The following is a 144,179-nucleotide window of genomic DNA, read 5'->3' on the forward strand; positions in this document are numbered from 1 at the left end:
AGCAGCGGAGTTATTCACGCTCCTTTCCAGCATTTATGGCACTTGTTCAGCGGCAGGAAAAACACAGGCCAATGCGTTGTAAATCACGTCACGTGATGCAGTTTAGCCAATCAGATAAGGGTATTCTGATACGTTTCCTTACTCCAGTGAGATGTACCCACACCGTGACACAGGGAGGAGAGACAATGAAAGACATCATAGGGCAGATCGCATGATAACCCACGTGAGAAAGTTAAATATCTGTGGTCGATTATACCAATTTAAATTGCTAAAAAGACTGCATTCCCAAACCAGTGCTGTGAAAACATTGAGATTAAAGTATTTCTTTTCCACACACTTGAACACATGGTGATTTCGAAAACAATACCGTGATATACCGTGGTACCGCAAAGTTAGGCAAAATACCGTGATATACATTTTTGGTCATACCGCCCAGCACTAAGTGAAACACTGACAGGGATCATGTTTCTGATAAAGTAGTACTTTTATTACTTCTGTTTGTCGTAATAAAATATTACATCATATGCAGATGATGTGTTTTTGTCAGAAGGATGTTCAATGTCTGCAGGATAACTTGTCATTGCATGAAAAGGCCTCATCTGCGCGGGTGAACTGGGTCAAGAGTGAAGCCTTGTTGGTGGGCCGGTGGAGGGGCCGGGCAGCGCCCAGTCTGCCTGGTGGACCTGAGTGGGGGAAAGAGGGAATGATAGTCCTGGGAGTTTTTTGGGGCAACGAGGGCTTTCAAGCAAAGAACTGGGAGGAAGTGAAGGAGGAAGTGTGTGCTCGGTTGTCTAAATGGAAATGGTTGCTACTCCAGTTGTTGTACAGGAGAAGAGTTCTGGTTGCCAATAATTTAGTTGAGTCAACTCTTTGGCACAAACTTATTGCTCTGAGGCCACCGAGAGGCCTAATAGAGGACGTCCAGAGAGCCATCGTAGACTGGCACTGGGTCTGGACAGCAGCTCTGTACCTGCCTGTTGATGAAGGAGGGCACGGACTGATTGACATCCAGTCCTAAATTGCCTCCTTTAGACTCCGGACAGCTCAAAGACTGCTTCACAACTGTGGCCCAAGCTGGCTCAAGCTGGGCGGTCGGGCTACGACAAGCAGCTGTTCCTCCTGCAACCAGAGAACTTGGACCTTACTGGACTAACATCTTTCTACAGCTCTGTCGAAAACCCAGAGAGAGTTTGCCGCAAACCGAAGTCTGTGTGACCAGTGCCATGATGGCTTTGAGTGCAGTTTCCCCTCTCTGTTCATTCTCTGATCTTCGCTCTGTCAGCACTTTTAAAAAGGTGGTTTCAGGTTCTTGGGGGTGTGGGGGGTGTGGGGGGGGGGGTCTTGGTTTGTTCATCTTTGGTCCAAAATACTCTGCTAAGAGGAAAATGGTACACATTTTGGTGAACTTTTTCTCATCTCCTCCTCTCCTCTCCCTCTCCTCTCTAAAAAAAACAAATACAGACAACAGTAAGTAGAGTTAAAATCTTCACAGAATAAAGGTGAACATATAAATTATGCAGCTGTATCAGAAAAAGATATAAATTAATATTTACCTTTTATTTGAGAGGGTTCATACTCACCTCCTTTCCTCCTCACTCTTCCTCCTCTCCTCTCGCCTCCTCTCGCCTCCTCTCTCTCCTACTCCTCTCCTCTCCTCTCCTCGTCACTGAGGACTATTGTCGGACTAAGGGTGGGCATCAACAGACATGTGAACCCCCTTGATATGCTGTGGACATCCTATTAATTCTCTGCACAGAGGAGCTTCCCTGGGGGGTCGAAACACGTTGGAGGTTCACGCTATTCAACACAATCATTTCAGTCTAAATAAGTCATCTCAAAGTCAGCTAAATTCAGTTCAAATGAATAAAGGTGCTCACCAGGATTGCGGTGCTGAACATTACCTGGAGGTTCAGGGCCTCTGTTGCACCGCCAGCTGTCGAACTGGTCTCTCCTCTCCAGATAAAGCCTCACGTTCCTCGCCCACTCCGGCCCAGGGTGGTCCCATAATGGGCGACGCTGACCGGGACTTACCTTTACAGACTCACCGGGTCCCTGAGGGGGTTTAGGTGGACTTACCTTTACAGGCACACCGGGTCCCTGAGGGAGTTTAGGTGGACTTGCCTGAATAGATCCACCTTGTTCCTGGTGCTTCACAATGCCTGGAGGTCCAGGGGCCTTGTTGCACCACCAGCTGTTAAACTGGTTCCTCCACTCCGGATTCAGCCTCCTGTTCTTTGGACTTACCTTTACAGGCTCACCGGGTCCCTCAGGGTACCTTCTTTTGCCTCGCCTTTGGGGTGAGCTTGGGGGGATGCTACGAAGGACCCCAGTAACCGTGCTGCCAGGGTCGTAGTCAGGTGGGGGTCCAGGTGGGGGTCCAGGTGGGGGTCCAGGTGAGGGTCCAGGTGAGGTGCCGATCTGGGAGGCGGGTCCTCTGATCCTGAGGATGGTCCGTGAGACTCCGGGCCGGTTAGGGTCCGGGATCTGGACGCTGCTGTACGCGATCCGTCGGCCATCTGAGAGTTCCTGTTGCAATTAAAATCACAGTTTGAAGGTTTCTTTTGAGAGATTTCGTCGACTGAAGGATATTTCTGCTTTTCTGACTGACTGAACTTTCGTTTCTGGACAGACGGAGTGAATTTTGAAAAGATGCGCATTTTGGTAGACATGGTAACAACAGAACGTTCAGGTCCCTGCTGAGAACAGGTCTTACCTCAGAGTCTCCATCAGGTCCGGATCAACAGTCCTCCGCTGCACAAACAGACATTAAATACAAGCTCATGAGGAATATCCTTATGGACATAAGCTAAAATAATAAAGCTAGCTTTAGACTCACGGTCTCCTGTCATGTTTGGGAGTCACGTGACCTGCAACCATACTATAGTATGTCTTATAGCATGTAAAAAGATGCAATAAAGTATATTATGTGGAAAAAAATCATGAAACGGTAATAGTATAGCATGTCCAAAAAGTATAGTATGACAAAAAAATGTATAAACAAGTCATAGTACAGTATGTCAGAAAAATGATAAAAAAGAAATAAACATTTGGAAAAAGTGATTGTATAGCATGTCGCAAAAAGTAAAAAAAAGTAATAGTATAGCTGCTATAGATCATATTTCAGTACAGTATGAGTAATAATAATGTGAGCAGCAATACCTCAAGAGCAAATTGAAGTTCACCCGTCTTGTGTACTTACATATTCACAGGGGTTGGCTGTCTTTGGCCCTGCAGCTGTAATAATTGCCCATTATTCACAAAGCAGCATTCTGGTGGTATTGGTGGTAACGTCAGTAGAGATGTTGGTGACTGTGTCTCGCCTGCAGTACATTTCTCATACTGTTAACCTGATTTTGCCATTTAATACAGGATATATTTGGGATTTTATTTGGGAACCAGTGTTCATTTTAACAGATTTAGTCTTGAGTCATTCGACCGAAATGCTTATTAGTAACACATTTTAATCATGTTTAAAATGCTTATTAGTAAAACATTTTAATCATTTTTCAATACTGTTTAAGTGAGTTTAACTTTGTGACTGTTGGGTTTAAATAAAGTGTGTTTACGATGCTCCACTACTTGAGCAGCTGATCTTGTACCCATCCGACCCGATCCCGCCGGCCAACTAGCTAAAATATGCACAACCTGAAGCAGACCCACAAACCACCGACTTCATGCATTATTTAGGACTGAGACGAGGACAGAGACGGACTCAGTGCCGCCACCTCAACATGCAGTGTTTGTATGTGTGTGTGTGTGAGACAGAGAGAAAGTGATGGAGAGAGGGGAAAAAGAATGTGGAAGGTGACGAAAATAAAGAGAGATTTTGTTTAAATTGTTAATTTTTCAACTACATTTTGGTCTCGTCTTTTTTTGTCAATGCCTGTGCCGCCTCGTCATTGTCTTGTTTTAGTCATGGAAAAAAAGGTAGTTGATGAACATATATTTGTAATAGTTTTAGTTGACAAAATGAAGGCTGATTAGAACTGCTGCACAGCCATTTTCATCGGGAAGAATATAATGTTAATACTTATCACATTTATAACAACCGCTGCCAGCCGGTGGACTTCTGTTTTCTTCTTCACTCCCTTGATAGTGAAGTATTCATGTATTCATGTTAAACATATTGTAATGTCAGTTAGATGGTAATCTGCATGAGGAATAAGAAAACCTAATTTGGTAATAATAATCAAGCCCTTCGAGTGATCGATTAAACCCGAGACATGATTACAGACATGACTGGAAGCGGTTTCCTCTGTAACAGGTATCAATCCCTGTGTGAGATTCAAGACTAGGATTCAGCAGGCTGTCTGTAAATATACCAGAGGACAAGAGTGCAATGCTGTTTCCATGGCAATGGGTAGCAAACTAAAGTCAGTGAAACGCCTGTTGGAGCACACTTCCTGGGCAGAGCGACAATTACAGTGGCTGTCAGAGCATCAAGGGCTATTATAAAACCTTCTCTGTAACCCTCACAAGCAGAGGAGCCATGGGCGAAGGAGGTATGGTTTTGTCTGTGTTTCACTGTAAGAAAAAGTAGGACCAAAAAAACGAAACAGTGTTTCAATTATCAGCTTTTTCTCCATCTAATTGTCTTTCTTTTTTACAAGCAGCATTAATATCTTTCATCTCAGGAACACAGCCTCGACACGAGGGGTTTCATCATCTTTTCTTTGTTTTGCTGTTAATTAGCAGACCTTTATCCTCACACACTGAGGATGGAAGAGCACAGTAGTCTATTAATTCAACCCTGACATTAATTCTTCCACTCGCCTCTGCCCTCAAAGCCACCGGATCCCTCATTATTCACCTCTCACTTTGAGCAGCAGCGGGTACAGCATTGCTCCAAAGCTCCCCCCCCCCCCTCCCCTCTAAAAGATGGGGGGGGGGGGGGTATTGACATGTCTCGAAATCTATGATGAGCCTGGTTTATTCACATACATTTACCTTGGCTGTCAAAGGAATTTCAACTTTCTTCCTGTTTTCTTTTTTCTATGAACTGAGACTGTATTTTCAGATGTAGCCTACATTTCATCTGATTGTCTGGAGGCCCCACACAGATTCTAATAACCGATGTGTGAGCGAGCCCAGCGAGAGCAGGCCACCACAAAAGATCCATTTGACTAGTCACTGCTAGGCCCCAGGACGACAGGTAATTTCACAGAGTATTGCCAGATAAACGGCTGTTGTTTTAGCGGGGCACATTATCAAGTGCTGCAGTCTTCTCCCTCGGTAAATTACACCTTCTTATCGCTCCGTATCTGTGTTCCTCTGAGTGGGGGGATTTTGGGGCTCTGATAGGAGCATGCATGAGCTACCTTTCCTGCCTTAAGGCAATCATCTCTCTCAACTTTGTGTGCGTGCTAAAGCTCAACTGGAATCACATTTAGTCATTCCTTTTTGTTATCAAAAATGATGTGCTTTTTTTGATGAAATATTAGAGGTTCATATTGACAGTTTGATTCCAGACAATTTATTAAAACTGCATTTGCATTAATCACAGTCCCTGTAACATCCTACATCAGGGGTCACTAATAGGCGACGGGGTATCCGGACCCTGGACCTAAAAGCAATAGATAATAATAGATAATTATCTTACTTTGACGGATAAACTTCCCGACTCGAGTGAGATTTACACATGAGATTTACACACACGTGTACAGACGGGGTGAGAGGCCGAGTAGTTGTAGAATCAGCGTTACGTGAGTCAGAGAAGTTATTTCACATGAAGTGACTCTAAAAAGAGCCGGAGAGACCAGAGTCTTTGCCCAAGAATGGACAGACTATTATATTTCCATTCTTTCCACAGACAGTTCAAAACCAGTACGTCTCATATGTTCAGAGACCGTGGCAACAAGTGGTTTTGATAACCACAGATAAGTTCCCTGGACACAAATTTCTCTTTTTAGAAGATGAGTATATGACATCACTTCACACCTGAATGAACTAAATGTAAAGCTGCAGGACAAATACAGCCATGAAGGTGTTTTCTTGTTTGACTTTCTATTATTGTAGTTCTGCTACTTGAGCTTCATATGTCTGATCAAGAACTGATTCACTTCTTCATTTAATTAAAACTAGTATTTGCCTGATTATTGAGGGTATATTTTGAACCTTTATTTACTGTGATTTAGATTTTACATTGAGCAATTTGACATTATTTGATCACACATATATTTTCATTGGCCTTCTTACAAAACCTCCAGCTGGTAAAGTCTTGATGTTGATAGCACGGTGACACATGGTGGTCTCACTCTCCTGTAGCCACACATGCCACAGAGTGTCATTGATAGAAGCCGTGTAAAAGCATGCAGTCTGCCACACATTCTCTGTCACCTGTGCTGTTCCCATTTGTCGATGCCTGCAGCCTGCTGTCAACATCACCATTACGATGAAACTCAGTTTGGTGCTGGGGAAACGAGTGACGAGTGAAAGAACCAGAGGCGGCCGGGGAGGAGATGACGATGAGTCCCGAGCCACATTCTGAATCAGACCCCCATCCTCTGGGAACTAACTTCTTGTGGACTCAGCTCGGCACCTCCAGAGGCCCCGGACCCCGGCGCTGACGGATATCCAGGTGGTTGACCGTGAGGGAGGAAGGGCTCATTAGCAGATGGACCACGGACCCTGAAGCCGACAGGGTTAGTGGGAGACGCAGCGCAGCTGAAGGGGGCAACGGGGGCTGTCACCATCACCATGACGGCCCAAAATGGACCCCTATCCCCATGCTAATTACTATGGAACCATAGGCAGAATTACGATGACACTGTTTTTCCATTTACTGTGTCTGTGTCAAGTTGCATTTCACTATACATTTTAATGAAGTTGAATTTGGAGACATGAATAGGGCTCAAAATATAGATGCTGGCTCTTCCTTTATATGGCATTCACAGGGTCTCTTTTGCTTGAATGCTCCCTGTTTCTGTGTGAAACCATAGAGGGTCACAAAATGTTATGCTACATATAGCTACAGGCAGTCCTGCTATACTCATGCCTTGACAACATTCTCTTCTTTCTAACAGATTTATGCATGAAAAAAACAACTACATTATCCCCAAAAATATATAAATACATTGGCATAAATGTAGTAACTTAATCTCACATAAATAGCTGAAACACTAAAAGTAAGTAGGGCAAAAGAAAGGAAAGAATCCCTGAACAACAAGAGGAAGTAAAGCTAGTGAAGTGCAACTGTCTATAAAAAATGCTAACTTCCTTTGAAAATAACATTTTGTATAGAAAGTGTACAAATTCAACATGAAACATGTTTACTCACATTAACATGAATTAGCAACAGAATATGAGACAAAAGAAAGCTTGGAAATATTGCACCGGATATGTTCTTATATACCCTTCAAAATAAAAGTCCCCACTATGTCCACATTTGATTTTACATTAATGCATACTGTTCATAACTTTTTCTAGAAACAGAAAACACAAGTAGACCAGCACACAAGTTCCCCAATGTCACAAAAAGTACTTTGTGAAAGCAATTTAGAGCAGAGTCAGCTATCACGTACATTTTTACTGTCCTCCACATTGCTAGTGACATTTACATTTACATTTTTCAGATATTTCCTCAGACAAGACCACACACAGCTGGAGCACAACAGCATTTCTCTTTTTACTGACTCGTAAGTGTTGTTTCTCAGTAACAGGTCACAGAGTCTCGACTGAAGGTAAACATGTTTGACAGCAGCACCTCCCATCAGTAACATGATACCAGCAACACAGAGGGTCCCCAAAGCCCCTAAATCTCTCTGTGGATGACGTCTTTTCACACCTGCGGACCATGAGCACCAACACCATGGCAGCAATCCATCCACTCGTCCCCCTGGCCAAGGTTGACGATCTGAGGGGTCGGGGGAAGCCATCACTCAGCCCAGGTCAGGTCTCCTGGGACGGGACAACTTGGGCTGCTTTTTTCTACCCCCAAAGGATGTTGGGCTCCTGTGCCAGGCAGCGTTTGCTAACCACTCTCAGTGTGTACTATAAGCGGCTCGTGAAGATTTGCTGCCTATGGATGATTTCAGATGGTGACAAAAAAAGCCTGTTTGCATACTATAGAAACACAATGTCCACTGTTCAATTCCAGCCAGGGACCGTAGTTTGTTACCCAAAGACCCACAGCCCTCCTTTTCTCTCCCCACACTTCCTGTCTGTCTTTACTGTCAAATAATAATAATGAACTATTACTTCCATATGGCTGTGTCAATGGTACACTTTAAACTTTCTTTCTAGTCATGTGTCTAGTAATATTGTCACTGCTATTGGTTGTGTATAACTCTGCTTTACAGTCGGGTTGAAAGGCTGCAACAGAAATCAGAGACCAGAAGAGTTAAAAAGTAATAAATAGGCATATTTATTTAATGTGACATGTATGGATGTGTGAAATGTCTGCGGTGAACAAGACCAAAACAGCAGTCGTCTCGTTTCAACCTCTCGGATTTATGCATCCGCGACCCATTCAAGTGTCCAAAATGTCATCACTTCATCATCATGTTAGACATATGTGTGAAATTGTCATAATTAGCATATGAATTCTTGAATTGTGGCCAAAAATGTGTTTTGTGTGGTCACAGTGTCCTTTGTCAACCAAATCCAGTTCATCCTTGACTGCAATGGACGTTTGTGCCAAATTCAAAGACATTCCCTTGAGGCGATTCTGAGATATGGTGGTCGTGAGAATGAGACGGACAGACAGACAGACGTAATGCCTGAGGCTGTGGCGGAGGCATACAAACTCATAAATTACTTCCTGAAAGTATGCTTCATCTTACTGTGTCTGAAAACAAGATTTAACGTGCCATTGTAGACCATTTGGAAACCAAATCGTCAACTTATTTAAGCCCTAGTGGTTGGTGTTTTTTATTCACTGTTGCACAGGTACAAAATAGAAAAACCTGGATACGCTGATGAAGACTTTGTTTTATAAAAAAAACAATAGATTCATGGTTCATTCAGACAAATATTCTGATACACTCTGATACAAGTGTATTCTCTTCAATTTAAATAGCCAGGATTTTCATTTGACTGTTTGTGGGAAAGAACAGCTGGTGTTAAGGTGCAGGGCATTTTTAAGATAAAAATCTTCCCTCACAAATTACCCCCTGGGCCGGTTGCCATGGCAATAAGATTAAGTTATATTCTTTTAGCATCAACACGAAAAGAAAACAAACAGTAAAAAGAGCCCTCATCAGATATGGCTCCCCAGACTTGGCTGCTTTTCATTATCACCCAAGTGCTCAACAAAAGCTTAAAGAATCCAAAGGTCCCCCTATTGCATAAAAAGGACATACAGAAAACCTGCCAAACAACTAAGTACAGATACAGAACAAAACTGCACTTCATTTTGCCTCTAATTACACTAATGGAAGTCCCTTTGTAGGCCTCAGTGCTTCCAAACCGTGGAGCTAAAAGAGGATAGGCACTCTGCTAAAGGCCCCATTGTGCGGGGTAAGCCCCAGGCTTAGACAGAGAGGGAGACGGGACCAGCTGTAATTAGTTTAGCTCCCTCTCTGCTTCACAACTTGCCAGGAGAGGGCATTTGCCCAATGAAAGGTGTCTCCACAGGACTCTCCGTCTAAAATAAGGGTGGATCATCTACTATGGAAGGGGTAAGGGATCCCTAACCTCCGATCTGACATGCTGTGACTAAATTGGACAAGGGGGAGTCGCACAATATAGATGAGTGAAGGGACCTAATTATGAAGTAGGAGGATGGAGAGGTATTCACTCAGCCGCAGAGACCAGAAATAAAGGTCACAAATCCATCAAAGAGAAACCTGGCTGTACTCACAACTACTGCATGGAAAAATAGTTATATAATAATGAGCACAGCGGAACGGATGAATGGGATTATCCACATTAAGGCAAGTCAGTGTCACAGGCATTCTCAATCAAGAATGGTACACAAAATCACCTTTAAATACTTCAATGTGATTTCCGCAGCCATGTGACACACATTGCATTATTCCAAGAAGGAAATCCCGCTCATCTGGCGCTTAAATAGGCTCACACAAACCATAAACATATCTGTGATTACTGTTACAATATACAATGCTGACTGCCGTCCATATGGAATGGAACAGAGTGCGTATCGTGGGAAATATATGAAATCCTGCCACAGTTTTCCTGTGTTTGTCTTAACCCAGCCTACCAGAGTTGTTTTCCATTTAGGTTTTCTTTCTCTCCTGCTGTGGATGTTGTCTTTGGGAGGTGGGTTGTTCACACCTCAGTGAGCAGCCTCAATGGAACCCAACCCAAAGTCGGCCATTTTTCCCAGCCTTTTGCCCTGATTGAATGGATGCCCTCTCCCCTCATTTACCCTCTCCGAAAGAAAAGGGCCTAAATAATCTCCCCTTGCTTTAATCAGGGGAGCTCAGGAGGATTGTACAGAATCAGGGGGTTTGTGCCTTTGTGCTGGCCTTGACCGTCTTGATTCCGTTGGCATTTTCTGGCAAGGTCCACCACCCGGGGCCTTTTTAATTTGTTCTCTATTGACTCTGTGTTAATTGGGTTGCGGTGGGATGCATCCAGATTTCAACCCCGAGTTCAGTCATCTTAAACCTTCATTGTGTTTTTCACACACCTCACAAAGGATGCACAGCATGCTGCGATGCAAGCAGTGTGAGGAGAGGGGAGGAGTGGGAGAGCGGAAGGAGGCGAGATATTGGAAGAAAAGGATTCAGGATTTGAACTGTATGTTTGAAAAAGGGTGAGATTTCTCGGCTTTTAATCAACACAGTCTGCTGTTGGTGGTATTTGACTAGATCTCAAAAGTTAGCAGGACCACAAGAAACTTCTATCTATCTGACCTCATTTCTACCTGACATTCCCATTTTATCTGTCTTTAATGTATAATTGTCCTGAGAAGGAAAAACGTAAAGAAAGCTGTTGCCAAAATACACACTGATGCATTCTAAAAGGAATACCATCCGATTGGCCAGACCACATCTGGAGGGCGTCTAGATCGCATTGTGATTGGATCTCATGCTGGCAATCAAAAAACTACAGACAACCTGTTCCTCCTTAGCAAAGGTAAGAAAAGTTCATAGAGCAGCATTCCTTTGGGAGACTATCAAGCGGCCACTTGGACATGCAAGATGACAATCACGTGACTGAGGGGGAAGCCAAGCAAGCAGTATTGTAAGGGACATCTCCATTGGCTCGAATTCATTCATTTTGGATCATAGTGGCCCAAAAATTCGACAGTCTCATGGCAGTTGGTGAGTTAGTCACGGAATGCATCTACTGGTTCTGTGTACATGGACACACATTTTCCGGGTTTTTTTTCACATTACGTTACTGAACAAAAGTTAGATTTAGGCAACAAAACCACTTAGTCAGGTCGAGGAAAAACATCATGTTTGGGCTTAGGACAACTGTTTTCGTACTGTTTAGGAAAACCATCACCAAACAACAATACAACAAAAAGGCCACAAATCAACAACAACAGCAGGGTCGTCCTTCAATCAGAGTATCGGCGGTTTGATCCCGGTCTCCGCTAGTCCATGTCGATGTGTCCTTGGGCAAGACACTTGGCCCCAAATTGCTCCTGTAGACTGTTCCTAGAGTGTATGAATGATTAGTTAGTCCTGATGGGCAGGTGACACCTTGCATGGTAGCCCCTGTCATCGGTGTATGAATGGGTGTGAATGGGTGAATGATGACATGTTAATAACTTACAGGGAGATTGCGTGCAGTAGTCCGGCAGCTTCCACCTTCTCTCTCAACTGACAAACACACACACACACACCGAGTGATGTTGTGCTAACTTATCTCTGTAACTGTCTCAGTCCTCTGTCCAAAAGTTAATATTTTTTGAAAAAAGATGTAATAATTTCACAGGTTTTTAATTAACAAAATAGTCTGCTGAAATTGATGTTTGTTAGCGTTAAGCCTTTGATAAAAATTGTTTTACTTTGGTCAAAAGCAGTAAATAAATCAAAGCACTGTAAAAAATAACAATATATATCATCATTGTAAATTGGCACAGGGCTTCGAAGCAGTTTTAAATCCTGCTCTTTGGTCTGAAACTTTGTTTATTTACCATCATTTTTAGTAACGTCATTGAACAAAAGCATTTTTGATGTGCTTGTGAACACAAACAATGAAATTACATATGGCGGTCTGGCAGGGATGGTGAACGTAGTGTTAAAAGACTCAACAGACCTGAAGAAACTCAGTAGCCGAGCATCATCAATGCTACAAACAATGCTTAATGCAACAATTTAACAGAAACAAAGACAACATGTTATGTTGTGTGCACAGAAATGTGTAATCCTTTAAAATAATGTGGCCCCCACTTTTTTTAAATGTAACATTAGGAGAAAGATAATGTATTTTATTAAGTAAAGTTAGCCTAGTTAGCAAGGCTAAGTAGCCTATGGATTGTGTTGACTGTCTCGACTGTCACGTGATCTAACAATCATCAATAAAGAGTGACAGTGGACATGGCTGCCTAATGCTGCCTTTGTCTCTGTGTAGGTGGTGGTGTAAGGTTAGGGGGGTCGGGGGGTGGGGGCTGACTGATACAAACGAAGCATCCGGTAAGAGTAAAAGTGTGTAATCATTTGTTACATCCCTGTAGACCAACTAGCCAGACGGAAAGAAGTCAACAGCGAAAAGAATCACGAAATCCCAGCAATTCTGGAATGCACTCCAAGGAATCTCATTAAGGAGCTCCACAGGTCGATGGCGCAGACTCACTCTGCTGTTTTTCTTACAGAGCAGTCCATGGAGGATTTAACTGGATAATGGTATTGGTTTCCCATCAGCGCGGGAGCAGGAAGACCACAGTGAGCTGTGAGGACGGCTTCCCTCTCCCTCTGCCCTGTTCGCCACTTCTTGACTGTGTAATTATTCCTTAAGCCCACCTACCCAGGCAACAAACATAGAATTGATTTCCCATTATGTGAAGCATCGCTCCTGCTGGGGAGGTCCTGTCAGGGTGACTAGGCAGCAAGCAGACATGTCTAACCCGGGAGCCTGCGACTGAGCTGCCGCGTGGCGCTATCGATGTGATCCTGTGCTTCATTTCCTAAAACAAAGCAGACGCACTGTTGTTACACCTTTCTGCCCCCGAAGAGTCGCTCAACCACGGTCAGAAAAGGCAGAGAGAGAGGGGCCGGCCCACACACCCACACACTGCTGGGTTTATTGACCTGAAAGAGTGTGAGTTTTTAAAAAGGTCTCTGCACTCATACAATGTCTGAATTATGTTTGACTGCAGTGGGGCTGATTGGAAATCATTCAGTCTGATGTCATAGGTTAAAGATGATACCAAATTGTTCCTTCTTGAGTTGATATTGAAATGTGAGAGCATTACATGGCTGTCTAAACCACATGTTATTAAACTTGTTGTTTTCCAAGCACAGGTAGGTAAGCTTCTGCTATACATACATTTATTCATGTATTTTAACAGATATATGTGGATATTTTTTGATTCTTCCATTGGCTGGTATAATCATCTGCCACCACACCACTTTGTGCCAACTCCTACGTATATCCACTGTGACCTCACAACCCTGTCAACCCATGCCGTTGTGGTTCTGCTTGGTTACATGGTCAACTGGCGCCAAACCAAAACCACATCTTGCGCTAAACTGACTGGCTCAACAAATGTGCTCATGGTAGCAACTCTGTTTTTAAAAGTCTCACTGTTCTCAGCTCTCAAAGACAAGACGTGGACATGTTTGGTGCCATCATGTCAGCCGGTGGGTTTCAAATATTTTAGGGAGGTTTTTTTACAAGCACAAACAGCTACAGTGAGCCGTTAACAGGCTCAACCACCTCCAACCAACATGTCATCGCAAATGCCTTTTACCTGGCTGTGGTGTCCTGTGGGAGAGCATTAGCCAGCCCGGCTTTAAGGCGAGACACTACAGGCAAATACATTGTTTTTTCAAAGCACAGGTCAATTTTGAGATGTTGGGCTATTTTGCTTTGTCCTCATTTAGACTAGTGGAAAAAACTAAATACAAAATACAAACTTCGGTGTTTATTTTACTACGTTGTCTATTTGCATCTTTAGATGTCTCCTAAATTCAACAAAAATGACCATGAGATAATACCTCACATCCATATTTAAACATAACATTTAGCATCACATTAGCCTGTAGTGTCTTCAAAATGTATTTTTTTCTCTAAATTATTTTTTTCTTAGATTCTGAGTCAGAAATCTCCACATATACCAAACTTTCCAGATTCATTCCTCTCTATATTCTCTATATTTACTCAGGGGTTTGTTCATATATCATTCAAAGCCAGATATATGCAACATTTTATTACTAAAAACATGGAGGAAATGGATTTTTATGGTTGTTGACATTATTGTCTGATTCATGGAGTAAAACAAAGAGATATTTGACTCTAACATGCCAACGAAAGAAGAAACTGGCTTTTTCTAATGTTCAGATTTAAATTCTGAAAATGTATGTAAATTAGTGCATGTTTATTAGAAGGGTGCTTCATTTGCATATGTAAACGTACCTTAAATACATGGATGGAAACGTGTTACAGTTCTTTTTCTTTTTTGGGGGGATTGTTTTTCACCGGCCTAGCCCAGATAATGGAAAGTATTGAGAGGAATATGGGACTCTCCACCAGTCAGTGTTGTGGATGAGATTCTGAATGTCATCAAGAATCTCAGCATTTCCAGTTTCACCCAGCCCCTCTACATCTAACTGGATGATTTCTCGATTTGTACAACAATGACTTTGCCACCTTGAAGAGGATTTTCAAATGAGGAAAAAACATAAAACAAAGGCAATTGAAGTGCAGACTAATGTGTGTACATTCCTTTTTCTGAGTCTTGTCAGCTCAGTTTGTGTCTCACAAGCTCCTTTATCAGCGTGAATGCCTGCAATCAAATTCTGGAGTTGCAGCAAGTGTATCGATGTGGGTTTCAAAATGACATATAGCAGAATGTCAAACTTTAACTTTTATTTTATTTGCTAGATTTGGTGTGGTGTTTATATGGCATAAGTTGTATTGCCCCTTTGTGAGCCCATGGCCTTTGCTGCTGCTGTGAATCACTGCACAATCCCCACGCACAAATGCTGATACCCAAATGTCATAGGCTGCAGTCAGTTGATAGCAAAAAGTATTATCATTGCACATTAGGAATGCAACATGTGTAGGCCAAAGAAGGTCATAAGAACTTGGAAAACTGTGTTGTTTACCAAAAGACTTCCTGTCGTCACCCCTCGGGGCACTGAGAGTGAGCACCTGTGAAGGTTTCTAATCAATAACTCCCTGTCTCTGCAGCATCACATTATCCAGCTGATAGAAAAGCTGAAGGCTTGGCTTTTATTTCAGAGAAAGACTACTTTTTGTTTTGTTTTGAAGCAAAGAAAAACTCCTCACATTTGTATTTGGTTTATGATAATGGCAACAGCATTCACAGGCATGCCTCTTCTCAACACCTATTTCAGACCCCGTTAGCCATGATGCTCTGAGGTTTATCACTAAAAGCACTCCTGGTGCCCGTCACTGTGTTCTGTATGGTGGACTTGGCCGGCTCTTTAGACTCGCTCTTAGGTACACAGAGTTTTACAGAGCTGTTCCTGGCATATCACCGACATATTTCATCCAGTTTCATTCTCCCAAGTAAGGCTAGGAACTAACTGTTTGTGCTTCTGGAAATGTGCACTCGGGAAAAGAGCCTCCGTGTCTTTGCACACTTTTAAAATTATTCTTTATGATTTGGTGGCAGGCCGGTTTTATTTATTCATCAAATGTATTTTATTTATTAAAGCCCCACCTCCTGCTCCTCCTGTATCGTAGCATTATTGAACTCATCCTGAACTGCCCCACCTGCTATTTCACCCCGCTCTCCCTCACCAATAGAAACAGACTCCTGAAAATCACCAACATATCTTTTGAAATAATTGACCTCCCCACTCCCAACCGCCGACCACAACACACGACCCCTTTCTCCCCCTCTACCCATGCTTCACCTTCCTCTCCTCTAGCCGCAGGTATAGACAACTGCTCAGCAGAAAAACAAAGCGCTCTGGGAGGAGTTTTGTGCCCTCAGCCATTACTGCCCTAAACAGCCTGGGCACTGTTTAGCAGACCTGCGTTGTGTTGCTTTGTTTTTACCTTGTTTCTGAGTGTCACTTGTTCACAGTGTTTGATTGTGTGTAGACCGCAGTGGTCGGCCGTCAGGGCCTTCAAAGTCTTCTCTGCTGGCCTAAACAGAATCACAAAGTTATAGCTATTTTAGAATTTAATAATTTTTCTTAAATACACTACATGTATTATAATTTATAAAAATATTTTCCCCATTATCTTATTTTGTCATTGCACAGCTACTGTGCTCCTCAGTTGCTCTGCTTCCAGTGCAGCTTGTTTTAAGTAGAGCTTTTATCCAATCAGATTTCACCTCTGTGTCTCTAGGTAGAAGAGAGGCCCCAGGCCTGCAGACTCACAAATGAATCCATGTGCAGTTTAAGTGAATGGAGACGATATTGTTGATTGGCATAGTCTTCAACCAATCAGATGTTTAGTTTGACATGTTGGGCGTATTCTTTGAGGTGCCAGAGCTGCTAGCTGGCCTACAAGTACGTGATTGGTCAGTGGGCTAGCGTGACATGTTGGGCGGTGACAATCCCAATATCTGCTGCCTCTGTGGAGCGGACATTTTCAGCCCTCAAACGCATTAAAACGTATTCAAGAAATACAACTGGGGAGGCTGGACTGTCTTCACTGGCGTCCATGAATCAAGAAGGACTTCTTACTGGAACTAAAACACACGGATGTACTGAACAACCGCGAGATTAAACTCTTTATTAACAAAGAAAGGAGGACTTTGTCTTTAAATAGTGAACAGCAGCTCTGGTAAGTTAACTGCAGTAGCTTTAACTGCCATAAATATTACTTATGTCATTATTTAATATGCTTGTTTATATTATATATTATTATTTGTACAACTTTTTTTTATGAATATGGGTTTTCGTTTCGGTTTTATATGTGATAGGAACTATTGTTACGTTCTATGTTGCTCTGGGGACACATATAGTCGGTGCACAGCAACAAGAAGACGCGCGAAGCGGCAGCGGCCTATATACATATATATATATATAAGTGTTAAAGTTAAAGTGTTAAAGTTAAGTTTAAGTTTTAAGTGATCTACTTTGAAGATTCATGTGTTTTCTAGTGGACTCATTTTCCCTCTCTGTTGACAAACGAATAAATCCGTCAGTAACAAGAACTATGGAGTCGTGTATTTCCTGGAGGGAGTGATCGTTACTACTCTGTTAATTAATCGTGTCGTTTTCATGATATGGGTAATATTGGTCCCTCTGATATGAATGATATTTGAATGGCAATTCAATTACAATTTCAAAAACACTGTATTGGGCAAAACCAAACAGTTCTGTCTAAACATTTTGCCGCCCCCCCCCCCCCATATGGCAAAATGGAATAATCCTTCCTGAGATCAAATGGTCCAATAGTCACCACTTGTAAGAAGAATCAATTAATGTTTGGTTTTTGTCCTCTCATGGGATGACAACATTCCATTCTTTATAGTAAATAATACCAACTACTGGGCAAACTGGGAGACACATATCTGGTAAACTACAAATGGCTTCCTCCAGTACAAGTCTGTGTTGTCAAGCCACCTTAATCACTGCAACATTTGTAACATCAAAGTTTTGCCACAATTTCAGTCAGTCAGTCAAATGCGGCCTTGCTCTCTCGTTGCTGATTGCTGTGGGATGGACTCAGTGTTCCCTTTGCTAAACTCTGCTTTCATCCTATTTCGCAGTCACACTGTCCTCCTAAGCAGGTGCCAATCACAGTAGGCTGACTCGCCCAGGGCCCCGAGCGGCTGGAACTCATTAGAAAAAGCTGGGCATGTTTTGGTGCCGGCACAGCCCGTTTTCACCCAGAACCCAATGTGAGACATTCCTTGGGGCGGGAAGAGGTTAATCAGCAGGGCAAAAACAATGAGCTCAAGTCCTGCAGGTAGGGAAGGGGGAGGAGGAGGAGGAGGAGGAGGAGGAGGAGGAGGAGGAGGAGGGCAGATGATACTCGCTGTCCGAGGGTGTACGAAGGACGGTGTGGTGGGTCGACTGTGAAATGAGGAAATGCATCAGGAATTGCACAAGGACAGTGAGGATGCTACACAGCAGATTTCTGTTATGCGTACTGAGTCCCAGCATATTAAGTCAAAGACATGGAGGAGGTTAATATTTAACATGTGTTAAGAGTCAAAGCAGTGGTGTAAGGTTGTAACGACCGGCCCCAGTGCACGCTAGTTAGTAGCACACACACATACACTAACTGGACAACATCAACATACATACAACAAACATTTTACCCGGAAATCATCATTGCATATCTGTATATGAATACAAATTGGGAAAACAAAAAGGAATTTTTCCTTCATTTATTATTTTTTGTAGCTTATTTATAATTATTTTATGTAGAAAAAGGATATACTGTTGTTACAGATTGCTACTGACTGTCACCCCTCCCCCAAAATAAGAAAAGCAAACCATGACAAAGAGGGGTTTTGTCTTTTTAAGGGTTTTGTACCACTTATATTTATTGAGTTTTGTTTCGCAAAATAAGTGTACACCCAAGTCAGCAATCTGACTCACCTTCAAGGACGACTTCCCTCTACAGCCCCCTAACCAGACCAATGGGGCCCACTGCAACCACATTGGCTAAACTACCTATATTTGTGCCTCTGTATTTTAGTATGAAGGCCCAGTTCTACGCTGGCCATACCTTGTTTTGTGTTCCTAGGCTATCATTGGACAAAGGAATTCAGTGAAGCAAGCACTTGAATGTTTGGCTGCTGAGTTGCAGCAGCATTGGGCAGAAATGCACAAATGAAGCCACCTTTGCCAGTATAGAAATCAATATGCCCTCTAAAAAAATGTTTACAAAGGAAATTGACTGGAAACTCAAGGAAATTGAGGCAACGTGTTTTAGTTACGCTTTGTTTTCTTGTTCCCTTTTAGATCGTTTTTACCTCACCCCATTTCTAACGGGAGCAGATCTAAAATATGATGGATTGTGGCTAGCTTGCACAGTTGGATATGCACACCACGGCCCATTTTAACCACTAATGGTGCGGCCTAGTGTCGGTCCGAGGCCAGTCCAGCTGTAAGACTCAGCGGTTAGCTTTTTATGAGACACTCAGTGGACAAGCCCTTGGCCCCCGGCCCATGCCAGGCTCACCACATTTTCCTGGCACTGCCACACACACACACACAAGGCCCATGGGACACAATTACAGACTGGCAAACATAGCAATGAAGAGGAATGAGTCATGGACTAATCTACACATTTTCCTGGATGACTCGGGGGAAGATAATTAAAAGAGATAACGTTAGCTGAGGAAATTAGAGATAAATCAAATGTCAGTAAAAATCTTGCTCCCACTCTCCCCTCAAGAATCTCAAAAAGCCTGTTGATAGCACCCTTCTCCACATCTCTGTCGTCATGCCGCAGCTACTGGACACACTCATTAGCATATCTGGGAATTTTCCCTTGTTAAGATGCACCAGTCTTATTCGTTTGTGCCTCGGTTATCAGCTGGCACCATATGCTGTGTAGGTGGTAGCGAAGAGTCTAGACTCTAGACAGATCCTTTGGCACCTGTATCTACTGGTGCCTTGAGACGCTCCTCCTAGTTTGACTGCTTCACGACATGAGTTTATTCATCCACTCTATGTTTGATAACCCTCCCCTCTGGACCTATCGTATGTGTGTGTGTGTGTGTGTGTGTGTGTGTGTGTGTGTGTGTGTGTGTGTGTGTGTGTGTGTGTGTGTGTGTGTGTGTGTGTGCGTCTGAAAAGGCCAATGATGGAAATTCTCCTCCACAGGCAAAAGTGTGCACTACATTCACTTGTGTTCAGGGTTTCTTTTATCTCATCTATTTTGAGGCTGAATGTGTTCTAGTCCACCGCTCCACCTGTACAACTCTGTCTTTGCTGCTCTGTGGTTGCAAGTGAATTTGACATAGGGACACGGTTACACTCTATTTCTCTGACTGTATGTCCTTCTGGCTCAACTTCTCTGTTCTGTATTTCTACAGTACAATGCAGATAGAGACAGAGATATTTACCCCAACCCCCGTAGTTACTGATGCCTGTTGAGCTTCCCCCTCCACTGCGCAGATAACAGTGACAGATTTACCTTACAATTTGTGATCATTTCTGAGACAATGGGTTCCTAACTTCAGACAGAACTAGACTAAAGCAGGCTTCGCTTTTTAAAAATAAAAAGCGACTTTGAGATTTTATCAGCTGTGGATAGCTAGCTAACTATCGCTCAGTGTTTTTAATGTTTCCTAAATATGCATTTAATGGCTATATGACTATGCAGAAAAGACTGAGGCTAAAGCTAACAGGTCCCAGGAAAATAACTCTGCAGCTGATGATCCATTTAGAAAACATTGGAATAAAGGAGCAGTGTTGTGTTCCAGCTGAGATCAATTTGCCCAAGTGCTTTAGTAAAGTATAATCAGAGAAAAAGTCAGTTTTTCTTTCTAACATAATACTTCTCAGATGTTCAATATAGTTTAGAAATAGATTAAATGTTAGACAACCAACACAAAAGCTGCATAATTTACTACACATATTGTATTTTGGGCCATGCTAGTGGCATAACCCAAGAGACGACAATGTCCGTCTGTCAGTTGGTCAGTTGATCCACCACGTTGGTCCAGGTTGAAATATCTCAAAAACTATAGGATGGACTCATGTCCTCTATAGGATATATCCTAAAGACTTTGGTGATCCCTTTCTCTAGCGCCACCATGTGGTTTATAATTGGTGAAATGTTTCAACAGCTATTGGATGGATTTCCATTATATGATACACACATTCATGTTTTTATTGTATATAAAACCCACTGTTAAACCTTTTCTTTCACTGAGCATTTTATGGTTTTGGATAGTCAATAAGACAGAACTTCCAAAGTCTTTGGATGCAAAGAATCAGATCTGCAGTGCCGTGCACACTGCTTTGGCATGTTGAGCTATCCAAAGCATGGCCTGCTGTGTGTAGTTACAGTAATTTAGAGAATGGTCAGTTAGCAAATGTCAGATATGTCGTCATTTCCCCTTTTTGTATTTATAGTATGATTTTGGTCCAAAAGTTCTGTCACTCATCCTAATGTCAGTTGGCTCTCATGAATCTTTGAATTTAACACAGACATCATTTTATAGTTCATAAATGTGTATCCAATGACAACTGGATTTCTCCAATTCATCCTGCCAAATGGTCGCCCTGCCCTGTGGGTTCCCACAGTGACCTCATTATGTTACATATTTATTGATTTGGTTCCTTTTTACTGTGGTAAGTTTTCCTAAAAACCTCAATGGAGCTTTGACTAACATGTGGATCAATATTTACTGACTGAAAGACGAAGCTAATCCTTTGAAAGCACGAGTCAAAGAAACAGCAGACAGAGCATGGAAGCTTTGGAATACTTGTGGTTGGATCCATAATCCCGTTAATTTGTCAAAATGTTGTCCTACAGCTAGTACAAGACTTGTTTTTTCAAAGCAAAGAGTTGATGTGATTTTCCTCAGTGATTACATGACCACCCCTTCCCCCTTCCATTTAGTCTGTAGGGGGGAGCAGTTGGACCTCACCCACCAGCAGCAGAGAAGTTACCAACGTGACATCAGATCTCACCTGCAGGGGCTCCGTGATCTCAGCCGAAGCCAGATTTCAGATAGCAGGGACGGGTTGCACCGGACAGGCTGCTTGGATGCGGGCCAGCCACACAAGCTGTGAAAAGGTCCTGCGGCCTCCCTCACATTTCGCTAGCGTTACATTTGTTCTAGCTCCTCTTTGCTTCCCCCGCCATCTGTGGTCTTAATGAAGCCGTCGAGAAGCTGTCATTCCCTCATGGGTGGCTGTGCCTCACAGCACGATGGCCAACATTTAGCCAACAGGGACTCAGCAAAGCCGTGAGCTGCGGCGTAAAGTTCCAGAATTGCTGTGTAAATGACTCTCAGCGCACCAGACATCATCGCATTTCAGCAATTCTTTACCTGCGATGATACAAGACGGTTAAAATAAAGACCAAAGACGGATCTTCGCTCGTGCTCATTCTGGGGAGAATCAACTCACCAGGGTGTATGAACTGAATGAGGAATGAGGAATCTCAGCATGCCATGAAGCCTTGGACCAGAGTGAGATGGAAGTCGTGAGGAACAAAAGAGAAAGTCCTACTGTTGGTGGCGGAGGAGTCATGGCAACAGCAGACCGCTGGGAAGTTGCTGAATGACAGAAGGGATTTTGATTCTTGTTCAGACGGTGTCACACATGGCTACGGCGGAACCGGAGGCTTTGTGGCCCTTTATGTATCCACGCCCTCCTGTTTATTCACTGCCAACGTCCAGTGTTTTACAGGCAGAGTGGTCCCTCCCTCTGTCTGAAGGTAATTCACCAAACACAATCCGGAGCTGGTGGGAAGAGGAGGCTATGGGATCTGGGTTTATCAGACATACATTTAGTTCTTTGCAGTTCTTTTATAACAACCACAATGCTGCGGTTGTTTTAAAACAACACACACTGCAATGTAAATCAAAATGAAACCAATATTTCTCTGAGCGTACAGGATTAGAGTGATTTTCCAGCAGAGTTGCAATCTTTATAAAATATAGACGTGGTGTGGACCACACTGGAAACCAACCTGTAGAAAACCTACCTGAACCAGATGTACATAAGGTGTAGTGGGTCCCCGACTAAGAAGGTACACAGTCGAATCTGATTGGTCGACTGATTTTTTTTTCCTGCGCATAGATCTTTATCTGTTTTAGCTTTATGTATCTACAGAAAAATAGTAGAGAGAAACTTTGTTGGTTGAGGTATATGTGAGTATCGCTAACTGTCTCAGAATAATAATAATAGACAGCCCTGTTTATTGTGTGTGTGTGTGTGTGTGTGTGTGTGTGTGTGTGTGTGTGTGTGTGATGGTGTGTATGTGTGTGTGTGTGTGTGATGGTGTGTGTGTGTGTGTGTGTGTGTGGGTGTGTGGGTGTGTTTGTGTAGGTGCTGCCCTGTCCAGAGTTTTGAAGCAAAGTAGGGATCGATACAGACGGACACGGTTTCTTAGCCTGCTTGCTTTTCATAGTGGCAGATAGAACTTTCACTCCTAGTTCTATTTTCCCTCTATTGTATCGATCCAAAGAGAGAATGGAAATGGACAGTCAGCAAGAGAGAGAGAGAAAGAGGGAGACAAGCCATGAACAGCTGATTTTAAAGAATCGTTTATGAATTCAAAATATATCTAGCGCTCTGATAGTGCAACATTCTTACATGAGTTTTATGATTAATAAATGTATTCTTTGATTTTGTAACCGCAGCCTCATGTTGTTATTTAACCTTTCTGAGGCTTTCGCCATGCTGCTTATTTTCAATTTTTTAACAGTATTATTAACGGCTGATATTTATTCTAAAGTAGGCTTTATATCAATATGTATAGGGTAAAACCAGGCAGCAACCCCCAATTTTGAAAAGTGAAGCCAGAGTGGAAGTGTCTTAAACTTGCTTTCTTTCTAATGTCCATCAGGGGGCGACTCTATGAGAAAATGACTATAAACCATAAAGCAGGGTATGCTTTAGGTCGAGTTCTCTGTGATTGACAGGTCACTACTGCTACCAGAGCTGTATACATTGCTACATCACTCCTCATCAGTGCAAATATGGTCACTTCCTTTCATCGGTTGCAAAAAACAAGATGCAGACGGCCAAAATGCCGAACTCAAGTCTTCAACACTACAGTCCACAAACCAATAGGTGACGTCCCAACAACTCCGTCTACTCCTGATCTGCAGTCTATAGGTAAAACCAAGCAATTCTATGTAAAATCAGACATTCAGCACCCCCATACAACCAGAATAGAACGATCCAATGTTTTAAAACCACATTTACCCGCCACTGCGACAGTTCTACTCTGGCCAGGCAAGTCTGGCGCCATAGATTGAATCGCTGAATAGTTGACAATTTGGGGTCTCTTCTAACAAGTTGTTTGTTTGTTTTTTTAAGAGCGACCCAATCCGAGAGAGGCCCGAGGACAGACGGACCCGATCTGAAAAAAAACAAGATAATTAGATGAAATGCTTTAGACTCAGAAGTTTGAGTCTAGCAGCCTGTATTGTCAGTCTGTGCATGTTTTGGTTAAAAATAAAAACGTAACTCTTAATTTCCGTTCTAATTCAGTTTCATCTCTCTTGTCATAATCACCCTTAGGCTGTAGCTCTGCTATGAAGGGGAATTTAGAAGGAATAGATTTAGATACAAGTTCAGAGTCTCTGAGGGGAGACTGTTAACCATGAGAAAGTGTTGCGTGTCACTCTTTTTTCCACCGGAGCCTGTTGTCGGTGCCAAATGGGGGATGGGTATGCAGTCCCAAGAACCAGAGGTTGTTCTGGACTATGAAGAGTGTGGCCACGCTGACGTTAGCCAGCGCCCCCCTTTTAAAGAGGAGAACGGTAGCGACGGCCAAACGAGGGAGCCGGCCAAAGCCAGCAGCACATCTCAGCGGCTGAGGGCCATTCTCATCTGCAGGCTGCTAAGCCTGGACAAACACCCGCAACCGCAGAGGCTTGGAGCGCATCGCTGCTCAGTCCCTTTCATTTAACCGATCACTCTTTCATTTATCCAACTCCAGCCTCTCTCTTTCACTCAGACACATCTGTCTCTGTCAGTTTCTCCCTCCACCTTTTGGCTCCCACTCTATCCGTCTTTTGCCTTCACGCTTTTTTTGGCTCCCCCACTTGTCGATCTGCTAAACCTGTTTAGTATTGCTAAAAGGGCAAACAAATGTGGCGTAATGAAATAACAAAGGGAACAAAGAGTGCTGTGGGTGAAGATGAAACTGCTCTATTTATGAGTGCAGGACAAATAAACATGGCTCTGAAGGGTGAGCCTGGACTACGTCTGCCGCAGAGTAGTGACGGGGCCCCAGAAAGCAGCGCTTTTCTGTTTAATAAAGCTGGAGGAAAATCCATTTCCCTCCCATAGCTGAGGCCTTTATGAACAAAGAACATTACGGTTGGCAATGTTTCTGCCTTTTGTGCCTAAGGTGCTGACGTTTTTAAATCTGTATCCAGGGTAGACTTAGCTTAGACTCAGCTTCATAATTTACACGTTAGCAGGTCGCAAAAATAACCTTCCACTGCTGGCTATTGAAGAAAATATCCATCCTCAAAGCCTTTACCGCTGTAAAGAAAATTTCCAGCCATCGTTTGACAGAGTAGGTCTTTTTTTACACAAATAGCTGGCACACTGGAGGTTGATGTCGACGGTAATGTCAGGTTTTACCATTAGAATCAAAGAGCAAGGGCTTCTTTCACAACATGGCAGAGGCAGAGATACCAATTTCTCCCCTCTGTCAGAGTGTCTTCAATACACCAGAATGCAATGCAGCCAGAAGACATGCTGCTTCATTATGAGCTACATCGCTGCTGCCCCCTCCTCCTTAAAGCACAGCCAGGCATCTCCTCTGAAGACTGTTGAAAGGCATAATAATGATATTTGTAATGTGGCGTGCATTGTAATGTTGCTAAGGTTACCTATAAACACTGGATAAGAGCAGTGGTTATAGCATGTTTGAAGTGTCCTAAAGAAGAGGATGCAACAGGGAACGGCTCAAAGTGATTGGCAACGAGTCAGTGAATGGCCGGAAATTCACATCCAAGGCCCAAAAAAAGCTTCAGCAGAGACAGAGGTTATTATCTCTGCGTGGATGTGACCACCGGTTAGTCCCATATGTAGGTCATGTCACAACGACTGAGCCGTCTCCATTCGCTGACGGACGCCATGATATGCAGTTGGAATCTAATATTAAAGGCTCGCATAAATTCTGTTTATTTGGTCTCATTTATTGAATTTTTAACATGTGTATATTTTTTCAATAACACATAAAATGATGTTGTGACTCATGAAACGTATATCTCTTCGAAATGACTGGTTTTCATATTCAAGATAACATAATGAGATGTGGAAATGGAAAAGAAATTGTCAGAAACTTTCGTCTACGCACAAATTCGCTCTTCTTACATGTTCTCGATAAGGCCTGTTCGGAATTGGGAATTGCGATGTTTTCTCATTTCTAGATAATACTGCTCTATGACCTTCATAAGTAAACAAGACCATCAGCGAGAAGATTGTCTATTTCTATATAGTTAATATTAATGCTCAACATTACTGCCATCAAATCAGATTCTGGTGAAATCATGCAGGTTCACCAGAAACTCCTTCAGCTCAGACTCCAGCGGGGCCTCCACACTGAGGACAGACCCAGATCCGGCTTTGCTGCTGCCTTTGACCTGCAGTCGGAGCTCCGGCAGGCGGTGGAGAGCTCCGCGCCCGGCAGCTGGAGACCCAGGCCATATTGTTGGGTCCGTTAGAAGGAAGGGAGGCCCAGGAGAACCAGAACCAGGACTCAGTGGAGCAGACTGTCAAAGCCTGCTGGAGTAACATCAGAGGTTCTCTCAAGGGAATCTGGTGCTTGTAAACTTTACTACTTTCGTCCAAAGGGACCGCCAAAATCAACACAAAATGAACGTTCCTCGTAGTAGCTTTGGACATACTAGATAAAACACATTAATTGGCCTATTTTTCCACTTCCCCCTGCTTCCAGTGTTTATGCTAAGTTAGGCTTAACATGTAATGACTTAAGCCCTGTACTTGCACAGACATGAGATTGGTATCAATCTTCTCCGTTACTTTCAGAAGCATAGCAAATAGGCAAAATGTTGAATTATTCCATCAGTATAATGTTCAATCCTGATCATCTTACACTCCCATCCCCCCACCCTCTCCTCTACCTTTCATTCCACCTTTATTCTCTTCTGTCTCATCGCCGCCTGTAGCTCGGTATACCAGCACAGGTCTCAGGAGATAATGCTCATAGCTACAGGACAGATTTATTCCAACATGGCTGGTAGGTGTACAGGGCCAAAAGGATCCTCATCACCTCCCAGAGCACCACTGTCCTCTGGAGCGATGAGGACAAAGAAGGGGAACGAGGAGGCCCCGGTGGTACGCTGAGAGGGATCAGATCCTTCCCACCAGCTCTTTGTCCCTCATTATACACCTCCCTCACTTTGTCTCGTCACCTCCTCTGTCGTTTTCTTCCTCTCTCTCTCTCTCTCTCTCTCTCTCTCTCTCTCTCTCTCTCTCTCTCTCTCACACACACACACACAAACACAAACACACACACACACACTCACACAGAGATCAGTCATCCGTACAGGTTACAACACCCACTCAGGGGGTTGTGGATGGGTTCTTGCCTGACACTGAAGAGAGCTCTCACTATTACAATGTTATTTTTGGAGCACCTTTGTCTGGTCGTCATCAGAGTATATGCTTGTAATACTTTCCACTGTAGCATGACAGGACATATATATAAAGAAAATATATATAGAAAGTTCTAAAGAAGAAGGTTGCCATCCTTATTAAAACGTTAAATTGTTCACATGAGTTTCACTGAGTAGAAGTCATTAACAGTCTTCCACCAATCATCAACAATAAACTTAACAAATTCCAAGATGAAGGAACAAGTACCAGCCAATCAGAGGCAGAGTAGCACGGATCTTCAAGGAATGCGGGTGGGGGGGGGGGGAATAATCAACCAAACTACTGTAAATAACATAGTAATGGCTGTGAAGGAGGTCATTTGGCATGCAGATGAGCAGGCTCTTCAACATTTTCAGAAAACTCTCTTGCACATGTTTCGCTAGGTTGCCATTGTTAAGCTACCCCTGAGCTGAAAACAACACCACTACAGCTAACATGTCACATGACAAGCAGACTTATAGTACTACTACTACTACTACTAGCTCTGGTCTTTGCATCAACAAAGCCTGGAGTCATGTTCTGCAATGATATTGTATTGTGGTGCAGTTGATGTGGATGAGTAGAAGCACAAAAGAGATTTCCAAAGTCAGAATTTAAAGCACAATCTTCTTATAACAGAACCAACGTTTTTACGTTAACTTGATAATACCCCCCCCCCCCCCCCCCCCCCCCCCCTCTGTATTTATGTTGATTTTACAGCATAATAGCAGTGAATAAAATGACATTTGTATTTGTATGAGTGAAAGTATTTATTAAACAAAAACTGGCTGCAGCTTTGTTGATTCTTTCATAAAACCTTGTAACAGAAATGAACCAGTGAAGCACCTACAACATCCAAGTTGGAATTCTAATACTATATTTTGGTGGGAAAGCGCTCATTTTCAAAGCAGTAGCTCTGCTGACAAATCTGAGGAATCCCTCTTCAGGAAATAGGTCAACATTAATCCCAGATCTTTACAACCATTTTTGGCAGACAACCACAAATTGAGGTCAGAAAATTCATGTGGCTGCCACATTTGAAATACATTAACAATGTTGTTTAACCCTGTCCTGTAGTTGTGCTAGTGTATATTTTCTGTATGGGACACGACAGGCAAAAACATTGTTTTTCATTCACTGGTCAAAATACACATTCAGGTGTTTATTTTATTACTTTGTCTATTTGCATCTTTATTTTCCTAAATTCACATAAAAGTTACCATTAGATAATGCCTCATTTGCATATTTTAACAACATTTCAGAGAACTTGTAATACAAAAAGTAATTATCTTAATGTCAGTAATTAACTGAGCAGGTTTCATGGTGATACATGTTAGTTATTTTCTTTTGCCCTATTCATCTGTAGTGTTTTCAGCCTGAATTTTACATCTTTAAAGGACATTTTCCCAAAATAATTTCAGACTCTGAGTCAGAAATCTCCACTTCAGTAGCTCTTACATACACAGCAAACTTTCCAGTTTCATTCCTATTCACGTATATTCTGAAGGTTATTACAGAGGGGTTTGTTCATGAATCATTCCCAGCCTGATTTACACATTTTGTCACTAATAACACAAAATGGTTTTTTTATGTTTGACAGTATTGTCTGATGACAAAATTCCCTCTTTAAAAACCTTTGACTGTAATGTGTCAACATCATTAAACAACACTTTTGAACCTGGTTCATCCAATGTTCAGATTTATGTTCTGGAAATGTATGAAAATTAGTACATATTGACTGAGATAATATCTCATTAGTAAATTGAAATGTTTCGGCATTAGCTCAGTCAAGGTTTAATTGCACGGTGTACAATGTGTGACAAAAACCTTTCTACATTAAACATAACATTTCAGAAACTTTTAATACAAAAAAAATGTGTCATAACGTTTCATGGCGATATGTGCTAGTTAAATATTTGACCATATTAACATGGGGTTTGTTTCACTTTTCAGGTCAAACACCGAGCTGCTTTTGCTGCAACAGCTTCCCAAAATGGGTCGGTTTAGCATCGGCTTGAATGCAACTGATAAACTGTTGATTTCAGTTTTATTCTTTTCATTTGAAAATAATGCAATTTTTAAAATCAAGTATGCATGGTGAAGGTTTCTTTTTGCCCCAAGTCCCACTTTTCTCTTCACCCAAATGTTGGAAACGCGTACAAACCTCAGCCAGCCTCGGGCTCTGTAATTCAAACTTCAAATTTCAAAAGTGACCAGGAAAAACATAGCTGAGAAGACATGGCTGGAGATACATAATAAAGAAATTATAATAATAAAAACTGGGATGAGCCCGAGTAATAAGCATTGGGTCTACCTCCCATGTCTGGCATCTCCGGGGAACTCTTGCAGAGCAACAGATGGTAAACTCTGAGTGACTCGGCCGCAGCGCGTTCATGCATGGTCCTCTACTGTCACCTGCTGGTCACATGCAGCGGGGAGGATTCCACTTGAACATCCAAATAATAGACAAAGAATTACCTTATTTGCCATCGTGTGAAAGGCTTGATGAAAACTACTATCGGGAAGCATCCGTCTCACCCTCCAACAGGTTCAGGAGAGGCTTCATGAATCAATTCAGCTCAATAAGTGAAGTTCAGACTTCCATTGTGAGCGCTGATGAAGAGATCTCCACACAGACTCTAATGATAAACACATGGGAATCTTCCCACTATCTGGGCCAATTATGGACAGCAGACACTAAACAATCTATCATAGCCGTATAGAAAAAATACGGCTATGACAAATAGCCCCCCCCCCCCCCCCGATGCAAAAGGAGGATAAATTACACGGAATGTGAAGAGGTGAGAGCAGATGGATTATGAACTATAAATGTATAACAAATGAACCGAGCAGGAGGCTCAGGACCGCCAGACCCGCTCTATCAATCATAGCTCTAACAAGACAGTGGGCAGCATGTTGACGTCTCAAAGAGAAAGACTTGCAGGCGGTGAAAACTCCATCCGCTCGGCCTCTCTGTGGGCTGGTTTGTGTGTGCTTTGTGAGGTTATGACCTCATCGTGTGTTTTATGTTCTCCGTCTCAGATCTCTCTTTCTTTTAGGGATGGTGGTTGTTGCAGCTTGATATTCCTTTGTTCAGAGTGAAATGTCTTCATAGCTCTTGAACTGGTTTCCGTGAAAATGAGGTCCAGGGTTGTTTGGTGGTCCCATGACTTCTCCTCCAGCGTCACCATCAGGTGTCAAAATGTCGTCCGTTGCTTCAGTTGATGACAAAAGAATGATTAAAGTAGTTTACAACTGTCTGTTTATTATTAATTGACAGCTAAATAATTACCAGTGAAAAATGTTTACTATTAAAAATATTCATACGCCTGTTCGGGATGATTGTCACCTGTTTGTCATGATAGTTTATTAGCTAATCAGCACCTTATTAACCAGCACCTAAAATACAATTTAGTTTGCTTTATTGATCAGCTTCAGTGTTCAATCACAATTTAAAACTATACCAGCACTTTACATTCGCCAAAGATATGTATTTATGCTGCATATATTCATTCAGAAAAGCCAATACAGTCAACTTAATTTAGATTATTTATTTGATTCAAATTAGCCTACATGTGTTAAACCTGAGGACCAGGTGAAAAACCCACACGGATATGAAAGCAAATCACTGTCAAAATCTTTTTTATCTTTGAGTACATCTCGCTGATTATAACATAATTGACTTAGGTTTTGAATGCAGGACTTTTACTCGTGGATTGTTTCATCAGTATGTTATTAGTACTTTTACTGCAGTGAAGGACTACAAACCAACATGGCGTCTAGTAAAAGACTACAAAACCCAAAGTAATCAGTCATAACAAAGGTTGATGCTGAACCATTTAAGCTGATGATTAGTGAGGGAAAGTCAGAGAGAAACAATGACCGAGGTGTACAGAGAGAAACAGCTTATTTATGTTGCCATGGAGACAGAGCTACAATTTTGATTTAATGTCTCAAAGATAGATTATGTTGTCAGCCAGTCGTCTTGGTCTAGAGACAATATTCATGGGAACATGGACACTTTAAGGACTGGCAGAAATATAAATGCTGATTTAAAAATGGCACTTGATAGTTTTTGACCCCTGGTCTAAAGTAAGCTCAATAATACAATGTTACATTGTCGCTGTGAACATGTTTCTTCTTTTTCTCTTTACAATTAGCATACAGCCTCACAGATCTAACCTCATTCAGACTGGATTTAGCTATTGCATATCGCAGGTGGGGGTGACGTGTGTTCTCCTCTACTGCAGCAAGTGTTTGTGAGACAGACACCTTTTTAAAGAGTTTTATGTTCAAGTGTGTTCAAGACCAACACAATCAATGGAAAGACACGAATGGACCTAAACTGGCTCTGGCCGGCACGAACTGAGGCAAAAACATGACCCAAGAGGAGGGAGGGAAAACGATTCCCTCTCGTCCAGCTTTATGGCTCCACTTCATAAATCTACAGACACAAGAGCGAAAAGTGAAGAGATTGAAGGAAAAGTTTTGAGACCAGTTGGCTGAGCTGTCTTGGAGACACTACACAGTGGGTGCGTGCGTTCCGACGCAGCAGCCTTGTCTCCTTAAAATTGCGTTCCCATACAGTGAAACTGCTTTGTGAAATAAGGTTCAAGAGATTGCGTTTGCTGCGTTGTATATTTGTTTTGTTTCAATTTTGTATTAATTTAAAGCCAAACCACTAAACCAAACCAAGTAGTTTTGCAGTGTTTTTTTATTTCAATTAGTTTCAATTTATGTCTACCACCTGTTTCAAACTCTTTAGAACGAAGAGTCCGGGAGACAATTCGTTTCCCTGGAAACTCAATTGAGAGTGCGGTTTAGTTGTATGGGACACAGGGTTGTAGCTATAGCTACAGCTAACGCCCGTAAGGTCGGTGGGATGGTTGTTTGGTGTGAATACACAATTCACTTCAGAAACAGTCGGGAGGAGAACGTTGAGCACATAAAGTGGACACACCTTAAAGGTTTCATCAGGTCAGTCTGCCATTTAGGTTCTGTGTGACAATCAGCTGGCTGGCTTTAGAACATACTTTGAATACTGGAAGAGGCTTTCCTCTAGTTCTGTGTCTACCTTCCCTCACCTCTCCCTCTCTGATCACACCTCTCCTCGCTCTGTTTCCCTCTATGTCTAAATACAGACGATGTGTCCTCATTGTCCCCATCGTCCAGCCGGGGCCCCCACCTGCCACCGGCATCACACAGACGGAGCTCAGGGGCCCAAGGGGGGAGGGGGGGTCTGGGTGAAGCGTCACAAGCAGCCGTGTCCAATAAACACATTGTCAGTGCAGGCTGTGCTGTCAGAGTCCAGCGAGTCACAATGAGCCGACAGCGTGAACACCGGCCGCAGTGAAGCCACGGGAGAACGGTGCCCCGCCGTCAGGGCCCCGAGACTTTCTATAGGGCCAGAGGGAACAGAGGGAGGGAGACAGAGGGGCAGGGGGAGGAAGGGTGAAGGGCGATTTGGAGGACAGTGCACCCTCTCCTCACCCTACTGTCCTCTCAAAGAGTCACAGAGGTGTGGAAGAGTGAACAATGAGCCTGTTAGTCCGAGCCCACACAGTCAGACACAGAAACCTTCTCTGTATTCTTTTTTTCTTCTCTTTCTTTCTTTTGAGAAGCATGACACCAATACTTCAAAGACGAGTGCTTCGGTTTGCTCCTGAGAGTGGAGAAGCCGTCTGGGACACCAAAACTCTGCAGTGAAACCCAGAACAATAAGTTTTATCATGAGTTTGCAACTTTTTGAAGCCTGGTGCTACAGATACTAAATAGCAGAATAGCTAGTCTGTAAGAGATGCTCAACAGTGTCTGTATGCATCGGTCAGAGCAAATGAAATACAAACACATGCTACATAAGTCCTATATGTATCTTTTACAAATTCAACTAGATTTTCTGCACTTAAAATGCAAACAGAGAGAACAGAGAGGACAGAAGCAGTGTGTCCCTTCCGTTAGCTGCATTCATGAACCTTTCTTGTGTTTTCAGCGTCGGGTTTAATTACCGTTATTTATACAAAGATGAAGAAAATAATTGTCCCAGTGTTGTTAACTCCTTCCTACTTAGGCTGAGTAGGTAACGGTACAGAATAAAACGTCCAACGTTAAATGACTCTAACAGTTCAGTCTTTAGTACAAACACATGTGTACATCTTATCTGGTTGTTTGACAGTAAAGACAAAAGTATGAGCCTGTAGACATGTAACTACAACTCCCAAGGTGCAGTTTGACCAGAAACATCCAATCACAGAGCTAAACATTCTGTTAAGTGTGCAACTAACAGCGGGAGTGATAAAGTGTTAAGAAATGATTCAAACAATCTGCAGCCTAAATGAATTCAGTTTTTGAGTGTGGGTCAGTTGCAGCTCGGATTCACATCTCTGACCGGTCCCTTCCACGTAGCAACAGCAGCCGAGGCTCATGGGTATTATAGTATTTATTGAGACTTGTCTGACATGGCAAAGTGACCGTTCATGATTTTCCAGAGAGGACGTTGAAATAATTCAAACTGGTGATCAGAATATGAACTCTTGTGATTGATACATTATCAGTGTCATTGAAGACATCATTGAAAGGACAACACAACCAGTTACATACAAAAACTGTACAGCAACTAATGTTTCATGACAGCATTAAAGGATAGACTCACATTTTTCGCTCAGCTGATTCTCTTCTCTAGAGGCCAGGAGGAAATCCCTTCCTAATGCTCATAATGTCAATGAAGGAGACGGGGGACATTCTTTGTTTGTTCAAGTTCAGCTGAAGCTAAAGTGAGTTAGTTGAGTTCATCAAGTGAAGTGGGTATTTTCCATAAGTTACAGGAAATGGACATGTATAGATCGACTTGAAAATATGTGAGCCTGTCCTTTGAATTGGATCCTACTCTAAGCTAATGTTAATTCTTCTTCATCTTTGTAAGAACTGAAGGTAAAATTAAATATGCCGAGTGGAACTTTCCACTCTCTGTCTGGCTCTCTTTGTTAAAAGTAAACCTATTTGCTTTTCTACTTTTCTGTCAGAAAAGAAAATGATGTACCTCAATTTAAGTGTCAAGGTCAGTGCAAAAAAACTGTTCTTTGGCAATAGATTGAGCTCACCTAATGCAGACACATGCGCTGAAGGGTATGCAGCCCTGCATGGACAGGCACTCTCGTGCACGCGTCCACACATGCACTCTCCTTCCTTCTCAGCTTCCTCCTCGCTCAGCTTTTATGAGGAGAGCAGTGTGAAACGGACACAGCCATTATCTGTCCTGTTCTGCCCCTCCCCTCCCCGCCCCCTGCCCATCTCTCACACAACAGGGACGGGGTCTCCTATCAGAATGAAAGGACTGCAGCCGCTTTGTTAAAGATCCTCGTTTAAGGTCACTGGTCGGGTTGTGAAGGCAAATACCAGCATGAGTTCAGAGCGGAACTGGTCTCGGAGCAGTGGTTAGGCATGCTGTTCTGGGAGCTTTTGTGAATAGGACTCCCAGGCCTTGTACGCGGGCATTTTTGTAAACATAGCTATGCCTTTCGCCTTTAAGTCACATAAAACAGAGCCTTTGTAAACCTGTGGTCAGGGTGATGATTTTCACAAACTCAGTTTCAGTGTTGATGCGTAGACATCGAAAGTCTTTGGTTTGAAACACCATTAATGAGGCCACATGTCGTGCAACGGCGGCATGATTACATCTGTGAACGGCGGACTGTCACGATTAGGCTTTGCCTCTGTGTTCTGTGTTTCTCTACCCTCCTCACTCTACCTGTCAGTCACTCCCTCAGCTTATTCCCTTCACCTGCCTCTGATCACTAATCAAGCACTTCCCCCTCATCAGCACAACTCCTCTCACCTGTTCTTCCCCCTACATAAACTCCTGCCCCTCAGTCACTCCTTGCCAGATCCTTGTATTGTCTACCCGCCCGTTCGGCTTGTCCTGTTCCCGGTTTTCCCGTCTGTCTTCCCTGTCCTGCTGGAATTTCTTCCCTCGTCTCTTGTCTGTTCTGTGGATCCCCTGCCGATTCCTGTATGGTCTGCTATTGCATTGTTTTGTTCATTAAATATACCCTTTTCACACTACTCTGCCTGGTCTGCGCTTGAGTCCTCCACCATGCCCCGTGACACGGACGTTCTCAAATAATCTGCGACCAGGACTTTTTCCTTGTTACTACACAGAAATGTTCCTCTTCCATTATACTGAGGAACAGGGGGTCAGAATGTGCTACAGAGGTTGCAATGTTGCTGGTACGTGTTTTTAAGTGTCCCAACCTGCCCACTGGCCTTGACCAACATGATCTCACAGAAACCTTTTACGCACCACAATTACGTGTCGGCACCACACCACGGCATCACATCGATGCAATTCATTTGTGTGTCCACCACGAAAAGGATCATAATTGACTTTTCATTGTTCCTGTAATGCCAATACGTTTTAACCGTCGTATTCATGTATTTCTGTCACACCAGGTTGCCTTGACAGAGCTTCAGTTGTGTTTTTTCCATTTTCATCTGGAGGGAGATTGTGTGAGCAGGTTCTTTTTTTAGGTACGAAGAGGGTAAAAGTGTGTTTACAAAAATACTGTGTACGTGTGGACCAGGCCGTAGAATCTACACATGTTCTTGCTGTTCTGCAATTATTTTGTCTTCACCGTTCTTATTTTTATGTTCTTTATAATAAGATCCCTTGGACTTTTTGTCTCCATAACACTCCCTCCATTCACTTTGTAGTCATGGCTGACAATGACCTCCCATTGTTGAAAGAGCCATTATTTTTAGTTATGTGTAAATGGTGCCTCAGCTTTCATTATTTTTATGTTCTGCTACTTATATTTTTGTCTGGGGTCAACTATGTATCTTCCTTAGACAATTTTAGCCGAGTAGAAACCTTCCCGCCTGTGGTCGTGTCACCTCCCAAGGCTCCAGTGTTATAACTCAGAGAGCCTCTGCAGAGGGCCTTGCTTTGCTGCATCACCTTCATTAACCACCGTGCTGGAAGCTTCTCTGTCATCACTGGTTCAATGACTCGCCTCTCAACTCCGGCTTAGCTTCCCCCAAGTTTATTTTTCCACTTATCTGTTGCGAGGCGGAGACAGAGGGAGAGAAAGGGGAGATACTCGGAGCTCGGGCCACGTTTTTTAATCTGTTATTCCCCTGTATTGGCACGGGCGTCTCCAGTGTGGGGATTAAGAATCCAGACAGTGATGGAGCTCGGCGTTGACCCCAAGGGCGGCTGAGGACTGGAGGAGGAGAGAGGAGGAACAAAATAAATCATCTCTGTGGAATGAGAGAGAAAGACGGTAGACACAGAAAGGCGGTGGAGGATTGTGTGTGTGTGTGTGTGTATGACGGACGACGAGAAGCGATAGAGAGCAGAGAATGAGGCGAAGAACCGATACAGAGAAGAGAAAGTGAGGTGCTGGCAGCGGTAATGGTCTCGTTGAGGGCGGGAGCAGTCTAAATCCTGAATCATGACCCTAGAAATCTAAAGGTTACCTCACAGAGTTGCACAATACAGCTCCGTGCCCGTACCGCCGTGCTTTCACACCTCATTTCCACATGGATGAATTCATCAGATGGATGAACAAGTTCAAGAGCCAATGCCATATTTTTCAGCATGCAGTTTTCCTATTTATTATTTCTTTTACAGCAGCAGAGTACAGAGCTACAGTGTTGCTTCTGAGGGAATGGTGTCCTGTAGTTTTTAATTGGTCTCGGATGCATTTTCATATGACCCAGTAAGAGGAAGATCATGTGTGCGCTTGTTGTTTCAGATGTTATTTATTGTTGGAGCATGTAAACTTCAGCTAGACTCTCTTTCCCCTCGAGCAGAGTTTAGCTTCGAAATGAACTGAAAGAAGCAGATTTTCTAAAATGGGCCAGGAATCTAAACAATTAGGACATCAATCATTAAAGAAAAGAAGTTGTAGCATTTATGACTCTGTCTCACCGTGAAAGGATCACTTTGAACCCCCCCCTCACCCGGCCTTCCAGGTGCCCGTTTTAAGACTATCTCTTTTTCATTTTTCTCATGAGTTTTTTTAATAAGCGTTTAAAAACAGACTTACACAAGTCTCCAGGGAGTCCTGTGTTTGACCTGATCATCCGCCCTGACCTCCTCCCCACACAGGTTTTTAATTAAATGTATTTGTGAAACATCAAAAACAAATGTAATCCGGAAGAAGATATGTTCCGATAAAACGTATAACATTGCAGTTTTGATGTAGGGGAACATCATTGGCTGCAGTAACATGTGTTTGTTTATTCTGTACTAACACAAGGTAAACACTTGCCTCCATTGCCTGTTGAGATGTATGAGGTCCCGGCTCCTCTGTGACCACCTAAGGATGCCTGAGTCAAACTTTCTCTGCATAGATGCACATAAACATTTACATGTTTCTTTGCAGCACTTTAATTTCACCCTGAACAGACATTTACGTGTCTTCCCTCCAGTGGAACACTGCTACTAAATCAATAGAAATCGGAGGAAAAAGAGAGATCGCTTCGAACACCAAATACTCCAAATTCTTGATCTGTATTGTTCCCCTCATTGTGTATCTGTAGACCTCACAGCATCATCCCGGAGCCTCTGCACTCTGACATCTTCAGTGTTTTGTTTCCCTGCATTTCCTTCCTGGGGCTTTATTTGTCAGGATTGTTTCCTGGCTCAAGGTCACTCCTCCTCATTCAACCCCCTCTCGTCTGCGTATCGATGCCAGTAGAGCCGTGGCTCTTGGCCGCTAAAGCTGAATCGATATCCCTGAGCGCTCGGCGCTTGTGCTCTAATATCCTCCAAACACCACCTGCCAAAATATTTATGCTGTATTCATGGGAGATGCTTAGAGAGAGACAAGGAAGAACAAGGAAAGACACAGCCGGCGGCCTGGTAGGATCTTAAGTAGAACACCGGGCAGCTCTTGTGATTTATAGTTTAATGCAATTCTTATTAAAAGTTGCAGAGTCAGTACAACTCAGTTTTTTTTTTAGTTTCAGCTCCAGTTTGGTGAGGAGGCTGAATATTATTGATGTGCTGGGCAATTCACCTCATTTGGAACAGGGCCGTGTTTCTTTTTTCACAAGCGGCCATTCCTCTGATTGTTCTGTTTACTTAACAGAGACAGAGAGAGTAATGAGAGTGGGAAAGCTGGAGGGAGCAAGCTCGGGCATGATTAAATGATACATTTTCTAGAAACAGAGTTGTCATCTTGTCCACCCACTGACCACTGAGGATGTCTGGGCCTGACGGCTTGCAGCCTGGGCCAGATGGGCAGACGGAACAAATACAGCCCCGTGTTAATCTCCAGTTGTCTATCTGCCCTTGAGGCGAGTGTGTGTGTGGCAGCTGTGTGTGTTTGTATGAGGCGCATTGATGGTTTGACCTCTTGACTCGATAAACTCCTCTGTACTTCATCCCCCTGGACAAACAAAAGCTTTGGTATTTGGCTTTTGGTATTTGGCTTTTGGTATTCTGACGCCCCATTGTGTCGCTGTCACGGCGCGGCAGGAGATATCGGAGGCCAAGTGGGAGGGGCTGGGGGGGGGGGGGGCGCCTGGGCCAGGCCTCGGTGGTCTCTCATGTAAAAGAACGGTTTAATGGGTCTGAAAAGGTCACCTGGGTCAAGCTCTGTGATGATTCAGTGTCAGATTAGAGCGCCATCAGTGTGTGTGGGTGTGTGGGTGTTTGTGGGTGGCTGGTCAGCATTGCAGCTGGACTTGTTCCTCACGATACATTGTCAAAAACACCACAAAGACTCTTAGGGGGCTGCTGCATGGTGCCGGAAAGCCCTGCAAACGTTGTCTGTCGTTCATCAATCAAGCTCAATGAGAGAACTGCAACAGACAGAGAGGGAAAAAAAACAAGAAGGGATTGGACCCAGACAGACAGCGAATGAGGAGCCAAAAAACAAATGATGATGGTGATGATGATGATGATGATGGTGAGATGCTGACTTGATAGTGTGGGGGGGGCAGGTTGTTTGAGGACAATCAATTGTGTATGATATCTTTCTTTTGATTTTATTGATATGCACCCTGGGGAGGTAAAGGCCACCACGGCCTGCGCCATAGACGTCTACTTGGTGGACAATTGATCGGTCTGGCATTTGATCCTCTGGCTCACGGTGAAGGATGGGGCGATGGAGTCATGAGAGCACCCATGGCCGCCCTCCCCTCTGTTCCCTGTTCGTCCCTCTTATTCCCCGTCCCTCCTCCCTGCTCCTTCTATCATTTATCTGTCCCTTCTGCTGCTGTACATCCCTCACTGTCTTGTTTCCCACTCAAGTGCCTCCTAAAAAAGACCGGCTGAGGCGCAGGCTCTTAAAGGTTTCATCCACGGAATCTCTGGTGCTAAAAGCCTTATAAATGGCTGACGGCTAAAAACGTCCACCTATTAAGCGCCCCATCATCTCGTCTTCATCTCCCTGTGCAATAATGAAGTGTATAAGTAATGCAGCAGCCAGCCTTTAATGTGCTAAGTAATCCAAGGAGCACAGAACTACTCCTCCTTTTATTTCTTATTTCAGTTGAAGCTATTTAATTAACCGCCGAACACATGCGTAACACTCATTTAACGATGCACAAGACACAAAAGCAATAAAGGAGACGGGAAAGACGGACAGAGACAGAGGGAATAAATCAGTTACATATTACATGTTCTAGTTTAATAAGGCACTCGATTCATATGGTATTCTCTTAAATGGGTGATGAATGAAAAGAGGCGCGGGCATTACCACACATGAGAATATAAAAGACCCCACCGCAAAAGGACAGGGAGAATATGAGAGCTGTAATTGGATACCATGTGAATTAATTTGTTCGGTGAACTTCCTATGAATCACATCAGGTCATAAAAGCCAGATGGAGCTGAGGGAGGATTGGCACAGGGTGGTGAAGGCAGATATTTAACCAGCATGCGGTGCGGAGCGGTGCTTTCACAGGTCTGCACTGCCACCATGTGGAGAGAAAGGGGTCGCCAAGCTGTGGGCCAGCCATGAGTGGATCATGTGATTCATTTTGAAGTGCTTACAGCTTAAAGTGAGAGAACCCCAAAGTGTACCAAATATTCTATACCTCTCAAATAAAAATTGCTTTTCAAACCATCAATCAAAGCTGGATAAATATTAGAAGTGATCTCTTGCCCCGTAGGTATGTGGAGAGCAACTACTGTGAGGAGGAGGCTATAACCACTTTGTGCTCATGAACCTGTGAAACCTGACCACCTTCCTGACTATTGATGAAAGTCCATTTCCTACTGGGAGACTCGGTGCCAAAGAATGCAGAGTGGGAGAGAAGCCTGGAGTCGCTCTTATCACTGCCACCTCCTCCAACCAAATGTATGAAGACATTTCTTTGGCGTGCTCTACGTGAACGTCAGTATTATAATCCTCAATAATCCACACCAAGAGGGTGATGGAGGATGTATGTGACAGCTAGAACTGTACCTTCCCCCGTGGACGGGAGACGTTTTCCCCCCAAGAGCAGGAATGTTGCCATTTGTTTCACCAGCCATACATCAATATGAAGAATGTCGCTGGATCTAAAAGAGGATTCAGGCTCATTAATTACGTCCCGATCGCCAATGCAATATTAGAATAGCACAGGGATAGAGATGTCATTGCAAAACCCTTGTTTTAGGATGTCATTTCATCGTCTGTTACTCTCAAGGTTTCACACTTTTGATTTATCTCCCAAGAAAACCAGATGTTGAGATGAAACAAAGAGTGCCAAAATTGTTAAAATAATGGTTTCCATCTTATTTCTGTAGTTGTCTCAAATTTGACTGCAAAAAATATAATAATGAGAACTATAATGATTTTAGTAGCAAACATCCAAAAAGTATTTCGTTTTTCTTTTAAAAGTGTATGTTTTTCATTTAAGCAGAGGCAGAGGAGAGATTCCATGAACCAGTAACATAATTATTAGCTGGAATCATTGTGCATACCCACTTGTCTGCTACATAATTAAGTAGGCACAACAGTAGTTTCCAAGCAGTAAGAGCAGGACATGAAAGTACTGCTACTGCTGCTGCTTATAAAAAGACCAACAAATACAGTATAAATAAAATATATCAAGACATATAACATATTTTTTATGTTACTGTCCTGTTTTGACTTTGTGTATATTATAAAGAAATGTATTTTTCTTTTATTTCAGTTGTTTTTTTAAATAGTTTATCAAATAAAACAACAAGAACAACGGAACTTTTCATTTTCATCGTTTTAGTCGGACTTATTTGAGCGCTGCACGCAACATGGAGGACAGTGAAAACAATTCGTAACAGTCATGGTAGCAGTTACAGCCAAACCAGGGTTTATTAATTCATTTTTAAGCAAGGAACATATTGGAAGTTCGGTAAGTCGTGAAATGAACCCGCATTTGGAAATGTTACAACTTAACGTAATGTTAATGCTGTGCTAGCTTGCTAGCAATACCAGTCTTCTTCAGCTGTTGAGGGACAACATCCGGTTGACAGCAAACGTCACACATTTATGAACAACGTATTCAGTAGGCACCGAGCAGGCTAACGTTACTTCGTGTATAAATGGGTGGTGTTTTTTTGTGAAGGAACTTAAAGTCTGCGTTGTATTTTTAAAACATATAATTTCACATTCGCTCCTGAGTGTCTCGTTTCCTTTTACATTTGTGATGTCCTCGTGTTATCAGCAGATGTGTGGTCAGAAAGTGACCCAAAGCTAGTTCACACTTGTATTGAAGTATCTACAGGCTTGTGGAGTACCCATGCAAACTTTACATTCTGACAATAATGAAATAAAGTTCTAGCTGAGAAGGGCTGACAGCAGATCATCAACTCAAATTAAAGCTGAAACATTTGTTAGGTGAGGCTGCACTTCCATGAGTGATAATCACACTGTCCTTTTCCCAGCTGCAGGCTGCTCTGAGATCTGCAGAGGAAGATGTTTTGTCTCCGGCTGTCCTCGTGGCTTCAGCCTGGGACACAGCTTTGCTCCGTCTCCTGGCAGAGTGTCCATAAACTTGCCTCGCTTCAGAAAGCTACAGCGCTTCCCCAAAAGAAAGTGCAAAGCTTACTCTACCCCTTTAGTACACTGGAGGCTTACCTGGACAGGTAGTGTGTTTTAATATATAATATATATATATATATATATATATATAATATAATTCAAGAGGGCATATGTCTTCTTTCAGAGCCTAAAGTGGATTTTTCTGTTCAGGTCCGTGGACAGGACACAGTTCCAGCTCTTTCATCCCAGTTTGGAGGACATGGTTAAAGCAGAGAAGCTCTTCTACTCGTCTCCGTCTCATAAGATTGATTACTACATCTCTGCAGAGAGGATGGACCATGTACCTGCACTGAAACCGCCTGAGGTTAGCGGGCAGCCTCAGTCACACTGTTATTAACTGTGCTACCAAAATGTCATGACTAAGGCTGGCTTAACTCTGCGTTAATAACATGCTGATCCCTTCATTCATTTGATTGAGGTCAGTGTGACGGTGCAGCAGAGCTGCCAACACAGACAGCTGAACCGCACGGTCGTCTGGGTAAAGAAAAGATTAATCTTGCTCAATTCTTGCTGGAACACACTGTGACATCATCTGTCAAGATGCTGCTTTGACCAATCACATGCATGCAAGCGCACGTTCCCGGGAGATTTCTTTGTAACATGAACACGTATTCCTGCTGTTTACCTCGCACACAAGAGTAATTGCTGCTGTGATCATTTCCCATTTTCAAACTCATGGATTTGACCAATGACCACACTGGTAACCTGTAGCAACACGCCCCCGTCAACCCATGTGCTATTTCTAATGCAGGGCTGTTTTTGGCTGCTGGTATTAACAGGTAGCTAGAGATGGCACACATTGGTGTACGGTACAATTTATACCATAGATGATCCTATGGCGGCGGACGTGGTCATACTGGGGCCGACAATTGAACACAGTGAAGAACGTGCCTCAGCTCTCGCATGGTCCCATTCATTTGTAAATACATTTACAAAAGAACGCTTCTGGGCATTTTCAAATCAAATTGTACAGCAACGCTGTGAAGGAAATGGAATTGATCGCCTCTGTAAAGATTATAAGTGGAGTTTTTCATTTTCATTCTCTCGGTTCCGTCGTGAGCAAGCCTCAGAAATACAGATTCATCTTTACTGACCTTATGTCGTTAAGGCGCCAAAGTCTCCATCCTTAAAGGTGCTACATTTGAAATTCAGAGCATATTTAATGCCTCCACACGACTGTCAACATGGAAGAGCCCATGAATCCATTCACATTCAAGTCATTTAACCGACCCACGCCTGCCTCCGACTCACCATGAAGCCCGTGGTTGTTCACGTCGCCCTTCCTCGACCCAACACGTGGACACTCAACCCTTGAAAAATGTCTCTTTACCCTTCTGCAGCCTCATACATAATCAAGCAGCAGTTGTCACTTGATAATAAATGAGCAGATTTATAACCTTATGGACAGAGGTGATGACCGGAGGGCTCAGACTTGAACATTGTGTTGACGGGACAGCGCGGTCTCTTTGGCATGCTGAGTTAGTCACCGCTCTGTCAGAGGATGATGTATTTGCGGCTTACTGGCAGCGCGAGCCTCCATCCATCTGTCGAGTGTGGGAGAGATGGATGAGCCGGAGTCGTGTCCCGTGGGACTTGGTACTGCAGTAGCAAAGTGGTAGCAGCCAATGGGAGCGGCCCGTAACACTCAGAGCAGGTGTGCTGGGTGAAGTGCTCACTGAATGAGGAAAACCTGAAAGAACTTCTGAAGTAAAATACTCGAGCACAAACTCTAACAGACGGTTACATTTCCACCATTATTAACACAGCAGCAGTGACTGTCACAGGATTAAGGAACTTGTGTTTATTCTCAGGTGTGTTTCATCGGCAGAAGCAATGTGGGCAAGTCGTCTCTCATCAAAGGTCTGTTCTCCCTGACTCCTGAGCTAGAAGTCCGAGTCTCCAAAACTCCAGTGAGTAGTCCCAGCCCACACACAGCATGTCTGTTTCAGTCCAGGGCCCAGCATGTGTAGAATTAGATTGGTGCTTGTTATATACACATGGACAGAACCTCATCACCTGATGATGGGTCCTGAGCATCAAGTCTCACAAACTGCCTCGTATTAATGATCGGCACACTTTGTAGGGCGTGTTTATTTTTTATTTAGTTTTATTTAAATGCTCAATTACAAGAGACGGCATACTTCTCATTGTTTACAATATCTTTCTTTAATATAAGAAAAGAAGTAAACATCTGATATTTGTATCTATTGTCATTTAAGACTCATCATTTATGTAGTCAAAGTTGTTGTGTGACTGATTATGAGGTTGGCTAAAAACAATATGCTTAGAGAAGTTTGACATATTTTGTTAAGTGACTAAAAAAAGGAGTTTGGAGAGAAAATAAAGAATTGATAAAGTAAAGTGGAATTCCATACTCCAACTTTAGAATAGGAGAGAATCTTCACTCAAGGTTTGCTTTCCCAGAACTTTCAAACAGTGTTCAATGGTCTTCATCAGTGGATTGTGTTGCTTTGACAAAAACATGTCATGGAGCATGTGTTGCTGTCTGCCACTGCCTCAATCAGTTTGTTTGTGTAATTCTGTGGTTTTGGTGAATCCGAACTAACCCTTTAAAACATGGAGGCAGCGGTGGAGCAGTAAATCCTGTGTTCTGGGAGGTAAAATATTTTAAATCCAGCGTACACTTTAACTCATGTTGATTCTGTAGGTGTCTAAAATAGTCAGCATGCCCCAAGTTACATTGGCCACCATCTCCTGTATGAGTTTACACACTCACTGTGGATGAGTAACTCACTCAACCTCACTTCAAAAAGTCCAAACTATCCCTTTAAGTACATTTCTTTCACCCTTGTTAGCAAATAAGCAAAGTGAGATAAAAAGAAAGAGTTGACCTCATTGTCTTTCTCTCTGTGCCCGTCCTGCTCAGGGTCACACAAAGAAGATGAACTTCTTCAGAGTGGGCAAAGCTTTCACCATCGTTGACATGCCAGGCTACGGACACAGAGCACCCACAGACTTTGTGGACATGGTGGAGCCGTATCTCCACACCAGGAAGAAGTAAGACATGTCTACTACTACTACTAGTACTTCAGTCAAGTCCTGTTGGTATACTAGAGTCACAGGTTTGAGCACAAACGGAGACAGAAGTAGCCCTCACACACACATGATCGATGTCTGGAGGGCCAAAGTAAGACCCTCACAAACCATCGGTCTCCAAATAAGTACAAGTAACGTCCCATCATATGGATCTTCTACCACGCTGCAGATGCTGAGAGGACAGCAACAGAACTTCATTACTGTGGGAAGTGATATATATATATATATGCCAGAAAGATCGGTGGTGTGGTAAAGTAATGCTCATGATTTGCTCTTTATTGACTGTAGTTTCACATTCTTTTGTTGAAATAAAATATTTTGGATTTAACTATTTACAAAGGAAAGGATGCAGAATTACAAATAATGAGTTCTACCATAACACTAGAAACACTGTATTCAGGAGCTATCAACAAATGATAGAACATTATAGAACGTTGAGTTAATTCGTCACAAAAGGAAAATATTCAGGTCTGATTTATTATTTTACGCTGTTTATAAGAACATCTCTTAACCTTCAGAAAGAAGAAAGCACAAGGCAGAATGTTCAGAGACATGTTCGGCAAAAGCATCTTAAACAAAAGACGTTAGTTTGCTCTTTTTAGTGAGCTGTGTACACACTACGAAGCTTCACTTATACCGTTGACTTTCAAATTCTAAATCTATTGAATGCTGCACAGCATTATTCCTTTTTTTACGTGAATTCATTCAGTTTGAAAGTACAGCCTCTGAGTACAGGGCTTAGTTTACACACACACACACACACACACACACACACACACACACGGAGCAGTGAAGTGAAGATAACGTTGTCAGTACCAGATACCAACAGACTCTGAAGTGAATAATATTCCACTATTTGCAGAATTAGATTCCAGTGGTGGCTGCGTAGGTTTCTTTCCAACTTGTGTGATCCAAACCTTTCCAATAGCTCCAGAGCGTCACGTCCTAAAGAAAATACCTCTGGTGGTCCAAAACAAGACTGATTTATTTATCCTCAGTAGAATCTATGAACGTTAACATAAACCATATTCCCGATACACAGAGTCCAGACAAAGCCTTCTCTGAGTGTGTGTGCTGTCTGCGCTCTGCCTCCTCAGGTACGATGGAATCAAGTTGTTAGAACTGCGACCTAATAGAAAGCCAATATTAACATTTCTAGTTCCAATGCAATGAGATTGAGCTCTTGTGTTAATAATAATAATGTCATCTACTATTTGGCCTCTACTGCTATATTTACTGCATTTCTCCACTATAGTGGTCAACAACTGAGTGATGGTATTTGTGGATGACAGCAGTCAGCCTCTCAGGAGAAATGATGCGTATGCCGATATATACTGTGTGCTTATGACTCTGACAAAGTCATATTGTTCTATTAGACCATGACACTAATAGTTTCCTTCTGGATTCGTACTACCAGTGGGTGGTGACCTGGTCCACAAGGTGGTCCTGTGTAATCATTCAGTGTGTTTGTGTTTTACCACCACTTAGACGAATGCTATGAGTCTTAATGAATGGTATTCATCCATGGTGGCCTCGGAGGCTTGCTGTGACTACCGGGTTGTTTTTACCTTTGCACCTGAAGATCTGTTTGTTCAACGTTTGTTATTTCTATGAATGGGGAAAACTCATCAGTCACATCCATTAACCTGCTCTTTGCTGCATGTATCTTCTGTCAGTCTGGTTAGGACGTTCCTGCTGGTCGATGGCAGTGTTGGTCTTCAGAAGGCCGACATGATCGCCCTGGAGATGTGTGAGGAGATGAGACGTCCATACGTGGTAGGACACACACTGTCTTCTTAAGAAATACTACCACCACGTTCATAACGTCTACAATTCTGACAGATCTCATCTGAATATATGAGTATATCTAAAGAAAGCTATTATGGAGATGTATTTATTTCATCCATGTAATCACAGTCAGGATTAGTATGATTGTAAAATGCCCAGCTCATTTGATCCCCATCTCATCTGCTCATATGACATTTGAGTTTTGCTTGATCATTTCTGTACATTTTAGAGCTGCGCAACGATTCGTCCATTAATCGATCAACAGAAACTATTTAGATTATCAGTTTGAGCAGCCCTCTTTAAGTGTCTGACTCACAGTTTTTTGGTTTCATTAGTCATCTACAGTTGTAAAAGGAACATCTTTTGGATTTGGACTGATGGTGGTTAAAAACAAGACATTTCAGCTGTTTAATTACAAACCCCTGCCAGATAGCAGTCTGGTGTGTGTTTGCATGTTGCGATACGCAGATCAGAACCTCTTCCACCCCCGCTGTGAGTGAGGACACGCAGTACCTGCCTGAACAAACCTAAAGAAACCTGTATCCGCTGTGCCACTGTGACTATAGCTTATGTTAGCCATCAGTGTGTTTGCTGTGACACTCACCGGGCTGTACGCTCCTTGTACACTGTGATCCTTTGTTTATCGGATTAAATCCAAAGTGGCAGAAACGACAAAGCGACCCGCACCTTTGTCTTGTCCTCTCCGCCGCCAGTAGAGCGGTCAGCATTCTGCAGCTCTGGGAGACAGACAGCAGCTGCTCAGATTCCTGCAGCACAAACCAAAGAGCTGGGAGTCACCGCGGGCCCCTGTGCCGGGGAACTGGCTCAACTGGAGCTAACTGAAGAGCAGCCTCCCACCGGAGGGTGCTAGTGCCGCTTTGGATTTAATCCAATTAACAAACCATCAAATCACACACAGACCATGGATGTAATATTGACAAGCCCTGGAGACGGCTCTACGTCTTCATCTCACTATCGCCTCTCGAGGTACAAGTGGTATTACAAGACTGGATGGACTGGGGCTAGCTGGTTAGCATACTCATTTCAGTAGGTACTCTGTTCACATTCTGTTGATAACGTTTAGGGACCAGATCGTACATCTTGCACCTTTTTAAATCTTGAGGAACAGCAGATTGCATGCTGTTCATGATGGAAACACAAGGTTTCCAATAGTTGGTGGAGGTGGTGAGCTTCTCCCCCTCCTCTTCACATTCTACTCATTCTTCTTTCAAATCTTCATCATTAAGTCCACAGTGAATTAATGCTGAACGCTCTCACTCAGCTATTTAAGAACTGCTGTTCCCTCTGAAATGCCACCGCTGAGGCGTTCTAATGAAGCACTCTGCAGTCAATTATTCATGCTCTCCGGTTATTAAACACTTTGACCATTAGTAAGGCTGTGACAGTACCACTTTTAACAAAGACGAACTCTCACTGCTGAAAGGCAAAGGAAGCATGAAGGAATGACCTGGAAGAGACCTTCATACCTGAAACACACTTTGAAAACAGTTGCACTCAGTAGAGTATTCATCTACATTTTGCAGACTCGTCCAAAGACAGGTTTGTAATCCCACAGACTCTCCTTTCACCTTTGGGGAGCAAGACACACAAACCTCTTGGGTCTTGAGTAGGGTTGGGTACCGAAACCCGGTGCCAATATGGCACCGGTACCTATACGACCGGTACCTACCGGACCGAAACGCAACGCAGATTTCGGTGCTTCCTTTCGGTGCCTGAACCGATTGAAATACTTTTTTTACACTACTCTGATGACTTCGTCCTGGCAGCGGGTAACGATAGCTACCGTTTGTATAGCTACAGTAGCTAGCTAGCCATCAACCTTTTAACAGAGAAAATGCCGAAAGGTAAACGGTCAAAAGTGTGTTTTTATTTTGAAAGTCCGTTGCTCACTGGCAGCGGTGGAGGAATGGAGACTACTGGACATCGCTGCGGTAAAGTCAGCAGACACTCAGGTCTCCGTGGTCAACTCAGCAGACACTTAGATGTTAGTGACCTATACGCTGAAATTCACGGTAAACGCATTCAAACGGCACAGATCGGGAGCGAGCGAAGGACTTTGAAAGTTAGCAGAAAGATTTAACGTGAGACAACATCCGGTTTCTTCAGAGGAACATCCGGTTTTCAGAATAAGATGCCAACAAAGTATGAATTAAATTCACATTAAGTATAAAACATGCTACCTGCATCTCGTGAGTTAAAGGGAAAATACACCTAAATTGTGCGTAAAGTGTCTTTATTCTTTGATCGCTGGGTAACCATCATCACCTCTGAGTTACAGCATTATAGTGATGAACAGTAGAGCTGCATTCACATGCTCTGACTGAAGACAGAAGACACATTTAGATGAAACCTGCTGAAACATTGTATTCCTGTTGCACAGCAGTGGAACGTTTCACATGACGTCACACACTGAGCACAGATAGTGAAGAGATATAACTGCTACTGTGTAAAGGGAATACTGCTGTTAAAAAGAACCTTATTTGTTTAAAGTGTTTGCAAACCAAATGTTATTGCCCTTTTGTTCATATAGCAGTACTTTTAAAATAAAAGTGCACAATACACTACCTTTGAATTAATTATTGAACAACAACATAACAATGCGATTAATCGCAAAAAATCCATGCGATTAATTGCGATTAAAAATTGTAATCGTTGCCCAGCACTAATATGTATAGTATACTTTAAACAGTTAAATATATTGTTCAATTTGAAGAAAAAAATGTGCGTTGGCAATAACAAAAGTATCGGTTTAGGCACCGGTATCGGAAAAAAAACAAACGATACCCATCCCTAGTCTTGAGGAGCATCAGTGTTTGTAGATGGGCCAACTTTAACCTACACTGTACATTTACTGCCAGTAGATCATATGCATCAGCTCAGATGAAAAAATATATGAGGAATGCTCCTGGACCGACGGCAGGAACAACTCCTGTAAGTTGTTGATCAGTTGTGGTCTCTGCCAGCCGGTGGAGAGGAGTCAGTCAGCAGTCAATGACGGTATAAAAGAGGCAATACAATGTTTTTCACCGCAATTCCCATGTTAGCTCCTTGAGCATACAGTTATACATGAGCACAGGAAATATAAGACTGATGGATCCAGTAGTTTGCTTGATTAACTGTGGACAGACGGACCGATGCACACATACTCGATGAACACATAATCTCCCACATTAGCGCCTGGCGGAGATACAAGTTTTTTTCGTTGCCATTGTGTTGTGATGATATGGGATGGGATGCAGTAAAGCATGAACAGAGCTCCTACACTGAAACTTGTGGGCATAGAAATCGGGAATGTACGTCCCTGAAAACAGACACTCCACAGTGGAGTAATCTTAGCTATGGAGTGGTTGATTCATAAATGAGAAGAAAATGAGAATCACAATGCTCCCTGTTGTGTTTTTGAATGATTAGCTGACACGTCTAATCTCCATTGTTCTTATTTTCCATGACGGTAGAGTTGTAATGTGCCAAACATTTTGTTGTGCAGATGGTGGTGACTAAGATTGACAAATGTGGGTACGGAACACTGCTGACAAACCTGTTGGACCTTCAGGATGTGGTCAAAACACAAACCACAAGCTGCTTCCCCCAGCCTCTCCTGGTCAGGTGAGTGTCACGTTCTCTTTGACTGCTTAAAGAGCGAGGCTGGTCATATCTCATGTGTCTTAGCATCAACAAAGCTCATCAAATATCAACCATGAACTGATCCTACAAACAGGTCGAAGTATCTAAAGCCTGATTTATCTGATTCCTCTGTGCCATAGAGCTCAAACTATTACCAACGCATCAGTGAGCCACATTGTTGCCCTGGGTGACATGATCCTTTATAACCATAAACACACACATAGTTGTGTATCATAAAACATTTACAAAGTAGATTTCTTTGAAGTCTTTCCATCCAGAATTGTTGACACTCCTGATTCCTAGCTTCCAGTCTTCTTTGTTGGTGCATTGGAGCATCTCTTTGTGTGTTACTGCATTGGCTGGACTGTGTATTGCTTCACTTCTCATGCACGAGAAGAATGAAAAAACCATAGAATGTCACAGTTCTAACAAAATGCAAAGAATGTATTGGATGTAGTTGAAGACCCACGTCCACTTTGCAACTTGAAAGTTTGCTTTTTTCTTTGCATAGGAAAACAATAGGACTCGAATTAGGAAGAGAACTACATTGCACTTTGGACGCAGAGATCAATCTCGACTTGATCAACAGCACAAGTGTTGACCGTAATAACTGAGAATTGTTATATGTCTCTGTCTCTCTTTGTCACAGCTCCCTCCAGTTCTGGGGGATCTACCTCCTGAGATGCTTCATTGCTCATGTAACAGGGAGCATCAAGTTAACAGACACCTCTCAGAGCTGAGCTTAGCCTGGCTGGCTGGATCCATGCACATCCACATGCTTCAGAGGCTTTTATTTTCTAATAAAATGTCAAACACTCCTCTGTTGGTCTGGCTGGTTGTCCTTTTACTATTTAATATTACAGATTAGATTTCTCTTTCCAGATGAACCACAACGTTCCAGTTCATCTCAAAGGTGTTGGATGGAGCTCTGTGCAGACCAGTCAACCTCCACACCAAACTGTGAAACCATTTCTTTGTGAAGCTGGCTTTGTGCACGGGCATCGTCACGTTGAATCAGGAACAGGTGTCCCCCACAGTGCCGTCTATATCATCATTGCAGGTTTTAGCATTAACATTTCACTGAACAGGAATTAAAGGACGAAGTGCCAATTATGAAAAACAAACTAAAGAGACGACTCAACAAAAGTATGTGGACCGGAAGAATGACAGACATATGTACCTGAATTTACCAAAAGTCAGCAGTTGATATCTCATTTGCATATTTCAACATTTCAGAAAACCTGTAGTTCAGAAAAGAGTTATTATAATAATTCATAATACATATCTTTACAGGTTGTTTTTCTAAAAATGACTTCTTCCCATACTTTGAGATAGTAGCTCTTACATACTCCACACTTCCCCGTCTCATCTATATTCTGAACAGTTTACAGAGGGGTTTGTTCATATATAATCCATAGCCTGATTTATATATGTTGCTCCAAAAAACATGGCAGAACATTGGTATGGCTGTTGACAGTATTTTCTGATTCATGTAGTCCTAGAAATATATATCCAAAATTCCCTGTGTGAAGAAACATCAAGTCGAATATGAACCTCTTGAACCCTGACCCTATTTTTAGGCCTCTGCTCAAAAATTGCATACCCATACTAAAAAGAGTGCATCTTTGCAACCACAAGGTCTATTTGAATACTTTTGATGTTATAATAAAGGTAACACTTGTGAGAAAAATATCAGTATATATGTTACTGGTTAAGAATAAATGAAGATGGCACACAGCTCAAATTGAAAAGTTTTAGGTTCGCCTGAAAAAAAAAAGCACTTTTATTGATATTATTTCTTTGAAATGATGCAGGTCCAAGCCTAAAAAGACTCCCAAATCATAGCACAATATGTGAACAGTCTCTCTGCAAAGTTTGACTTTGATTAAGTGAAGCAGAACAACATGAGAGAGGTTTACATTTTGGCACCTTGTGTGCCATTTGAATTTTCTCATGTACCAAACTACATATTTCACTTGTATATTACTAATGGTGTTCAATACAATTGAGTTACCTGAGAATGACGGACAGCACTGTTAGCCAGTCAAAATCTGCAAGCCTCCGTAAATTGTGAAGCATATGCTCCGGCAGCAGGGAGTTGATTCCTCCCATCTCCCTCGCTCAAAATACCCCTCTAATATCTCAGTCATAGTCTGACTGAGAGAGATGTTATGGATATGTCTGTAATCAGTGTGTAGTTGGCATGCTTTGTGCTATCTCGGTTTCTTTGTTAGCATCTAGCTTCGATTGCTAGGTCCTGAAATGTGCCGAGTGTGCACACTCCTGGCGAAATATGAATATGGTATTGTAGTAATTCTAATAGTTGGTGAGTGAGTTCTGTTTGGAGTATGTGCAAATGGCATTCATATTATTTTAACCAAGGTTCTGAAGTTTCACGTGGTATGCGACATCATTATATTCGTTTCGTAATGAGTATTTGTTCGATGGTCTAAGACGGGTCGGCAACCCGCGGCTCCGGAGCCGCATGCGGCTCTTCGGCCCGTCTGCTGCGGCTCCCTGAGGCTACATCCACACTAATGAAGCTAGCGTAAGTTCATGCAGGACACGGAAGTTATACGCCCCAGCGGTAACCAGCTGACAGCCAGCCGATTGAATCATAGCTTCCAATCGGCCACGTACCAATCACAGCCCACTCTCACTTCAAGGAGGTTTATTTAAATATGGCTTCCTCCTCACTGATTCATTCTACATCTACGCTGTTACAGACCTCACTGCTGGCGAAGCTTCGCCTCCTCCACCCCAGCCTCCACCTCTTTGTTAGTTCATCTTCTGGCAAATGTTTGAAATGTATTTAAAAAATGTACCTCTGTCCTGTAAACCCAGGGGGGTTATTGCTCGGTGCTCCCAGTCTTAGCTCAGTAGCTGCTGGCTAATCCGGGGAGCATTCAAAGAGCGGAGCCATCATCGCCCAGTTTAACTGTTTTCCATTTGTTGCAATAAATGGTTAAAATCTATAACGAGAGTGTTCCTGACTGAAATACGTTTAATACGAGTATTAAACGTCTACTAGAGTCTACTAGACAACTAGACAACCTCTTGTCTAGTAGACAAGAGGTTGAAACAAATGAAACAAGAATTTCAAAATGAAGTCATACATGATAATTAACAAGTAATTTGAATACATTTCCCAGTGCCGTGTGAAACCATGACCACAAAATTACTGTACATGTATTTTTACATTTTAAAGATGAAACATTTCATTAACAGAGAAAGTAGCGTTAGCTGCAGCCCTATAATAAATACTCAATAAATCATTACTGTTACCATGTCTTATATTGTATTTATCTTCATGTAATGGTTCATATATATTCTGAAAAGTTATTTTTCATTTTTTCTCCTATAAATGTCCAGCCATGGTGCGACCGGTGCACATACCCCTGCAGTGCAGAACCTGTTCAGGCAACAAAGGTACGTGGTTCAGGTTCAGGTTCAGGAGAAGATCTTGGTTTGGGTTCAAATAAGTACATTTGTTACATAAAGTGAGTATGTTTGTTAGGAGCTTACGCATGTGATGTTAGTTAAGTACGAGAGTTACACAACTACAGTAGGTTGAAATACGTCACAGTTGACAGTGGTCTCCTGGGTGAAAGTCCTGTGTTTCTTTGACACGTCCTCTCCGACCTCCCTCCTTTATAGACTTTGTCGCTTTGTGTACTGTGCCATCTGACTTCCTTAGAGGCAGCAGCGCCTCTTGTCCTGGCTGACGATTACAAGGGTTTTATATGAATTAAAGTGTAGCCTGATCTATTTGACAGTCTATGTCCTTAAGGTTTTCAACTTTAAACAACCTCTTTTGAACTGGCCTCTTTCATTACTAATTCTCTTTCAGCAAAAGCTGTTCTAGCGTACTGCGTTCTAATTCTGTAAATTCATTGTTGGTGATAAGCCACTTTAAATAGAGTGATAAAACTGTTCACACCCATTGAACCTTTTCCCTGCTTATTCTTTTACATTAGAGTTAGAAGATCCTTTTTTGACACAAACATAAAACAAACAAAATATAAATAAAATAAATTCTTATGTTATGATTCACCAAAATGATCACAACTTTTTTTAGAAGTCACAGAAATGTGTTGTCTTTTACATTTTGTTTTATGTGTTGTAACCAGATTTGGAAAATAAAAAACTAAAGTTTCAAAATAGCTTAAAACTCAAAATGGACACAATTTTCCAGAATTCTGCTGAGCTGCAAACTTACAATCTGGGTTTGAGTTTCTCAAGTTGGTCTAACCCAGTGGTTCTCAAACGTTTTCTGTCACGCCCCACTTTAGAGGAAGAAAAATGTTCATACTCCACCGCCCCAACTAAATTGTAACAAAATGGTCCATGTTGAACTTTTATTGAAACAACCACATTTTGTGACTCCTTCATCTGTGCTTTTTCAAACAATAGAATAAAGAAAATTGCATCACTTTCAAGTAAACCAGATTGCTCTATCAGACAAAAAACAATACAATGTCCAAACAATGCAAATAAAGTTCTATCTGTGCAAAAAATAACTAATATTTGGCAGAAAATAGCTTATTGTGGCTTCAATCATCCTGTTTTGCACTGAATATCTTTTCAAGATAATAACAATAAAGTGCAACCTGTGAAAAGCTAAACAAAACAAGTTTAAATGTGTGTTAATAAAGAGTTTTACTGAGTTTTACACTGCATATATTACAATAACGTGCAACCTGTGCAAAACAAAACAAAATGAGTGCAGATATGTGTGAGCCATCACGTTGTATCGGTATTAGTGGCTGCAATGAGCTGCTTTCCACTACACATCTTTTTAAAACGGGCTTGCAGACTTGATACGGCCTCTCTCAGTTCATGCTCAATGTTGAGCGTAGATCTGTATTTTGTTTTGAGAGAGGCAACAGCAGACAAGCCGATCTCACAGAGGTGGGACGTGGCGAAGCGAAGCACACTAAGCCACACACGTGAGTCGCCAAGGAGCTTGGCCGTCGCGCATGCGCAAAGCGTAACCTGTTAACGGCGTAACGTAAACATTTACACGAAAGTACAGGCATTTCGCCATGTATTTATTAATGATTTAGTTTTATGTCCGTGTACTTTGTACTTTTGTAATATGTGAAGTTCTCAACAAAGTTCTTGAAATAAAGAAATTCTGCATTTCTCCACCTGTAATACCACTGCGCCCACTAGAGGGACATGCCCCACAGTTTGAGAAATACTGGTTTAACTAATGAGTGGTATAAATACGATGGGAAACATAGTCTGCAAAGAACAATGGAAGTAGAAGACTGCATACCAGATCAGCAGATATGCAATCATAAACTTTTTATAGAAGCTGGTCAACGAGGGGTCAAGGTCACACGCTGGAGATCTCATTGTAGTGAGTCAGTGGGACAGTTTTCCAAAGGTGTCTTCACTTCCTTATTTTCAGGTACCTGAACCTATCAGATTAGATTGTTATCTGCAATCAGATCACCTAAGATAATGGCCTTGACATGACGTAGACCTTCGCACACTCATTCACACTCCAAGAGCTGAAAGATACTTAAAATTTACTGCGTCCTGAATGAAGAACAAGATATAGAGAAAACAATAAAAGCTGATGGGACAGATAAAGATAAAGATAAAGACATGATAAGACTCCCTGTGAAGGGCTACCATAAGTATTTCACTGATCTTTCCTCATACTGATTCAGACATACAGAGAGAATAATACCCTGCACATCCCTTTATTGTTTATGAGATGTGGACAAGAATGTGAATCATCGCACAAAGCTTTTAAAGAGGAAACCATGGATGGATTACTGAACACGTCTACCGGGCATAGGCTCAGGGGCCCAGGGTGACAGGGGCCCCCCTGGCCTTCACCTACACAATGTCACTCAAAGAGACACGTACCCACCAGGAAGAGACTCACAAAGAACAGAAAGAAACGTAAAACAAAGAGACACAAAACAACCTCAAAGAGACACTAAATGTTGTTATCCTGTTTTGGCCACAAGAGACTGAATTGCACCACTTCCCCATGTTGCAAACATAAATGTAAATTACACTTTGTCCAAAATGCCAATGTCTCAACACATAAAAGACACAAACAATGTCAATGATTGACACATTGCAGCAAATACTTTAAACCGGTTAATAGTTTAACGTGTTTGACAGACAAACTGTATGCTGCCTCACTTTAGTTGCAATCGAGCGTTACTGGAAACCAGGTGCATTTTACAAAGTCAGCATATAGCCTCAGCTTCATGCATGACTTTTGACTTTTGATGGCAAATCCAAAACGCTTCAAATTTGGAATAAAAAGTGATATCCCAAAAAGATTGAACAATATATGAAGAGACTGGATATTTAAAAAAATGCAGGTTAGCCATGTTTAAATCATTTGTTAACCAACATTGGCCTAATGAGTGCCAAATTACATGCAGCAGTGACAGTACCACAAATACCAGTTTCAAGATCCCCATTGGACAAAGTCCTTTAAGTGTGAAGTTAAAGGACAACTTTACTTTTAACTTCACGATTAAGCATTGCTCCTTCCAGACGGAGGCAGACAGACTCCTCAGTCGGACTCTGGGACGGTAAGAACAACCCAATTTTGTCACTGGACTTCGGAAAAAGAAAAACAGAATAACAGCTTATTTCATGTCCTGCCGCAAACTTGTGCTAGCAAATTTGAGGAGTTAATGGGAACTGTCGTGCACTCCTTGACTTCAGAGGGAAACTTAAGTACTTTAAAGCCACAGGGAATGAGCATCAGCTGTAGAACACTGTGATGTGTATTTTATCACACTTTTTTATTATTTGCACACTTGGCATTTGCAACATGTTGACGTAAAGTGCCTATAAAATATATTTACTCCTTCTTGGATCTTTTTATGTTTTATTGCTTTACAATATTGAATCAGGCGGGGTATGTATTTAATATTTTAAACATGATTATAGCAGCAAACAACTATTGTATGGATGTAGTGGAGCAATGTCTACCTCTCTCTCTCTCTCTCTCTCTCTCTCTAAGCAAATAAGCAATGGCTGGTAAATCACCTGGGCAACAGTTGCTATTAAGTGTCTTCCATCTCAGCCATTGAGCTCAGTGGATGCCTCTCACACAGACATATTTACAGCTGTGCACTGATTGACCTTCCTGTATGAGAGATATCTCTGGGGCAATGCAGTGTTGTTCTATAACCATGTTGCAAACGTTTTGAAATGCTCCTTATACTTACATTTTGTCAGGAAAATGATGGCCCTAATATTGTGTTACAGTACACATTGTCATTTATTCTGTGTTCCATATTTAACTTGGATGTAGATCAATTGAGTCTTTTTTTCTTTTAACATTTAAGACTCTTTTCTATTAAACAATGTCATAAAGTCTTTATTACATCCCTGTGTGATTTAATGTTTGAAAATTATAAAATAAATGGTTAAGAGTTAGGCCAAGAGGGGTTATTTTTATGGGCACTGTGAAAAGAATACCTTGTACCTACAGGGTGTGCCTGTCTTTGAGGACTGCAAGCATCCTCCCTCCTTACTGTCATTGTAGGATGATGATGCTGCATAGCAGAGCAGCCCAATAAAGTTTAAAGAGGCCAAAGGGCAGGCAAAGTTGGAACCATGCTGCAATGACATTTCATATTTCAGAATGATTCTCTTTTTATATGCATGTGCTTCTGAACACCGACCCCATAAAAACATTAACTATTGGTTAATTTTTTATTTTTTTTCAGGTGATTTTCCCTCCCAATTGTGTTTGGCTGTAGCAGGGCAGGCATAAAGAGCCGTGAGCTGGATGGTTCTTGTCACTGTCGCTCGCCACCATCTTCTTGGATATCGGAGGAGGAGAAACTTGAGTAAGGTCTCGTGGAATCTAAGAATTACCAGCTCTCATCCAGTATTCTCTTTTCTTTTGGGAGCCACTGTCTCTTCTCTTCTTCTCTTCTTACATTGTCCACAATCTCCATATTCATGGCGGCGACTGCGGTTCCCCCTGGCTGTGACCTTCTCTCCACCGTGTGTTCGGGCACAAACTGCCTTGTTCCTCCCAGTAACTTCAATGAGATGCTGGGCTTGGTGTTGAGCATAGTGCTCACCATAATGCTCGCCATGGTCATGTTCTCCATGGGCTGCACTGTGGATACCAAAAAGCTGTGGGGGCACATCAGAAGACCCTGGGGCATTATCATTGGTTTCCTCTGCCAGTTCGGCATCATGCCTTTCACAGCCTTTGCCTTATCACTGGCCTTCGGTGTGCTGCCTGTGCAGGCTGTCGTCATCATCATCATGGGCTGCTGTCCTGGAGGCTCTGGCTCAAACATTATCTGCTACTGGCTGGATGGAGACATGGACCTAAGGTAAGAAACCAGCTGGGCAAACTGACTGGTTGGCAGGCTCATTGGATAATGATAGTTAACAGTTAACAGTGTGTGGTAGAAGATAGTTTTCTTATTAATGGAGGGCAAAAAGAAACATTTGAGTTTTTACTGATCACAAGTTGAACTATTTCCATTATTATTAGGGTTGTAACAAAATATAGATACATGTGCATATGAGATACTGTATTGGTTCTCAAAAATACTGTATTGATTTTTCATTAATAGTTCACATGCAAAGATTGGTAGAGAAGGCAGAGTTCACATAAAAAAGGATTGACTCAGATGTTTTGCACATGGTGTTGTGTTCTTTATACCATGACATTGTTTCTCAAATTGGATTTAAAAATCCAATCCAAAATCACCATTCATCACCTTGCTTACAGTATCTCAATATATTTAATCGTAACCCCTGTATCTGTATCCTATTCTTTTTAAAATTAGAATTCACAGTGTTAACCACTGCTACCGTGCATGATAACATGGGTTAGTGATAGGATAACATGGGATAACATGGGTTGGTGATAGGATAACATGGGATAACATGGGTTAGTGATAGGATAACATGGGTTAGTGATAGGATAACATGGGATAACATGGGTTAGTGATAGGATAACGTGTAGGTCCCAGGGCCTCCTTTATTGTCCTATCAAGGTAGCGTACTGTGTACAATATGGGTTTAAGACTGGGCCCAAATTAATCCCCATGAGCAAATCCCCAAATTGGAATATTGGGTTAACAAGAAGGCTGTTACAGCAACAGTTGCATGTTTCATTGAAAAATAGTGTGTTATTAAAGAAGCATGTTTGATAAACATACTGTCGATATTCTCTCTCCTCAGTATCAGCATGACAGCTTGTTCCTCTATCCTGGCCTTGGGGATGATGCCTCTATGCCTGCTCATTTACACCTCCGCCTGGACTTCTACCAGCACCATCCAGATCCCATATGACAGTATTGGTAAGTATGCAACTCATGCTTGATTACTACATATATTTAAACATACATAGATATATACAAATTGTAGACATGGTTTATTTTAGGACCTTCTGTTTTATTATAGTCTTGTACTATCCAAAACCCTTCACAGGTTTATTGTAACCCTATATTTATTTGATGATATGGTATATGATATTCTGTGTTTACTCAGGTATCACTCTGGTGTCCCTTCTTGTCCCAATTGCTCTGGGAATATATGTCAAACGCAGGTGGCCCCACTGGGCAAAAAAGATCCTCAAGGTAGGATTCTATGTGAATGTTTTAATTGAGTGACATATGAATATCACTACAATATTTGTTTTATCATGGTATTTGTTGTGACAAATACATACATGGCTTTATTCAAATACAATCCCTTGACTGTCTGTGTTTCTGCTGTGCACAGATAGGATCCATTGTCGGCTTTGGTCTTATTGTCATCATAGCTGTGGTTGGAGGTGTTCTCTACCAGTCCTCCTGGACCATTGCTCCCTCCCTATGGATTATTGGAACCATCTACCCCTTTATTGGTTTTGGCCTGGGGTTCCTCTTGGCCCGCTTCACGGGTCAACCCTGGGAGAGGTAGGGTGGCAGCATAGTATATGTATAGCATAGCTTAATTCAGCTTAATTCAGTTTAATTTATAAATCATATAACCACTACTGCATCAAGAAACATATTGATGATGAATTTAATAAATGAACTGACTTATCATTCCCTGCTTTGTTCAGATGTCGAACCATAGCATTGGAGACGGGTTTCCAGAACTCCCAGCTGTGCAGCACCATTGTCCAGCTGTCCTTCAGCCCTGCTGAGTTGGACGTCATGTTTTCGTTCCCCCTCATCTACAGCATCTTCCAGCTGGTGGTGGCGGTCCTATCTGTGGGAGGTGAGCGTTAAGCAGGCAGATACGGACTCAGCCGTCACGGAACCCAACGACTATATGTCAGATAAGCCTCTGGGGACAAGGGTCCATATTTCTGTAGTTCTGATGTAGGCAGCAGATCTCTGGGCCAACACTTCCTTTTCCATGCCCTGCTCATTGCATTAGCAAATTGAGAAATGCAGTTGGAGTTTGAAGATGCCTTGTACGACCAGTTGTTTTAAGAGCAGCCACTTTACAAGAGCTGCTGTGGCTTAGTGGTAGAGCAGTCTGAGGATCTCTGGCTCCGCTAGTCCATGTGGGTGTGTCCTTGGGCAAGGCACTCAAACACAAATTGCTCCCAAATTGGTGTATGAATTATTTGTTAGTCTTGATGAGCAGGTGGCACCTTGCATGGTAGTCCCTGCCATCAGTGTATGAATGGGTATGAATGGGTGAATGATGACAAAAGCACTTTGAGTGGTCGGAAAACTAGAAAAGTGTATTAACTAAGTAATTAAGTATTAACCATTTGCAAGCTAATTTTAAACCAATTTAAAACTAAATCATCATCAGATGATAGCTGGTGGGTTCCCAGATTACATTTAAACAAATTCCAATCCATTCCTTTCAACTAAACCTGCTCAAACGTGATTGGTTAATGATACTCTGACTACAAATGGAAACCAGAAAGCTTCCGATATTAAAATCTCATTCCATTGCCTACAAACAGACAGTGAATATAATATTAATAAGTACATTTTCTTTAGTGTATAAAACAAGAACCATTGTATTTTCCCTTAGCTTAGAATGAGCCGTTTATATCTACATGGGGTCCAAGGGTCTCAATGACTATGCTGATGAGATGTCTGTCTGCTTTTCTGAATCAAAAATACATTTCATGAATAAGTTTCATATCAACCTCGAAATACACCTGCATAAATGCGTAGTTAATGTTGTGAAACAATTGCTAAGGTTTAGGCAACAAAACTACTTGTAGTGACTTTAACAAATATCCATTTCATATCTTAAAGCCACTGGAGGGCGAACGGGAGAACTTGTTCGGACACGTGTTCCACAAACATCTTTCTTTTGATCCGTTGATCCATTTAACCCGTTTGCATATTGACACCATAACAGAACACCACAGGATACTTGACAGGACAATACAACACCTTGAAACTCCACGCTGACTGACACGCAGGCTGACACGCCACATTGACACGGTCAAAAACGGTTATCTTCCCGTCCACACACCTGATTCTCATTACCAGGCACTGACCTATATGCACTTTTAGGTCAATGTGCCACCCACTGTTCGATGTCAGAACTGCATGTGTAAACCCACCACGTGTTTCCCTCATAAAACAAAAGAAAACAACAAAACTACATTATGGCTCCAACAACGTTGGTTAAGGTTAGAAAAAGATCATTTTTTGTGTTCAAATAATAAAGTAACAAGGTAACATAACAACCGTGCAAAACGCGCTCTGAGTGGACATTCATATTGTATACTCATTATTTTACCATGTAACTGTCAGCAACGGTAGATCTGGCAATAACTGTTATAATGAGAACAGGACGAGCCCTAGATGATGGAAGAAGTTGAAGTCCAGTTCAAGTGCTTTTTTAAAAGTATGTCAAAATGACTGATCACATTTCTGAATCCATGGTTTTTTTCCTTTACAGCCTACCAGGTATATAAAAAAAGGTGTGGCCGTGGCTCAGCTGATGCAGACACTGAGGCTCCGTCCCTGGAAGCTGGTGACGGTGAATCAGAGACAAAGAAGGGACACGCTGTGGGGAACGGCGCCTTTGAGTTTGATGACAATGGCATCAGCGAAGAGAAGGGCAAGGACGTCAGAAAGTTCACCCAGCTGTGAGCGTACAGACCTGAAAATCACAGACTTTGGACTTTCAGTATGAACATCCAGGACCCCAGCATTACTCAAGACAGCAGCCATGAGTCAACAGTGTGAACACACACTGCACTCTGTGGGCAGGAGGCGTGCACTACAGGTCCTGTTCTAATCTACTGTAAAAACCTTTGACAAGAGCAGGGTTGCCCAAATGTCCTCCGTAGTATTGCAGTAGTAAAGCTTTATAGAAAGTCGAAGGCCCTACTTTCCCTTAATATATTCATATATCATTTGAACCAACTTTCACTCTGTGTGTTCCGTCAGAAAGCCTGTTGGGCCCATGTACCTTGATCAACGCATTTACTGACGTCTTCTATACATGTCTTATCAATAATTCAGACTAAATATGGAATGCTGTTTATGTGGGTTACCACATGTCCATATGCAGATATTTACTGTAGTTTGCACTGGATGGTGGAATATACAACTGAATACAAATAGATAAATGTTGAATGTCACAAAAACACGATACGATGAGACACAGTTGTGTCAAATGAGGAGAAATGTGTGCACTTTTGAGAGTCAATGTTTCACTGGGGTCAAACCATCAAACAGAGCTTAATGCTCTTACATTGTTAATATTCTTTACTATCCTTATTCTCAATTCTGATGTAGCAGGTGAAATCAGTGGTTTCTACAGACTTGGGCCCTGATGCAAACTAGTGTCGTGTGTTCTCTGCTCTTTCAGTTCCTCTCAGTTCTTCTACGCCTCTTTTATGGGGCACAGCTGATCTTTGGAATGTTTGAAGTATGTAAGCCTGTGGTTTTACATATCTATTTATGAAACATATTCACAGCTAATTTATTTGTCCTCTGTATTGTGCAAATGTAAAAAAAATCTGAATTTCGTGGATTAAAGTATTTTACGAAACATCTTTTCTTTTCTATTATGTTTAAGAACTGTGCCTTCTGAAATGATGTGTGTTTATCCAAAAACTTACATTTGTGTTTATTTTGTTGTAATAATGTTTTGATGTGAATATGACTACTAGTATTGAACTCAATAAACATATTACAGTTTTTCTCACTTTGGCAAATTTTTTTAAACATCACAAAATGCATGTCTGCAAAAGGTAGAAACTCACCTTAAATCAGTGGTTCTCAAACTGTGGGGCATGCCCCTCTAGTGGGGCACAGCGGTATTGCAGTAGGGGCGAGGGGGGAAATGCAGAATTGTATTCATACCTGCAAACTTGTCGCTTTTCGGCGAAATTTGCCGTTTTGAATCAAAATATATCATCCGCGTGAATCGTGTAGATTTTTTTGGGGGGGGGGGTCAACTGGCCAGCCAGCGTTTCTCAGATTAGAGTGAGACGAGGAGAAAAGGTGATGTGGTGATCTTCACAATAAAACATCTGATGATGTGACGTGTCGAGTCTTGGCCAATCAGCATTAAGATGGCTACACGTCTTTCCCTCCGTTAAAGTTTAAGTTACGTTAAGTACCGTTACAGTTCAGACTTGCTGGGTTAAGTTAACGTCCACTGCATGCGGAACTCTGTGGACTGTTAACGTTCGTCATTATCGTGATTTAGGAGGAAAATACGTAACGTGATGAAACATGCAGCCCCCCGTGTTCCGGTTCAGTTCACGCGGTCACTCGTTAACGTTGAACCCGAACACCAGCGCATCTAGAATGAAAGGCCCAGATACTGATGAGATGATGAGGTCAAAGAGCTTCAGGAAGAGGAGGCTGTTTGTGTAGCGCAGCTTGACGCAGGGCTGAGATGTGAAGGAGCTGGGTCTGGATAAAGGTGGAGCTGGGCCTGGATAAAGGTGGAGCTGGGCCTGGATAAAGGTGGAGCTGGGTCTGGATAAAGGTGGAGCTGGGCCTGGATAAAGGTGGAGCTGGGCCTGGATAAAGGTGGAGCTGGGCCTGGATAAAGGTGGAGCTGGGTCTGGATAAAGGTGGAGCTGGGCCTGGATAAAGGTGGAGCTGGGCCTGGATAAAGGTGGAGCTGGGCCTGGATAAAGGTGGAGCTGGGTCTGGATAAAGGTGGAGCTGGGTCTGGATAAAGGTGGAGCTGGGTCTGGATAAAGGTGGAGGTCTGAACAGACGTGAGTACAGCTTCCTGCTGTCACAGTATTTTAGATATATTGGTAAGGCAGGGTATGCTAAATGCAGCCTCTGCTCCAAGGAGATGAAGTACAGCAACAAGGGCTCACGTGTCCTCTCATCACAGGCAGACACTGTTCACTGTGATGACCACAGACAGTGGACTTCCGGTCCCAACAGTCCCACGTGCAGTTAAATCACAGCTATTATTTTACTCTTGATAAGCTACCTTAGCCAGAGTAGATTATCATTTTCATTTCAATAATTGAACTGGATTGAATGCATATTAATTGCAAATAGAAGATTGGCCACAATTCTAACAGCTGTACAGTAACAGTAGAAGTTAATATGAAGCCATACAGTAATGAAAACTAATCACTTTATTTGTACAGGCGATGGTTCTCGCTACTCTTGCTATCTTTGTTTTTATATGACTAAAACCTTTAAAGGTTAATAATAATAGAGCTGAAATACTGATTAATAACTGAATAATAAATTAGTTTTTTGCTTAAAGTAAATGTTTTATCACTTAATGTTCTTCTCAGAGTTCACCAGAATGTTACATTTTAAAGCTCATATTTAAAATAAAATTCTCCTGGTATGTGTGAGCATATGGCGTCACAAAATGTTATTTCAATGAAAGTTCAACATGGACCATTTTGTTACAATTTTGTTGGGGCGTGAACATTTTTCTTCCTCCAAAGTGGGGCGCGACAGAAAAGGTTTGAGAACCACTGCCTTTAATCATCCCATTCATGATTCAAAGCCTAGTTCAGTAGCTCAGTAAAACACAAGACATTGTACCTCTGCCGTACTTAACACCATGTCATAGATATTTATGGAACATGGCTGACAGATTTTGATAATTGTATGGATAATTTAGCTTGTGATGGCTCAAACGATGAAAGAATGTTTGGAAGTTGTGACAGTTTCACTCAGAATCAACTCATCAGTTTTGATCAGAGAGCCATGTGGAAGTGTTTTTTGTACAAACTGCAGACAGCTGTACGTACTCTTGTACAACAAACTGTTTTGAAAAAATAAAATCTTGAGAAGAAGTAAACTGTAATATGTATAACTTGGCTTTCCTATTTCCTATCACTTCTACATCAAATGAACATTTGATGTAGAAGTGATAGTTAGGAGACTATACCATTTTTTAAAACATATATGAGAATATTCAAATGTTTCTAATGACACTGACCCGTATGCCTTTCTGAACTGGATGGAGTTCATGGAGATTTTATTCTTGTCCCGTAATAATGTGGTAAAATGTTAACATTTATAGGCCACCTAGTCCCAGTACAAGGTCAGAAACGTATTGCTTTTCAACCATAAAATAATCACATTTCTTACAGTTGTCCAAAGTCCAAGCTGTGACAGCAAAAGCAGTCCACAGTCACAAAACCAGCACAATAGCCGTGCTGTCATGTGATAATGAACGTGTCCAGCTGTCCCTGACATAACTGTAACCTCTGTGATTCAATGATGAGCCACAGATCCCCTCCACAGATCCCTCCACAGATCCCTCCACAGTGAGCTACACCAACACCCTTCCTTTCAGTACTGGCTCCTCCTCCTGATGAGTGCACTGGAGCTGCCTTCACTTACTGATGGAAATACTGGGATTTCTCAGGCTCCCTCGTCACCTTGATTGAAAAAAACATGTATTTTATATTAATCAGGTTATTAATTGAGCTATTATATTCTGTGTGAATAACACCTCCGGTAGCCTACAGTTATCTGTGTCTTCATTCACCTCAGCAACAAGTAGCTGATTAGCTTTGCAAACTACAGAGGAAACACATCGGATAATCCTGGCACATTAACAATAATTGAATGCATTTGTAACATCCCTGAAATAAATGTAAATAATTATACTCGGTAAGATAAAGTTGCAATTATTTTTACCAGTGCTGAATCTCAAATGAATGAGCCTTAAAACCCTTCAAGTTGCCATGGCTAATGTGTTAGCAAACATATAAATAACCTCAATAACTGGCACAATCCTCAGGAGATAAGGTGCCAAGAACTGATCAAATTTGAAAAATATATCTTGCGCACATTAGTAATTTGTACCACTTATTAATACTTCTTACAATCTAAAATCTAAATGACTTAATTACATCTAACTTCGTACTTACTTGCTTAGTCCCATTGCTAATAATACAAGCGCATTAGTTGCACTTATGCATCAGACATCAGACTCCAGAGTCTTATTGTCATCCTGTCTGTGAATGTCATTGTAAGTATTTATATTCGTTAATTGTGTATCTTTCCAGTATTGCAATGTTATGTCCAACCAAGCACCTCAATAGAGCTCCTCACTGGAATCAGGTCCAGGTCTACTTCCTGTGAGCTGATGCGATTCACATTGACTGCATCAGGAATGAAAGAAGGCTTCAATTTATTCCCATACTATATTTGTCCTCAAAACATGGAGGCAAAAAAAACAATTGTCATATTTTCACAAACAAATGCTCCTTTTCTGGTCCATAATTCATAAACATATTTTTCCCCTCACAGACTACATCTGGAACAAAAACTGAATAAGCTTGCTTCAGACCTGGACTGGAAGACAATATGGTGCATACCTTCTAAATATTTGACTTTTGATAAAGGTAAGGAAATGATTCATCGCGTTTATCCATCTAAATATTTCTACAAACATATTAAATGGAGATCGATGTGAACTGCTCATTTTGTCATCTGGCTCCAGACTCCAGTAAATCAATATTATATGATTCATTTGAATGTATTATTATTATTATTATTATTATTATTATTATTATTATGTATTTGTTATATGTTTACTATGCATTTTGTCAATAAAATAGATGTATACAAATTAAATAAAATAAAACACTGCAACAGGAAATAAACTTGGACACATCTAAAATGTTTTCAGGACTTTCCAAGATAGAAGTCGCAGTTTACGAGGAGACCCTGAATGCAGCAAAATACCGTTTACAGAGAGACAACAAGCAGACCGTGAGAAGCAGTTAAGACCTCGTAAGTAACTAATTATTCATTACAGAAGTTTCTTCATACATGAAATGCCTGTCACGCTACTTTATGAGGATAAAAAAAATGTGGCACCGACACATAGACTGTCCTGTCTTATCTGTATCGAATAACGTTACTATCTGCAAGGAAGCTCTAAAAAAGTTCATCTCCTTGTTTCCTCTTCTTCAATTTGAACGTACCGTTACCGTTATTACTGTCACACTGTTTGCGCTTTAATCTGTCAGAAAGGGACACTGACAGAAGTGACCACTATAAAGCTGTAACTTAGTTACATACATTTGATCAAGTAAACGCGTTATGTGTTTGGTGGTTCCTCTGTGGAAACTGAGCCGCAATTGAACGGCTCACATTCCTCCTCAAGTGGTATGTTGATGACTAACAGCGAACTAACAGTCCTCGTACAGACTTTACTATATATATATATAAATACACGCAAGAACGATGAAAAGAGATGTGTTGGTTTGATGTTTCAGCCGACATATTAAACTCATGCTCGGATAGGATATAGTCGCACGTCAGCCTAATTTAACGCTATGGCAAGATATCGAAACGGAACCATTTAACTCAAGTAAGCTAACGTTATAAAGTTAACTGTAAGTTAAGTTAACGTTCGCTTAAATGTTTCTAAGAGGAAAGCTCCTCATGTTTAAAGAGCCACATTAGGTGTAAATGTGCTGTAATATTTCAGCAAACACGAACATATTTGGGATATTTTAGAAATAAGAACATTAAAGTAAGACCATAGAATTTAGAGTAAGTAGACGCATGTTTGTTTGTACGCTAGCTAACGTTAGCTACTTCCCCTCGTGTGGTAACGTTAACGTTAGTTCAGCTGAGATGAACCGCCTCAGGAGTCTTTCCTGCTGCAACATGACTTTTCAGTGGCTCGTCTGGAGTTATTACCTCAGACTAACACGATGACACATCCCGCTGCAGTCACTGACACCCCGACCTTTCCTCATCATTCACAGCAGCCACAAGCAGGCAGGGAGTCTCGGTGCAGCATCGGTGGAGTGAGTACCACAGACCGATGAAACAGCCCAAAGGGTTGTGGTGAAGAAGTGAATAGCATCATGTTAGTAGCCAAATAAAAGTGCAAATTAATAAAAGATAGCAAAGCTGTACTTCCAAATGAATCCAGCCTATCTTCCCAAGCATCCAAAGTACTCTCCTAATCAAACTGTAATCTGTTTAGTGCTGATCAGTTCCTTTATGAAAGTCACTGAAGTGACCATATGTGACGTATCAGGGCACACAGAAGCTTCTTCAACATTAGTACAATGATGTTTAATCAATACAGTTGATCGCCAGGTTTTACATGAAATAAATTATAAATACACAGAGCAACCAGAAGATGAGACACTTGTTGACACTTTATTCACTTCATGCGCAGACATGTTAGAAATGACCTACAATATAATTATAAACATAATATATTTCAATAAAACAACAAACTGCGTCCCTCCTTTGTGACTGAGCTCAATGTATTTGATATTCTAGAGCAGTGGTGTCAAACTCAAAGCCTGCGAGCCGAATCCGGCCCGCCACGTCATTTTATGTGGCCCGCGAATCCGCCAGCAAAAAAAGAAAAAATGTTTAAATTAAAAGTTAGACTTGATAATAAAAATATCCCCATAGCCGAAGTTATGAGATAGAAAGTCATAATTATAAGATACTTAAACACACAGTCATATAAGCAGCTCATCATAGGTTACATTTGACATATACATGTATTGTGAGTACATTGAAGACTACTTTAAACGTGGCTTTACAACACATGAAATACTTCACCTGGGATTGTGCAAACACACCCTTGAAAGGCTTTTAAGCATTGAACAAAGTTATTGTAATAACTTGTTTGATATTTGTCTTTGCTGTTTACTTTAAAGTTTGATAGAGTAATGTGGGTTTCTTAACACTAAACTAAAAGGATTTAAGTTATAATAACAGAAATGTGCTTAAATATATTTTTACATTTATATAACTGCATGTACAATATTTTTACACTTGAATAAACAATAATCAAATGCAGAGACAGTTATTTACCAATATGTTAGGAGTAGTTACATTTACACAGTCTTACATTTACAACCGGCCCTTTGAGGACGACCGTGATGCTGATGTGGCCCAGAGTGAAGAGGAGTTTGACTCCCCTGCTCTAGAGGATGCAATCCTTTCTTATCTTGCCAGTATTTATTTTAAGTGGAACATTAAACTAAATAGCTATACAGAAAAGTGATTTTGTTTGTCTTCCTGACCACATGGCTGTGTACATAGGTGTACCAATCAGGTGTTTAAACAAGGCAGAGGTGGGCGTGTCACATCATGTCACGACCTCACAGCCGCTGGTCATGTGACGCTCTGATGAGATGTGTTAGAGGAGCCACGGCGTCGTCACGGTGAAGAGAGGAGAACTTCACTGCAGCAGTTCACTTCCTCGCTCACAGATCCTGTAAGGTGGAAAATCACAAAGAGCTAAAGTATTCAGTCTTCATGAATATTGTAAAAGGTTGTAGAGGTGAGTCATGGGGGTTTTGTCAATGAATGTTTCCATTTCTTCCTCAGACAGCCGAGTCAATCCTCGTAAATCACTTATTGCTTTTTCTTTTTTAAGGTCAAATGCAACAACACAGAGCAACTTCCTGGATCGCAATTTATCCCTGAGTTTAGTTACAGTTGGGTTGTTAAGTGCTTTAGTCATTCATCATCAACATCTATGGTTTCATGGAACAATGTAGTACATATACTGTATTATTTTAGATCAATATCATTTTAAAGATCAAGAAGATAATCCAAATGATATTAATCATGCCATGTGTGCATGTGGCGCTCTGTCAGTGCCACGGATCAAATAACATCCACAGTCTTTAATGTTTCATATTTTTCAAAGAAATAAACGTATCTCCATAAGATTTAATGAAACAGAACCCCAAAATGTAATTAGTTTATTTCTGTGTAATTCAGTTTGTTATGAAATGCTGCAGTGCAAAAACATAAAGTGACCTTGTTGGACCCCAAATGTGTATTTAGCCTGTGTTGTTCAGTGATTGGCACACGGCTAAGGTTCTACATCATTTACTTGTTGACTTGTACTGCAGGACGTCCTGCTTTAATTGTTCCAGTACAGACATTTTTTGTCACTCTTTTGGTTTATTAAACAGCATAAAACGCATCAGGACACGTCACAGTTAAGAGCCTAATTAGCCTTTGTGGGGCTGATCTGAGACCGGTGCATTGAAAACTAAATCAATGTTTTATTTCATTCCATTTGACAGCTGTATACTACTTACCCTGTATGGATGTGACATGATTGCTATCATTGTTGTTTGGCCTGGCTCAGGTTAAATGCCTCGTAAAACATGAGCACATACAGAGAATGAGCGCTGGAGAACTTTCTTTTGTTATCTAGTTGGGACAGAATTTCTGGAGCTGATGATAGAAGATAGCTGACGAATGAGCCGTCTCGCTTCTTTCTTATCTCTGTTGAGCGTTACACATGTGCGGTAGCGATCGGGCAGGATCTAGAGATAGGGTAATCATAATAATAACACATTTTATTTGTATAGCGCTGTAAAAGGTATGCAAAGTTGCTTTACAGGAGGTCTAAAGGTATGAAGGCGCTAGGTTGTGGAGGGCTTTGTATGTGATGAGAAGAATCCTGAACTGGATTCTTTGCTGTATGGGGAGCCAGTGGAGGTTCTGAAGGACTGGGGTGATGTGAGCTCTGGTGGAGTGGGAGAGCAGACGGGCAGCTGAGTTCTGGATGTATTGTAATCTGTTGATGATTTTGGATGATGAGCCGTACAGGATGCTGTTGCAGTAGTGCAGTCGAGAGGTGATGAAAGTGACAAGTGTTGTTGTTCCTGTGTAATGTAAATGAGCTGATAAATGATATGATAGCGTGATATCGGTGCGGTGCACAGCCTCGTGTACTCGCTGATACCGGATCCAGCATTTTGGGCTTTAAATACTGCTATCGTATTGGAAGAACTCTAGTTTTTAGTGCTGCAAAAGCTCCCGACAGGCCGTGGTACGTTGTCATTATATCACGGCCGTTGTTCAGCCTGACGTGAAGCAGAGGGACGACAACACTTGTATCCGTGATATGATCACAACATGTCACAGACCGAAGGAAGTAGACGTCATAGCAGTGGTATGTGGGTATTGTGTCACAGCTATGAACCAAGCAGCAACCTCCCATTCTGAAAAGTGAAGCCAATGCAGAAGTACCTTAAACCTGCATTCTCTCTAATGTCCATCAGGGGGCGACTCCTCTGGTTGTATAGAAGTCTATGAGTAATGACTCTACTTCTCTCTTGATTTATTACCTCAGTAAACATTGTAAACATGAGTTTATGGTCTCAATCTCTAATTTCTTCAATACAGCATGATGTTCATTTAGTAAATTATGGCCCATTTAGAGTCAAACAGACCATAAAGAGGAGTATGCTTTAGGGCGGGGCTACACAGTGATTGACAGGTCTCTACCAAAGCCGTATATGGCGTCTCTACGTCACTCCTCCGCAGTCCATATGGTTACTTCTGCTCACTGGTGGCAAAAATTGGCCATTATTGGCCAGAATCCAAGATTGTGACGGCCAAAATGACGAACTCAAGACCGCAGTCCACAAACCAATGGGGGACGTCAGGAAGACCACGTCTGTTTCACACAGTCTCTGCTATGAACCAATCAGATTGCTTGATTTTAGCGACCCGTTTTATAAAATCAATAATTAAATTTAAATTCTCTTCAAGACCATTGTATCCTTAACTAATTATGTCAAATTATTATTTATATTTAATGTAGAATGTCCACTGTAGCTGAAGTTAGTCCCAGTGTTGATCTAAATCAGTGTTTCCACAAACCTTTTTTTCTGGGGACCAACATAAATATATACATTTAGATATAAATGCCAGTTTACTTGGTGACCCTAACAAAACCCCCTGCGACCCACCTGGGGGACTGATCTAACTGACTGCCACAAGTGTTGTCAGTAAATTCCATCACCTAAGTGGTCTAATAAAACAAAAAAAGAATCAACCTGACTATAGTTAGATGGAGCCAAGTGTACAAGAAACGACCAGAGGGCTTGTCCCCAGAGCCTCTCTACAGCGCTGTGTCTAGTGCAGCAGCAGTCAGGTGCTCTGTGAGACCGAGTCCCAGCTGAACACTAACAGGAGCCGAGCTCCCTACAACCATAACAACCAGCTAACCTGCTCACACACAATGGCTCGTCATGCCATATGGCAGTCCTGTCATTGTAGGAGGCTACAGCAGTTGGAGAGAGGATATCAGGTGTCATCAGATGTGGAGGGACAACAGCAGTGTTCCTCAGGAAGAGTAACTATGAGAGCAGTGATGTGACTGACATGTGGTCGCTGCACATGAACACAGAAGGTGCGCATGGAGATGACCACACAGTCTGTGCTCCTACCACCTTGTGCTTGGCATTTTAGCATTCAAATTTCAACTGAGGGTGAACAATGTGAAACTGAGGGTGCGATGCATGCTGTTGCACCCTGGTGGAAGCGGGCCTGTCTCTTCCTCTCACTCAAGGCTCGGTCACACATGCGCCCTGAGGAGAAATTCTCCTGGAAGTTCAACTCCACGCGATGCAAAGATTCATGCTGACCTGCTGCGCGTTCATGTATCGTAACATCAACTCACCTGGCACCAAAAGCAAATGTGCTTCTGGTAACACAGCGCTACTTGGATTTATAACTGTGATATAATTACTTCTTTCATCTGTCAGTAAACTAAACTCATGGGTACAGTTCAGCTCTCTATAAAGCAACATTATGCTGAGAGAATAAAACAGGAACAGATGAACAGGTCAAGCTAATAGTGGCCCATTGGGAAGCTACTTTAGCGCTCTGTCGTGCTTCGATACTGCACTATTTGAATATAAACAGGTCGTGTGAATTTTCTCACACATTCCAATGAAAATGAAACTTTGAATAATCCCATAAGACTCATACACTGCATGATGGAAGTAAAAGTTGTGAAAGTGCTGTGGGTACATTTCATACAACATTATCATTGCTAAACTCTTAAATGTTGCTTCTTTTAGAAAATGGTCCTTTGCCAGCTATGAGTCAAATAAGTCCCTGCCTGTGGACCCGGCTCCCCCAGAGCAGCCGGTCCCCGGGTGACCGCTACAAGCACGCCTGCTGCAGCCATGATGGGAGCGTCTACATCCTGGGAGGAAGAGACAGCGGCGGTCTGAGGGACTTCTGGAGGTACAGCGTGGGTAAGGGCCACACAGCTGCTGTTCCCTTTGCTGTAGTGCTTTACTTTATAGCCACACAAAAAGAAGGGTTTGTTGAGATCAAAACAACAATGTGATAGATATCATTTTAGTGATATGTATATGTAGGAAACTAATCTAATTATGTGCAATGTTTCAGTTTGTAATGATTGGACAGAGTTGAACTGCACTAGTGAAGCTGCACCAGAAGAACTAGAGGAACATGCTATGGTGGCTCATGAGGTACAAACTCTTTTTAACTGTAAATGGCATCAAAGGAATATGAATGATCATATTTTGCTTCTGTCTCTACTTATGTGAACGATATGTGTAACGACAGTGATCGTTGCAGGGCTTCCTGTACGTGTTTGGAGGCATGCTGGATTCGGCCTACACAAGGTGGAGATGTCCCCTCTGGGTGTTTGACATTGGTGAGTCTCTCTGTGTTTCACTGCATGCACGATGCAACTTACGTTTGCTATCGTCTGCAAATACAAAACGTGTTGCTGCATGTCGATTGCTGTCCCACGCCTCCAAGCCCCAGTGACAATAATCAGCGCTAATAGTTCATCAGTGTTGGGGAGACTTTTCCAGACCTTTTTCTGGAAATAAACATTTTTTGTTTGAACAAAGAGGTTAAAATGAACTGTACCAACAGAACAATTCAAATTACGCTGACAAATACTAATCATGTAAAGAGTTTCTACTTTTTATTAGTGAGTTAAAATGCTCTATTTACACAACTCTGTGTGTGCGTGCGTGTGTATTTTTATCATTTGTTTTTATAGTTTTCATGTATCTGCATGTCTTGTACTTGCACTCATCTGTTTGTGCAGTTAGTATTCCCACTGTGCGTACATGTTTGTGTTAAAATGACATGATGTCCTGCTCACCACCACATTATACATTTGAAATCACCAGAAGTACTGCATGTCCAGCTTTAAGAAGACAATGTATGAACCATATTTCACTTTGGTCCAGAACATTTCCATGTGAGAGGATTCAGTGTCATTGTTACAAACTCTGCTCAACACCATGTCTATGTAGCAGTGTCCAGATCATATGAGGCAGAACACTACAGGAAGAACGTACTAATAGTTATCACCATCAGACTTCCCCGTTCATCACCTACATGAAGTATCTTCTGAAGAAGTGTGTTTAAATATCCAAATGAGGCACTGATTTAATACATATGTACTAATTTGCATATATTTCCAGGACATAAATCTAAACATTGAATAAAGCCAGGTTCAACATTTTGGACTTTCAGTATTTTGGATGAAGATTTGGGATTTTGGATCTCTTTTTATCACTCCATAAATCAGAAAATACTGTCACCACCCATATAAAGGACAGGTGTCTGAGAAATAACTCATTTAGAGAAAACAACCTAAAGATATAGATTATAAAATACAGACACTACATGCAAATATGGTCAAATATATGAATTTCCCAGATAATAACTTGCATTAATTAAAGTTTAAATATATAAATGAGGCATTATCTAATCTGTTTTCACCTGTAGAGTCTGGCCTTACATTGAAAAGCTCACATAGGGAGTCTATTGTTTCATAGCTTGTTTTGTATGTTGAAGGGCAGAGGTCCCCTTTCTTCTGGTTTTTGGATGGCCTCTCCACCAAACCTTTATTACTTTTGTTCCCACCAAATATAATTGTGTATATAAGACAAACAAACCTTTTTTTCTTTTTCGGGGTAAGATGACGTGTCTCAATCGACTGTATGACATTAACTGACCATCATTACGTAATATATAATTCATTTGTAGCTTGTTTTTGAACCTGAGCTCTACTTTATTTTTCTGTCTGTTTCAGCAAAACTGAAGTGGGTGCACTGCCAGGGGAAGCCGAGCCCTCAGGTACACAGAGACTATGAAGCCAGGTGTTTCAGTCTGCGTTCTTACTGACAATCATCATTTTAAATACATAACTTTGTAATAATGAAAGAACAAAGTAAAAGAAGTGCATATGTTGCACTTGTAGACAGATATTGGAGAATGTACTGTACTGAAGATAGCAACACGCCCGCTGTCAGCTACAGAAGGTCTTCGCTGGTCTATGTTCCAGCAGCAGTCACAGAACATCTGAAGGTTTTCATCACAAATGATAACATGATCAGAAAGAAAGTGTTGAACAAAAATCCAGAGAGTCATTTCATGTTTATCTACACAAAGGTCACAGACATGTTTGTATGAACTTCAAATGCTCAGTGCATAGAAATATCACTTGCATACATTGTACAAAGATATAATCATCGGAGGCAATTCAAGTGGCAAGTCAGGCATTTCTTAGCTCAGGTTGTCTTGAACGCAGCAGGATGTGTTCAGGTGTACCCTGTGCACACTGACAGACCCCACATAGCCCCGAGAACCACATCAGATCTGCAATTCTGTAGACTCCATCGAATCTAAAGAAGAGAAAGATAGAAACATCAAGTAAGAATGAATTATGAAAAGTAAAGGTGAGCGTAGTGTCAGGTCGCTAGTGAGTATAGAATCCTGGGGTTTCTTAGTAAATAGATAACTCTCATAGTATATTTATGTGTTCATGTGTTCAGACCCAAATGCCAACCAACAGAAAAGCCCACAGTGCTGTGGTGGTGGGCTGTGCCATGCTGCTGTACGGAGGCCTCGTAGACATGAAAGGATCCTCGCAGGACTTCTGGAGTTTGGACTTCAGTGAGTTTGAAGTTGCTTTTATTCCCATTTTTAAAAAGCGACTACTTCTTTAGGCCCCTTGGCGAGTTCACAAATGGTTTGTGCAGCGTTTGCGGACATTAAACACAACAGCGTAGTTCTTAAAAGGGTGAAAAGCGTGTCAGTGCTCCTCTGCTACTGGTTTTTAAATGAGTTAATATGCAGATATTTAGTGCAAAACAATCAGCGCTGATAGCCACACGCAGTTACAATGACATTAGTAGTGTCTTGGTGTTAACTGAAGCACACAGAGGTGTCATGCTCAGGCATCCCACTCATCTTGCCAGCATTGGATGAGATTTTTTCTTTTCCGGGACATTCTATCAGAAATACGGGTTCTCTCTGTCACATTCAAATTCCCTGCCAGAGGTTTTGAGGTCTCTGAACCTCATCGGTCAGGATCCGTAGCTCGAAAGGATTAATATGTCATTTTACTTTTTCTCTCTCCATTGCTCTGCCTACTGTGTTCTTGGCACAAACATTTGTACTTTGTCACATGGATAACTGCATCAGACGCAGAAAAAGGGCAAGGGTCTGTTGCATACACTGTACTGTTCAAATAATAACGAGTGGAAGGGCATTTCTGAAGAGAACGCCCCTGGGCTGTGTGTTCAGTATCATGACAGCATCATGTTGGGCCTGACCCTATGAACACCCAGTGTGAGCTCCAGTATGTGCATTCATTGTGGATACCTGTGTGTTTCTATGCATGACAGATACCATGGCTTGGTCCCTGCTGAGTGGTTCTCAGCAGGGCTCATTAGGCCCAGGCCCCAGACACAGTCACTCAGCCGTGGCCAACCAGGGCTGCATGTATCTGTTTGGGGGCTTGAAAGGCTTGCGGGAGCAGAGGGACTTCTGGAAGTGGAATTCCACCAGCCACACGTGGAGCTCCCTCAAAAACAAGTGAGCATTTCCTCTGTCAGTTTGTCTTGTTGGGTCCACAGCTGACGGCACTACTCGACGGTTGTTTGATATTTACTCCTGGGATTGACCCACCCGGACCTCCGTAGCTTCTCAACGTGATGCTACATTGCACTTAAAGAGCTTGTAATGCTCTCCTGTAATTACATTATTTTTCCTTGTAATGCAGTAGTATAAAGTGTCACTGATTTTCAGTAATTACATCCCAATTACTAGCCGGCTAATACTTACTGTTACTGTTCAGAGCCTTATATAGTCTAACATGGAGGTGGATGCATACAGCAGGACAGGCTGGTGGGTCCGTTTATATCCACCCACCCTATACATCAACACATCACAATACTGTAAATAAACTTATTATACAATAGAATGACAACCCCTCACGTTGAATATACATTGTAATATTTATTTTAACATACTCTTAATTTATTTCGTTGTTCATTCTACTATTGCACTGTTTATTGTTTTGCACCAATCACCAAGACACATTCCTTGTATGTGCAAATGTACTCGGCAATAAACCCATTCTGATATCATGAGACAACTTTTTATCACTTTGAGATTCATACTGGTATTATTATGAGTGACATGGCACGCCCCCAAAGTAAATGTAGGTTACATCCAGGTCAGAAACTTCACATGCAGGTTCAGGCAAAGACCACATCTCACTGGTGGCAAAAGAACTTGATCCTGTTGTAATACTGAGGAGGCTGAACAGCCAGGGAACACAGGAGAGGACATGCCTGTAGTGGTAGAATGTATATAGTACTAGCCAACAGAAAGAGTTAAGTATGGGATTACTTTCCTTTGCTTTCCATTCAAAAAGAATATCGCTAACACTTCATCAGAAGGAAACAAATCACAAACTCAACTAATGGATGAATTAATGCAGGATGTGTCATGAAAGCAAACGATGAAGGAGAGACACTGCAGGTCCTTCCTTGCTGCCGCTGTCAGGCTGCACACAACACCGCTCCTAATAGACCACACATACCGGATGAAACACGGAAAATGACTCATTCATTCATTCATGTTTTGTTTTTGTTTTCATTTGTTTTTCTACTGATGTCTCTTGTTGCACTGTCCACTTTACTGCTATCCTGCAAATGTCCCCACTGTGGGACTAATACAGGATTATCTTATCTCTTATCTTATGTCACTACAACTTTATGTGATTAGTTCAAGCTTAATAGATCATCAGTGAAAGAATGTTCATTCACACTTACTTTGTACGTTAAATGATATGCAACCGAATCAGCTGGATTCCAGTGACATAGAAGTTCATTTGCTCGGCACAACTGTAGCTCCTCTCATAGAAATGTGAGGCTGTTTTCTTCACAGTATTTGTTGTACATGTTTAGTATAATCTGAGGATTTCCACCCCACCACTGTCTCAGCTGGAGGTTGCACACATAGAAAGACAGAGCAGCATCGTGCTGACACGACCTCTGCTTCTTTTCCTCAGGTCCGGTCCCTCCAGGCTCATGGGACACTCGGCTGTGGCCTACAAGGACAGTATGCTTATTTTTGGTGGAGGCGAGAGCCAGAACTCTCCAAAGAACTGCCTGTGGAGGTACAACTTCACCACGCAGAGGTGGGGGCAGGTCGCCACACTCCCGGGCTCCAACCCCCCAGACAAGATCCACCACTGCTGTGCTGGGCTGGGTCCCAGCTACAAGTCCAACACCAGCAGCCCCTGTTCCAGCTCGGGACTCCAACCAGGGCTGCTGGGAGGGAAGCTGAGGCCCTTCAAGAACAAGTGCTTCCCTGACCCACTCACGTTTCTAGGCTCAGAGGGAGCTATAGAGCTGGAGACGTTCAGCGCGGACAGGTGCTACGAAAGCAAAACACTCGCACTGTCCTCCAGTCTGGACAGCAGCACAGAGGGCTTGATGGAGACAGACGCACAGCGGATTGGAAACTGTTTGACCTTTGAGAACAAGGCTTTCAGGACCCAGTGGAGCCCCACAGAGGACAACCTGCTGGACGAGGAGGCCGAAGACGTCGCCCAGCATCTGCCCGATCTGCTTCTGGTGCTGGGGGGAAGACCCTGCAGCAGACACAGTCCTATTTCCATCTGGCAAATGACTCTGACTGACTCCTAACAGCCCAACAAACGTTTCAGACATCTTCTCTATGAGAGAAATATAAGAGGAAAATAAACGTCTGTTAGATTATCACTTTGAGGGTTTACTGACATTCTGTTTTCAAGAAAATAACTATTTTTATAATACTTACTTTTGTTGTGAATTGTAATGTTATGAATGTATACATTTCCTTTTTGCAATACTCAAATAAATTACCAGGAAATGTCAAACCTCTTGGACCCCAACGAGACATTTAATCGAACAGAGCATCGTAGAAATCAAATTTCATAAAGAAAAAATTAAAAAGTAATTATTATTTATTTTTTTACGAAAAAAGTCTCAGCAACTTAATCATGTTAACCATTTTACACACTGCAAACACCATTATAAACTATTATACTAACTAACTAAGAAGATCCGCCACAATATCATTATTGTATCATTACAAAATGGGGCCATTGCATCCCCCGGGCAAATCGCACACCAGGAAGCATGAGAATTTCACCCAGATTCCAGCGATAACATCCAAATTTCTCCATTCTAAGATTCTAAAAAGTCTAAGGGACTTAGTAAACAAAGAGACAGGGTTAGAGTCCCGTGTCTTTTTCAGGTTAAAGTCCTGAGGCTGGGTTCGAGTCCCATGCCATTCCAGACCTTGCTGACGAGCAAACTGGGGGAATTAGATATTTGTCTTTGACTCAAGGAGTCTAGAAAAAACACCTAAAATAAAAATAATAATTTAAAATAAAAGAAAAACAACTAAACTATAAGAAATAATGGGTTCATGCATGAGCAAGAAGAGTGAAGATGAAAATTTAAAGGGAGAGATATAATATATGAAGATGAAGATGAAGACAGCATTAAACATGTAAAGAGATGGAAGGAAAAATATGGGTTTAATGAGAATTTGACAGTCATAGGATGTCAACTAGAGATTCACCAGATAGAAAAAATTCAAGGGGAATAAAAAGAGAGTAAAGAATACAGAAAAAAACAAGACAATGAGAAAGAAATGCGAAAATAACGTGACTAATTCTCCTGATTTGTATCCAAGCGTACATTTTAGTGAGGGGGTGTGCAAAGGGCGACCTCCTCCACCTCCTTTCCTCTGCTTCTCCTTCAGCCATCTCACAACAGGCTCAACAGGCTCCTGATCCTCCAAAAACTCCACTCCGCTCTTCTCCTGCCACCGTTCTGGACATGCCAGGCCCGAACGCGAAAAATCCCAGCACAGACAATTCAGCTGAGTGTCTGCGCGGAAAAAACTCATAAGCGAGGACTCCAACGGACCGCTCTACAGGCCAGCACACACCAGCTCGGGCACAGAATATGGTGAGCAAAACCCACCAGTATTATTAACTGTACACAGCAACAGTGTTGCAGCGTAACCATGAAAAGGAAAAAGGGAAACAAAATATGATATTTGACTATGATGATGCTATTTGAAATATCTGAACCTGTTTGTTTTAATGTGTGTTCTCGAGACAATCAAAGACGCGGAGGCAGGTGTGGACGGGACAGTGGGAAACGTGGAGAGAGAGCGGATGGAGGGGACAGAGAGGATGGACGGGAGTTTTACGAAGCGGAGTTTGGTTGTGTGTGGAAGAGAGTGGACAGGAGGAGGACATCGGAGGAGGAGGCCGTCAGGACACCTAATTCAGCGGATAAATCAGGTCATGCAAAAGCGCACACACACATTGATGCACAAACTGACGGTAAAGAATAATAAATAGAAATATTAGAACTATATCGAATAGAATTGTGGGGTTAGAGTTATTGAAGGATGTAAAGTAGTAATTTTGTGTGATTTTGGGGCATGTAGAATATCTATCGGTACCATCAACGATCATAAGATCCCAAAGCAGGTTTACAGACAAAACAGCATTTGTGTTAAACTGTCCAGTTAACCTGTTAGGCAGAGAATGAAAGTGGTTCGAATAAACGATTGACTGTTGTGTGAAAGAGGTTTCTAAACTAACAAAATTATTTCTGCAGTCTTGATAAACTGGTCCAGGGTCACAGCAAAGGCTGTGCACTTATCTAAATTTAAACAAAATAAGAGAGACATTTTCACCCTCTCTGCTGAGGAAGAGGTTTTGAAAACAATGAATGCAACTAAAAAAGCCAGGGGAAGAATCTTACTTTATGTAGATGACATTTTGATATGCTCTAAGACACAACAACAATGCAAAGAGGATACTCTTGCACTGCTAAAGTTTCTCGGGGAACAAGGTCATAAAGTAAGCAGAAACAAACTCCAACTTTGGAAAGAAAGAGTTAAATAATTGGGAAATGGTTTATCAAAAAATGGCCCATCGACAAAAGAAAAGAAGCCATTCTCAAAGCAAGCAAAAAAAAACGAATGATGTTATTCTTAGAAATGACTAATTTATGTGGAAATTGGGTTCCTAATTACGCGGAATTAGGAAAACCTTTATCAGAATTGATGTATGATAAAACTATGGGAGCACATGACAAGTTGTGCAGGACTCTTGAAGCAGACGAAGCTTTAATGATATTAAAAAAGATGTTAACAAGTTCATCAGGTGGGATTGCCAAATTATGACAAGTTTTTTACACAAACAGTAGACTGAGGGGGTTTTACATTCCATTTAAAGATGCAGATGTGACTAGGTTTGTTGATGACACGGGTAAAAATTATTGAGATGGTAAAAATGCAACGGGATATGCAGTAGTGACAAATAATAAGGTTTTAAAATTTGAATCTCTAAACTAGCGTAGCGTAGCAATGGGAAAATAGAGAGATGGTGACATCAACTAACAAACCTATTATACATAGAGAATTGATATTACAATCACGAGATGCAGTACAATTCGGGTTTTTAAATGCATAGCACACAAAACAGGTGCTGACCTGTTTCAACAGGAAACAGCAAAGCTGATGATGAAGCAGGGAAAAAAAAGGTGCACAGAAAACAAGTGACCAACTTTCTTTTGAAGTGCAAAATTAGATTACGAGATCTTAAAAGACATGCAAACAGATGCTCCACAGCAATAAAAAGTATTGGATAAACTAAACTGAAAAAAAACAACAACAACAAAGGTTCTGGGAATGACCTGAGGGCAAACTAATATTACCTAAGACCTTATATAGATATACGGTTCTTTTGAGTCATGGGTTTAAACCATGTCTCAACAGGTGGGAAGGTTATCTATGATAAGCAGGGTCTTTACAAATTATTAAAAAAAATTTCTGGCATTATATGTGCAAAATATAATCCATTTCAACATATCTGCAGGGATTTCATTGAACTAAACTAATATGAAGGGAAGAAATATTGTTTGACAATAATTGACAGAGGTCTAAATGGATCGAGATGCTATTAGGGAAGCAAAAGCTTAAAGAAATACTAAGTTTCAGAAATAAATTATTGTGAATATGATACACATTTTGTAAGCAAGGTGATAAAACATTAGGCTGAGGTATTTGGAATAAACATGAAATATCATTGCTATTATCATCGACAGTTAGCAGGGTTGATTGAAAGAATAAATGGTACAATTAAATTAAAATTAAGAAAACATATCTTAACGAGCCTAAACCATTTGTAACATATGGGGGAAAATACAGCGAAATATATTAAAAAGAAAAATGTTAAAAAGAAAAGAAATTACCAACAGCTCTCTGAAGAGCAGAGAGCATATAAAAGTGAATCAATTGTACACTGATAACTCTTAATCTTAGGACACCTGCTTCCTCTGAGTGAGTCTGGAAGAGCAGGGAAGCGAAAGTCTCTGGGGACGCTTGTCTGACCAGTGAACATACTAACACGCTCAGAGGGATTTAGTGGTGTTTGTAAGAAACAGAAGAGCTCAGTGGTAGAACTAACATCACGGAAATTGGTAAATGTAGATAGACAGGGCTATGTGGGATAAGCATAACTATGTTTTGCTTTGCTTTAGCGAGTTTCAATTTATGGTGGGAATTTAGGCAGATTAAATTGACAATTAATAAATACAAATGACAACTACACTAACATTACATGCTGGGAACTAGAAAATAATCCAACAGGGTTCAAATGTGCCTTACAATTGTTTTACTTCTCCTCAAACTGCCTAGTAGCAACAGTTGGGTCACTCTGCACTATCTGTTGCCGCCTGTTGACGAGATATCACACTGTTTCTCACCCGATGCAGCAAACCATTTGTTTTCAGAATGAGTTCCTGTGAGGACCTTGGTATGGTGCGTAATATGTAAACATCTCACAGACAACTGATGGAAGCGAACGATGCCCAGAGCTGACACCTATTGGTTCTGTGGAGGTAAGCTAAGCAGTGGAGCGGCTCGTGCATTGGCACTAGTTGGTGATGGCATTCTATGCATTACTTATGGATGGCTCCTGCGTAAACTCCTAGAGACAGACCACGACCATAAAGGTCAGCTCATCTGGCAGTTTCAGTCAGTCTGTGTACATGGATGGCATTGGGGTCCCTGGGGGAAATCAAATTGCTGCGGGGTTGGAATCAGTGCTATTTTGGTGAGCAGCAATATGGTAGAGAGCTCAGGAGGTGTTGCAGGTGGAAAGAGGGAGGAGTCTACAAAAATGTTTGGTTCATCTGGATTGAACTTTCATCCCATGTTTGGGGAGATTAATGCAGCGATGAAATGATGTTAACATGACTAAACATGCTCTAGTGTACTTACAGAATTCCTAGCGGGATGGCGAGGAACTGGGAAGTGACTACTCAACGAAATGTTGAAAATCGAGAAAAGAGACGAAATGATGATTGCAGTAATACAGTACACAGAATGTTTGTTAGAACATTCTTTTTATTCAATGTAGTACTCTTAGTATAATTCATATAACATTAAAATATATATGTATTCTTGATACATTCAATTTTATTGTTTTTGATTTTTGATGTGTTGTTTATGCTTTAAACATTTTTACATTACATTCAAAAATACACATTGATGTCTTGTTGATGTGTTCTTTATGCTTGGACATTTTTTCAATTTTATAGAAGGTGGTTGGGCGTTGATTCGTTTATTCATTTTGATTTCATTAGAAGTTATACAATAGTATAAACAGGTGGGTTTTGTTGGGGAAAATCTAAATGACTAATGATAAGGTGTGCTTAAAAAGCTTGGTGTCCTTATGTGTCCTTGTTGTGTGAACTGCCTCACCACAGTTGTTTAGTCTATGCGAAAGAACACTCAGCAGCATGTCCTGGATTGAAATGATAATAAGGACTGTGGGAGCGTTAAGATGGGTACAGAGCTATGTTATGAGAACTTAGCCTCCTGACTATGAGAATGTGACCTTTGTGCCAGAACAAATGCTCAGGTAAAGTTGCAGACATCTACTTGGACTACATGGCGTGGAAGCCATTTTGTGTGTGTGTTATGCTTTCGTGACGTATTGCCTGTGACACTGTATTGTTTACTTGGTATAAATATCCGAGGCTCAGAGTCAGACCTCTGAGCAGCCTTGATCCATGTATACTGTATGTGAATCAACTCTGTCTCCTTCTTGCAAGAATAAATGGCCAATTGATTAATGATTTTCCATCGGTCTTGCGTGAATTTTTCTAACAGATAACAATAAGTTAGGAATAACTGAGTCATGTCTAAATAAACTGTAAAGCCCACTGGAACACATTTGAACATTGTTTTTATTTCTATCTGATGACATTAGGTAATGTAAACCTCATCTAGGAGTACATGTGAGTCTACCTGTAGCAAAGTAAACTAATCAGGCTGCTCTAATCCATCACTGCTGCTGCGCCTCATTTGGTTTGGCCTATTGACCTACATTACTGCTCCCACTTTCCACACAGACCTGCTCCTGAAAACTAACACAAGTCCTCCTACTGGGACTTTGGAAAGTAACTGAATCAACACATGATAAGGTCCTGCATACATAATATGAACATCGTGTTTTCTCTGTCCCATATTGCTGTGGTAGGCTATATATGTATAATGCAAGGGTCATGGATATGCCAATAATGAATCAGATTGGCTGTTACTATGAGGTCCATAGCAGAGATTACCCACCTTTCTGACCCGTTACAGTTTCTTTTAGTGACCCCTTATCACAGACTGTGGTATTAGTGTTGACATGAGCTGTGAGCAGTTCAACACAAGAGTGATTTTTGAATGGCTTTAATAGGCTGAAGAGATACAAAACATTCAGTATTTTACAGGTAAATGGAGACATCAGTTTGTGTAACAAAAGTTATGTCTTTTGTTTTTTCAGTTGCAGCCGTAGATTCAATAAGCTTAACCAGCAAAGACTGACACTTCACTTGTGCCTGAATTACATTTGTGAGTAGCATCAAGTAGCCTACTGTTGTCTATTATTATACTACTAATAATAATACTTTAAAATCACTACTATAATGCATTATAATGTGAGTTATTCTAAGAGGTTTTTGTTTGCTTCAAGTTAAGTAAATATAAAACATTTGTGTAGATTTAATGATGTGTTTTTTTTACTTTTCCTAAAGCACCCAAATGACCACTCAGAGCAACTTAAAATCACATTTTAATGATTATAGTGCATCACAACTATGGGAATCACAATATACCATCCATCCATCCATCCATCCATCCATCCATCCATCCATCAATCCATCGTCTCTATTTTTGCAGTGTGTAATGAGGTGTTTATATCGATAGATGGCGCTCTTTATTTGTTAATCAGCGCAATAACCGGTCATAAACTCGTTCGACTAAATTTCCAACTTGTATATTCCAACTTCATCCAAATTGTTTTTTCACTTATAATTTTTTTTTAACATTGTGTTCATACACTATATTTCAACACTTCTCTTAACATGTTAAACATGTTTCCTAACCTGGATGCATGGCTGGTTCAAAGAGTTTTAATATTTGTCTAGTTTTATATTGCAATAAAAATAGATTGTTCAGATCAGTCTGTAAACTGTGACCTAACTTCAATCCCAGTCTCCACAGGCTGGACTGCACTACCCAAACTGAACCTGTGCTCCCAAGACTGTGATCTCAAAGTTGGATGGCCACATTGTGTTTCAGTCTGTCGATCAAATAACGCAAAGTCTTTGAAGGGGGAAAACATTATGCAACCTCTCCGGAGCCGGCGAGCTACCGTAATAAAACCTTGCTCCATCAGCAGAGTCGTGGCTCTGGAGACGTAGTAGACAAATAATCCCTTGCCTGGCGTCCAGTTGGTGGAAATCCCCACGTGGTTTCAACTCCTGTATAAAAACTTTGGGTGCGCTGAGCCCCTGTTGTCGTGATTGCAAAGAGAGAACGGGTCTCAGTGAGCAGCATCTTGCAAGGACGCACACGGAGCTGGCCATCCACAGCCGCGCGTAACAAACACCCAGTAGCCTATACACAAAAGACAGAGGACTCGCCGAGCGCTGTTATTCTCTGCGGGACTGCGGCCGTAGAAGTGGAGTTGCTGTGCGTTGTTTGAATGGGAACGAGCGGACTGCGCGCCTTTGGACGCTGAGGGGGTTTATCATTTAGACTTGTAAGCGAGGCGCTGCGCTTTGTTTTGGTAGATCACGCTCAGTCTGAAGAGAACGTGGTGCGACAGAAGCGCGTCAACGATCCAGACTTCTGAGTGCGCCTGTCAATCAGAGATATGAACTTTTTATTTAGCGCAGAGAAAAGACGCGTCGCTGGATAACAACCTGAATTCATAATGACTCGAGGCAATTAGCCTCACGAGTTCAGCCGCTTCTTGTGTGTTTGGGAATACAAAAGATTTCATTGGCTTCTGTGGATATCTTGTGGCGTCTCACTTTTGGAGGAGAAGTGGAGGTTCCCTCCGGAACTTTCAAATTTGTAAATTTAAATTATCGTTTAAGTGTGTGTGTGTGTGTGTGTGTGTTTGTTTGACACATTCGCCATCTCTTCCGTAGTGTTTGGACTGCGATCTTAAGTTTTCTAAAAATGAGCATCTACAGTGTGGCTTTGTCCTGTTTAGTGGCGTGCGTTCTCTCCGTGCGCTGCAGCTCGGTTCCCGGCGAGGAGACTCAGAGCTCGCCCCAGGAGTCGTGCGCGTCCTGCGGCCTCAGGGCGCCGGATCAGTCGGAGCGGGTGAACATAGACTTTCTGGAGGCGGTGAAGAGGCACATACTGAACCGGCTGCAGATGAGGGACAGACCCAACATCACCCACCCCATCCCGAAGGCTTCGATGGTGACGGCGCTCAGGAGGCTGCACGCCGGGAAAGTGCGCGAGGACGGCCGGGTGGAGATCCCCAGCTTTGACGGACAGGCTGCGTACAACAACGAGGTGCAAGCCGAGAACTCTGAGATCATCTGCTTCGCCGAATCAGGTAATAATCAATAATTAATTGCACGCTTCCAAAGCGACCCCTCGATGAACCCCAGTCACCTTTTGACTTTATGTAACAGGGAGCCCAGGGGAGCAGGTGTGTTAATAACGTAGAATGCTTTCATCCGTAGATGAAATGTCATTCTGTTAAACTTATCTCGTTGATATGACTAAGCAGCAGAGATGGATGAGATGGACACATCGGCAGTTTTAAAATAAAAGCCATAAACTAATTGGATCCGGTGCGCTCATCATTTCCCATCATCTCATCACATCGCAATTCACTCCTGCCTGCAGCCAATGGCTGCTGTTAAATCCTCCTGTTTTTAGCCCGATGCAATTTCAAAAAGAAGAAATGAAACCAAAGAAAGAGTCCTTAAATTACCCCCATGTGTTGTCTAGGGGATAAAAAGAACCTCTGAATCCAATTTCATCACTAAAGCTGTGCTCACACTCAATACTCCAATGTATAAAGCCCTCTTTTAAATACGGACAAAGTCCCTCAATTGGCCATTTATCCCTTCCTCTAAGAATGTGTATCTAACTAATTCTCAGAAGTCCAAAGAGAACACCCTTTTCTCTCTCTCTCTCTCTCTCTCTCTCTCTCTCTCACTCACACACACACACACACACACACACACACACACACACACACACACACTCACACACCTAAAATCATCTGCGCTTGACAGAATCCAATAATTGTCAGTTAGCGCTGTGAGAACCGCATCTTTGACACAAACTGCTTGTTCAACAAAATGAAAACGTACAATTAAAGACACCAAAATGGGATATCTTAAACACACACAAACACACACAAAATCCTGTGTTTTCCCATTGGCCCTGCCGGTACAATTAGCCTGAATGGGCTATAGGTCCTGCCTTCCAATGGGAATGATCTGAGCACCCTCATGACAAGGAAACAAAAGCCAGCAATTATTAGAAGAACACTATGTGTTCCTGTTGAACCCAACATGTCAACGTTGAGCAGGGGGGAAAAAAGCAAGGAAAACAAACGAAATTGCTCAGAATAATGCATGAGACATTTGAGTTTGTGGGGTTGGTGGGTGGAGGGGTTATGGTGTTGGTGATGGTGATGGTAAAGGAGGGTGTGTGTGTGTGTGTGCCCATAATGCAGTGTTGCAAAGAATGCTTTTGTCGTTCTAAAGGTTTGCTGGCCTCCTTTGCTTGTTCTTCTTCTTCTTCTTCTGTTTTTTTTCTTCCGAGTTCTATTCTTTCTCACACCTTTGAGCCTTTGTGTGGCATTGTACCATGGAGCTGGCTTGGGTCCCTTGCTCCCTAGACCCCGTCTGCCTCCTGGCCAGCTGGCTCACGCCCCCCGACCCCCCCTCAGATCGGATGCTGCCAGCCGGGGGGCATGGCTCAGAGGCAAGGTCTCCAGAAAGCTCTGAAGCCAGGGGAACCCCCCCCCCCCAAGCATAGGGGAGCCAGAATTGGTGTTGTCACAGTTTAGGACAAGGCGGTTGCAAATATGTTTAGCCAGCAGCAGCGAGTAGATGTGGATAGTTGTTTATGTATGTGTGGAGCAGTAAGGTCAGCTCTGCCCCCCCCAGGGTAGGGTTTGGGTTAACCTTAACGCTAACCCTACCCATGCACAGGGTTGACTGCATGGTTGTCGGCCAGGGAGCCGGCATCTTATCTCCACTTGCGGTGGCACAGAGGAAAGAGGTCTGCCAAGCGGCCCCGGGCAGGTGCCAATCTCCTTTCTCTCCTGACATGGTCCCGTGGGTCCTCGCTGAGGGATTCGGTGTCTCGTATCCACGGGAGCGGAGCGCAGGGTTCACAGGCAGGGAAAGGTGGGGGGGGCGGCGAGAGAGAGAGGGGTCGAAGGAGAAGTTTAGATTGCTCACTATAGCCGTTCGGACCCAGTGAACTTGCGACGAGTGGTCCAAGACACAGAATTAAGACTTCATTATAGGAGGTCATTAACTCCAGCCTGGTTCCTCCAGAGGATCAGGTTGGCAGGTTTACTTCAGGACACAACTCTTTCATGAGGAGCTGTCAGTCACAGCCCTCCTGGACCTGGTCCAGACATTTTCCACATTCAGCCACAAGTGTGTGTTTCAGTCCTCAATGGGCCTGGCTGCCTCTCTATAGCTTGTGGTCCTCTAAATGATTTATGCAACGATATTAAAAATGCCCCTGTAGTAAAGCTTCAACAACAACAAAAGAGCTTAAAGCTCCATGCTCTCCATCTCCCTCCCTCACTTCCTCACCCTATGTGGAATTCCTAGAGTGCTGAGGCTCGGGCCTGAGGGACGGCCTCTCATGTTAGACCCACCAATGCTCCGTGCCGCACCCTTGTCCTTCCACGGCGTGTGGTCTTGTCGACAGCAGCTTTGAGTAATGAGCTCTGGGGCGGCCTGCCTGCCTCCTCAGTCTCTTCCCTGACTTGGTGGCGCAGGTGGGGACAAGCTGAAGCAGCTCACGAGCCCACCCAGGTGTCCTGCGTGCTGATTTTTACTAGTCACTTCTGCGGGGGTCAGGCGAGGCGTGTCGGGGCCAGCTCCAGATTTGTTTGCAACACTGGATGACAAGAAGAATTCATTCCTTCAAAGGACCTCAGTGGAAATAAGCCATGCGGTATTACGGTATATGCTCAGAATACTGAGGATAACATTAACTTTAATCACATCAAAATATAATTCTCCATTGGATCTATAATACTACCCAATCATAGGCAGTAGGGTGGGTCTTCACGGAAAAAAATCAATCGATCAAACTACTGTAAATAACAGACCTTGCAAGGCCTGGGAAGGAGGTCATTTGGCATGTAGATGAGAAGGCACTTCAACATTTCCAGAAAACTCTTTTGCACACTTATTGCCAGTGTGCCTAATGCTGTGTTCACTCTAACAAAAGAAACAAAACGGCCAAGCAGGGGCAGCTACATTGCCATAGTTATGTTGTTAACTAGCACTGGGAACTGTGGCTCTTTTTTAGATGGAAAGGAGCAGGGTGAAACAAAAAGATAGGATTGGTTGTCGAATCGTTCCGTCACAGATGTAGAAGACCAGAAAACACAGAGCAGACTGGGCCTTTTCGGCAAGGGGGGCTTAAAGAGACGTGCGCTAAAACGGAGCATTTCAGAGGGAGGATGAATACAGGTATATTCAGAAAGAGTGTTCTTTTTTCTGCTCCAAAAAGTGTTTCTTCAACGTTAAAGCGTTATATGTTCCAGTAAAAAACCCAAATACCAGTATGAAATTGAAAATGGCCTGCTTTTCTTTGTCTTATGTGATAGTTATGGTGTATTGGTCAGACAGAAAAGCAATTTGATGATCCTTGCTTTTAGGACATTGTGATGGGTATTTTACACTATATTATGACATTTCTTCAATAGATTAATCAGGATAAACATATGGCAGATTGGTCGAGAATGACATTAAATGTTAACAACTATAAGAGCATCCCTCATGTCACTGACACATTAGAAAATATCAAACCTGTCAACCCTAAATTAAGCTCTGCACATGATTTGGGGATCCTAGCCTGAAGGCTAATGTGGATATCTTGAAAGGGCACCGATCTCCTTATAAACAAACTGCATCAAGTCGACTGGAAGACAGTTTTATTGGCAGGCTCCATTGCCTGTCTGTTTATCACGCTGAGGTCACATGATGCCTGTCTGTTTAACACTACGCTCTCGTTGCTGAACAATTCCCCCTTTTTGGCTAAACTCGGAGCTGTCGAGGCAAGTAAGATCGCACTGCTAAATGAGGTGAGGTTAGTTACTTGTAGCCCTGAGGGGCCTCTACTGCAGCAGCTGATTCTTCTATATCGCTCACTTCAGGTGGATTACAATATGTTCGCACTGTGCACTTGATTCTTTACCCACAGGCTTTGGTATTGAGAAGGCTGATGGTTGATGTATTGCTTACCAGGGGGTTGTGTGTGTGTGTGTTTGAATGGTTGGATGCAAATGTGTGTGTGTGCTTGAGCTCCCAGCTGACATGCTACAGAGTGGGGAGCTGGTCTGAACAGGTCCCTGTGTGAATGTAAAGCCGTGGTTTACAGGAGGAAGAGGCGTGAGGCGCCTTAAAGAGGCGGGGGGCGTCTTTGGTGGCCACCTGTTGACACTGACACACACTAATCAGTCGGCAAACAAAGTCATTTAGCTGCTTTCAAAGGCGCTGCTCTGCTGGAGCGCATTGTACCAAATCTCCTGAAATAGAAACCTTTCAAGGTACCTCAGTGGTAATTTGGAAGACATCATTAGGCTTAGAGAAAGAAAAAAAAAGAGAGAGAAAAAAAGTCGTGCCAGGGAGAGCCCATCGCCACCTTTAGACTCCCTGGATCTCTTCATTGTGCGGCTGTAGAAAGTGGCCAGTGTCATGTAAATGGCTTTTATTTTTGCCTCATCATGCTTTTACCCTGGAAAGCCACGCGTTTCAATGGCGGGCTGCAGCGCGGCTGTCTCCCAGTGCCTCACAGCAGGCTTTGTGCTGTCACTCTCAGGGTGCTCGCACTGGAAGGAGGGGGTCGGGGTGGGGTAGGGTGGGGGTGGGGGTGGGGTTCGAGGGGTGTGTGTGTGTGTGGGGGGGCATTAACAGCAAACTCAATGAACCCCCCGGGGTTCTTGGCCGTGTTCGCCACCCTCCCACCTCTTCCCACTTGCATCCTTTCCTTCGTCTTCCTCGTCTCTGTTCTTCTCCCGGTCCCTTTGCTCACCCTCTCTCTCTCTCTATCTCTCTCTCTCTTTTTGGCCCTGTCACTTACAAAGCTGGACCCGAGGCCAACTGGGCCTGATCCCAGAACTGGCCTGGTCACAGCTGGCCTATCAGGGGCTGCCACAGAGGTCACCTGACACAGTGATTGAGGGTGAACAGAGAAAACAAGGGGAAAACAGCCCTTAAAAGATGGAGCTGTGCCCTTTTCAGGAGGGCTTTCTGCTTTCTACTTGTGTGTATGTGTTTATACAGTATGTGTGGATAAGGGAAACAGTTAACCCTTTCCCTTGAAAGAACATAAATGTATTTGACAAAAAAAAGAGAAGTGAATTGTCCACTTACTGGAAATTTCCCCACGCTTTTAGTCACATTTCATGGCTCAGTTGTCATGGAGATGGTTCAGTTGTCCTCATGTGACCTCAGTATGGAATTTCGGTAATGTGATGCCAGAGATCATCCTCGCCCGCCATAAGAACGCCTGTGATCATGTGACCATTCTAAGGTCATGTTATAACTGAATGAATACGAATTTTTTGTCAACTAATTCCAAAGTCAATGAACTGATTGTAACGTATGCATTATTTTAATCTCTATTATAAAAAACATTTTGAAACATCTATTCAAATGATCAACCAATGTGTCAACAATGTGTTTTTCTACTTCTACATTAAATTCTTAATATTGTGTGGCAGGGAGAATAAACCATTCCTGTTTTTACTGTCTCCAACAGACGATCACACATCCTCCAAAACTGGTCTGTTCTTCCTCGTCTCCAACGAGGGCAACCAGAACCTGTACGTGTCCCAAGCTAACCTGTGGCTCTACTTCCGTGTCCTGCCAGCCGGTCCTGAGAAGGGCCTTCGGAGGAAGGTGACAGTCAAGATACATTACCAGGAGGCTGGGGCAGCTGGTGGTGTGGAGGGAGGCCCAGGAGGCGGTGGTGGAGGAGGTGGAAAAGGCCGCTGGGCTTTGGTGGAGAAGCGGGTGGATCTGAAACGCAGCGGCTGGCATACTTTCCCCCTCTCGGAGGCGGTGCGGGCTGCGTTTGTGAAAGGCAGCCGGCGCCAGGACTTGGAGGTCCACTGCGAGGGCTGCGAGACAGCCGGCGTAGTTCCAGTGCTGGTGGACCCCGGCGACCCATCCCACCGGCCCTTCCTGGTGGTGCGCGTGCGACAGGTGGACGGAAAGCACCGCATTCGCAAGCGGGGTCTTGAGTGCGATGGCACCAGCGGGGGCCTTTGCTGTCGGCAGCAGTTTTACATAGACTTCCGCCTAATCGGCTGGAACGACTGGATCATTGCGCCGGCTGGTTACTATGGCAACTACTGCGAGGGCAGCTGTCCGGCCTACATGGCGGGTGTTCCGGGCTCGGCTTCATCCTTCCACACCGCAGTGGTGAACCAGTACCGCATGAGAGGGATGAGCCCCGGCTCGGTCAACTCCTGCTGCATCCCCACCAAGCTCAGTACTATGTCCATGCTCTACTTTGATGATGAATACAACATCGTAAAGAGGGATGTGCCCAACATGATCGTGGAGGAGTGTGGCTGTGCCTGAGTTCACCGCGACCCTTCGTCATCTCTGAACTTGGCGCAGTCAGAAAGGCCTTTTGTACAAACAGTACGTTGTTGTACGGTACACATATACAATATATCTATACCTACTGTGTATGCAAGCAGCACGCACACTGGTGCATCTGGTACGTCTAGCAAATGCAAGTACCAATTCCTGTGTCCCTGTGTGCGTGCGTGTGTTTGCACGTGTTCGTGCGAGTGTGTGTATTTATCAGACTGAGTGACAAGCTTGCTGCCCGAGTTGAGTCCGTCGGGCGACAACTGGTCAGTGATGGGACGAGAAGGGAACGATTATCACCAAATGATACTTTGCTCTAGTTTGCCATTTCTAGTCAAAAAATAATGGCTCATCATCTCCTCTTAAATGAAGATAACAAGCGCTTAAGGAAAGTGACAGGATTGGCCGACATTATTGGATTCACCCCAACGCTCCCGACCCCGCTCCTCCAACCCTCTTAAGTACTTTGAGCACATCACAGACTTTTGTTTTTTTAGAAAGCACTGACAATTCATCAGCTTATACAACTTAGAACACCAGCACTTCCCTACTATGCCAACAGACACAGTCTGACTGTTCCCTCTGGTAGAATTAGACTGGCAGCGCTTAATGCCTTGCCAGATTATACCCTCCACAGAAAGGCAAAAGAAAGTCCTCCACAGAGCTGCTGTAGTCCTTCTTGCTGTTGACTACTGGCCTCAACCTCAACTGCCTGCCTGTCAAGACAGACGCAGGCCCTGCTACCATGACAACCAGGTGAAGATCAATCTCATAAGTGCAATTCACTTGTGCGCAGGAAAGCGACAAAAGAGAGAACCGCTTCCTCCTGCCCCCTGAGGCTCAGTAGACATGGGCCTGCTGGACGCGGAGACTCTAGTTTTGTCCCAGTGGGTCGCCACGGTGCAGTGCAGCACTTGCAGAAACTGAAATGCACACCCTGAATAGCACTTGTATAAAGAAATGCCTTCCAAGGGGTACTGAGTGTCCTGTCCTATTGCTAAATAAGTGCCACATGAGCTATGCAATGTATAGTAACCTATACCCATACTCAACATGCTCTATTAGACTGAATTCTCTTTCTACCTGTCTCTCTTCTCTCTCTCGCTCTCTCTATCTCCCTCTCCCTCTCTGTCTCTCTTCTCTCTCTATCTCTATCTCTCTCTCTCTCTCTCGCTTCTGTCCTCCACTCTTTATCAATACTTGAAATGTAATCTTTCGCTTCCTTTCCAAAGCGAATGATTGTTGTGACGTTTGCACTGAAAAGTTGCGGGATTAGTGAAACAAAAACTGCCATTGAAAAGTTATTTTTATAGAAGTAAATTGAATTTTGTTTCAAATGTATTTTACCTAATTAATGGAACCAAAGAGGCCAAGATTTTTAGCTATTGTACTAAGATGGCAACGCCATTGAGTTACTGTGTACAGTACCGTTTTTGATCATTCGCAATAGGCCTACCACTGTATCAGGGTACGATAAATGATTTCATTCCTTAGCTCTATTTTCACTCTCTGTTTTGTACAATAAGCAACACTTTTCATCTTTAATTCTATTTTTTTTTTCAGTTTTCTATTTAATAAGAAAGTTATTTTTAGTTCCTGTCTAAGAATCATTTAGTCAAATAAATGTCATCTGTACAGTTTATGTCAAATAAAAAATGTTTTCTTAAATATTTAGTAACTTTAAATTCAAGACTTTTTTTTCTCTTGGGTTGGGCCTATATCTGCAAGTTTGTTTTTATCTGATGGAAGGTGGGTTGATACCTCAATAAACAAAAAGACGAGGCTGAAATAGTTCAGTACTACAGCACACTCCAGTCTCCATCCATACCGGTTGAAACATCTCTGTCGGGACTGAGTGTCTCTCATGAGCTGCAATAGAACAGTAATTACTAACTGTGATTAACAGCTTCGATGGCATCCATAGCGGTTACCAGCATACAGACATTCACATACCTGCTTGATTTCTTCTTGGCTGCAGCGCCTGTTGATGTGTGTTTGCGCGTGCATGCCAGATTTAATTGTGCATCGTTATCTGTACTTGTGCACATTGGGCAACTGGCGGCGTTCCTGTGGCACGTTTTTCTGCAGCCGCGCAGTCTGTTACATCACAACACGATGTTTCTGTTTCTCAAGGTAGGTTAACAGTTGCCACATTGACAGGAGCTGGGTGTCAACACTTTGTACAACAGCACAAGGCATGCCCGACCCAGTGTCTGCCTGTGCCAACACCTATCAACGGCTCCAATTCTGCGAGGCTCCATCGAAAAACACATCACGTGTCTATGTAAAATCAGCCAGGTAATCGCTCTAAACGCATCTATTAGGACGTGCCACGGAGCGCAATGAGTTGTGTTTGCCCGCGGGGGAAAATAGCATGTAAGGGAGGGGATCAGTGTAAATAGCTGTACCCGTACCTGGATGGACGAGTCAGCAGCAGCAGCAAGTCTGTCTAAGACAACATAACAGAAAAAAATCAATATTGCGGTGCATGTGATTGACAAGCAGGCCGACAAGAAGATAAATGATCTGTCAAAGCGACTGTGGTTTGTTTTTTAACCCCCTCGGTGGAGCCTGCACCTCTCCCAGACAAATTGGGATCTGTGCTGAGAGCAGGGAGAGAGATGTGTAGCTGTCTTGTCATGCTTCCTAATGCACGCCAAAAACTCCACAGATGGAATGTTAATGACGCTGCAAAAGCTGCAGGCCGTTAAGCATGCTGCAGGGCCACACACTCGCATCCATCTCCATTTGTTTAATCAATATCACTGGAGCGGTGGTACGGATCCATCGCTTGGCGTGATGTCGTGCGGACTTGTATACATGCTCTCTGGTGTGTGCTCTTTCCCAAAGTCACACTCGCACATAAACAGGACACTAAGCACTAACATGTATGTGCATACACACACACAAAACACACACAACCCCAGTTATCAGCTTAAACAAATACTGCCCCTCTGCCCTTCCTCATCTAATACCGCCACAGGTTGAGGTCGTGACAGCTGCCAAGTTGACAGGGTCAACTGGTTTATCCCCGCAATAGCATTCATTCTTCCACATCAGCTCCGTCCGCATTCCCTAATGAATTTATGACTATTCATCGCCCGGGGCCAGGCATTCCTCTGCTTCACCTCGCTTGTGTTTGGAGCAGTGTTTTCCCACTTTTTGGTTTTTGTTTTTGAGACCCACTTTTCTATAAATGATAAACCAATCCACAATAGACCTTGTCTAGAGACGAGCAAATGTGTGCATAAAAGAATGTCCCTGTTCATTTTTACTGCCATTTCCACATCTCCTTATATAATCTTGTATAGGTAAACCAGCCATTTAGAAGAGATATGAGAAAAAATATACACATGTTAAATACTTAGACAAATTAGACAAAATAGATGTGTTTAGGCAGAGTTAACAGGATCTCATTGTTTTCATTTCCTCTCATCAGTTAACAAACAGAATGTTTCAGTGTTATAAGTAGGCTACAAGTATTACAATATGAACATTCAGGCCTCTTATGTGGCTCAAACATGTACTGCAGGTATAAATGTTAAATAAAAAAACGACAGAAGAAATTCTGCTAATTTATTTGGCGACCCTAGTAAAATCCCTCGACCCAGTGTTTGGGAATGACAGGTCTGGAGAACTGCACAGCATGCGTTGATGATGATTCTTATGATCCCTCACGTATCCTTCACTAAAGAAAGTCTAAAGATATATTTTCCATTTTCTTTACTGTATCCAACTCCATCAAAGATTTGTTGTTTTTGTCCCTTTGCTAAGTTCACTGAGCTAACACAACAGGATTTCTATTACCACCGATTAAAGCCTGACCCTTTGTTTCAGTTTCCAGAGAGCATGCAGAGGCACTCTTATTCTAAGGATTTATGGTGTGGGCCCCCTAAGACAGGAGGCTTATTCCACCCTTGTTTACTTCTCCCTCCAACCCAAAGTGACATTTTGACCTTTGGAGCAACGTGGACTGAGGTCCCTGCAAGCTCTCTCTCACGGCGGATTAATGGAGGAGGAAAAAAGGCTTTGCAACTTGAAAGTATTTTTTTGAACACTAATGAGCAAAAAAACTTAATTAATCCAATCATTTTTAATTGCTGCGTTCAGTGTTGCTACATTTTTCTCTCTCTTTTTTTCTGCTTTTTTCTTTTTTTCAGAAATACAAATGTTGGATTTCACCAGCTACACAACGTCTGTAATCAGTACCAAGATAGAGGTGTACCAGTGGCTTTATTATTGACTTAGCATATAGTAATCCTGGTCAGTAGGGAAACAGCGGACATGCTTTACAAATCATTATTACTGGCAGTTGACAGACACATTCAAGTTGATTGACATCAGACTGGACTGACTCCCAGATCTGTAATTCTATTTTCTGTCTCCTGAATGTTGTAGCTGAGGAGGTGATGGGGTCAACATGCCACAGTGCATGGTGTGTGTGCGTGTGTATTTTTGTTAGTCCACAATGTCATAATGTCATGGTTGTTCCTCCTAGTTTTTGGCAAAACAACTGAAGCCTTGTCACTAAACTCAGTCCCCCCCAAACTATGTCTCCCCATCAGCCCCTAAACCTTCCCTCCTCCTCACCCCACCTTTCCACCATCCTGACCTCCTGGCCCCCAAAGTACTGAAGGCACACTCAGGGGCCACAAAGCCCTCATTTGTGTTGTCTACGGTGGCTGGAGCTGGAATAAGGATCCCCTCCACTCAGTGAGTGGAGCAATGTAATGCTGGAAATGGAAGGCGACATTGAAGGTGTTGTCATGGTTGGAGAGTCAGGGTGCAAGCTCACCATCAGTTTGTTCTTTTCTCCACACAGAATGTAAACTTACTTATTGGAAACAGTTTTATGGTAATCAAAACACCATCCATCCGTCCATCTGTCCATCCATTTGTCCGTCCATCCATCCATCCATCCATCCATCATTCATCTTTTTATCCATTCGTCCATCCATCCATTCATCATTCGTCCTTCTATCCATTTGTCCATCCATCCATCCATCCATCCATCCATCCAGGGAGCTTAGCCTTTCAGCCCTGCTCCCTCTTCACTACAATGTTCTGGTACAATCACATCCCTGTTGACACCTCACCGAACCGCCTGGACATCTCGTGCTCCATTTTACCCTCACTCTAAAAAAGACCCTGAGATACATCAACTCCCTTGCTTGGGGCATTAACTATATTATACTTCTCAATAATGTAATCAAACCATTATCATATTGACTGCATTCTTTGGAGTGATGTATGTGTCTTCTGATCTGAAACAGAGCCGTGGGAAGACCTGAGGACAGTCAAGCCAATGGACTCAAGACAGGGTTGCTGCTATGCAGCAATGAAGTATTCAGATCCCACTTAAGTAACAGTGCCAATACAGTAATGTAGAAATACTCCATTACAAATGAAGGTCCTGTATTCAAAAGAAGCATGATCAGCAAATGTTACGTCAAGTATCAAAAGTAAAAGTACTTATTCTGTGGATACATTTTAACATTGTTCATACTAATGTTTTATGTGCAAGCAGCAAGTTTCTGTTGTAGCTGCTTAAAGTGGAGCTGGTTTTGTATAATTATACACCGTTTACTGTGTGTTGTTGTAACAAACGTATTGGTGGGCAGTGCACACAAACACTTGCAGAGAAATGACAGCTTATCTTTTTTCACTTAACTAAGCCAAAGGAAACACAAAAACAATGCTGTGCCAAAGTGGCAGAGGTACTTCTAGCAGAGCAATGTGTTACTGTGCTGATACCGCGTGGCTTACAACAGCCCACTGCTACTAAACTGCTTAGGATGGGTTTAAAAGGCAGGTTTTACCTGTGATGCATGCAATGAAAGTACCTAATTACTCACATCTGAATAGTGATCTAAGTTTTAGATAACTGTGGAGCTGATGCTATGCTACCTTCTAAAACTGCAGTGAACACATCAGCAAACAGCCAGGTACTGCAACTCTGGCACTGATATGTGAAACTAAATACTGAACAACGTTGGCAACAAGCCAAACTGGATTGAAGGCATCTTGTTATTGTATACTGTTACATACTGGTATCTTCTTATGACCGCAATCTGAAAGCTAATCAGTAGCTGTCAGATATACTGTATGTAGTGCAGTAAAAGTTCAAATATACGTGTGGAGTAGGCTACAAGTATACATAAACATACGATGTAGATACTCCAGAAAAAAGTACAAGTACCTGCTTTACTGGCTAAAATACTGTAGGTTTAGCTGCTGTCCCAGTCCACAGCAGTACATTCCTTTGCTACCATGCCGGTACTCTGTTTCTCCAAACTCCATCTAATGTAGGTAATACACTGACTATGGAGAAGTGGCTCATACAACTTCCAAACATCCAAACTATCCCTTTATGTCCAGTACTTAAGTAAAAGTATCTACTTTTCATTACTGAACTAGTAGTTATTTTAATAAAATGTTACAAAATAGTTGAACATGCTAATTGAGAAGTTCCAATGGCCAAAAGATTCAAACCAAAATTTAAATTTATACAAGCAGAGAAAGCACCAACTCCTCTCATTTGAGAAGCTGGAGCCAGAGAATTTATGGTATTTTCATTTGATCAATCAATTAAATGACTCATGCTTCCAATGAAATAATAACTGTTTCCTGTATATCTTCACATTGGTTCACCGTGGTTATTCAGTGAAGCCCGAGTGGGAACGTCTTCATCCTAGAAACTGCTCCAAACATGCTCTGTGTGAACAAGCCATGTGGCTCTATAATCAGTGCCCCCACCATTCTACCCACACCCCCACCTCTTCTCCACATTATTCATGCCTTCGGACATCTTGCCCCCCCCCCCCCCCCCCGACTTGTTGACCAGATATATTTAGCTCACTGATGGTATTTCGGACTGATGAGGGAATTGTTTTTTTTTTAAACCTTTAAAAGGGAAAGGAATCCTGGTGACTAATATCCCGTACGTGCTGTTGAGAGTTAAACGTAGAACCAGTATGTAAACAGTCTGGCTCTTGTTTCCGAGGAACATAGTTCCTGTTCCAAGTTACATATGCGATAGTCTGCTAACTGATAGGCTGGCAGCGTGTGTGAATGAACCTACTCACACACTCAGACGAACACTGATACCTTTGTGACAAACACAAGGGACAAGGAAGAAAATATTTATCCCCAACGTGTGTATGTGTGTGTGTGTGCACTTTTTGTATGTGCGTGTGCTTTAGCATGACTGCTTTGTATGTGTGTATGTGAGTGTGTGTGTCAGAGGGGAAATTCCAACCAGGGGGATATAAGGTGTGGCTAAGGATCATCTCTGACCACTTTAAAGCGGGGCCATCCGCGTTCCTGTATGACTCTCAGCCCCAGCTGCATTTCCCTCTGAGGGCTCATTATTCTGGCAGGTGCCCTATTGTCCCGTCTTTGCAGGCCCTTTCAAGAGCATACCAAAAACACAACACCAAAAATATGCAGGGAGGAGGAGGGGAGCCAGGAGGAGGAGGAGGGATGCTGGTGGTGGCCTGAGTCAAAGTGAAGAAGACCCAGAAAAACTGAGAGCATCAAAAGAAGAGAAGAACCTTTGTTCGGAGAGACGGCATATCTGAAGAGGAAGAATAGGAGCCGGTTAGATGTTTGGTGGTTAGAGCACTGGGATGTGGCCTCATATAAAGGAGACAAATTCAGACACATTGATGTGAGGGACGACAATGAAAACACGAACCATCAGCGGTTATTTCCCCCAGTTGGCCTCAACATGACTTTTTTTCTTCTCTTTCCGGTTAATTGCAGATGAATTTCACCTTGTAGTGTGAGAGGGTTGTGGTTGCAGAAATGATTATGTTGTCAGGGCACTAACATCCTCTGCTGTGTGAGAGACTGTGCGTGTCTGTATGCATGACCTCATGGGAAAGTCCTTTTGGTCTGGAATAAATACAACAAAGGAGCTGTTGACAGATGTTTTAATAATAGATGAACAACTGATGCTGTTGTGTTTTAATCTGGCAATGCTGGTTTGTGAGTCTTACTTACGCCTAACACAAAGCGTGTGTTTGTGTGTATGTGTACGTCACATAAGGGAGCTCATTCTAGAATTCGTGCAAGTGGATATGAACCAAATTTGGTTACATCAAAATAGGGCCACTGTTCAAATCAAATTTCTTCTAGCTAAAATGTTTTGAGAAAAATAATTATGTTATAAAAGAAAGTTAGTACAAACAGTAGTATTGTATGAAAAAAAAGTCGTAATGCTATAAGAAAAAAAATTTGACTTTACGGAAAAAAAGTAATAATCATTTTTTTTAAAGTCATGATATCATAAATAAACTCGTACACTCGAATACATAATGCTTACATTTTGAATTAAGTCAAAAAACATGGTGTATGCAATATTCAGCACATTGCAACTTATGAAAACGCTGAGAAAGTGAGAAGACACAACCAAATACAGAAATATAGATAAATGTATATCAGAAAGAAAGGTTGGATTTTTTTCAAAAACAACATTTTTATGAGTAAAAGAAAGTGCCAATGATGTAAAAATAAAGTTGTGATTTTGAGGGAAGAAAGTCACAATATTTTAAGAAAAGAAGCTGGAAAGTATTGTAATTTAGAAACAAGAAACATTAAGAAGTCATGATGTTAGAGAAGAAAGTTGAAGAACGTTCAACAATGTTATTAAAATAAGTTTTATACGTTTTCTGTAGAATTGCAACTTTTATTTTAAAATAAAATGAATTCCCAAAATATGACATAATTATTTTCTAAATATTGCAAGAATTTCCCATAACAATTAGATCTTTTCGCATAATATTATAACAATGTTTTTCTGAAATTACCTATTTCTCATAATAATGTGACTTTTATTTCTCAGATCACCTTTTCTCATAATATTATGATTTGTTCTTCATATATTTTATTCTCAAAACCTCAGATTTTCCTTCATTTTACAGTGGACCTGCTATAGAGCATTCAGCACAATCTAAGGGTACTGGTTGGGCTCAAGAGCTACAGTCTGTGAAAGAAATGTGAAAGTGTGCGCTTGAAAGTTCTGTATGCTAGACAAACATGTTTGCGTGTGTGTGTGTGTGTGTGTGTGTGTGTGTGTGTGTGTGTGTGTCACCTATCTATGTAACACTGAAAGACTTCAGGTTTAAGCAGCCTCCCTGACGGAGCGAAGGAAAACAATGCTCCACTCTTCTGAACACATGCCTGGCGCCAGCTGCCAACGGAGATAAAACCGAGAGGTGAGGAAGAAACAAAAACAAAAACAACACATTTCTCATATCTCCCAGTGATAAACATTACCAGAGGAACGTTTTCTTTTTGCCCGCTATCAGATGGGGCAAGTTCACATAGCTTCGCAGGCACAGCGCATTAGAGGGAGAGTTTGATATATTGACATTCCTGTTGATTTAGCTGTCTTGTGTGTGAGCCACTGCGGAGGCCAGAAAGTCAAAAACATCAGAGGCAAAGGGACTTGGATGGCTTGGTGTGTGGGTTCCTCTCTGGGCGTGGACGCTCAGCTTTAGCTCGTGCATATCGCTTGGATCAAAATTAATTTTGCGGCGCCTTGGCTCAAGATCAGGGTGAGTGAGTGTGCCACACACAGTCTTTGATTGTCTCTGATGGCTCAGATGATGCAGAAGAGGAGATACCATCTGAAGTTACCCACCCTCTAAAGTATTTTTTTTCCCTGCACTTCTTTTTTTTCATCTCAAATTACAGCGGTGGAATAGGATCACTGGCCGTGCTGTACCTCTGTGGTGAGCCCAGAGTACACACAACAAAGGCATCTGTTGTACCAGGTAGTCATTGTGCACAATTTAACGTCTCCTAAATACTTTTATTGTTGACTTTTTCAGGTGCATTCTGAACATTCCTTGTGGCCGTGCCAGGGAGCAGCATAGGTTACTGTTGAAGACGAAAAAAAGATTATTGCTTTTGAGGATATAACAAGACGAGACAAGGGCTCCGAAAGAAGCCACCTCTGTCTACTTAACGTGTCTCTCAGTCTGCAACACATTTCCCCAAACAAATCTGCTACTCATTTGAGCTTCGAGGAGAACTACGTGTGAAATCACTTAGCAAATTGACACACTATGCTGGGACAAGAGCAGGCATGGCCTTTAATTACATGCAAACCCAGCCAACCTCATCACGTGATATTATGAGTCATGGTGTTTTCTCCCACCACAGCAGACAATCACAATGACGACGAGCCAGGGGCCAGGGCCCTAAAATAGGTACCACCTCCGGGGTGTGTTATTTCATTGTTTTAGACACCACAACAGCCGCTTGTAGGCATGAAGACTGAGGTAATGCCCTGTGAGAGATTCCTGATGCCTTACCTCATGCCTGTCTGACTGAGAAACGCCTCAGTTATCTCAGCCACTTCCTTCTCTTGACCACATGCATATCAGCTGAGGTAAGGATGGAGTGGCCTGGTCCTGGAGCAGCAAGCCGGCTGTGACCTGATTAGATTGGGCCTCTAGTGTCAGGTGGCACAAGGGGTAAAGTGGATCACATGTACAGTCAGCATTCTATTTTAATAAGAATATGCTCTCTTGTCCTTATCTTATAGACCTTATATAAGGAGTGGTTAGCAGTGCAATCATATCTCTATTTGGGTTTTTCTGCGTGTGAAGAACAGATGGATTGCGTTTGGCTAATATCTCTTGTCTGTGACCCTTCGGTTGGACAATATGTATCTCCTCCTAATCTCTTCGTGATTTGTTCATCACAAGGTTAAAATCATTAGAGTAGACTTTCGTCTTGAGTGTTGACTCAGGTGGGGCTCACACCTAAAGGTCTGGTTCCTGAATCGCACCAAAGCAACTATGATACACTTTATGATACAGTTTCAATTTTCAAACTGGAAAGCAAAACTCAAACGGTCCAGCAATTGTAAATAAAAGTCATGTGGCTTCAATTGTTGGTCATATAGTTGGCTCCCCATACAAATCAAGTTGCCTCCACCCATGTGATGTTCTTTCCAGCTCTGTGACGCATTGTGTGGCAAAAAGCAAAGTTGTCATATTTTACTCATGTTGCGGCTGGCGACTTACTTGGCTAGTTTGATTAGTCCACCATGCTTTCATGCTACACTTGTTACAGAAAATGAGCCAAACAGCAGGCTGGCTGGCTTGCAGCAGCGCTGGGTCTAAATGGTCCGGCTGTCGCTCCTCGACATGTAGACTAGACAAGTAGACACACTGCCCACCATTCTCCTACCTGCGAACTAGTCTCCCAACGGCGGGGAGTGAGGCCTCCGGAGGACAGCGGTGCGCTACCTAGCTAATTATTGACTTTTTCAAATTCAGCGGTAGCAAATGTGCAAATAGGCTACTAGTCACCAAAATAGGAAAAGCTAACTTTTTTAACCCATGGAATGACATATATATGGTACGCTTCCTGTGACTGGTTTGAATTGTGTTCACACCAGAAATGAACCGCTCCAGAGATCCCTTGACAGTGGTCCGAGACCACCCTTTCAAGGCGGACCAGAGAGCGGTTGTTTGGCCAGCACCAGAGTTCAAGTCTGGCGTTCACACCAACCCAAACCAAGCCGTTTGTCAAGTCCAGTTCGATGCAACTGGACTTAACAAGGCCATTGTAAACACACCCTCAGAAATCAAGGGCCAAGTGCTCCGTCTTATTACAGATCACCTCCTTCATTTTCTACTCTTATTTTATGCCTTTCATCTCCACTTTTTGTATTCCTGGTCTTCCCCTTCGGCCTCCCTCCTTATGTCCTACAGGGTCCCTTCCTGTCGTTTCCTCTCTTCTGTTTTCAGGGTGTATTTCATTTGAGCCAGTGGGACAGGCAGGATTATCGACAATGAGTAATAGGGTTCTCGCCGGGACAGACCCAGATGCTTTGCATGCTTTCCCAACACCAGAGGGATCAGTGGTAACTGTAGCTCTATCTGGGTAGCCTTCATTGAGAATCCCTTGCAATAACAGGGAAGGGTTGTGTTTAAGTCTAACCAAGCGGCTGTAAAGCCATGCGGATTTAACAGAAAATCCACACAAGGGGTATCTTTTAACATATTAAGCACCAGCAGTAAGTTAACACCCTTGCAAATCACCTGTTTGTGGACCTTTTAGGAATGTGCTGTCTTGGTACAGAGGGATTCCTATCAGTCCAAGCAGAACACCGGCGACCCATCCACTGTTAAGTGTGGCTTGCACATGAACTGATTGATTCATCTTGTTGTCAATCAACATAGCCCGATTCCTAGTGTATTATTATGGCACTTAATTGACATGTGAGCATCAAAGTTTGGGTGTGCCCTATTCTAACTAATGGGAAATGAGGCTTTAAAGAGTTCACTCAATAGCTGTTTGTGCTATTTATTGGTTATGATGCTTTATTGAACTATCCACATTCTAGATGTTGACCCTTAACCCCATTTATTTATCCAAGTAAAAGTTACTTTAAGTAAACTTTGTTGTTTCACTTCTGCATGTTTTTCCTTTTTTATATATTGCTATTAGGCAGTAGTTGGTTTCAGTACTCTAATAACAGGCTTTTAATATTATTTATTTTCATGTGAACCTAAATTCTGCATTTATGTTTAATCCATTATAAATCTTGAATATATCCACATTTGAAGCTAATAAGAGACTTTGAGAGGCTAATACAGTGGTTCTCAAACTGTGGGGCACGGCGGTATTGCAGGTGGGGCGCGAGGGGAAATGCAGAATTGTATTCATACCTGCAAACTTGTCGCTTTTCGGCGAAATTCGCCGTTTTTAATCAAAATGTATCATCCACGTGAATCGTGTAGATCCGTAGAGCTGTTTTTTTTTTGGGGGGGGGGGTCAACTGGCCAGCCAGCGTTTCTCAGGTTGGAGTGAGACGAGGAGAAAAGGTGATGTGGTGATCTTCATAATAAAACATCTTTGATGTGACGTGTCGAGTCTTGGCCAATCAGCATTAAGATGGCTACACGTCTTTCCCTCCGTTAAAGTTTAAGTTACGTTAAGTACCGTTACAGTTCAGACTTGCTGGGTTAAGTTAACGTTCACTGCATGCGGAACTCTGTGGACTGTTAACGTTCGTCATCATTATCGCGATTTAGGAGGAAAAAACGTAACGTGATGAAACATGCAGCCCCCAGTATTCCGGTTCAGTTCACGCGGTCACTCGTTAACGTTAAACCCGAACACCAGCGCATCTGGTTGCAGGTTGTTTGTTTTAACACAAAGTAGAATGAAAGGCCCAGATACTGATGAGATGATGAGGTCAAAGAGCTTCAGGAAGAGGAGGCTGTTTGTGTAGCGCAGCTTGACGCAGGGCTGAGATGTGAAGGAGCTGGGTCTGGATAAAGGTGGAGCTGGGTCTGGATAAAGGTGGAGCTGGGCCTGGATAAAGGTGGAGCTGGGCCTGGATAAAGGTGGAGGTCTAAACAGATGTGAGTACAGCTTCCTGCTGTCACAGTATTTTAGATATATTGGTAAGGCAGGGTATGCTAAATGCAGCCTCTGCTCCAGGGAGATGAAGTACAGCAACAAGGGCTCACGTGTCCTCTCATCACAGGCAGACACTGTTCACTGTGATGACCACAGACAGTGGACTTCCGGTCCCAACAGTCCCACGTGCAGTTAAATCACAGCTATTATTTTACTCTTGATAAGCTACCTTAGCCAGAGTAGATTATCATTTTCATTTCAATAATTGAACTGGATTGAATGCATATTATTTGCAAATAGAAGATTGGCCACAATTCTAACAGCTGTACAGTAACAGTATAATTAATATGAAGCCATACAGTAATGAAAACTAATCACTTTATTTGTACAGGCGATGGTTCTCGCTACTCTTGCTATCTTTGTTTTTATATGACAAACTTTTAAAGGTTAATAATAATAGAGCTGAAATACTGATTAATAACTGAATAATAAATTAGTTTTTTGCTTAAAGTAAATGTCTTATCACTTAATGTTCTTCTCAGAGTTCACCAGAATGTTACATTTTAAAGCTCATATTTAAAATAAAATTCTCCTGGTATGTGTGAGCATATGGCGTCACAAAATGTTATTTCAATAAAAGTTCAACATGGACCATTTTGTTACAATTTTGTTGGGGCGTGAACATTTTTCTTCCTCCAAAGTGGGGCGCGACAGAAAAGGTTTGAGAACCACTGGGCTAATAGATGAAGTGGCCGAGGACTGAAGGGGTTAATTTTCCACCAAGAACACTTCAGGCCACATTTTATTAAGAAAGTCTCCTGTCTGTCTGACCAAGTCTCAAATCAAATACGGCAAGTCCAGGTCATGTCCCAAGTCATCCGGGTTTGAAGCCATCCAAGTCAAGTCTCAGGTCTTCTGCCTCATAAGATATAGTACTTGAGCGCCAGACCAAGTTAAGTCCCGAGTAACTAATAGTCAAGTCACTCAAGTCACCAACCCACGTCAACTCCCAATTTATTAGAGTCTCTGAGTTCTCTAAGTCAAGTCTGTAGACATTGGAGTCATAAGTCATTCTATTCAAGTCAAGTCAAGACCAATCATTCTAGACCGGTTCAAGTCAAGTCCATTAGACCAGCTCTTAGGTACAGTTTGAAGACTTTGGGGTACGTCCAAGCCAATTCAAGTCAATTGGATTAAACTTCCAAGTCAAATCTCACATACTTTAAGTCACAAGTCGCTCAAGTACAGTTCAAGTCATCTAAAAAGTCATCTAGGTCAAGTCTCAGGTCATCTGAGTCACAAGTTATCCAAGTTAAGTCACAAGTAATGAGAGTTCCAGTCAAGTCTCAAGTATGTGCGTCAAATCTCGTGTCATTTGAACTTAAAATCATCCAAGTCACGTCAGGTACTAGATCTTTGAGGGCATGGCCAATTTTGAGTCCCAAGTGGTCATCAGGAAATTGCAAGTCAATATCCAAGTAATTTAGGTCTCTAAAGGCTGATCATGAAAATGACATGGTATTTGGGCATTTCCCAGTCAAAGCTGAATTAATAGTGTTTTTTATGCATCTACGGCAAAGTACTGTCAATGCATAGGCCAAATAATTATATATTGTCACTGTCGGGCAGAAACCTTGTATGTCCCAAACTGTTGCTTTTCAGGAAATTCAAAAAAATAACTACCGAAGTGTAATTTTGTTATCAAGCGCAAATGGAGCTACGACCAGCGAATGTCAAAATACAATAAAAGTCCAAGGCGTGGGAAGTGGAGAGGTCCAGGCAAGGGGAGCTGTAAGGCTAACGATCAAGAACCACCTTCATCCTGGGCGTTTCCAAAGTGACCTACAGCCGGTGGTCGAGGTGCCTCATAGAAGAAATATGCTTGGCAACAGCCAGTCGGCCCCACGAGGGGATCCTCCCACATCAAGCAACCGTCTCTGGCCCGCCGAGTTGAAGACGCAGACTGCTGTTGAGAAGCTTAACAATATTTCCGGTTACTTTGGAAACTATGATGAACACTGCCTCAGACAAAATCTGAAGAAATTGCCTCGTTAATGTTTACTTTCAGCTCTGTTGTGAACGACACTTCCTTCAAGAAGCAGACGTCTGGAGACATGAGGTTTTGTAGACAGTTTGAGGATCCAATGGAGTTACGAGATTTCGTCACAATCTCTTTTTAATACTTTTGATTGGATAGATATATATAACCCACAGACAAAGGTAAAGAGTGACCAAAAGCATTGATTTATTAGAGAAATAAAAATCATTAAATATGGAGTTACAAGATTGTGAACTGACCGCGCGATATTCAAGGCCTGTAGTTCATTGTCTTGTTGATTTTTTACTGTTCCTAGGTTGAATTCAGAAGTGACAAGCAAAGTTAATAATAATGCGGGCTGACAGAGAGAGGCTGTACTTGAGGTTGTCTCCAACGGAATGTAAAAGTGATTTCCATATTTGGCAGATTGTCTCAAACACACAATGTGACTCAGATTATTCAAAGAAGACAGCCAGTTGTAATCCCAAGGCTAGACAATCTAGAATGTGTATATATATATATATATATATATATATATATATATATATATATATAAAAATCCTTGTGTCTGTGTGAATGAGTAAGTCAATGTGCAGGTGCTCCACCTCATCGCTGGGAGCAGCTGGATGGGGCAAGGTCTCAGACATTTTGTCTGGCTGCACACACACCCACACACAGAGTGCATGAGGTTGCAATGTGGAATCTACCTACTTACTTGAGCAGAAAAGTAAGCAGAGACGAAAGGGAGGGGTTTGAAACAATTAAACCCATGCTGACAACTCAGAGACAGTCATTTCATAATGCGGGAGGTCGGCTGGAACTCCCGACGGCAAGGTCACATGGGAAGCAGCCCTTATAAGGTTATACTATGAGACACACAGGACTGACACACGCCTGGCACAAGACACAGGTGTGTCCCGTTTGACATTGGGCGGATGTTCTGAACCCAGACAGCTACAGTTTAATCACACCTGTAGGAAGCGCAGGTAACAATTTCATCATTGGTTTTTCATCGGGGTGACTGTGTATTGTCTCTACATGCGAGTTGATTTCACGCACTGTAATAACCCACTGACGTAATTTTCCGTGAATGGTGGAACACTATGGGTGGTCAGAATGGGCACATCTGTTGCCATTGTGACCAAACCACCTACTTAAAATCCTATTCCGGTAAAATTATTTTCCTTACCCAACAGATAAATGATGAATCGATAAGCAGGGAGGGTGTTGAGGTTAAAGGGACCAATCCTTAACTGGAGGACCAGGATTCATGCTACTTTGTCAGCCACACATGAGCCTTCCATTAGTGTCCTTGACCAAGGCAGCAATGCCGACCTTCTTCTTGGAGCTGTTGGGTAGACATCCCAATGGTTCAACCTCTGTGAGGACAGGATAGAGGAAAATGTTTGGATCGCTTTGGATCAAAAAAGACTACTATTATTAAGAGCTGCATGGGCCAACCCATCTGTTGAAAGTGATTGGAAACCACAAAGAGATCTTAAAACCAGCTTTAAACATGGTAAATTCTTGCAGGGAACAGAATTTTTCTCTCAACTAAATATTTTAGGTATTGGTGTTGGAACCAGCTGAGTCATTTTCTGCCATTAGGGTAAATCTACAGTTTCAGTTTATTTTAGTGGGAATAAAAACCTTTATGATTGTACACCTCTGTGAGATTTATGCTGACAACACATTTACACACATTTTACATACAGATGTACCGGGTATTAAGACAAGTAAACACCTAAGAACATTTTTATGGGGTTTATTGTTGACATAAGTCATTTTAGGTACGGCTATGACTATAACGTGTTGACAAACAATCCAATTTTCACATCCGGCAAATACATAGTAACATAAGAATTCATTTGGGTCAGGTTTTTGCAGAACTAGCAAATGTAAGTATAATATTCACTCTCTTTTTAGCTCTGTTTTGGTCTCTACCAACAGCTCCACCTTGTTCACCAGCTATATGCTTTGTGTGTATGCCTTTTGGAGCTGGTCAGGTAGTGTGGTGAAGAAAGGTGCAATGATTGTGATGCCTGTCTGGACTTTGATGTCCTGACCTCATCACATAGTAACTGATAAATTGACCTTCTAGCCTCGGACCCTTCCCTCTAAAAGCCAGAATTCAGCAACACCTTAAGAAAAAGGAGGAAAAGTAGAGCGGTAAACCAACATGAAAGAGAAATTGATCTGCTGTAAACCAAAACATAAGGAAAAATCTATCCCTGCATACTCTCTGCATGTGTCTTTACGCATGGCTTCTAATTACACAGCATGCAATTCACGAGTGGCGTTCCATTTCGTAGGAATAATTACACCCCTTAGCTTTTGTTCAGGGGACCACTCAAACCGAGGCTGGCTCGGAAACAAGGAGAAGGGTTAACCGGGCAAAGCCTAACTTCTGTGTTTTTATGCACTTGGAATGCATGTAAGCAGCAGGGCTTGTTTGTGCCTTCGCAGTGGGGTGCACTAAAAGGCCTGCGAGTTTTCGAGGGGTAGCATTATGTTTCCTCGGGAGCTGTGTTTTCTTAGCCGTGCATGTATTAGCCAGAAAGGTCAGCAATCAGCCCTGGGAATAAGCGTGTGTGTGTACCAGCCACCTGAAGATTATCTTGACATTTTTGTTGCTGCAGGGAGAGGACAGGCCTCCCATCTGATTCATACTACTCAACACAGATGTAGCAACCAGGTAGGGGAGGAGGTGAAAAATGGGAGGGAGAGATGGTACGAGGCATGAAAGGAACAGAGAAGTGGAGGGTGGCGGCGCTCTGGAGTTAGCCGCTACATGTCGCAGCATGTCCATCATGGGTACATTACAGACAACCTCTGCCATTTAGAGGTGGAGGCCCCTGTGCAGCCAGCTAATCCGCTGGTATGAGTGACTTTGTCAGTCAAGGAGGCAAGCATAGGCAGACTGTACGGTGCATTATCAGTAAGGGGCTTACACAAACCCGTGGTGGGAATGGGAATGTCGTTGTGAGGCTGACAATGACCCCCTTCCATTCTCTGATCCCCCTCCAGCTTGTTTTAACATGTGCTTTTAAAACTTCCTGTAAGCCACTCGCTAAAGCCAGGCACTTAAGAGACCTTTTAGATAAGGTTGTCAAGGTCCGCTCCTCAGAAAAGCTCACTGACACATCTTGTAAAAAGTGAGCAGAGAGAGTAACATGTCCTGACACCCGTAACTTTAAAGGAGCTTGTGGAGAATGTGGTGAATGCCAAGTTTGCGTTGTGTCCTTAAAGACTGTGTGCTTTAAGTTTCCTGGCCAGAAGCTTTCTCGAAGTTTGTGCTTAAGATTGCCAAGCACGATGTCTGGGCCTGAATCCTGTTGTCCTTCCAGACTGGAAAGTCAGACTCGATGTGATATACAATGCATACTATAATATATGAAAAACTTTTTTTGACATCAACTGATTTGTGTAGAGTCCTTTTCAAAGTGTACCAAAGCAGACGATGGTGACACAATGTTTCAGACCTCTGAATTGTTACTTACATCGCTGATGTTTTTAACAATTCATGTAATCAAGTGATGTAATCAACAAAATAGCAATTCAGTCCCTGAACAGAAGAACCTTTGATTTTAAATTGATTTATAAATCAGTTTAAACACTCCATCAAGCTAACTTAAAGATTTGTCCCAGCAGTTATCACTTCCATCAGGCTAATTTATTGCAGTTCTCCTTCTTTGAACTGGAGCTTTTGGATTCTCACAATAAAGCTAAATTGAGCTCAAACATACAAATCCATGTGACCCGAGCAGGACCGGCTGCCGCAGAGAAAGTGAAACAATTAAAGGTGTCTCCTGTAATCTGTGCCGTGACTGGTCTCACTAAAAGAAGCCAGCCGGTGAAAGGACCGGGACAGGGACATGTTGTGTTGAGGCTGGGCTCCTGCTGACACAAACCAGCTTTAGCCTCTGACCAAGATGCCATGTCAATTTTTTTTTTTTTATCTGCATGAAAAATCCTACATACAATATGGTCCTGATAGGTACGGGTTCAAGTTGTCCCCTTACTGCATGACCAAACATTATGAGCAGTGGTTGGGAAAGGCCCTTGGAAGTCCATCGGAATTTAACTTTTACCTCTACTGATGATGATGCCTTTTTGCCATTAGTCAATGGGATCTTAAAGGTTTCCTACATGTGTATGAGTTTACCATCACACTTGCCACCACTACAGTCTCCAGAGAGTGTTGAAGTGCCCTTGAGCAAGACACTGAACCCCCAGCCGCTCTTGATGAGCAGGTTGGCACCTTTTATGGCAGCCTCTGCCATCAGTGTGTGAATGGGTGAATGTTGGCATGAGCTGTAAAGCGCTTTGAGTGGTCGGTAGACGATAAAAGTGCTGTATGAATGCAGTCCATTTACCATAGTTAAGTTTGCTCAACTTGATTATGGCTGAATCTTCACTAATCAATATTCTTTTTTAACAATGGATCAAATTACTTTGATAAGGTGTTCCTCATGGTAACCCTAACTCTGCGATCATTTTTTGAGCTTATTGTTTTGGTTTCTCAACTGTTTATGGAAAGTAGTTCTGATAAACCCACCAATGCTTCCTGCCCCTTCACAATTTAGCGACAAGCTGGTGGCTGAAGAGTGTTGGTGGTGATCAAAACAAAAGCAAAAAGTAAATCGATTAACACTGCTTCATGGTTAGGAAATGGTTATTGTCATGGTTTGAAGAAGGCAAGGGGAATATTGGGTTCTTTAAAAAACATTTGTGGTCACACTTAATAAACCAAATTGACAGTTGTGAGGAAACAGCAACCTTCTATGGCAAGCTTACACTTTGCTGACCATCAGACTAACCTTCAACAAGAGGTTTGGCAGCATTGGAACAACGTCAAGACCTTTCATCCTTTGCCTCTTCATGCCCTCCAACTGTTGACATAAACATTGGCCATTCCACCAAACAGATGACCGATTCTGTCCCTTTTGACCGTTTCCATTCAATATGGATTCATATCGGATATCTCCCCTTCTACTTGATGCTGTCTCAAACTGCACTTCTCTGGACCTCGTCATGAAATTTAATTGTACTCAAGTGATATTGCTGTGAGTACGACATTGTACATAATACAGTCAAACACAGTAATCATGGCTTAGTTATATAATATACCCCGTCCTTGAAATGTGAGTTTAGTGTACGGGCCCTTACGGCTGCAGGACACTAGAAAGTTTCCTGGCAGTGTGTGTATGTGTGTGTTTGTGTGTGGTCATCTGGACATAGAGAACAGCTCTATTGTCTCCATTCAAAGGTGAGGGGGACGGGGACCTGAAAAGCACCTCTCATCCAAACCCTTCCTTCTAATGGCTACACTTGACATGCAGGGGACAATTCCCTAGGCAAAGAGTGAAAAGGTGCTGGCCAGCTGAGCGGGACTCTCAGCAAAAAGGAAGGAGAGACAGAGAGAGAGGGCTAAGAGGGGATGGGTGAAAGAAAGAGAGTAATATAAGGAGAAGTTGGAGTAGGTTTCAGATTAAGATTCATATGAATAACTTGGGAGGAATTTTGTATGTTTTGTCACTACATTATTCCTGTGAACAAACTCACCTTGTGTTCAGTGGTGTTTGTTCAAAAAAAGTGTGAGTTGGGGAGGTGAGTGGGGGCATTAGGAGGGCCTGGGATCTCTTAAAGCATATCCTCTAGAGCCCGGGGCATGCTATGAGAGGAATACCAAGCTCCGGGAACAATGAGGAGAGGGCCGAGTCACGCCTGCCCACCAGCCTTTCACCGCACTGGCCACTCAAAGGGCAACTACCAACACTGCACTGCAGTCTGCTGCTCGCTGTCTCTCCATTTTTCTCGCTCCCCAACAATTCAAGCTGCGATACACAACTTTTGTCACATTGAAAAAAAAGGTATTAATTTATATTTTTTTATATTTACAACCCTATTTAGATGAGTGGTATTACTTTCCATTCTCCTCTTGTCCGTTTATTGAAATCTTTCTCCAGTTTACTCTTTCTGACCTCCCTTCCTCCTTTTCCTTTATTCCAAACCAAAGACACCATCTCTTTAAATTTCATCAATCCCATGCTGCTTGGAACGATAAGAGACACCGCAGACGAGCTCTCTGCACTGCTTCCCAGTACAAAGGGCTCATATTTACATACAACCCTCTTTATGTCAGCTATGGGCTTGTTTTTTTTTTCATTTGTGGTTAACTCCTCAAAGCCTCCGTCAAGATCCAAGGCTTGTACAGCTTGTACTTAATGAGTGTAATTTCCAACATTAAAAGCTTATGTGTTGCCACTGCAATAATAAACAGCGTGCTTTGTCAGTCAAGCCTTTTGATCTTGACACTTTTAAAAACAAGTTCCCTAAGATGTTGACAATGAAGCCAATTGACAGGCCTGTTTGTAGGCCGCGGAGAAAAGAAGATTATTGCTCTTTGTAGACATGACCCCATTCGTCTTTTCGAGAGGTTTGAGCCGTCTTAGAGGAATTTGGCGAAAAGTTCTACCCATGTTTCAGATGAAAAGGAACAGGCTTTTAAGAGGGAGTAAAGCCACACAAAACAACATGGTTTATTTGCTGTGATGTGATGTTTGTCTCTTTACACAAGAATCAAAGTGGAAATAAAGCACAAATGTCATACATTTCACAAGAACTGATGAAGATCTAAAAGAAAGAAGATTCTTAACCGTTTTGATCAGCATCCTCAAAATTTACGAGTTGACAAATTGTACAATTGGAATTGTTTTTAACACAGAGTCAACACATCTCCTCTGGCACGGCACGAGAAGACGAGCAGCATTTGTGAAGCCTTTAGCATGGAATTTCTGGACTCAGCAGCTGTCATTTTGCTCATTGACATTATGCATGCTCGATATTTGCCATGCTGTTTTTTCCCCTCTCCACGGGGGTAATTTGGGGTACAATAAAGCACTCTAGTGGGTAACAGAGCCCTCTTTGTGGCACAGGCCCCTGGGGGCCACTAATCTCTGCCAAGGAAAACAATGGCTCTCTGCAGAACCAGGGCCCGCTCCTGTCAGTAATGCATCAGGTTCAAACACACGCATACACACACATACACAGCTGACATGGCTGCCGCCCATCCTTGTCCTGACAACCACAAGAAGCGAGCACCTGGCTCCCAATCGGACACTTTGGCAGATAATCAAGACATTGTTAACAAAAAACTGCAACAGATATAATGTATTTACCCCAACTACCTACTACCATGTGCAAACAGAGGGTGTGTCCCTGTCAGATCACATTAATCATCATGCGTGTTACCCAGCAAATCCTATTGTTGACATCAGCCTGCAATTTATAAATCAAGGAGAAATCAAGCAATGCTGAAAAGTAGTTGCTGCATTGTTTTCTGAATTGAGACCTAAATAATTATTTGTTTGTAGAGCAAATCAACAGCAGGCTACAGCACCTGAGTCATGACAGAGACAAACAATCCCAAACCTGTGAACCTGAGTTATCATTTCCTACACTCGGGTTCCTCCAAGCTTTAATTTATTCATGCTAAATGGACAGCACTTATATAGTTCTTTTCTGCCTTAGCGGACAAAGTGCTTTACATTTGGCCTCTAGTTCATCATTCACACTAACACACATGCACACACTCAAGGACACGTGGACAGCAGGAGCCTGGGACCTAACTGCCAACCCTGTGCACAGGATCTTACAGCAATATGTGAAATCACCACGGCCGCTGATAAAATGATGTGCCGCACCACAGTTTGGGCAAGAAAACTACGTTGTTATTTTAAACTATTTAACGTTACATTTAGGCAACAAAACGATGTTTGGTTACCTCTTAATTCCTAGCCCTATTTTTAGGCCTCTGCTCGAAAATTGCATACCCATACTAAAGAGAGTGTAAATCTCTAACTACAAGGTCTATTTGAATAATTTTGATGTTATAATAAAGGTAACACTTGTGAGATGTGTTCAGATGTGTAAATAGTGTATATGTTACTGGTTAAGAGTAAATGAAGATGGAACACAGCACAAATTGAAAGGTTTCAGGTTCGCCTGAAAAAAAAGCACTTTTATTGATATTATTTCAGCTGCATTTGATATAATGCAGCTGAAAGCCTAAAAACTCTCCCAAATCATAGCATAACATGTCAGTTCTAAAAAAAATTTGCTTTGATAAAGTGAAGCAGCACAAAGTTAGAGAGGCTTTAGTACAGAGAGGTAAGGTGGGGTCAAGCACAATTATCAGTTTGGAACCAGCTGTTGATTATTATTTTACGTCTTTTGTCGCAAAAAGGAGGTTCTTGGGATACTGGGAATTTTTTTTTAATTTGGCACGCAAGCCAGTCGTGGTGAAAATTGCAGCCTGATTGGGGTGTCCAGCTGCGGTATGAAATATTGGCTCGATAGCGCCCCCTATTGAGTAGCCCCAACATTGGGTTTCACCTAACTGTATGAAATTTGGTTCGTATGTGTAACGTGATGGGACGTACACAAAATCCTCTTGGAGTTATTCACTAAACCAAACAGGAAGTCGGCCATTTTTTATTTTAGGATGTTTTTTGACCATTTCAAGGCACCGTACTTTAACGAACTCCTCCTAGAGATTTTACCCGGTTTACTTCAGATTTGGTCAGTATGCTTTTGAGACCTTGGCAGTGAAAAGTAACTCAAAGATCCAAAAGTTATCGAACTATGTCTCCGTGGCATAAAAAAAACACCATTTACCATGAAAAAGGAAGTTGTTGTAACTCGGCCGTACATTGTCTAATCTCTCATATGTCATATCATCCTGACTCAGAACACATCTATATGACAATTTAGAATCATAGTAATAGCGCCACCTAGTGGCAACTGGAAGTTGTGCGTTTTGTACTTTGACATCCTGCTCCTCACAGATTAATCAGATCCCTCTCAAATGTTGTCAGAAAAGTCTTAAGACCTTGATAATGCTTCATTGTGAAGATTGTAAGAATTTGTTGAAGGGCAGCGACGTGGCGGCTCAGCAAATTTCGATCCTTCGCCATGAACAAATAAACTGATGTAACTCGACTCCACATCATCAGATCTTTTCCAGATTTCACATGTCAGACTCCAGGCCTGAAGACATCCACAGGTCAATTAAGTATAATAGTCATAGCGCCACCTACTGGTAACAGGAAGTTAAAGTCTCTATACTTTGGCTTGTTTCTCATAGTAGGTAAATCAGATCAACATCAAATTAGTTCCACACAAATATAACAAGTTCATAATGCCAGTTCATAAAGCTTTTGATGTTTCGTCAAACACCGTTGCCGTGGAGTCGTCGCCATGAAAAACGAAGGTGCTTTTGAGGGGCTAAACAAAGCCAAACTTGGGATACATATTTAAAGTAAAAAATGTAGTTACATTATGGTTTTAATGCTTCAGATTGGTAATTCGGCTCGATAGCGCCCCCTACAGAATTTCGATGAAGCAGCCCTTGCAGTAGATTTACAAAATTTGTATCACATGTAGTCTTAGGGGTCCACGCTCTAAACCCAAACGGAAGTCAGCCATTTTGCATTTTGCATGATTTTCTCGTGGGTTTTTTTCCATTTCCAGGTGCTGTACTTTAACGAACTCCTCCTAGAGAAATAATTTAATCAACTTGTAGACATGCCCGAGTGGCCATGGAGGCAAATGAACAGTTCAGGAGTCCAGAGAGGTTTCAGAAGATGCTTATTTTATTTTACAAGTCGACCACCATAGCACCAACGTTCCCACCCATGTCTAGTGGCCTCCACTAATCTCCCGCACAAACAAATTGAGGGCCCTTTTGTACACCTGGTCCATCTAATTGGACCAGCCATACCACCTACAGGTAAGTCTATTGCTAGCTATCTATGTATAATAAATATTTACCCCATTTTACCCACACCAACCATACCAATATTAATTAACAACTATATATATAAATCATATACCTAACGTATATGATCAACCCATAACTTATCTAACTAAATACAGCAACACATATGTTCACTTCCCCCTACCTGCTTCCTGTAGTTGGTATTTCCCGGAACTATAAATGGGTGCTCGGGCCCCCGGGGAAGTAATTTGCCCGAACACCCTGGGAAGAGGAAACAGGCAGAGGTAAGTTGTTGCTCTATCTATCTATATCTATATGTCCAATAAACTTATCTTGTCCTTGACTCCTTCCTCACACACTGTCCGTGGTCTAAGTAACGGTGGCGCTTCAAATTTGGTCAGATCAATCTAAAGACCTTTGTGATTAACCGTAACTCAAAGCTTGAGGTTTCATCGAACGACGTGGATGTGGTGTGGCGGCCATTTTACATAGTTCGTCATCATCCATCAAGCTGTTGTAACTCAACTGTACTTTGTCAAAACTGTCCCAAACTTGACATGCTTCATTACTGTCATGATTTTAGGACTTCTGCGTGCCAATATTAACTCATAGTCATAGCGCCACCTACTGGCAACCACGAAAGTAAGCAGGATTCTATAATTACAGCGGCCCAAACACTGAACTTATTAAAAGGGTTTGTGGGCACGCCATGAGAAAAAGACTTCTCTTGATTTAAATATGTGCAAATTAAGATGCTTGGAGAGCAAAAGTTAGATAACAGTGGTTCTCAAACCATGTCAGTGGGCATTAGTATAAATCAGGGGTCCCCAAACTACGGCCCGCGGGCCGGATGCGGCCCGCCTCCACATTTGGTCCGGCCCCCTGAACAATACCAGAGACGCATTATGATTTTTTTTCAGTCTGCACAATTAATCGAATTTTAATTGCGATCACGATTTTGGCTGCCACGATTAAATGAGCATGATCGTCTGCGATATTAACGTTTAAAATACGTGCTCTGCTACATATCAAATCAAACGCTTCCTGAATCAGCCAACCACCAGGGGGCGAACGAGATGAGCGCTGTCATGCGCGCACCCTGTAGAAGTAGAAGAGTAGAAGAAGTAGAAGAGCAGCGACGGGAGCTTGAAGGACGAGTACTTGTGCTTAATTTATTTACACGCCGGCATGTCATGTCTGTCACTACATGGTCGCGCGTTTTCAATTCCCCTGCTCTCTGTATCGCGCACGGCGGTGTTCCGCCCCGATCCGCGCGCACGATGCAACAGTCGCTCACCTGCGAGTAGCACCCCCCCCCCCCCCCCCCCCCCCATAATCGAGCAGCGGCCCTAGGTCAAACGATATGTTCAGTGATGTGGCCCTCACAGGAAAAAGTTTGGGGACCCCTGGTATAAATGATCTGTCCAGAGTTTCTACAGGAGAATCAGGTTAAATGTTACAATGAATGTTTCACACTACAATCTAAAGTTACAGAAGAGCTTAAAATTAAAACAGTGTTAAATTAAAGTGTTCAAGTAAAAGCAAATGATACTACTGTTTTGTTAACTTTCATGTAAGTCCAAATACAATCAGCAGGACACTGCAGGGAGTTGAACCCAATCACAGTAAACTGTCTGTTGTTACAAACACTGAAGCGCATTCACACACATTCATTTTATTAATGATCTTAACAGGCTTACATTTATGATTGTATCGGAGGTACACTTAAAACATTTGAGGCGTAAGACCTAGCAACATGATCTTGCTACACTGCTGGCCGACGCAGGAAATATCATCTAACTCGTGCACACAGTGTATGATGGTCACAGAAATGCATGGCCGCGTCACCCAGAGTCCTGCCAGTACCCTCAACGTTCTTGAAGTTGCGAGGGCCCGATCAATGCTGCTTGCAGCTTTAATTACACCTGATATTTGATAGTGATATTTTTTTGCTCTTTGGTAATCATCGGTTATGATAAAACGTGAAAGTAAAAGATTAGATGTAGGAACATTACTGTACATCAGGGGTATTCAATTAAAATTCTGAAAGGTCCAGATTGAGAAAATCTCCTCGTGCAAAGGTCCGGAACATTACAATAATATCTAACTTGCGCTATTTAGTGCAATATATATATTCAAGAAGCCTAGTAGTAGTAACAAAGTCTCTGTGTTTTCTTTATTTAATTTGACAACTGTCAAATCAAATAAAGAAAGTACACATCAATTATATTTTAAAATATAATATATAATTACGTTTTCAAATTTAACTGGATGGATTATAAATAATACATAGAAATACAAAAATAAATATTCTTCTCTCATTTCAAGTAAAATAAGGGCTCCATCTAAAAATAAAATAGACAGAAATGAATCTTTGAAAACCATCCATCCATTTTCCTCCGCTTATCCGGGGTCGGGTCGCGGTGGCAGCAGGCCAAGCAGGCTGACCCAGACTTCCCTCTCGCCCGCAACATTTTCCAGCTCATACTGGGGGATCCCAAGGCGTTCCCAGGCCAGCTGGGAGATATAATCCCTCCAGCGTGTTCTGGGTCTTCCCCGGGGTCTCCTCCCAGTTGGGCGTGCCCGGAAAACCTCCAATGGGAGGCGTCCAGGAGGCATCCTGATTAGATGCCCGAACCACCTCAGCTGACTCCTTTCGATGCGAAGGAGTAGCGGCTCGACTCCAAGTTCCCTCCTGATGTCCGAGCTCCTTACCCTATCTCTAAGGCTGAGCCCGGCCACCCTACGGAGGAAACTCATTTCGGCCGCTTGTACCCGCGACCTTGTCCTTTCGGTCACGACCCAGAGTTCGTGACCATAGGTGAGGGTAGGAACATAGACCGACCAGTAAATTGAGAGCTTTGCCTTCCGGCTCAGCTCTCTCTTCACCAAGACGGTCCGGTGCTGCGCCTGCTTTACTGCTGCAGCCGCACCGATCCGCCTGTCGATCTCCCGCTCCATCTTACCCTCACTCGTGAACAAGACCCCGAGATACTTAAACTCCTTCACTTGAGGTAGGCACTCCGTCACCACCTGGAGGGAGCAATCCACCGGTTTCCGGCAGAGCACCATGGCCTCGGATTTGGAGGTGCTAACTCTCATCCCCGCCGCTTCACACTCGGCTGCAAACCGCCCCAATGAATGCTGGAGGTCAAGATCTGAGGAGGCCAACAGGACCACATCGTCTGCAAATAGCAGAGAGGTGATCCCGAGACCCCCGAACCTGACGTTCTCCACCGCCCGGCTGCGCCTAGAAATCCTGTCCATGAAAGTCACGAACAGGACCGGTGACAAAGGGCAGCCCTGGCGGAGGCTAACACCCACCGGGAACGTGTCTGACTTATTGCCGAGAATGCGGACACAGCTCCTACTGCAGTCATACAGAGACCGGATCGCCCGTTGTAACGGGTCCGGCACCCCATACTCCCGCAGCACCCCCCACAAGAACCCCCGAGGGACCCGGTCGAAAGCCTTTTCCAAGTCCACAAAACACATGTAGACTGGTTGGGCAAACTCCCAGAACCCCTCCAGTAGTCTTGCGAGGGTGAAGAGCTGGTCCACTGTTCCACGGCCGGGACGGAATCCGCACTGCTCCTCTTGAATCCGAGGTTCGACAAACGGTCGGAGCCTCCTTTCCAGCACCCTGGCATAAGCTTTCCCCGGGAGGCTGAGTAGTGTGATACCCCGATAATTCGAGCACACTCTCCGGTCCCCCTTTTTGAAAATGGGAACCACCACCCCGGTCTGCCAGTCCATGGGCACTGATCCCGACCCCCATGCGACACTGAAGAGGCGTGTCAGCCAAGACAGCCCAACAGTGTCCGGCGCCTTCAGCATCTCAGGGCAGATCTCATCCACCCCCGGCGCCTTGCCACCAAGGAGCTTTTTGACTACCTTAGCGACCTCTGCCAGGGATATGGGTGAGCCCCCCAGGTCTTCAGGCGCTGCCTCCTCTGCAGAGGACATGTTGGTCGGGTTTAGGAGTTCCTCAAAGTGTTCTTTCCACCGCCCGACGATGTCCCCCGTCCAGGTCAACAGTTCCCCCCCCCTGCTGAGAACAGCCTGGGGTAGGCCCTGCTTTCCCTTCCTGAGCCGTCGGATGGTTTGCCAGAACCTCTTTGAGGCCAACCGAAAGTCCTTCTCCATGGCCTCCCCGAACTCCTTCCATGCCCCCAGTTTTAGCACCTGCGACCACCGCAGCTGCAGTCCTTCTGGCCTCCCGGTACCTCTCAGCTGCTTCAGGAGACCCCTGGGCCAGACAGGCCCTGAAGGCCTCCTTCTTCAGCTTGACGGCTTCCCTCACCTCCGGTGTCCACCACCGGGTTCTCGGGTTGCCGCCACGACAGGCACCGATGACCTTCCGGCCACAGCTCCTAGTGGCCGCGTCCACAATAGAGGCTTTGAACATGGTCCATTCGGATTCCATGTTCCCAACCTCCCTCGGTATGTGTGAGAAGTTCTTCCGGAGGTGGGAGTTCAAGACCTCCCAGACAGGGTCCTCCGCCAGACGTTCCCAGTTCACCCTCACTATACATTTGGGCTTGCCGGGTCTTTCCAACCGGTTCCCCTGCCATCTGATCCAACTCACCACCAGATGGTGATCAGTTGACAGCTCTGCTCCTCTCTTCACCCGAGTGTCCAAGACATACGGCCGCAGATCAGATGATACGATTACAAAGTCGATCATTGATCTCCGGCCTAAGGTGTTCTGGTGCCAGGTACACTTATGAACCACCTTATGTTCGAACATGGTGTTCGTTATGGCCAAACCATGGCTAGCACAGAAGTCCAATAACGAGACACCACTCGGGTTCAGATCGGGCAAGCCGTTCCTCCCAATCACCCCCCGCCAGGTTTCTCCGTCATTGCCCACGTGCGCGTTGAATTCCCCCAGGATAACTATGGAGTCGGCAGACGGCGCCCTTTCCAGGACCCCTCCCACCGACTCCAAGAAGGCCGGATACTCTGAACTGCTGTTTGGTGCATAAACACAAACCACAGTCAGAGCCTCGCTCCCCGCAACCCGTAGGCGCATGGAGGCGACCCTCTCGTTCTCTGGGGAGAACTCCAACACAGCGGCGCTCAGCCGGGGGCTCGTGAGTATCCCCACTCCCGCCCGGCGCCTCTCACCTTGGGCAACTCAGGAAAAGGACAAAGTCCAACCCTTCTCCAGGAGCTTGGTTCCAGAGCCAGTACTGTGTGTGGAGGTGAGTCCAACTATATCTAGCTGGTATCGCTCCACCTCCTGCACCAGCTCCGGCTCTTTCCCCGCTAGTGAGGTGACGTTCCACGTCCCTAGAGCTAGTCTATGCTGCCGGCAATCGGCTCGCCCAGGCCTCCGGCCTGACCTGCCGCCCGGTCTGCATTGCACCCGACCCCGATGCTTGTCCCTGCGGGTGGTGGGTCCACAGGGTGGCTGCTCCATGTTGTTTCTTCGGGCTGAGCCCGACCGGGCCCCATGGGCGAAGGCCCGGCCACCAGACGCTCGCCGACGAGCTCCCCTCCTGGGTCTGGCTCCGGGAGGGTGCCCCGGTTTCCCTGGTCCGGGCGAGGTGGCTGAAGTCCGTGGGCTGCTTATCATTGGGGTTCTTTTGAACCGCTCTTAGTCTGGGCTCTCCCCTGAGACCTGTTTGCCTTGGGAGACCCTACCAGGGGCTACTGCCCCGGACAACATAGCTCCCAGGATCACTGAGCCACGCAAACTCCTCCACCACGGTAAGGTGGCGACTCGTGGAGGAGATTCTTTGAAAACCTTGCATCTTAAAAGAAATTGCTTGATTTTTGAAAAATGTATGAAACGGTAAAAAGGAAAGGTGGCTGGAGTGAACTTTTTTCTTTTTTGTTGAATCCATTTCACATCATAACGGTCTCAGTCAACGTTATAATAAACAATCTCTACACATCTCAACATCTTGCCCTCAGTTCAGACTGGAGTGTTTGGTCTAAAGATGTGTTTGGTCTCGTAGTGGCGTTTCACATTGGCGCATTTAATAATGGCCACGGTATCTGAACATATGAGTCGTTTAGTAGCGCCAGCAGGAAGAATGAACAAATAAGTTTGTCCATTCTTTGTTAAAAGCTCTGTTTTCGTGGTCCACTTCTCTTTTTAGAGCACGCCATGTAAAATTCTCAGACTTACTTCTCCCACTGCTCTCTCTCCGTCTCCCGTGTCTGTGTGCAAATCTCACTCTGCTCACGAACGATGCATTTCAGAATACAGATATTCGATTGGCTGAGTAGCGTCACGTGAGATGATTTACAACGTATGTGATTGGTCGGTGTATTTCCTGGACTGCTGAACGAGTGCCGTAAAGGCTGGAAAAGCTGTGCAGGTTAAAATAGAAGCGCTCCGCCAAAATGTATAATTCTCAATTATCCATCAGTTATAAGTCCGGGTCCGGATAGGACAGCGTCTGGGTCCAGATCCGGACCGCGGTCTGCCTATTGGTGACCCCTGCTCTACATCATGCAGGTTGTAAATAAACCAATGGTTTTGCCAGATTAACTTTAATTGCATTTTCATAGCCCTTCACTAGTTTTCTGAGCACTCAAAGCGCTGTACACTACAAGTCAACATTCAGACACGCATTCAGACTGCCCATCAAGATCTAAACTAAAATGTCACATAAACTCAAACACCAATGGCACCGCCCTCAGGAGCAATTTGGGGTTCAGTATCATGCCCAAGGATACTTCAACATGCGGACAGGAGAAGCTGGGGATCGAACCACCGATCTTCAAATAGATGGCGGACTGCTCAATCTCTGATCCACACAGTATGTGCGCATACATCAAGTCAAACTAGACAATCGGTTTATAAACTTCACTTAACTACGGAAGTGCCGTTACTGAAGTTGACTTTTTCGTTTCACATGAGGAAAAAACAGTGGTCTCCTGGCTAAAAGTTTTTTTAAAAGAAGTTTGTTGGATCCGTCCACCTCCATTATGCCCGCCCTGTGGTTGATTTTGCGGTATTTATACTTCCTCATTCATTATTATGTGCATAACATTGGGAATGACTTTGTAGGATAGCTACTAATTACGGCGCATTATTTTTCGTAGGTACAGCTACGAACGCTGTATGAGACCAGCCTGACACACGACATGTACTGGCCCAAAAATCCTTTCCCATACACAATATAAAGCAAGGAATCTCTGTCTGCTTATCTCTTCATATGTCCTTTGTACGTCCTAAGAACTGTTCAGCCAATCTTCTTTAGACTTGCAGGTGTATTGCTTGGGACCCAAGGACGTGAAGTGTCGAAGTTGGTGCAATTTGGTCACGTGACACGTTCAATATGAATCAACTTTGAATAAACAAGTGATAGCGCTCTGTGCAGCAATGGGGGTGGGGCTTCAGGGCTCTTTGGACTGAGTCGCATGTCGTCCATAGCGGGCCTAAAGGCCGCGGCTCATTGACTGCACTTCACTGTTGCTGCTGGATGTTGGATTTACTAATTTTAAAAAAAACTTCCCTAGAGTGATCGAGAGATTATCATTTCTCCTGGATTCCATTCCCTAGGTAATTGGCTCGCTCTGAATGGGCAAGCATTCTGAACCAAATGGCCTCACCCTCCCCCGTTAAAGCTGGAAGCATACTGGGAACCAAGCAATCAATCAGCTGTTCTTAAATAGCACGTGCTCCAAACAGCCATTTCTGAGTTTCAATGAAATTAATGGGGTTTTTACTTTAATTGCATGGCAAACTGCGATGACAGTTGACGACAAATCTGAATATGTGACTGCTTGGTTTCTAGCTGACAACAATCTGAGTTCTGACTTCTTTTAGCAATGTTGCTGTGCTCCCAGATTTTTTCACAACGGTCATTTTCACCTGGTATAGCAAGAAAAGCACAGGTGAATAACATTAATGACAGCTCAGTTCCATTAGGTGTCCCAGTGCGCTTTTTCAGCGAGTCACCACGCACAATACCAGGACCTCTCCTAAGTGGAATACTGCCATCATCATGTTATTCAATACATCTGTACTTTTCCTACTATGACATGTCAAATGTTCTCTGTGGAAAAAAAATGATTTACTTGTTTTTCTGTCATAATCAGGAATGATGGTTAAAACCAAGGAAATATGACCTAATTAGTAATAAACTAAAACTATCCTTTAACAAAACCATATTTCTTGCTGCTTGTGTTTTGCATATATAAACATGCATTACGGAACATAAGGCATGACTCAAAACCTATTTAAAAACCTCTGAGGTACAATAATGACAGGTTGAAAATAATAACTATCCATTGGAGTCATTTTACCAGCCAATGACAATGTAATGAGTTGAATTACAACAGGAACCAAAGCCTGTAATCTACAGGTCCTCTTTGCATCCATGCTAGATCTGTTTTTTATTGGTTAACCACATGTCCTACAATGGCCAAACCACATGTGAGGGATTGTATCAATAAGAACGGGTCATCAATCAAGCGGGAGCTCTCAACTTTGTGTTTGCTGAGGTTTCCCTGCCTTCAAATGAGAGGCGGGATCACTGCCTGTCGAGCCAGTGAGTGCTTGAAAAACATCAGAGCTTTCTCTGTCAAGCCCAGGGGCAGATGAGCAGCCAACTGTGACATTCTACGCCACACACTACAACTAATATTTAGACTTGTTTTTGGACTCACTTCTTTAGTGTCAGAAATACATTTTCCAAGAAGAGAACCAAATTAGGTGCTCTTGTATTTCAATGCGAGCTTTCTTGTCAAATCTGTTGAAATCTAAGCTTATAGAAACGACAAGACATATGGAATCCCAAAGATAATCTACAGAGAGGACGGCTGTGAAAGGTAGAGGAAGTGAGGCAGTTGCAAGTGAAGGGAGAGAAATAAAAACATTTGTGTTAAAGCCTTATTTGCCCCCCCAAAAAAACCTCATACCCGTATATTCTCCATCCCTTGCTATTCTGATCCAAACGCAGATCTCTCAAGTGTAGTGCCAATGTTTGTGTATGGAGCACCCAGTTCGGGGGCAAGATAATAACCTACCCTCACGACCCACATCCAACACACACTTTAGACCCTCGTATGTGTTGTCAACGAACATTCAATGGAAGGGATTAAACCCCTCTTTCATCCCCTTCTTACGGGTTTTGTGTAGATTCCACAGGTCGTCAGATCCAGCTGGGAGTCTTCACTTTGCCCACAACGCCTCCCTGTGTTGTGACACAGGCAAAGTACAGCCTGAGAAATCAAAACGTCCAGCTACTTTGAAGATCAGCGGCTATTATTCCACAAGTACCCTCATTGTTCTACGCTTGAATTAGTGCACCTGAATCCACTAATCGATGGAAGTTAGTTCTGTGTGCACATGAATGGCATGTGAGGGCCGTTAAGTGATGTTTGAGTGTTTCATGAGGAATGGCTACCAGTGCTTCAGTGGACCCGGATGCCTGTCTGAAGTTGTGAGTCCATCATGAGCTAATTTGCAAGCCATCCCCTCTTACTCAATGTCCAAAACTGTCCAGTGCAGAAGAGTCTCAAGAGAAAGAAGATTGTGTTGGAAATGTAGGGGGCATATTATACTTGAGGACTATGTACAATTTTCTTTGAATGCACTTTGAATTAGGCTCGTGTTTTGCTGCCAATAGGATTTAAATTCTAAAGAGTCTCCCGACGTCTTCACTGAAGAAACAGACCTAAAACCACTAGTGTCGACAAAAGGCTTGGGGAGTTCAAATAAGACAGTGTGAGCATAGCAATGCTACCAGCCATCAGTCACCATTCCGACCACTTCCAATAGCTTGATGGGAGAGTGTGTAAGCATGTGACTGATAACTGGATAAATAATATTACCTGTCCTTGAAATTTATGTTCTAATTTAATTGAAGAATTTCATGTTTTGTTTTTACGAGAAAAAAGGCTTCAGGTGAGCACTTTCTAATCCTTGAATCTTGGGGGACATACTTTCTGCTGCTCAGCTTACATCTTTCATGTTTGTACATAACCCAGATGATTCTCAAATGTATGATCCCTAGTGGCTAGCAGCTACAAGATAAAACATGTGAATAAGACAACTTTAGAGTTACCAGGAAAATGTATTCCTCTTCTGACAGAGGCAAGCTGCCTCACTGCACCTTTGTCCAAATGTTATGCTAACAAGTTCTGCACGAGGCTCTTCCAAATTTCTATAAAGACATATGTGCATATGGTTATGTTAAGACAGACTAGCCGCACTGTTATTTGGAAGATCGGTTTTGTGTCCGGATGGTGAGATAGATCACCAACCTATCTGCATGGGTTACTATGGTAAGGATGTAGAAATCAGTAACTACAGAGATACGCGGCTTTCCAACGCAAAAGCATGAGAAATAGAGGTCCATCATTTGGCCCTCCAAACATGTTGGCTGTGTTATTTATGTTGGTTCAGGAAAATTTTACCGGGGACGGGGGAGACAGGTGGTGGAGAAATGACCTCTTTTGAGGTCATGTTGAGTCAGGGCTAAGCCTTTCAGGGCCGGAGACAAGTGTAACAGGCATCGCAACATTTTTCTTGACAGAAACATTTTCGTTTTAAGGTTGTAATGCCGCTTGACGAGGAGTACAGGGAAGGGTTCACTTACTATGCTTAAGTTTTGATTCGAGACTCAGGATGTGAAAGGGCTATATGTAGACAGTTGTCAGTTGTCTACATATAGCCGGTAAATATGATGTTCGATCTTTTACTTTAGCTTTGAAATTACATGAGTATGTTACATGAGGAGGTCTGAAAAAAACCAACACAAATATGAACCAAAAAACGACATTATATAATGCTCATCTAAATCATGTAAAACCAAATATTGGCCCAGAAATCATTATTTATCTCCTCTTACCCATTTAAATGAACAAGGAACACAACGTGAGTAAAAGAAGTGACAGAACAACAGTGATCGACACATATGTTTCTAGCACTATTGCTAGCTTTGGCTATGGGATAACATAAACTGTCTGGTAAACGTATATTTTGAGGCCCTTCTCCTTTTTAGTTGGTAACATACGGCATGTTGCTTGAATAATGGGACTAACGTCTGGTGAAAACGGCATAGCTGTCTGCCGGCGTTACGAGCGCCTGAAGTGAACTGGCTGGCTGACTTGAAATGAGACAGTGAGAGGGCACATAGCCTATTCTGGGTGGTATAAAAGTCACATGCTTTGCTTACCCAACCACTGTAACTTTCTTTTGCAATGTCATGATCTGCCTTTGCTATAATCATTGTTGCTGGGTTTTATCTGGTGAAGACCATTTTAATTTCTCCAAAAATGTTCAGTCTCCAACTTCTATCTGTTAACTCTATTCCTTAAGAAAATCATGTCCTATGTGGTAGTGAATTTCTGCTGGCTCATCACTGGATGTTCAGCAGAGCAAATGTAAAAGAACTATACACAGTGTTTTTTTTTTTTTGTTGGACAGCACATAGCTCAAGTCTGCGCAGGAAACCAGCTCCCATACGTTGCTTCGCACATCCCCATTAAGTGCAGTAAATCATCCACCTTCATGCTGATATATGGCTGAAATCAAATCAGCATGGGGGGGGGGACATCTCCCTGAGCTGTTGATGAATGTTGTGACAGCTGTCCCCTTGACGCAACATGCCGAGGTTTCCAGCAGCCTAAAAGTGGGCAGCGGCCAGTAAAGGCTTTACGGGGATCAGCAGGCAGGAGGACCTTGTGGTCTCGCTGAGTAATGGAGAGTTACAAATCTGATCCACGGGGATCTGATGAGGAAGGGAGGGAGACAGACGTGGAATGGGGGAAGCATAGAGGAATGACGTGCACGGATCCAAGACACAAGAGATTCGGTCGCACACCTGCACAGGGGTTGGATTGTGGTCAAGTGAGGGGGCTGCAATTTTATGATGCCTGCTGACGGGACGATGAATAAACTCCTATGGGGAGACACACTCTGTCCACGGCTGGTCCCAGTGGGAGGTTTCATGTGGTGGCATAAGTGATAAACTGTGTCATGCTATTATACAATGACACAGGGAGTTATGAGGTGTCAGCAGCGCAGCGTGAGAAAGGTCAGACAAGCCACCCTAAGTTCCTGGGTATTTCTGATCACTCTACCGTCATATCTACTGTAAATCACACTCTTTGGTGCAGAAACACTTTATATTTCCATCTTCATATTATTTTGATTTTGTTGATTCAACTCGATGCAAGCAACAGCAACAGATGTCTTGCTTAGAGGTTTGATGTGCATATGAGGTAGCATGTGCATGTTGAATACTATATGTAGCATGGATAGGCTGATGGGCTCTCGCGTCATTTCAGCAGCAAAACCCCAAACTGCAGTCATAAACAGAACTAAACTTTTAGCTTCTGAAATAGTGAATGAAGTATGCGTATATGCAGAGAACAGTGGCGGGCCGTGCATTTTATACCTGGGCCTTCACTGCTGAAATACCACCTTATAACCACATGATGGCGCCACAGCTAGGGTTATCATTCGTTTCTTGGGCTGTAACTATATAACGTTACGTATTTGTATTAAATCGTTTGTTACGAGGCTTACAAACCGAACAAAACATTTGAATAATACTAGTGCATTTGGAAAATACAGAAGCTTAAATTGTAGGAAATATGTTTTCTGCGCTCACTAGGAGACAGCGGTCTGTGTGACCTCTGAACCGGAACAAAAACAGCTGTGCCCCGCAAGTGTTCCGGGAGGCTAGGCTAACTAGCTTAACGGAAAAACAACAGCAGTAACACGCATTCTGCTACACACTCAAGGGCCATTTAGATATTAGATGTAAAAAAACGAACCAGTTGACTTACCAAATGCTGATCACATCCTCTTTTCTTTGTTGACAAAGAGTTTAATCCCACAGTTAAATCCCAACTCACAAATCCGTTTATCTTCCAGTTTCAGCCATTGAGTGTTAAAAAACAAAGCTAGGTAAAATAAAAAAAAAATCTACAGCAAGCAAAATGCAAAAAATATCATTAATATATTTAAATATGAACTCTCACTACTCGACTAAGCCTCTGCTGTAAATTTTGTTTCAAAATAGTCACATGCTCGCCCACTGACCAATCACAGCACAGAATCTCACTGCAGCGCTGCTGCTAATGCTGACGTAGCTGTAGGCCAGCAGGCCGCTCTGGCGCATCCAAGAATCTCAAACTAAAGATCTGATTGGTTGAACACTATGCCAATCAACAATATCGTCCCCCATTCACTTAAACTACACATGGATTCACTGGTGAGTCTGCAGGCCTGGAGCCTCTCTTCTTACCTAGAGACACAGAGGTGAAATCTGATTGGATAAAAGCTCTACTTAAAACAAGCTGCACTGGAAGCAGAGCAACTGAGGAACACAGTAGCTGTGCAATGAGAAAATAAGATAATGGGAAAAATATTTTTATAAATTATGATACATGTAGTGTTTTTAAGAAAAAATATTAAATTATAAAATAGCTATAACTTTGTGATTCTGTTTAGGCCAGCAGAGAAGGCTTTGCAGGCCCTGACGGCCTGCCACTGGCAGAGAATGTCATTCATATTTTCCTCATTAATGATGTATTATTTCACCCACATGCAGCCCATTTGCTATTAATCAGAATGTTAATTTCTACAATTTGACCCCCGAATCCAGGGAGATATATGCCCGCAGATTCAGTAATAACATTTAACCCCCGCCCCAACCTTAACTGATTGTCATATACACTGTACATTTGTAAACCCGCAGGACGGTCCCAGTGGATCCAGGGCATCACCCCTGGTCAGAGAGACTGTAGATCAGCTAGCCTGGTTCTGTCCAAAGTAAAAACATATGCTCACTAAAAACCCTAAAGCTCATTTATACAATGCAGCTTTATGTTCTGTATCTCGTCTCTTTAATCATACATTCCTTTTTATGCAACAAACAAGATAAGTTAAAGTCATTGAGCTTTAAAGGTGCTAGTAGACCTCTTTGTTCACAATGGTAGCGTAGTTGTTTCCTGCTATCTACGGCCTACAATTACAATTAATACACCAGCATGAGATTGACAGATCATTTCAGCTCATCGCAACAAAAGCTTATTTATTATTTGTTTATTTAGGGTTTGAGTCATATATTGAAGATTATTCCAGGAAGTTAGAAAAACAATGTGTCATTGTCTTGTCTGGAGGAAACACACACACACACACACACACACACACACACACACACACACACACACACACACACACACACAGGTATCTCTAAAATCAGAACAGCAAAGTTAAACACTGGCTGCTCAAATCTAAATATTTTGTATTTTAGAATAATCACTGATATGGGAAAAGGGTAATTTGTTCAAGTTTCAAATTACTGTGCTCTCATCAGGTCATCAGATGTAAGCACATCATTACAAATACAATAAAACATCACACCTCTATTTTTTATCAAAATCAGAGTAACGTTGTCGGAGCTATCACAATGGACAATATTAGATCAACTGACAACCACTAGTGACCCTCCCCAACCTGATGTCATTGTGTCTCAGGCAAAAAAAGGGGGGGGGGGGGGGGCTTAAAGCTGATTAGTCAAAGAGTGCCAGTTTTAGTGTGTGTGTGTGTGTGTGTGTGTGTGTGTGTGTGTGTGTGTGTGTGTGTGTGTGTGTGTGTGTGTGTGTGTGTGTGTGTGTGTGTCCTCCAGCCAGCCAGATCATTTTGTAACGTCCTGGTCTGGATTAATCCTCCAAAACACGACTGACTCAAACCCTAAATGAACAATTCATGAACGAGCTTGCTCCTAAATAAACTACACAGACTCATTGTTAATTTATAATAATAACATAAACATTTTCTTCACATCAAAAGTAGAGGCTGAATCATGTTTTCCAGTCTGGTGATGACGTGGGGAAAATAATCTCGTGTTTAGGAACATAGACCGTTTCCTTCCCCCTGAAGGAAACCTGAGACACAATCATCTCTTCTCTAAATACAGCTGCCTTGATTATGTCGGACAAAACGCGCACTGTGAGCTCTGTTCTACTTAAAATAAACAGCCAAACAGATATAAGAATGGATTGTTTATTCATTTTTTTGTGGGATGATGTAGCACAGCGAGAACTGTATGGTCCTGAAAGGGTAATCTCATAAAATAATATTTAGGGATCAGCTTTAATTTGAGGTTGTGCCCGGCACACAGCAGCGTCTGTCATCAGAGGCTTGTCTAGCACTGGCCTGAGAGCAGCTTCTCATGAGCTCCACTGTCATTAGACCATGATAGCATGTCTATTGTTAAATACTCCCGAACTGACCATGACGCTTTAATACGGATGAAGACTACGTTTCCCTGTTAGTTTAGATGTTGATTTACAGTCTATTTTCATACCTCACCTGCACGAATGTAATGCTCATCTTCTTTCTGGATCTTTAAATGTTTGACTGATTGAACATTAAAAGGGCTAGCACTACATTTATGTTTCAGATCTGTGAAACTGAAAACCGTTAGCGTTTGACAAAGCAGAAACAAACATTTGCCTTACTTTTCACTAAAAATGAACTATTAAAATAATTTCAAAAATTCAAATAACCTGCTGCTTTTAAGAAAACATGACGATATTTAAGATGGGAAAACATGAAATTCAATAGTCATAGTGCTAATACATCAAGATAAGAGAATGTATCATCATATACAGTGCAGTACCGTACATAGAGGAAAATCCCAAAATAATGAACATACAATATATTGGTTTTATTTATTATTTTGCCATGGCAACAGGAGGTACTTGTTTCTGATTTGTTTACAGGATTTTAAACTAGTTTGATGTTTATATACTGTCTGTTGTTTAGGGCTGGTATTTTTTACAAATAAATGACCAAAACCTACACAATTCTGCAAATAAGCACTGTGTTTAAACCAATTTTCCTTTTTGCCAAAGAGCTCCACTTTTGTCAAATAAATATTTAAAATACATCAGTAAGCCACAGTGTTGCACTGGGTGACATGCTCCTTCATAACCACGAAAACACACACTTTAGTTTATTTCAGCCCTGTCTTCTACAAACCACATTCTCACACAACTAAACTAAGTTATGTTTCATGGGAAATGTATTTTTGGTTGCAGTTTTATGTGAAATGTGATAAACAATTGAAACAAAACAAAAACGCAAAAGTACTTAGCTAGGTTGAGTAAAAATATCATGGTTTGGACTTGTTATGGACCTAAAGTAAAATAAGTCACTGATGACTTTTGGTCCAACAAAGGACACAAACGGCATTCTCCTGGGTGAAAGTCCTGTTTTTGTTTGGTCCATTTATCCACCCTGACAGCTCCCTACTCAGACTTCAGCGGACTATAATTGGAATGATTCGAAACCTATTTGACACGTGAGAAACTAAAAGCAAACTGGGGGAAAACACACTTCCCTCTAAACATAATTTTGAGTAAGTGTGTTGTATCAGATTCTACAGGAGAAACAAAACATTTGTTTCCATACATGTGTCCATATTCTGCTTTAGTCCAGTGTGGAAATGTTTGTGCCAAAAAAAGTATCTCACTCTTTTGCCATTTTTAAAATCTTTAATGAATATGTCAAACTGTAGCATTATTGTTTTATAGCAGTGGCGGGTCGTCAGGGCCTGCAAAGCCTTCTCTGCTGGCCTAAACAGAATCACAAAGTTATAGCTATTTTATAATTTAATATTTTTTCTTAAATACATTTAATTTTTTATCCAATCAGATTTCACCTCTGTGTCTCTAGGTAGAAGAGAGGCTCCAGGCCTGCAGACTCACAAGTGAATCCATGTGCAGTTTAAGTGAATGGGGACGGATATTGTTGATTGTCATAGTCTTCAACCAATCAGATCTTTAGTTTGAGACGCACCAGAGCGGCCTGCAGGCCTACAGCTACGTCAGCATTAGCAGCAGCGCTGCAGTGAGATGTGCTGTGATTGGTCAGTGGGCGAGCATGTGACTGTCGTGAAACGAAACTTAACAGCAGAGGCTTAGTTGGAGTAGTGAGAGTTCAAATTGAAAGATATGAATGAAATTATATTTTTTGCATTTTGCTTGGTGTAGATTTTACATTTTTTTTTACCTAGCTTTGTTTTTTAACACTCAATGGCTGAAGGAGGAGAAACGGATTTGTGAGTTGGGAGTTGTCAACAAAGAAAAGAGGATGTGATCAGCATTTGGTAAGTCAACAGGTTCGTTTTTTTACATCTAATATCTGAATGGCCCTTGAGTGTGTAGCAGAATGCATGTTACTGCTGTTGTTTTTCCGTTAAACTAGTTAGCCTAGCCTCCCAGAACACTTGCGAAGACTCAGCTATTTTTTGTTGTGGTTCTTTTTGTTCCGGTTCAGAGGTCACACAGAGCGCTGTCTCCTAGTGAGCGCAGAAAACATTATATTTCCTACAATTTAAGCTTCTGTATTTTCCAAATGCACTAGTATTATTCAAACGTATTGTTGGGGTTGTAAGCCTCGTACCGAACGGTTTAATACAAATACGTAACGTTATATAGTTACAGCCCTAGAAACGAATAATGACCCTAGCTGTGGCGCCATCATGTGGTTATAAGGTGGTATTTCAGCAGTGAAGGCCCAGGTATAAAATGCACGGCCCGCCACTGTTTTATAGTCAGAGATGGGCAGTATTTCTATTACTTGTATTTGAAATACGTATTTCTATTACTTTTGAGTATTTTGTAATTTGTATTTGATAGGGCCGATTAAAAATCGAACGTAATTTGTAACAAAATACTTTAGATTGGAGTAATTTTGTATTTAAAATACTCAAAATACTTTCTCCACGAATCAAAAAACAGTTCAGGAGTTCAGTCTTCAGATCATCAAGTTCAACGGATTGTCTGTCAAGTTAAATATTTTAACTGAGTGTGACAGATGTCAACTAGCTTGATGTATGTCTTATGTCTGGGTCTGGCTACAAAGCCTATTGTATATACATGGTGATGGTTATAATATCAAGCTAGCGATCGATGCTAACATGCTAATGACGCTAGCATGCTGTCTAGGCTAGTGCATAGCCAGTGTTTAGCAAGTTAACTTATCAGTCAAGTAGCTAGCTATAGGAAGAGGGAGATTGGGAGCTTGTAGTGTATGTAATATGTGATGAATATTTTCTTGTTGATACAAAACAAAGTTTATGGGCTGTTAAGTCCCATTATGGGCTGTTAAGTCCCATTATGGGCTGGATTTATATGTTGAAAATAACGCTGATTTGGCATATCAGAAGTTTATGAAAGTTATTAACCTTAGTTTCAATGATTGTTTTCCAATTTGTAGTTCCACCAAGAAAAGCACTAAAGTTAGTAATCCCTGGTTTACAATACATTTACTGAAACTGCTGAGGAAAAAAAATAAACTCTACAGAAAATATGTTTCTAATCCTACGCCTCTTACTCATGGGGCTTATAAATCCTGTAGAAATAATTACACCCATATCATCAGATCTACAAAAAAGAAATATTATAGTGAAACATTTATGAAGTGTTCAAAAGATATAAAAAACACATGGAAAGTAATAAATCAAGTGTTGCAAAGAGAAAAGACGACCCCAGCGCTTCCTTCAGTCTTTTTGGATGGTGATAATTCTCTTGACAAGCCATTTGATATCGCCCAAAAATTTAATGAATTCTTTGTAAATATTGGTCATGAATTAGCTAACAATATTCCGGCTTGTCATGGGAATCCACTGGATTTCATTCCAACAAATGTCCCTATTATCTCGAATTTTATGCCCCCAAATATTCAAGAAATAAGTGATATAATTGATGATCTTAAAATATCTTCGGCTGGCCATGACAACATTTCTGCATTTCTTGTCAAACAGGTGAAACAGTCAATATTGCAGCCACTTGTTCACATCTTCACCTTGTCTTTGAAAACAGGTGTTGTGCCAGAAGATTTAAAAATTGCCAAAGTTATTCCTTTGTTTAAAGCAGAAAATCCATGTTGTTTTAACAACTATAGACCCATATCTATATTGCCTTGTTTTTCAAAAATACTAGAAAAAATTGTACAAAAAAGGATAATGCTTCATGTCGAGTCTAATTCAATTCTTTACAAACACCAGTATGGTTTCCGTAAAAATCATTCAACTTATATGGCTTTACTTTACGTTGTTGATAAAGTTATTTCTGCACTTGACAATAACGAATTTACCTGCAGTATTTTCATAGACCTTTCCAAAGCCTTCGATACAGTAAACCATAATATTTTATTGGAAAAGCTGCATAAATATGGATTCCATGACATTGCATACAAATGGTTAAAAGATTATGTCTCCAACAGAAGACAGTTTGTTTGTGTTAAAGGTTGTTATTCAAACAAAGCCAGTCTAATATGTGGGGTTCCACAGGGCTCCATTCTTGGACCATTATTATTCCTTATTTATATCAATGATTTGTCTAATGTGTCAAAAAGCCTTTTTCCGATAATGTTTGCAGATGACACAACCCTACTTCTTTCTCATTCAAATTTCAATTCACTGATTATGGAAGTTAATGCTGGTTTAACTGCCTATGCTACATGGTTCAAATTAAATAAACTATCTTTGAATATCCAAAAATCTAATTTTATTATTTTCAGTGGCAAAAAATCTTACTCTAAGGATTTATCTAAAATTAAAATTGAATCTGTTGAGATGCCTCAAGTGTCATCTACAAAATTCCTAGGAGTTATTATTGATGAGAGTTTAAGTTGGAGTAAACAGATTGACTGTGTTAGTAGAAAAATAAACAAATCTATTGGAATAATAAGTAGGGTTAGACATCTTGTCTCGGCAGACTCTCTACTTATTCTTTATTATAGTATCATTTATCCTTATCTTTCATATTGTAATATAGTTTGGGCAAGTACTTTCCCTACTTCTCTGCAAAAAATGTTGGTCCTCCAGAAACGTTTTGTTAGGATCGCAACCCGATCACAGTCACACTCATCTTCTGCTCCTCTATTTCGGAAATTGCGGATTCTCAATATTTATAAAATCAACACTTCCCAAACTTGTGTTTTCATTTATAAGATACTTTCTGGTGAAGGGAATATTCCTGATCATTTCAAGACTTACTACAAATTTAATTCACAGGTTCACTCATACTCAACTCGCCAATCTTCACTTCTTCATCCTCCTAAATTACTGACTAGCAGAGGTCAATTTTCAATAAGGTTCAGGGGAACCAAATTATGGAATGACTTTTCCTACTTAACTAAAAAATGTCTCTCTGTAAAATGTTTCAAAAGGTGCCTAAAAGAACATATAACTGCGGTCTTGTAACAGTCTTTTATGTATTATTGTTCATGTCTTTCTTGTTTTGGCTGCTACATTACATTTGCAGTTGTTTCACTCATAGGGACTTGTATTGCCTTTGCTTATGAGTTACGGCAGGTTTATAATCCTACATCACTGAACAAACACAGGACAATGCTCACTCTCACATCCACACACATGCTCGCACACACTTGACACAATTACATTATTTTTTATCTTATCTTTCATTCTTTCTTCCTTTCTTTCGTTGTAATGTAATGTCTTATTCACACTTTATGTTTGTAATTTTGTAAAATTTTAATATTATATAGGTGGAGGCTTCAAATAAGCCCAGTTGGCTTTCTGCCTCCTCCTGCACTGTGATATTCATTTATCTCTGTTATGATTGTTTGTTTTGAATTTCATTGTTTGAATTGTGCAAATAAATAAATAAATAAAAAATTAATACAAACGTATATATATATATACACAATCAATCAAGTTGTTGTCTTTTAATAGCCTTGCTTAGTTACACTGACATTCTGTGACTGTTCTTCCTTTTTGTGGGGTTCACAGAGCTTTGTGTACATTATATAAACCTGAATGCTCTGCTATACCAAATTGTGAGTAAACAGAAAATCCAGAAAAAAGTATTTCCTATATTTTAAATACAAAATACATGTATTTTGTTACATTTTCTGGCACCAGTATTTTGTATTTTGTTGTAATAGATTTATTTGGGGGTATTTTGTATCAAAATACATTTTGATGTATTTTTGCCCATCTCTGTTTATATTGATGCTCAATCTGATAACACAAAAAGATAAAATATTGTGTTCAGTACATGGAAACAGCAGCTACCATTTTGATCAAACTTTGCACTTACGCCTTGCCCCTTTGGCTCCAAACCCAAGTGTTAGTGTTAGCATGCTCTACCCATGCTAGGATGCTGTGTTTAGTTCCAAAAAGGCATAAGCTCACTCGTGCCCTCTTGCCGCAGACCAAAACCTTACTTTTACAGTTTACTTTTCCCCTTCAGTTTTCCTGTAATTGCAATCTATGTGTCATCATTTCAGTTGTGTACTCTTGATGGGGGAAATATCTCACTGAGAGATTTCATGTGATAATGTGTAAAAGCCATTGTGAACACAAACTGAACCAGAACTAAAATGCAACAGTCAGGACCAAATGAACCAAACTGCAGGTGTGAAAGCCACAGCTGATTTACGTCCGGCTTGTTTGTTTGCTGTAAATATATTTTATTTGAATTTGATTCAGCTTCCTTTGTGCACAGTGAAATTTGAGCTTAATCTTTGCCATCATCAGAAGATTGCGTGCTTCGGCCGTGTCCTCTGCTTTAGCATCACATTTGCAAAGGGACTGCTGAGCAAGATGAATGGAGGAGTTAAACAGACTTTGAATTAACAGTTTGATGGTGGTTTCCTGTTTGTTTAGAATGTAAAATGATTCTACTTCATTTGGGCTGTAATGTAATTGTAGGATATTATGTTGTACTTCACTGGAATTCAGTGATAACTGTCAACAAAACAAAAGTATGGCAGCAAAAGTTAACTGTTGACTTACGATTAATTTTTTTATTGTGTTATAGACGGTAGGTAAATATGGAAAACATACAAACATCCATCTCACTCCCCTTACTGCACAGACACACAAAATAGTTTTATTAAATTCTCATGACCAAGCTGGGATGGCTCCAACCCCTGTAAACAATAAGTGGTTATATAGATAATGGATGGATGGAGTTCACATGACCAGTAAATGTCGCTACCCAAATTCAATCATTTGTGGTGGGCATGCTGATGAGTCAGATGTGGTGGCAGGTCTAAAGGTTAGAGAAGTGAGCATGTGGCCAGAAGGTCGTCTGTTTAAATCCCTCTACTGGCAGGGTAAAAGATGGTGCTTGCCCCTTACTCATTACCACCACCAATGAGCCCTTGAGCACTGTATAAAGGTGAAAAAGGGACCTTCATAGTGGATTTCTGCTTATTGTTTAGCTGTCCGGCCAACAACTGTACTGTGTTGGTTTATTGTCACCGCTTTTTATAGTGTTGTTTCCACCATAGCACAAAGCCAAACAGCTCTAAAGCATTTAGCAGCTAAACAGCCAGATATTCCACCCCAGGAGTTGGTGGAGACCAAAAAGAGAGCTAAGGGAGACTAATTATTGGACTTCCACTCATCAGTTTGACACAAACAAGACTCCAAATGAATGGGTAATTGCTGGATGTGTAAATAAGTAACTATTTGATAACTGTTGACTGTTGGTACAGGAAATCCATTCCTAATCCAGCCTAGACCAGCCCAACACCAGACCTATTTGCATGACCACTCCTGCTATGATTATAAAAATCTGCTTCTTAATTATTTTTTTACTTGTATGTATTGGAAGCTTGTAGATATATATTGTTCACTTTTCTTATCCGGGGCATTTGTGTGTATAGTTCGACCAGTGCTTGTGGAAAGTTGTAACTTTTATTCTGGTTTCATTTATTGTTAAAATGTGATTCAGTCAATATTATAAAGGTCATTATTTAATGGGATTATTGTTGATGCACTTTGTTGCAGAAGGTTTTTCTATGACGTGGGAACACACCTCTTGACGGTCATCAGGAGAATCCAAGTGCCCCTAAATCAAAATCACTCAAGAAGACACAAATCAGTTTCTAACAGAGCCCTGATGGAAAAGACAGGTTTGATCCAGCTAACACATAATACAGTAGCTAATTAGCAAAGGGGAGGTCAACACTATTAATCCTGTACTGTGCAGTAATCATGTAGATTTCAGGGTTACAGTTCATTTCATTAAGATGTGGTGATGTGTTTGTAGTTATTTTTAAATATAATTCAGACCCAGATTTGACACTATAGGAGTAGTGTAGGGCTGTATTCTATTTGCACTGCATTTCCGCCCCTATTTCTCCCGTGTGCACGAGGGCTCAATGTCTCTGTCGCTCTCCTGAACCTCTCACTTCTCACTTGAATACAGTGTCATAGTTGCTCCAGCTGCTTTGAAAAATAAGTATTGTTCAACTTTGCTCTCTGTGCTGTAAAACATAAATAACTTGGTTTACAGCATTGGTAATAGTTGTAAGAAATATCAAAGTGATTTAAATGATCATTGTTCAGCAATTACTTTTATTATATGTTATTATATACAATAACTTTCTCTCAGCATCCCCCAACTTTAGCTGCTCTGCTTGACTCGGCTCACTTTTTGGTACTTGGTTCTTTTAATAGACTGTATATAAGAAGTGGATTCACGGCCGTAGCCACTCTGGCTTTTTGTAACCAACGGAAGTGACCATATTTGGACTGAGGAGGAGTGACATAGAGACGGCGCATATGGCTATGGTAGCGTTAGCGACCAAGCAATCACAAGGTAGCCCCGCCCTAAAGCATCCCCTGCTTTATGGTCTGTTTGACTCTAAATGGACCATAATTTACTCAATGAACATCATGCTGTATTGAAGAAGACTTGAAACTAGAGATTGAGACCATAAACTCATGTTTACAATGTTTACTGAGGTAATAAATCAAGAGAGAAGTAGAGTCATTTTCTCATAGAGTTCTTTATGCAACCAGAGGAGTCGCCCTCTCGTGGCCGGTAGAGAGAATGCAGGTTTAACACACTTCCGCGTTGGCTTCACTCTTCAGAATTGGATGTTGCTTGCTGGTCCTTTTCTCTATTTGTTTTCCACTGCAGATAGTACCACCTTAGTGCAGGCAAGATTCTCAGCTTGCCGGTTTGCGCTGGATGTTCTGTCTTGCACTAATGATGATTCTCTCTGACCAATCAGTGCAGTGTGACTCCACCTTCTAGTATCTGCTCAGCTCGCTTGGGACCTTGACTGAGGTGGTACCAATAAAAGTACCAGGTACCATCCGAAACTTTTGCTAATGGAAATGTCAAAATAACCATTCTAATGTGTAACAAACTGGACTGGACTGCTGGAAACAGCGTTTGACTGCCTTTTGGCAATATTGGTGGTTTGTGATTATTCTACACCAATACTTCTTTACCATTTTATATATATCATGGCATGGCATGCCAATACTTTGAAAATACATTGGCAGTAAATACTTTCAGCCAACTGCTGGCTGGTGCTAAAGCATGATGGCTGTTTTGAATTTCTAAGAACTCAACATTCCCTAAGTGCAAATAATGTTAATCCTTCAGTACTGTTATAAGCACAGTGGGGTATTATTTTGCTGCAAACACT

General features: G+C 42.3%; 4 protein-coding genes across 6 annotated transcripts; all 4 read left to right on the forward strand.

The window, feature by feature from the left end:
- Positions 1-41,539: 41,539 nt before the first annotated feature.
- Positions 41,540-53,778, forward strand: gtpbp8 (GTP binding protein 8). 2 transcript variants are annotated; one of them, XM_079170584.1, is made up of 9 exons: positions 41,540-41,651; positions 42,184-42,384; positions 42,491-42,644; positions 44,152-44,250; positions 45,228-45,358; positions 47,074-47,173; positions 50,694-50,812; positions 51,480-51,618; positions 51,767-53,778. In XM_079170584.1, exons 2-8 carry the CDS (start codon positions 42,215-42,217, stop codon positions 51,568-51,570), a joined length of 864 nt encoding a protein of 287 aa, XP_079026710.1. In that variant the 5' UTR covers positions 41,540-41,651; positions 42,184-42,214; the 3' UTR covers positions 51,571-51,618; positions 51,767-53,778. The 2 variants fall into 2 exon arrangements, with proteins under 2 accessions (XP_079026710.1, XP_079026711.1); XM_079170585.1 differs by lacking the exon at positions 51,767-53,778 and having other exon boundaries at positions 51,480-51,648.
- A 5,005-nt stretch (positions 53,779-58,783) lies between these two features.
- Positions 58,784-62,913, forward strand: slc10a2 (solute carrier family 10 member 2; the record flags this gene model as incomplete). The annotated part of the gene is made up of 6 exons (XM_079170212.1): positions 58,784-59,172; positions 60,032-60,150; positions 60,341-60,429; positions 60,575-60,750; positions 60,900-61,057; positions 62,720-62,913. The coding sequence occupies exons 1-6, from the start codon at positions 58,787-58,789 to the stop codon at positions 62,911-62,913; spliced, it is 1,122 nt and encodes a 373-aa protein (XP_079026338.1). The 5' UTR covers positions 58,784-58,786.
- Positions 62,914-73,901: 10,988 nt separating this feature from the next.
- Positions 73,902-80,211, forward strand: klhdc3l (kelch domain containing 3-like). Of its 2 annotated transcripts, XM_079170791.1 has the most exons (8): positions 73,902-74,282; positions 74,440-74,522; positions 74,632-74,710; positions 76,112-76,155; positions 76,854-76,974; positions 77,709-77,898; positions 79,382-79,747; positions 79,868-80,211. In XM_079170791.1, exons 1-8 carry the CDS (start codon positions 74,087-74,089, stop codon positions 80,019-80,021), a joined length of 1,233 nt encoding a protein of 410 aa, XP_079026917.1. In that variant the 5' UTR covers positions 73,902-74,086; the 3' UTR covers positions 80,022-80,211. The 2 variants fall into 2 exon arrangements, with proteins under 2 accessions (XP_079026917.1, XP_079026916.1); XM_079170790.1 differs by having other exon boundaries at positions 79,382-80,211.
- Positions 80,212-87,317: 7,106 nt separating this feature from the next.
- On the forward strand, positions 87,318-96,227 carry inhbb (inhibin subunit beta B). Its single transcript, XM_079169654.1, has 2 exons — positions 87,318-88,297; positions 93,718-96,227. Exons 1-2 carry the CDS (start codon positions 87,910-87,912, stop codon positions 94,542-94,544), a joined length of 1,215 nt encoding a protein of 404 aa, XP_079025780.1. The 5' UTR covers positions 87,318-87,909; the 3' UTR covers positions 94,545-96,227.
- Positions 96,228-144,179: the final 47,952 nt, after the last annotated feature.

The sequence above is a fragment of the Pholis gunnellus genome (genome assembly GCF_910591455.1).
Source record: "Pholis gunnellus genome assembly, chromosome: 12".
In the NCBI taxonomy this organism is placed as follows: domain Eukaryota; kingdom Metazoa; phylum Chordata; class Actinopteri; order Perciformes; family Pholidae; genus Pholis; species Pholis gunnellus.

What these genes read in the sequence shown, in the direction of transcription:
- gtpbp8 (XM_079170584.1), top strand. Translation starts at nt 42,215, where the DNA reads ATGTTTTGTCTCCGGCTGTCCTCGTGGCTTCAGCCTGGGACACAGCTT. An exon ending in CTGCACTGAAACCGCCTGAG is followed by an intron (nt 42,645 to 44,151) that starts GTTAGCGGGCAG and finishes GTTTATTCTCAG; the next exon opens with GTGTGTTTCATCGGCAGAAG. An exon ending in TCCGAGTCTCCAAAACTCCA is followed by an intron (nt 44,251 to 45,227) that starts GTGAGTAGTCCC and finishes CGTCCTGCTCAG; the next exon opens with GGTCACACAAAGAAGATGAA.
- klhdc3l (XM_079170790.1), top strand. Translation starts at nt 74,087, where the DNA reads ATGTTGCTTCTTTTAGAAAATGGTCCTTTGCCAGCTATGAGTCAAATA. An exon ending in CTTCTGGAGGTACAGCGTGG is followed by an intron (nt 74,283 to 74,439) that starts GTAAGGGCCACA and finishes GCAATGTTTCAG; the next exon opens with TTTGTAATGATTGGACAGAG. An exon ending in CCTCTGGGTGTTTGACATTG is followed by an intron (nt 74,711 to 76,111) that starts GTGAGTCTCTCT and finishes TGTCTGTTTCAG; the next exon opens with CAAAACTGAAGTGGGTGCAC.
- inhbb (XM_079169654.1), top strand. Translation starts at nt 87,910, where the DNA reads ATGAGCATCTACAGTGTGGCTTTGTCCTGTTTAGTGGCGTGCGTTCTC. An exon ending in CATCTGCTTCGCCGAATCAG is followed by an intron (nt 88,298 to 93,717) that starts GTAATAATCAAT and finishes TGTCTCCAACAG; the next exon opens with ACGATCACACATCCTCCAAA.